General features: G+C 42.4%; 7 protein-coding genes across 9 annotated transcripts; 4 read left to right on the top strand and 3 right to left on the bottom strand.

Moving 5' to 3' along the window:
* Positions 1–20620: 20620 nt before the first annotated feature.
* styx (serine/threonine/tyrosine interacting protein) lies at positions 20621–24820 on the top strand. Its single transcript, XM_076155828.1, has 11 exons — positions 20621–20814; positions 21150–21182; positions 21395–21448; positions 21603–21700; positions 21823–21883; positions 22001–22037; positions 22116–22155; positions 22338–22388; positions 22688–22760; positions 22858–22948; positions 24242–24820. Exons 1-11 carry the CDS (start codon positions 20755–20757, stop codon positions 24313–24315), a joined length of 672 nt encoding a protein of 223 aa, XP_076011943.1. The 5' UTR covers positions 20621–20754; the 3' UTR covers positions 24316–24820.
* Positions 24821–25162: 342 nt separating this feature from the next.
* Positions 25163–28766, bottom strand: gnpnat1 (glucosamine-phosphate N-acetyltransferase 1). Its single transcript, XM_076155827.1, has 6 exons — positions 28608–28766; positions 27063–27230; positions 26925–26987; positions 26591–26718; positions 26279–26340; positions 25163–26191 (listed from the first exon to the last, which is right to left on the bottom strand). Exons 2-6 carry the CDS (start codon positions 27214–27216, stop codon positions 26044–26046), a joined length of 555 nt encoding a protein of 184 aa, XP_076011942.1. The 5' UTR covers positions 27217–27230; positions 28608–28766; the 3' UTR covers positions 25163–26043.
* A 1270-nt stretch (positions 28767–30036) lies between these two features.
* LOC143004629 (E3 ubiquitin-protein ligase AMFR-like) lies at positions 30037–39114 on the bottom strand. The gene is made up of 14 exons (XM_076155680.1): positions 38951–39114; positions 38128–38438; positions 37932–38024; positions 37666–37830; positions 36519–36671; positions 36121–36161; positions 35690–35822; positions 35192–35325; positions 34960–35070; positions 34299–34495; positions 33626–33729; positions 33052–33186; positions 32535–32728; positions 30037–32322 (listed from the first exon to the last, which is right to left on the bottom strand). Exons 2-14 carry the CDS (start codon positions 38380–38382, stop codon positions 32178–32180), a joined length of 1860 nt encoding a protein of 619 aa, XP_076011795.1. The 5' UTR covers positions 38383–38438; positions 38951–39114; the 3' UTR covers positions 30037–32177.
* A 1231-nt stretch (positions 39115–40345) lies between these two features.
* On the top strand, positions 40346–43036 carry LOC143004412 (leukotriene B4 receptor 1). The gene has a single exon (XM_076155274.1). The coding sequence runs from the start codon at positions 40441–40443 to the stop codon at positions 41533–41535; it is 1095 nt and encodes a 364-aa protein (XP_076011389.1). The 5' UTR covers positions 40346–40440; the 3' UTR covers positions 41536–43036.
* A 2354-nt stretch (positions 43037–45390) lies between these two features.
* esrp2 (epithelial splicing regulatory protein 2) lies at positions 45391–62834 on the top strand. Of its 3 annotated transcripts, XM_076155623.1 has the most exons (17): positions 45391–45519; positions 45689–45841; positions 46383–46511; positions 51949–52062; positions 52635–52749; positions 52893–52988; positions 53548–53602; positions 54083–54193; positions 54448–54580; positions 54788–54830; positions 55927–56228; positions 56533–56766; positions 57512–57710; positions 58421–58631; positions 58826–59021; positions 60593–60690; positions 61748–61885. In XM_076155623.1, the coding sequence occupies exons 2-16, from the start codon at positions 45710–45712 to the stop codon at positions 60674–60676; spliced, it is 2154 nt and encodes a 717-aa protein (XP_076011738.1). In that variant the 5' UTR covers positions 45391–45519; positions 45689–45709; the 3' UTR covers positions 60677–60690; positions 61748–61885. The 3 variants fall into 3 exon arrangements, with proteins under 3 accessions (XP_076011738.1, XP_076011737.1, XP_076011739.1); XM_076155622.1 differs by having other exon boundaries at positions 45396–45841; XM_076155624.1 differs by lacking the exon at positions 60593–60690 and having other exon boundaries at positions 45396–45841; positions 61748–62834.
* Positions 62835–64253: 1419 nt separating this feature from the next.
* Positions 64254–118356, bottom strand: nfatc3a (nuclear factor of activated T cells 3a). The gene is made up of 10 exons (XM_076155419.1): positions 117819–118356; positions 102228–103419; positions 98152–98314; positions 84664–84863; positions 84299–84471; positions 83736–83876; positions 79126–79181; positions 78856–78982; positions 75991–77088; positions 64254–66582 (listed from the first exon to the last, which is right to left on the bottom strand). Exons 1-10 carry the CDS (start codon positions 117907–117909, stop codon positions 66506–66508), a joined length of 3318 nt encoding a protein of 1105 aa, XP_076011534.1. The 5' UTR covers positions 117910–118356; the 3' UTR covers positions 64254–66505.
* A 3959-nt stretch (positions 118357–122315) lies between these two features.
* Positions 122316–125741, top strand: ddx28 (DEAD (Asp-Glu-Ala-Asp) box polypeptide 28). Its single transcript, XM_076156313.1, has one exon. The coding sequence runs from the start codon at positions 122505–122507 to the stop codon at positions 124194–124196; it is 1692 nt and encodes a 563-aa protein (XP_076012428.1). The 5' UTR covers positions 122316–122504; the 3' UTR covers positions 124197–125741.
* The last annotated feature ends 883 nt before the right edge of the window (positions 125742–126624 follow it).

The following is a 126624-nucleotide window of genomic DNA, read 5'->3' as shown; positions in this document are numbered from 1 at the left end:
ATCTATTAAGATGTATTGCACCCAGCTGAGACCTATGGAGGTTTGGTGAGGTCAGGGAAAAGGGAAGGCTTCTCCTCAAGCTGCTGTCTGACATTCAAATCAGCATTTCAGAATCACTCAGCGAGATTAAAAAGGCAGAAAATGGGAAGAATGAGTGGGGGAGAGAGGCAGGTAGCAGCGCTCTGTACAGGAGAAGCAATCTATGGTCTCCTGCTTGACTGTTGACTGTTGCGTGATTAGATACATCTTGTTCCATTATGCATTTTCTACTTTGTATTGCATTATCCCAAGATTATCCCAAGGAGATTTGAAACATTTCTAATAGCTTTTTAAAGGACTTGCTGTCTGGAACATTTACAGTATGACCACTCATCGCCACTGACATTGTCTATCTGCCTCCTGCCTGTCTGTCTGTCTGTCTGTCTGCCTGGTAATGATGTAGATTTAATGTAAAAGATTGCTGTATATCTGACAGGACACACTAGTCTGTTTATGTTCTTTCTGCAGAACGTTATGATGGCAACAGTGGACTTGTGACCCCTCACCATGAGTAACCTTCACCCTTCAAGCTCACCTCCCATCAATCCACCTGTAAAAGTATTCCCTAGGGAATGGCTAAAGATGGGACAAATAAAACACGCCAGTACACACACACACACACACACACACACACACACACACACACACACAGACAGAGACATATTAATATACCGTATATACAGTTTGGTTGCACATGCTCATGTTGAATACACATGAGCACACTGACAAACATAATGCAAAACATGACTGATTTTTGTGAAATGCAAACACACACCTTCACAAATACACTAATGCAGCACACTGCTGAAGAGTAGGCGACATATCACACCCATGTCGCGCCTCAGAGTGATGGATGATCCCAGGCACCCAGAAGCAAGTCCAGGCGTTCCACAACATTGACAGAGAGGGACAGAGATGGGTATTTTGTGTGTTTTGTGTGTGTGTGTGTGTGTGTGTGTGTGAAAGAAAGAGGGAAAGAAAGAGTGAGAAAGAAAATAATGATTTGTCTTCGTGCTCATGCGAGTGCACAGCACTGTGTGCACGTGTGTGTGTGTGTGTGTGTGTGTGTGTGTGTGTGTGTGTGTGTGCGTGTGTGTGTGTGTGTGTGTGTGTGTTGGGTTTGTGTGTGCGCTGTTGATGGCTTTTGTCCAGCCAAGTAGAGCCGACATTGACAGTGATGGAGGGGTTTGAGGTAGGAGGAGGGGGGAGGGCATTGAGGAGAGGACAACTTAGTGCAGTGGGAGGTTGATAACTTGAGGAAAAAGCAGAGAAAGACATCAGAGCAGAGGAGGGGTGTCGTGACTGGTGCCAGAGGGAGGAAGATGCCGTAACTCTAACCAGGCCATCACTCGTCATGTTCGTTCTCAAAGAACGAGGAGTCAGGAGAAGCGCAGAGAATTTTCAGGCTTTTGGGTTTAAGAGACAATGCAGCGTCCTTATGTTCATGACATGACATGAACATGACATGTTACGGAATGTCAAGGTGGCTTTTAGATCTGACCTACAGTATTAACTGAACAAAACTTTTACATTCACAGCTTTTATCTTTACTCTAGGTAATCACTTTGTTCTTTGAGCTTCACCTTAGCACAGTTCTACGTATTAAATTGTAATTACACTTCAGTGCGGGTGACCACTGTATAAGTCTGAAAGTACTGTAAGTGCTTGAGGGCACCTTAACAGTAGATGTTGTTCACCTTCTTTGCTATTTGCAGCCACAATTTGCCATGTGGTCCAGCGATTGGAACAACAGATCACCTTGACATGACCTTAATTCTATGGCAAAGCGTTCATACAGAAAAACTTAATTTCCTAGATCACTGAGCATCAGGGCCAGACTGTCCTGACAATATGACTGTGACTGCAAGATGATCATGTAATAGAGCAGCCTCAAGAAAATGACTAAATAAGGTGCAATGTAGAGAACGTAGTTTGGTGAGAGAGGAGAAAGGGACATTAATCAGCAGGAGGCTTTTTATGTGAGGAACAGGCGAGCGCAGGTTGGAAATTCTGAAATTCTGAAAAATGAGTGATCCTGATGTTTACATACATAATTGTAAATGATCCTTGGCTAAAATGTAGTAGCTGTAAAACTCAAACAGGGTTCCTGTCATTGGAAGAACAGGAGGGAGAAAAAGGAGCCTAATGGTGCCTTTGTGTTTAGTTCCCAGTCTGAGATGAGCTTTTTCTGTATTTTATTCTACGCTGTGTCCCACTTATATTCACAGAAACCCAGAGAGACAAAACCTGGCCATTATTAGAGTCAATTCCATAGAGAGGCAAGTCCACAACTGTTACTCTAGGAACATTTGTCTCAACATATGGAACAGGTGAATGAATTGAGCTGGTTGTAATATTTAGATAGCAGCCACAACCAAGTCATATAGTCAGATCTTGGCTCCTACTGCAGCTTATTGTAGCCAAGAACCAAACTATGAGTCCATAAAACCACTACTGGAACTACATTAACAACACTTTGTGGAGTTTTTATTACAAACATGGCTTTGTTCATATTCAACGTTCCAACAACTAAATCATGAAACATTTGCAAGCACTTTTAATTGTTTGAAATGTTTGGCAAGTAGTGTTTACACCTGCTTATATTGATATTCTTGTCATCTTTTATTAGTGCATTATTAATTTTTGCATCGCATTACTGCCAACAATTGTCAGTCTGTGTCACTGCAGCCAGCAAACATGACATCACCCTTTTTTACAGCGTACTCCTGTGTATGCAGTTCATCCATCCAAACTTTGCTCTACAGTTTCAGCTGTGGTCAAAAACTCAATTACCGTTCTCCTGCAGTGAACCCTCGTCCCTGGTGGAGCCTGTGTACTCCTTTTTAATCTGCACAATCACCATCTTGATGTCAAATCAGTATTGTAATATAGAGTGATGAGTACACGGTATCCCTCATTCACTCAAATTTCCAAGATGAGCAATTAACAATGCATTACATGTGTTAGGGTTTATTTATGACTAACGAGCAGTTAACAAATCATGATTTCCTACATGACTGAGTGTAATGTTGGGCCTCAGTGGAAATTCAGCTGAGTTACTGCAACTTGACAGCTGTATTTCATAACCACCCAGCCACACAAAGCACAATAACACTGATTTAACTCCCTGTCCAAAGCTGCCAACGTACGGCAGTATCACTTTATCACACCCTGTATCCATCTCCCACAGCAAAACAAGCTGCAGAATAAGCACAATAAGAGTTAAGTGGTGCTAAACTTAAAGAGATGTTGATTTGTTGCCTGGCTGGCAGTTTGCGTCAAGGGAAGTAATAATGAATGAAGACAATAGAAATAAGAAGTTTGGAGGAGAGAAAGTGCAAGAGGGGGGTATAAATAAACTTTGGGGGGGAAAGAACACAAAGACAAAATAGGGGAGGAAAAAGTGAAAGAGGAAAAGACAAACGAAACCCCTGATGAAAGGACGGGAAGAGGCAAGCAGAGAATGCAAATGAGGGAAGAGAGTATCGCAAAAATGATTGCTGCTATTACAATTATCATTAGCATGTGTTGTTGGCAATAAGTCGTCTCATTATGGTGGATGCTATCATCATGCTAATTGTGGAGGATGCCGTGTTTCAGCGTGCAGGGGGCTCTGGGTGAGCGGAGGGTACTAACAGTGAGCTACACCGCACAGCCACAACACACAAGCTACAGTCACACATCAGGTGTATGTCACAGCATGTCAATCTCCATTTCAATCGTGATTCTTGATACATCTTTGTTTCTAATTTTTCAGTAAGATATGAAGTAGCTTTATAGGATTTAAGCATTTCAAAGGCCCTCCGCTGATACAGCCAATGAGATGAGACACGGCCCTAGAATTGGTCATGGGGGCTCTGCACTGCAGCTCCCTGACACTAACAATGGCGATAACTTTGAAAATGATCACTCGTAGACCTAAACTGACCGTCTGAAGCCAACAGAATTCACTGGAGAGGAGATCCGTGCACCTACTAAGTGTCTGGTTTCATGCTTTCAGCTTTTAACAAACCGCAATGGCTACATCCCAAATGCTGAAACACTTTGGTTATCCTCTTGTTAGTTTGCGAAATGTGTTGGCACTTTTGCAGTTGTTTTCTCATAAAGAATGTGTGTGAATTCATTCAGGGCCCACAGCACATTAGGGAGGCTAAAAGGAAGGAGTAATTGATTTCTTGCTTGTTTCCCTTTAAGTGGCAAAGAGGGGGAATAATACTTTATCCTCAGGAATATAGGAGTATTTTCTTTTAATTGTGGTGGCGACTTTCAGTAAGCTTGTGGGAAATACTGCATGGAAATGACTGCAAGCAAAGTAAGACAACATTTTTATTAGTATGGAAAGCACAGATTGACACTCCTGACCTGGTAAGTATCGATTTGTGCACTCTTTGCTAAGTGTGGTATATTTTAGCAGTCTTGGTGCAGTTCCACGCGTTCACACCTGGAAACTGTCAAAGCCAGCAGGGTTCACTGAGAAAAAAGTGTTCCTCATTAACTTTCCCTCGCTCAGCATTTTACCACAGATCTACTGACCTGGTAGAAAGCCGACGGCCCATAAACACACATCCACACACACACACACACACGTCTGCTTTTACTTGCACTATTTGGTCTTTACCTGCTGCGTTCAAGGCCACTGGAGTTGTAGAGAATCTTAATAATTTAAGCTTTCTTGTTTCTACAGGCTTGAAAGTTCAGGAAGCATCTTGCCCAGTACAAGTCTCCCTCAGGGCATTATGGAGCATAACTTTAATGTTGCACCCAGCAGAAGCTATATGCTTGTGTAGTCAAGTGAAGACAAAATGAAAAACACATATTTTTCAAGTTGTTAATGTTTCACCAATTGATTAAAATTGTATTGAATTAAAGGAGCCGAAATGTAATACTTAAAACTGGGATACAAGGATGGTGCTTCATAGTATCAGGACTCTAGATTAGATTAGATTAGATTAGATTAGATTAGATTAGAAAGATTTAGATTACATTAGATTAGATAAACCTTTATTAGTACCCCACAGAAAATGTTCAATTAAATCAAGGAAGCGAAAACTGCATTAATAAATTGAGAGACAAAGTAATATAAGTTTAATAAGTCTACACATTCATCCACATCCATTTTATGTCAGAAGAAGCCAACTACAGCTTCACCAAAACTGCTTTGTGGTGAGCTTTTACGTAAGCGTATACTACAAATGGCATTGGTATTTCAACGTTATTGTCAGTGGAGCGTTCTGCTAAATCAGAGGATCTGATGTTTGTGGCTGATTGGGAGTCAAGACAATTTGCAATCAGGGGTTGCAGCTCTCACTCTTCAGGATTCTACTCTCTGTAACCACAATGGCGCCAAACCTCCAGGAATGCATGGTGATGGCATTTAAAGGCTTTTAATGGAGTACCAAGACAACAGAGCTGCTGAGCTTCCTCATTTGCAGGGCCTATCAATCTTCTGTGTGGAAAATGTTGACTCTTAAAGTGCCTTTTCGATGTGAGTGATCAATCAGGATAACGATTCCTTGAATAAGAACTAAACAAGGAATGTCAAGGCCCTAAACTCAGACAGGGGATCTTAGATTTACAGTGCTTGTGTGAGCCCTTATCACGTGGCCACCTTAGCCTCATTCAGGCATTCACACCTTTAATGGTAACATGAAGGGGATTGGAATCATCTGTTTGTCAGCCTGTCAGTCTTGTCATCCAAACAAACATGATTGGATTTAGAAAATGACCAGTGTAGTTCAGTAAGCTACAAGGACTATTCAATAAGGGTGATCCTTCAAGTAAAGCAAATTTCATTCATTAATATTGTGTACAAGCAATATCAATATTTATCTATGTTTACTTAAATCCAAAGTACATAGGTCTTATCCTCATTCCCATCATAATGTGTGGTATGGTAAACAATACCTGTGATGAGGAGGCTTCCTTCAGCTCACTTCCAAATCCCATTCACTTGCTTTCATAAAGACTGCAACCCACAGACAGTTTATCGTACTCTGCCGCTGAACTACTTCAGGGTTCACATGTAAACAGTACAGTTCATCAAGCTGCAACTGGGCTGAATCTAGTCAGGTCTCAAACCTTACAAGCCCACACAACAAATGGTTCCAACCTTGCCAAAGCTCACTACAAAATCAAGAAAAAGTTTCCCAATATCTTACTGTAACATATGAGGGGGAAAAGAAGAAACCTTGGATGAGGTAAATTAAAGAGAGTGAGAGATTAAAATGTATCAAACACTTTGAAATAAATAAAACCAATGAGTCCTGATCCAGACGAGGATCTCAAGGCCACAGAGAAGTGAATATGGGACATTGCATGTAATATTGGGCTCTACAAATAAACTTGAATTGACATGTGTTAGTGTGTGTAAGATGTCACATATTGAGAAAACTCGGTACTCTCTGTACTCTCTGTCATCTGTGCGTGCGTGCGTGCGTGCGTGCGTGCGTGCGTGCGTGCGTGCGTGCGTGCGTGCGTGCGTGCGTGCGTGCGTGCGTGGTTGCCTGTGGTTTGCTGGGAATTATTGAGCACTTCCTTGATGTGATGTAATGTGATGTACCTGTGAGGGCCCCTGGGGTTGTGTGGAGGCTACTTAGATGTACCCTCATATCACAACAGTGGCCTAATGAAAGCCAGGAAGTAATTGCAGCACTGAAGGCTCCCCCCATTTTTCATTTCCTTCTCCAACCTAACTGCAATCAAGCAAATCTCAGGTGGCAGTGGGCGGGTGGGCGCCTGTAAATATGGCACCCCTTCTAATTAAGTCTTCAGGTTCCCAGGCTTTATTGTACTGCTCGGACTGTGCGGTGCCCGCAGTAATAATTAAAGCCAAGCCCTCTTCCATGGATGTGTTTTATTCCCTGATTTAATTACCTTTATTAATCAGAGAAGAGATGTAGAAAAAGTGTGGATGTGCTCTGCAGTGCAGCTTACTTATTTGTTTAGCTCACAGCTCCAGCTAAATTGCATTGTGCTTTTGGTGGCTTATAATTGGATGTGATCATGATAAATTATGAGGTATTTCCAAAAGCTTACATTACCCAGACACTTGTTCTGAGCGAGGGACCCTATGTATCACACTGAGAGGTTTGCCAAAGCTGCTGGTGAGGGTACTGGTTCTCTGCAGACTTTCATCAATTACTTTTACTTGCTTAAAACGAAAAAGAACACGAACAACAAAAAAGCAGAGTACAGTACCTGCAGAGGAAAAGATAACAGAGGGGATGTTGGCTATGTTGGCGCCGGGTGTAAATAAACAGAGGAGGTTTGACACTAGGAGGGCGGGTGTGTGTTGAAATGGGACTCACTGGTGGACTTGCTGGTTATTGGCCTCACTGCTATTGAAACCAATAGGACTGAATCCAAAGGAAGATAAAAGAAAAAAAAAACAGCATCACATCGAAGTAAGTGTGATGTCTTTGTGAGTTGAATTTAAATTATTTTACAAGTCTCTGCAATTACAGGAAATGGGAGCAGAGAAGCAGGTGAGACAAGAAAGGCAGGAGCGTAACCCTGACACCCCTGTCATCAGTCAAACAGCAGGAGTGAATGGCCAAAGGAAGCAGCCTGTCAAACCCTGTTAATTATTCTGCACATCTTTATCTCCGCTTCCCTTCTGGGAGGCTGACCAGGAGAGAGAAGTACTGAAGTGCAATAAGGACCTTTTTTATTGTTATTAACCTGTAGTCTGCCTATATGAAAGTCAGAGTGAAATGAAGAATGACTTTTCATCAACCAGCCTCCAAAAAAGAATCATCTATTTAAAGCTCAAACTTTTATGATAACATTGAAATGAGTGACAGTCTCTTTTTCAAAGGGTTAGTAGTATTACCAATATCCCCAATATCCCATTCTACAGCTCTCTGTAGCTTTCACAGATTCATTTATATGGAGCTCTCAAGTTTCTTGGTAATTGCATGAAATTCCTTTTTTTACTTACTTTGGTACCTCTTCATGTACCCACATACAGAGAAGCCCTGTCCAAATATAACAGCACAGACTTTTGCTACATCATGAAAAAGGTAAGCTAAGACAGACAAACTCCTAAATATGCAAGAGGAGTTTTGACAATTTATTCAATTTTCCCCTTCACATTAGGAACTGGTATGTAACATGGACTCAACACCACTGGGGTATGTGCCAGAATTCGTATTGTATCTGTAGAGGCCTGAAATAGAGAGTTTCATTCTAACGACCTTTGGAGATCTTGTGCAGGAAACTCCAGAGCATTTGGAGTAAAAATCATGACTGAGTTGAAACTCTTACAATCTTCAATTCATATAAAAATTAGTTTAGATGTTCTCAGTTGTTTGGCCTGAAACACCACATTTGCCCCACTGCTCTTACCTTTGAGCAAACCAGTGACCCGGCCTTTCATCCCCACCCCAGCGAGGGGAAGGAGGCAGTGGCATGAAGGTGATCAACTGGAAGCTCTGATCCAAGAGTGTGACTTTCAGGGACACGTCAAGAGCTTTGGATGAGTGGTCAACCCAGCCCTCCATGCAGCACGTGGCATGGTGGGAGCTTAACACAGCGGTTGTTACTCTGTTGTTTTCCCCATTATTGCGGGAGTGAAGTGCACAGGTTGAGTTAAGGCTATGTTTTTGAAATGCAAGTGTGTCCCAGTGTCGGCTACAGGGGTTGGTCATTAAAGAGTCCTCACTTTAATACTCGGAGATATTTGCACAGCAGTTCAGTCAGACAAACCGTTCACAACCAGATATCAAGCAAATGAGGCAAACAAGCAGACAGGAGAGAGAGAGAGACAGATGAAGGCACAAAACAATCTGATGATCTCATCTTCGTCGATAAGTTGTTCTTTTAATAAAGAACTTTTGTTGCGTGGGCTGTTGCTGACTGCATTCCTAGTCCATAACTTTTCAAAATAACCTAGAAGTCAGCGTTAGATGATAACACAGGGCAATGTTATCAAGTTGTGGGAGGATTTTCTCTCCCAAATGTGTCCCAGCTGTAAGGAATGCATTTATATCTTAATTACCCTTTGGATCACACTGAATTCTGTGCAGATTAACATTTTAACATTAAAATTATTTTCCATCTAATCTGGATAACATATATGGATTCATATTGCATTTAAAGTGAAAATGCAGCCTATTGGTGAGGAGTGGAGGCTATAATGGTAACTAAAAGGTTGCCAGTTTTCTGTTGTTTTCCCGGTGTTTGTCCATATTGGAATGGCAGAAGCCTAATAATTGTTGAGTACTACACCAACCTCCACATGGGGGACGCTTGGTTCTGATACAAGCCACAAAAAAACTCAAGATGACAGGATCAACCACTACGAAGAGGACTTCATCCAAATGTCACTGACCAAGAAGAGGAGCTCTTTCACAGGTAAGAACCACGTGTCACAAGCCAAAGCACTGCCCCATTTCAAGGTCAACTTCAGTTCAACTAACTTTCTGCCCTCAATGGGAAAATTTTCCCATAGAAGGCAGAACCACATTCTCAGGATTTTTGTCCTAAGATAAATAAGTAGCTTGCATCTCCCATGAGCCATCGTTATGACATCAAAACCTTAGAGCTGCGGTTGTTGAACATAATGAACCCTTGTGACTACATGGGACATAAATATTTATTTTTAAACATGAATGGAAATCATCTGCATCACGTTTCAGCTTTTCTTAACATTCAATAAAAACAACCACCTTGGGAATTGTCTTCCCCAAACTAGTGGAACAGAAGCACCTTTAATTATATTTCCACGGGCCATTCCCTATGAATTTACATTCACCTTCCCCCTGCTCCTTGAGACTATTAAGCCCTTTTAACTTCTTCATACTTTGAGGCACAGACACTCAACATTCAAACATCTTTCAGGCCTTCAGACTTCAATCTGTCAGTCACTTCTACACATTTTCAGCAATATGCAATCACTGTGCATTTTCTTCAGGAAATATATATCTAGTTGTCTCTATAACCCCCTCACTAGGGTTTCTTGCCTTGTCTTATCGGTTCATCCGGCTTGACATCATTACCTTCCTTATTTGAAGTATAATAAAGATCATTTAAGATAAGATAATTTATGTGCAAAAACTGCATTACTCGACCTGCATTTGTAATGATGGTAGACAGGCAAAGGATTGAGAAGCAATGAGATGGTAATCAGGTTCTCTCATAAATCTACAAATGTTGTCTCTCTCGCTCTCTCCCTCAGAAATACAAATCTATTATATATTGCAAATTTTCCCAATTTCTTTCTTTGAATTTGAATTTGAAATATTTTTATATGCAGTTTTCTTTAGTGCTGTAAACATAAAAGTCCCCACAATATCACCGCTAAGGCAAAATAATCTGTGGTGCTCCAAACACAATCCAAGAATGTGGAAATATGTTGTATGTGAAAACTGGGTTTTGGATAAGAATAGGTGTTTATTTTATTTATCTACTAAGCTTTCATCTCCACTATTCCATTTTATTGTCTTACATTATAACATTAGCACCTTTTGTGTTTTAATTTTTTTGAATTTGTGTGTGTATGGATGTGCTTGTGACCAGTAGAGTTCCCCTCGCAGGGAGGTCGCCATTATTTTGTTGAGTGTTGGAGCTTGTTTTACTAATGCTGTTTGGCTTTTTATTTGAAATGCAAATGATTCACTTGTTTGTGCTCCAGGTTTGCACTTTGCAGAAAGATGAAACATTCAGTGAATACCTGCATATCTCCGTCTATTAAGAGACAGAAGTATTACATAAAGAAACATGTGTTGTACATGCTACAGATGTTTGAACGTTCACCTGGTGGACACCTAGGAGATGACGCTCCATCCACAACCCCCCATAGTATAGATATGATCAGCATTCTCTTGCATTCTCTTGTCTTTCATATGTGACCAAAGGAGTGGTGAGGTGTGTGTTAGTAAGCAGCAGACAAGTGTTGATTCAAAAACATGTGACTATTTCGTCCAAATAGTCCAAATATGTAATGTAAATACCTGAGCAAAATGCATCAACAATTGCATTTTTTCCTGAGGCTTTGGAAACAATGGAAAGATGGATGGAACTTTCTCTTTATTATTGTTCATTTTTATTCGTCATAAACTAAATGATGCTACCATTTGTTGAGGAGTGACACTTACATTTACATGCACACTGATTCTTTTAAGACTAGAATTGAGGCCAAAAATTACACAAGAATGGATTTAATACCAGAGGAAGATACGGCACAGGATTTATTTTTTAAGCTATGATTTGCAGGTCATCACTGTTGGAAAAAGTTCCTTTGTTTTTGCCTTAATCAGAATAAAGTTTAGTATTCACATATACAGTGTGTATAGTGTGTGTTTACTGAGGTTGCTGGTTAAACCTCTGTTCCGCCTCCTCTCGCTCTTCATCCATTATCTTGGTAACATATTGTTCTGTTCTTTCTGCTTCTATTTCTAGACCATTGCATAAGTTTGACACAGCGGTATGATCATGGCTCATAAACGCTATCAGTTAACTACAGGGGTTTGGGGTCTATTGGTTTGTCTTATTCATTCTGATATGTCAACCTCACGTTTGCAGCTTTTATCACGTTTAAAAAACAGTCCATACTCCATTACACAATAAACATTTGGGAAAATAACAAAAAAATACATACTACATCCGGTTTAGTACAAATGCCAAAAGTTTACTTTTCTGAATGGTTGCTACCATTGCTGCATCCAGGTATGATTATTGGTGATGAAAGCAGTGTTTACCTGCAGGGACATTCTCTGGGGCTTTGAGATTGTGCAAATTACCCTCACAGTGCATCTCTAGCAGCCTTAGTCACTGATTATATTGGAGGAATATCACTGTGATTTCTGAGGGGGAGCAAGAAAGTCGTTCTTGGCAAGTACCAAGGCAGGAGAAATTATCACTTTGGACCCTAATTAGAATTGAGATACATGTGTGTATGAATGATTGAATAATAATAGTAATGATACCAAAATGACACACCTCTGTAGTCAGACTTCAGGCTTACTGGCAGTGTGTCACACCTCTCAGGTGAATTACGCAAATTGGGCAGAACTTGCATTTCAGACTTTGGACTTTTTTCCCGTAATGCCATCAGTGACTCCAAATGGACTTTGAAGCAGGTTTGCGATCTATTTTGAGACCTTTGCAGTGCTGGACACAAATCACATCAATCCACTACTACACTCCCTTGCTGCAGCACTGCAGTGTTGCACTGCAGCATTTAAGTCATGTGAAGGTCACCAGAGTTGTTAAGGATGTGTTGTGTTTCACCCAAAGTATTGGATTGTCCTACAGTGACAGAAAGCCTTTCCGAAATCCAAATCTTGGACATACCTGTAACTGAACTGGTGTGGTTATGTGTGAAATCAACTCCCTTATGTTCACTTGACCGAGGAAATTTAACGCAACTTAGAGGCATAATGCCTTTTTCCACCCATATTTCAAAGAATTGTTTAGTTGATCCAGAGTTCGGTTGGTCCGGAGTTAAATTGGGGGATTTGATGAGACTTAAACTACTGGGACTCTATTTTTTCCAATTTATGAATTTGATGAACTTGAATTAACTCTGGCTCGGTTAATGATCACCAAACAGGCATGACTCTTAACTTATTTAATGTAATATTATTTAATCCATATGTTCAGTTCGGCCTCAGTGCAGATCGTACATGGATTTTAATTTCTTTTGTGCACATCATTTGCGTGTGTATATGTATTTGCATGTGTAATGTAAGTGGATGCACTGTACATGTGTATCAATGCTAAATTAGAACATACAAATCAGCAGAGAATTGTACATGCCCTGTGTGTACTGTAACATCTGTGGTGAGACCAGAATTAGGATAAACCCAGGATGAGCTGATGGCTTATTGATGCAGAGGGACCTGGTATGTACCCGAATTCAGATTGTGCATTTAGCTTTTTGCCCTATTACGGGCAATATTAAACTGAGGGAGTGCAGGGCCCATTTCCAACGAGCGCGCCTGTAATGAGAGATCAGAGGAGAGGCTTTATCATAGGCAATAAAACATGAGAACTGCGTGTCTGTTAATAAGACCCCCAGAGGACTGGAGAGGGGCGTGAAAGGCGCGGGATCCGAGGATCAAAGATCTGCCTGGAGAGGAGAGGAGCTAGGAGGAGAGGAGAGGATGAGGTGGAAATGGAATGATGAAAATTGGAAAAACAATAGTGAGCTGAATGAAAGAGCATACAAAGAGGATATTTTTCCTCCTTTTTCTTCCATTTAAGTGTTATTCTGTACACTTCTTTCCGTTGTGACAGCTGGATAGTAGCCTTTGTTCAGGTAAATAGTGTGGTACTTTGCCATTATAGTCTGTTCTGTAAATCCAAAATATGGCCTGGACACACTCACTACCTTGCCAAATTCTTTGTCTCCTTTATAAACATCCACAAATCCGGATTTTAATTATTCGCCTTTAATGATTGATACTTGGTGTAGTTTGATTCATTTTGGTAAAAACATAGTTCCATTGTGGCATATTTTATAGGATTGAAGAGAAGTTAATTTTGTTGCTCTGACTGCATCTGATCATATGGTTGACACTGCCAAATATAAGATGAACCAAAATAATACCTGTATTTTGAATAATATAATTATTCCAAGCAGAACTTTTGTTTTATTTTGACATTTGACTGAGATGTTGTGAGTTTGTGGCTTTCACTTAACACATAATTGTGGATATATTTGTCCATGTAAAATATAACTTATACATGTCAGTCCCAAAACAGATATAACGCAGAAGAAGCCGACAGAAACCCATTTCCGTCAGAAATTAATCATGACTGTGGACCAACTTGATATGACAGGAGCCTTCCCAATTTATTTTGATTGGCCTTGCTTTATGCAAGCCAGAGGTAGATTTCCCTTGGGCAGTGTGCTTTCTTGCAAAGACTGGGAAATTCTACATTTAAGAGGCCTACAAGCAGACACATGAAATGAAATGAATGATGAGTGGACGTTGCCTATTATTGTTACTAGAAACTATTCTTGAATAGTTTTGAAACCATACTACTCTTTATTCATTGTTGCAGTTTTGTCAACTGTGTAGCTATGTAGTGTTAATAGTTAACCAGGTTGAGAGGTAAAAATCATGTCATCTGTCATCTGCATACAGTGACACCAAGAATGGTAGCGGGAACTCACTTGATATCTGATTTGATATCTGATTGCTGTTTTATTTATGATTTATCTTAATCTTAAATCTTATACTTGCTTCACCAACAAACTGTCCAATGTCCATGAATATCTGACATTACCAAACCAACTTACTTAACAAACTGTGAACGACCAGAGAAGTTGCTGTTGCTGTAGATTTCCTGGTTGCGTCATCACGCATGATTGAGCAAGAGAACGTGCTGCAATTCAATTACATATGACAAATAGATTTTAGAAATTGTATTATCACCCCAAATACTTATTAGATCTCAAACATTATTGTCCCTTGCCTGAAACACTGTATTACCACTGTCCTCCATCTTTCTTGTTTTCAGAAGGCCTGTCAGCACGAAACGATGATAGATGTCGAGTTGCAATGACATAAAAGTTAAATGAATTCCGATCTGATGGGACTGATTGCCACAACCAGACACACACTGGATTCCATGATTTGAAAAGATCTGTGTCCCTCTGTGTTTGTTCCATTTGACACTGTTCTAAAAACAATTTGATCCGTGTCACATATGATGAAAAAACTGGATCTGCATCTCTATATAAGCATTTGCCAGTCAAGACTCTGTGCGTCATCTTATTTACATTTCATTATTGCAGCTCTAAATATAAAAGCTATCACAATGGAGCTTTCCACCATAGCGAGGATATATTCTTTTTAATGACAGGATTAAATTGCATATCAAACCAAATTGCATTTGTCAGCTCATGGAGTATATTGTAAAGATATGTAGACCATAGTATTATTTTCATCACCACCCACAACACAGTTCATCTTGTTGAATGGTAGTAACATGAACAGGTGCATATTTGTACAAAGGAGCCCTTCCACAGTTTTCCTGCCATCGGTCCTTTTTTTCATGGTGGTGAAATTACGAAGAAGGAATTAGAGTTTCTTAAGATAAAGTATCCACTTATCTCTACGTGTTAGACTTAAACCTAAAACACATTAAAGCTTTGAACATCCCCCTGCTGGCCGATGCTTGCAGGTATTGGTTCGATCACATTATCTATGTTGACTTTTGTTGGTTTTGTCATCTGTCCCCTGGCTAAGGATTTACCCTCTTTTGACAAGGACACAGGTCATATGCTTTACTTTATTGAGTTTGTAAACACCCTGCCTGACAATGAATGAAGAGTCTTGTCTCTTTTGACATTAACCCACTACAGTATACACTTCCATTCAATGCGAGGGAGGTTTGGAATTGTGGGAACATTTTCTAGAACAACGTGACTACCATCTAACCGCATCAGAAACATGTATAGTTGAGTTTAAGATGATCCTCACATACAATTATTGAGTTTTTCAAGATTCTTGGTTTCTCAACCAACCAACAAAGAGTGGTGGCCAACCTGAGAAGAACACTGTATATCTCAGCAGAGAGTAATAAAAATGAGGAAGGTTATTTCATTGATGATGTGTAGTCTTGTTTCAGTTTGTTCAGAAGATCACAAGTTGAATGTTCACAACACTAAACACTTCATCCAAAGTGAATTGCCCCTGACCTTTAAATATGGCAATGTGCCACGCAGGGTTATAAATTTGATTTCTATATTAAACAGACACATTCAGATATGAGAGTAATCGATCCATATTGACAAGATCATATGCAAGCCGTCAGGTGAGTAGAAAAAAAGTCCCGAGCGTGTTGGCTTACATGCGTCAACACATGATTGCCTCTGACAAACTTGCAATCTAGACAACAACATTACTCAACTCAACTCTAACTGCAATAATTTAATAAGGCCAACACTATGCAGAATCAGCAAAACATCTGTCAAATGTCAGTGTCATGACACAGGCTATTCTGGCAATTTTGCTGTTTGGCAACCTTTGAGTCCACATTCACCTCCATGATTGCATAGCTGAGCTGTCACAACTACAGCCTCCATACTTAGAGTCTGTGTAGTCATACAGAGCCTCTGAAAGGCTGGAAACCTGTCCAAGATGTGCTCTGCCTCTCTTCCAGTAAAGGCTGGGACAGGCTTCTGTTCTGTTCCTGGCAGTCCTACACAGGATAAGTGAATATTGAAAATAGATGGGCCAACTTATGCAGTATTAGCTCTCGTTCCAAATAAGTGAACATTGCCAATGTGGAAGATTGTGTTGTTATTTAAATCTTTTGCGGATAAACGGTAATGTCTCCTATTATAAGCTCCTTCGAAATAGTATTTGCATCCCACCTCATCACCATAACAAGGTGCACATTAACAGTGCCCTGCTGCTGACTACAGTATTTACACACACACACATGCTTACAAATAAATGTCTTTATACATTACACTATACACTACACATTATACACTTGTGCTTATGGCATATGATTCAAAACAACCCCCACAAACACCAATAGTGCTGTATTCCCTAATTCCTCAATCTTCCCTTTCCTCTTGCATAAACAGAAATGAAACACGAGCCAGGCGGTAAATTATGATGCCTTTCGTCATCATTGCTCCTCTACTTGCACTGCAAGTCAGTGAGAATTTGAAAGTCATTAACCGAGCTGACTCCTCAGACCACATCAAGCTGGAAGGCAAACTCTTCTCACCTCCTATTCTGTGGCCTTAATGAAGCAGGATTGATGGCACACCAGCGGATACACAGCTCACCTCATCAGCGGCCAGCCAGGGGAGGAACGCTCTCCAGTAAATAGAGCAGTAAACACACAATTAAGGGCCCACATATCACCTCCCCGTTATTACCTTCTACCAATTAACCATCAGGGGCAACCTCCTCATTTGTATTGTTTTACATCTGTAATCAGTGATTTCATAATGATGTGCTGAGTAAAATGATAACCAGTGAGAGGATGAGGGTGGATGGTGGGGATGGGGTGAGTGTGTGTCTCTACCATATGTACAACCTTTCAGGTAACAACGAGGGTTAAGTTTCGAGCATATACATTTACAAGAACACCTCAGGATTTATTTCATATGAATTTAAACAATAGAAATTGAACCATTATAAGCCAATAGAAAACACATAGCCTTTTCTTATAATACTATTTTAGCTGTAGATATTCTGAGCGTGCATTGTTGTTTAAGTAAATTTATATGTAGAAAGTTACATGCATATTCACTTAAAACAAGCTGCCGTTTAAAGTTCCTGACGATGGATGTGACTCGCACAAAGTCGGCTGCCAGGGCTGCTTGGCTTTGAAATCATATGTTTGACTGCCATCTAGTGATAAAAGCTTGGAGGTGGATGGCTGATACAATAGGTGTCTAGATTTGAAGAATAGCCCAAGGACTTAGAGCTGAAAGCAATGAAAGCATGAAATGAATCAAAGCATGTGTCAAACTTGGAGAAAATTGTTACTTTGCTGCTTTTTAAGAGACTATGTTTTTTTAAGTCAAGCTCAAGAAGGTGTACAAGGATAGTTCTTTTTCAGGGATTGCAGCTGTAATGGGCCACAAAGCTTTAGTTGCTCTCTTTGGGTGTCTTTGTAAGAGGATTTATTATACATTATTAAAAATGTAATTTTGGGGTGCAACTACCAAACTGTGAATCATTGGTGTCAAACCAATATCAGTGGAGGACTACAGGAGATGCTACAGTTCAGTGCAATCAAGCCTGTTGTGAGCTGATTAACTGATTATCTAAGAGCTGATTATTGAAATGAAAGGGTTTGTTGTTTTTTGTGTGACTGAATTCCTGCAGCCTTGGCTTGACACCCAGCACATACTACCTGTCCAGTAGCCTATGAAGGTGTTTGTAGTGGTGTCAGTGACTTCAAGAAGGTCTGAACGAATCATTTTCAACTGCACCACCACTATGGTAGATTCAAAGTGTGATGGAAATAACTCAAGCTGGCCAACTTTATTAAGTTGGTACTTAAGTACACAATAGCCTGTTCACCCTGGGCAGTAGCACAAAGCTGTGGTGTTGGAGCGCTGCTGCTTCCCAAGTGAGTAAAATACCTTTTTCCTACTGCTGAGAGCATTTAATAGTTGAGGATGTAGCCCTTATGTGAGAAGGGAAGAGGCTGGAGAGCTGTAATATTCCTTAGGTATTTGAGTTTCTCTTCCAGGGCAAGAACAAAACTTCATATCACTGACCATAAATACTCAGTCACACTGAACCCCTTGGGGCACACAGCAAATAAAGCCAGTGAGAGAGATTTAGCTTCCCCCTACTGTCTGCAGCTCCAAATTGCCATAATTCTTCTACTGTCTCTACTAGTTCTATTCATTATGTACAGTGACTGCAGGTACTGTAGTAATGAAAATAATGTACTGTATCTGGCAGTTGTAATAGTTTTTCTTCAAATAGTTGTCATAGTTTATGGGTGTGCTGCCCGCATACTGAAATTCAAGCAAAGCATTTATTACATTATAGTTTTATTATATATATATAAGTCGTTGAACAATGAGTTGGCGTGCGACTCACCATTCCAGCCACAGTTCCAGCCACTGTGGGTGGTGGGTGTAGTCCTTTTTGGACACAGCCAGTTGAATTATATGACTTTTATATGGCTATTTGTTTAAAAAAGGACTATTTAGGATATTTAATAATTAAGTTGAAATAGATATATATCTATAGTATATATAAATGTGACTCTACTTAAGTTATACATACAAATGATTCTCATTGGTATATTCTGTATTTTAGTTGAGATTTGGATTTTATGTTGAGATTTTTTCTTTACTCGCTAGATCAAAACAAAGAGCTGATCATTTTTGATTAATTCAATTTTTTAATCAGCCAAAACTAATAAATAATATATAATGTTTGAAAATGAAATATTTTAATAATTATTAAGTTGAGGGAATATTTTTTGATTTCAATTCTTAAAGTAAAAGAATAGAAGAAGCCCCCAAATAAGATGAGATATTAAATAAAGTCCAAAAAATACAACGATTCAACAAACAATAACGTTATTGAGTTTTAGAACCTTGTGCCTACTGGAATAAAAAATCAGACCTGTGAAAATATAATTAGAATAGACCATATAATGAACCCTGTCACCAACCCATACACCTCCAGTCCTAGGAGGAATATAACCACACATAGTGACTGGCAGGTACTTATCTCAATAATCTGACAAAAATGACTCATAGGTTCATCAGCAAAGCGACAGGATGAGAGTTCACAGTTCATGGTTAACCGAGCAGATGAAAAACATAGATAAGTGTATTAAATCATGAATAATACATAACAGCCATCCCTGCATGATACGGTTTCTTGAATCTTGCTAATTACATGCTCATAAGGAAATTAAAGCTTAACTTCTGATACATTCTCTTGAAGCACCAAGGCACTTTTAGACTGTGTAGCAAAACAAATATCTTGTCTGAGATTTAGCACTTCGATCTTTCTATTATGCCTTTTTTTTTTACCATGCAAAATATCCATGCCTGTGGTGAGCCATGGGGACTGCTGCGTAATACAGCTGTGGGGTTTCTCCTTGATCACATTCATCACATGCTTATAAAGGAAAAGCAAGCTGAGTGAGAGTGAGCGAAGACATCAATGGGATTTGTTGTTGTGTGGTTGATGTTGTTGCTTAGGAATAGAATGGAGCTGATAGTCATTGATAATCTAAAGGGACTTTAATGAGACATTCCAGTTAATATAGATAGAGCAACACATAAAAGAGAAAATGGGCATTGGGTCAAGCTGCCTGTTTTCCTATGCAGTGTGGTGAAAAGTTCTCCTGAGCAATGTAAGAGGAGCTGTGTTTGTCATTCATGCTGATTCTTATGTTCCACAACCCGTCCCTCTCTTTGGGGTGTCTGTGTGACACGTTTTTGGATTTCAGTCACATATCAAACACTCATTAACTAAAATGGCAGGAAGACAATTACAAAAACAATAACAATTCATCATAATGCTTTAATGGTTATGAGCACACTTAATGCCCAACATGAGGAATAATACCACATTGTGGTTGTGAGCCATGAATGACATTGTACTCTTCTTCATCAAGAAATGTAATGTGTTAGCCTGATGTGATGATTCCAAACCAAACTAAAGCATCCATATTTATCAAATATATTAACTTTGCTTTGATTGCATTTTAACTTGACAGATGATCAAAAGAGAACAGTTATCACAACAATGCATGAAAAAGGGGAAAAGGGATTTCAAACATTTGAAATCTGTTTTGAAATCCAATTTACTTAAAATATTATTTAAAAACCAATACAACCCAGTCTTTGTGCTTGCTTATAATAGTTTACAGATGAGCACCGTGCACAGATCAATCACACCGTATAATGCAGAGGGAGGCGAAAAAGAAAAGCCATCACTACTCTACTGTTATATTTATATATTGAGTATTTATTTTAGGCGAATATAGTGGTTTACTGTGTAACATGTGGAGCCAATAACCACATACTGTGCACTTCACACATAAACCGCCGTGTGTCGCTGTTGCTCAGTTCGCCGCCTCTCTCCTTGTCCTCATCCGTCTGTTGTGCGGTCACGTGACAAATCAGGGGCCAGCATGGCGGACTTGCATGTAGATCCTCAAAACAAACCGCAGCGTTTCTCCAGCTAACCCTGCCGTCACTAACATCTCTACCGCGCGTTAGGCCGGGCCGGCGGTGCCCGAAAGCCCTGCAGGATGGACGAGGCGAACAAGCTTCAGTTCCCGTCTCTGCCCACCACCAAGGAGGAGCTTCTGGTGTGTGTGCAGCCGTGAGCCGACACGTTCAGTGTTTGTGTGGCTAACGCTAGCCGCTAACTGTCAGCTTTATTGTTTAGCAGCGTAACACGCTCTCATCGGGACATAAACATAACACAGCACAAGTGTGTCGGTGCATGTAAATCTAATTCTTTCTTATACGTCAACATGGGCGTCACTCCTGTTCCTGTGTGTACTGTAGCCTAGCCTCACTGTAGCCACGTACCCACTGTCATGTTGCTCATTTGGCATCAATTCCTCACTTTTTGCTGTCTGAAATGACTTCAACACGTCCCCATAGTTTCTAATCATATTGTTTAAATGACTCTTTACAGGACTGGGCTTATCCAATGAGACGAGACATGCAGGTGCGTCATATGGGCTATAAGAGTTTGGAAAGCAGAATGTCCTCAGTTTTACATTCATTAACCTGGTCTGTCTGTGCATACTGATAAATATGTAACATTATGGTAAATCCGAGCGAAGCAGAACACCATAAATTAGATTTAACCTGAATATGTCATGTTAAAAGTCCCCACCTCTGTTCATATCAATGTTCCTGCTGTGTTTATGTTTGCAGGAGATTGTACCTGGACTGTTTTTAGGTCCATTTTCAGCTGCTATGAAAAGCAAGGTGAAAAATAATAATAAGAACACTTTTCATGCAAATTCACATCATTATTTGCAGCCCTTATTTGTACAGTTTAACCACTGTCACCCAGAGGCAGTGGCAGATTTATTTGTATATGAATAGCTCATGATTTCTCCCCTTTTATTTCTTCGTCCAGCTGCCAATTCTTGAAAGAAAGGGCATAACGCACATCGTGTGTGTCCGCCAAGACATTGAAGCCAATTTTATTAGACCTAATTTCCCTCATTCCTTTAGGTAAGTGTGGTGATCTGTGTGCTCTGCTTATACCTTTAAGGTGTAAAGGAATGGTTGCATGAAACCTTTTTTGAATGAATACTTACATGACAGCTGGTGTATTAAGTGTTGTATTTTTGCAGATACCTTGTATTAGACATTGCTGACAATCCAGTGGAAAATATAATAAGATTTTTCCCAACGGTGAGTTTGTAAAATTGTGCTATTTAACTTGTCAACACGTTTTTCTTTTCATGTTAGACGCATTAGACACATCCCCCTCCATGCTGATTGTAATTTGTGTTATTTCGCTCCGAACAGACTAAAGAATTTATTGATAACTGCTTAGCAACAGGAGGTAGGCATCTATCTAGTTCCATTTTTAAATCCCTTGTCACGTAGATAAGTATTTGATACATTTTTCCGTTTGTCTTAGGAAAGGTACTGGTTCACGGTAATGCAGGGATATCAAGAAGGTACGGTTTGATTTTTTACTTTATGACATTGTTTCATAGCATGATTCTACTCCATGTAATGACCCATAATATTCTCAGCTGTTGTCACAATATAGCTATAATGTTTGAGTGAAATGCTGGGTTAAGATACAACAGAACTCTATTTACAGCGAGGAATACAAAACTCTTATTTATCATTTCAGTGCTGCCTTAGTGATTGCATACCTTATGGAGACATTTGGGATGAAATACAGGTAAAGTAGTGCGTCTTACTACAAAAGAACAATACAACAAAACTGAATGTACAAAAAATAGGACACTTGTGATTGAAGATGCATTGTACCAATATTCCACAACAATGTGTATCATGTAATACCTTATTATCATGATTCTTACAGCAACATGATTGATAAAATGTCACATCATCCAGCTCCGAAAGACACAAATTCTATAGATGAATTGTAAAGTTTATGTTGTACATTGGTCGCTGAGCTTCTCGGTGGTTGACCGGAGTCTGTCAGAGGCTGTAACCCTGTCTGTGTTTCCTCTGCAGGGATGCCTTCAGCCACGTCCAGGAGAGGAGGTTCTGCATCAATCCCAATGCAGGCTTTGTGCATCAGTTACAGGTAAGCCACAACACAAAATTCTGATCAATCAACACGTGGCTTTGGTTGGACTGAGTGTGCGGTGAAAGTCGGCCTCTGATGACTGTTTCTTTCCTAGGAATATGAAGCGATCTACCTAGCCAAGTTGACCATTAAGATGATGTCACCGATGCAGTTGGGCAGATCTTTCTTACAGGCCGGGATGCCAGGTTTGTTTATATTGTACCCAGTCCTGCTCTCAGCCTCACATATCGTCACCTTGTTGTTTATAAGAGGAGATAATTGTCAGTTATGGAATGCAGAGAACCTTAACAATCTTCAGCCAGTCTTGTCCCAGGTCCCCAAGCTTATTTAGACACAGAGCAGCATGATTAGACTTTCACTCACATGTGTTCTCATTATCAGGAGACCACTTATAGATTTGGCTAAACATTTGCAAAAATAAGTTGAAACTGACGAAGCTAATTGGCATCGGCCATTCATGATTCCATTATTTGAAAGAACTGACACTTTGCTTTTGAATTTCAATGTAGCATATTTCAAGTAAAGGATGAAAACAGCCATGACAACATTTTGTACTACAGCCTCTCAAGGCATCAAAGTAATCTAGTGTTCGCTCTTGATACTAGTTAAAAGGAAACGGTCTGTTTTAAATATCCAATTATTTATCCCCACTAGCGGGTATCAACAATTTTGTCCAGCTCGTTTTCTTTTGTTCTATTTAAAATAATGTTACATCGGAAATCAAAGGCAAAGTGTCAGTTCTAAGAATGGTCCAGAATGAGACCAAGAATGGTCGATGCCCATTAGTTTTGTCAATTTCAATTGTTTTTTGGGTACATCTGTATGCTATCTGGATAACATCACAGGGAAACCACATATGTTCGTAGTCGAATTGTGATTGGCTCTCTTTTTAATCGTACAGTGGGGACACATTAAAAACACCCCTCCACTCCGCTAATGGAATTGCGACTCCCCCCTCCACCTTACAGAGACGGCATTGAATTATTTTAAACTAAATGAAGATCCGTCAAAGTAAGAAGTATAGATGGACAGGCTTAGAAAGCATAATGGCCTGCTTGCTGATCACATTGTAGCCAGCATCCAAAAGGACTCAGGCTGGTGCAAGGTGTAAAAAGTGACATCCCTCAGTCATGAATACAGTAAAAACACACAAAACAGTTTTGCCGATAGTTGACAGATGGCTTTGGCCTTGCAGGATCCACCCACACATGTATGGGTTGTAAGACACACATATGCACCTCAGTCATGAACACAGTAAAAACACACAAACCAGCAAAGCCAATGCAACACTCAACAATCGTATCATACTTGGGCTTAAACGCTCTGCTCTCCATGGAGCCTCCTGTAATGTGAATACTGTAAATTGCTCCGTTTTAGAAACCTTGATAAATTGGTAGCCACACAAAAGATATGCAAATTTTACCATCCATTTAGTTGTCGAATACTCATCTTAATTTGTTTTGCTTTTTTTTTACCAGGAAGCCGTAAACGCAGCCTAGAGGAGGATGAGGACTTTGGAGCAATGCAGGTCACAGCAGCACAGAATGGATGAGCTTTGCTGATATTTAGCCATGTGGCGCAGTGCACTCATTTTTTTTTACATTTTTAATGGGATTAAAAATGTAAATATTTGAACTTTTTTGTAGGGGGAAGGGATGTGGGTGGGCGGGGAGGTCGGGGCGCCTCTTGTGTCTGAGACATGGAGAGCTGATGGGATTGGGCAAATTTGATAACTTTTTTTTTTTTTTTTTTCTTGAGCTGTATGCACTGATGGGAGATTTTTTGCAGTTTTATAGTATTTAAAGCATTTTGCATTTGCAGCGGGACAGTATTGCAATAATGCACTTTCGATACTTGAATTTGTGTAGTTGACCAGAAGGGGGCAGTCGGCAAAAGGGAAAGCAGCGAGGACGGCTGCCCAGTGGAAGAGATGAGGAGGAATAACTCATGCCTTTGTTTGGGAAAAGTAGGAGTAATGGACTAATATCAGGCTTAACGTGGGATAGTAAGGAATGGAAAATAACGACTCACTGCTTAATAAACGAAGTCTGACTGAGTCCTGTTCAGCTGTGTTTATTCATGGAATCTGCTGCTTCATAACCTGAGTTTACTCAAATGTCACATGTTGAAAATAAAGAGAGGCAGTAACACATTGAGTCTCCAGTGACTTTAAGAATATTTGTCCTTCTGTAGTTCAACAGATGTCACAAGAATCCTTGCTGTGCACATTCACATCTGCCTCAGCCTCTTGGCCTTCATCAGTTCAGATTAATTTTACAAAATGTTCGATTTGAAGATTTAAAAAACAATTTCCTGGCATAACGGTGAGTCATAGACATGATCTCGCCCCAGCACCACGTTTGTAATTTTTTAGAAAAGAAATACAGCCAAGCAAACACTGCAGATCATAGATTTTATTGAATGATTACATATATAGAAATAAATTATGTTAAATATGTTCCCCAATTCTAAATACCAGCATTAAAAAACTACAAAAACATGGATAATTTACAGAGATGACTGATCAGTTCGCCATTGCACAAAATGTCCCCTGTTTAACTGTCCATAATTGCTAAATATAAAAGTCTCCCTTTGCCATTATGCTTTTTTTTTGTACAAGACTTGAAACATTAACAGTCTTGTCGCAAAGCCGCACTTCCATGTTTTGTATTGGACCGTTGGTCATAGGCAACCAGCAACACCCCTGTCAGAGGAGAGAAGTGTCTTCGGATGTATTATAGAGCACTTTGTATCAAGAACGATCAGAAAAATGCAACCAAATTCTCTTTCATTTTCCGAATAAATAATCCCCAAAAACAGCAAAAAAACTTTTCTTTGGTGACTTGCCTATGATGGTTGCCAGAGTAAATGTCAATACAGTAAATATGTGATCTATGTGTTAATGGAGGAATCAGTTGAAAAGAATAGATCAGTATAAAATTACTCTGATCTACAAAACCTTAACCCGATTTGATACCCTGCAGAAACTAATTATTGCAATTGTATGGTAACTTGATTTGTCTAACAGATCTTCTATCAGCACTGATTAACGGTGTAACAAAGTAAGACAGACAGACATTCATTCCTTCAGAGGGTGGGGTAAAGATGATGTCAGAGCTCCCCCCCTTGTTGAGGTAGCCTTGGTTACCAAAGGGGCGGAGCATGGTCGTTACAACATACAGTATTTGTTGACAATGGGCTGAGGGGGTTCAGGAACCGCTTGGCCCGATTTGCCAATTGTAATCCAAAACACACAGTCAACCTCAGGGCAGCGCAGTCGTCAGTCAAAGAATCGACACTGCATGTAGGCCTCGTTTGACGCGGCGTAACCAAACTTTTCGTAGAACGCCACGTTGTTGGGTCCACATTCCAGTGTGATTTTATAGCAATTCAATTTCTTGCTGAGGAGCGTGAGGGTTGAAACTAACCTATACGGGGCAAAAGAGAGAAAAAATGAAGAGATTTGCTCCGTTGAGGCGATCTTCAGCTCAGAGGACTGTTTCAGGTCTACTCACAGTTTCCCCAGCTGCTTCCCTCTGCAGACGTCGCTGACCACGACCTCCTCCACCCGGCCTCTCTGCAAACAAGACCACCCGATAGGTTTGCTATCGGATACTATCCATAGAATGTTACATGAAACCCCACCAGTTGGTCCAGCTTTATATTTCCAGTGAATTCTAAAGTTTCAAGATACCAAATATCTCTTAATTTTCGAGATACAAGTACTAAGAGTAAATCAGGTGAGTGTGACAGACTTGGACTTGGAGTATGAATGTCATTAGTGGTCATTTTATAAATCACATGATCAACACTGGGGCGTAACGTACCTTTGCACAGGAGTGGATGAATTTGTGTTCTGTGATCAGCGTAGCTGTGGCAACGATCTGCCCCACCGTTGTGTCTTCCACCACCACGACGTAGTAGTCTCCCGTCTCCTTCATGTGCTCAAACTTCTCTGGGAGCCAACAGACAGAATGATTTATCTTCATCATTCGTTAGATTCAAAGTTCAGCGTATATGGATTTGTATTATGGAGACGTCTACCACTAAGTTTGGTAACTTTGTTGACACATGCTCCCTTTCACATTGCAACTTTAAAGTAGGGAAAATAAGAAAGAGCAATCTATGACCCCTAGTGGCAGAAAGTAACACATCACTTACTCATGAACTGCTCCGGCGTGACATCACCAGCCCGAGTAAGTTCAGATAAAACTTGGAAGAATCCTGGAAGACAAAAGGTTGTGAGCACGTCTTAACACAAAGATGGCTATTGTCGTCAATGTCCATGATGTGTGTTACCCCTGTTATAGTCTGCAGAACAGAGCGGCCTCAGCACCAGGCCTTGGCCGGGGTTAGTTGGGGAGATGAGAGGAGAGAAGGAGACGGTGTTGCTGCTCCAGTCCAGCTCGTGGAGCAGGGAGGGCTCAAAGAGCGGCGTCTCGTCCAGCAGCATTCCACAATCTCTGCCTGGGGAACACGCACAAGTACTTAAGTTACACACCCCCACACACACACACCCATGCACATCTGAAGGTTTAGCTCAGTCATCCAGGCAGTTAGATGACGTTTAAAGTGCAAAGTACTGGACTTTCTTGTTGAGACTTAAAGTAAATGTGTTTCAAATTCAGCAGTGTGGTATATTGCATTAGGATCTGACAGATCTGAACATAGCTTCAAAGTTCCCAGTGTATAGACATATGGTTCCAGTTTTTGTTGTTGTTGGCAAATAAACCACAGGCATGGGGACACAATGACATCGCTCACAGAGGATGAATGAGATCAGAGAGGCTTTTTCTTTCCCCATTAGCGTCTAGGAAGTTCAAAGGCTTGGGACGCGTTTCACCAATCATCAGAAAGAGGAACATGTATTCATTCCCACCTGGCAACATCACTTGGACTGTTCCACAGGCAAGCAATGGACTCAACCACATCTGCATCTCGCCTACTGATTCCACTTTAACATCCAAGCCACAAACAGGTATCCAACTACTGATTTTTACTGTAATCCATCCTCAATGAAAGAGGTCATGTATGTTTGTTTTAAGTCCACAGACAGAACTTTGTCCTGGTAAATGTTTAAAGTTTAAAATTGCCGCCCCCTATTGAACAGACATGAACCAAAGTGTGCCAATAGTTGACAGATGGCTTTGGCCTTGCAGGATCCACCCACACATGTATGGGTTGTATGACACACACATGCACACAAGCAACACCTTGAGGTAATCTAAGGCAGCACTGTCCCACTTTCTTTCAGGATGTTGTCCAGGATCTGAAACGGTTGAGCCCGGCTGAGTTCCACGAACTCTCATTCATACAGGTCAAACTAAACTGCTGATGGATTTGTTGATTCCCATTCATGTCCTGAAGTTTAGTACTTCCGGTGATGAACTGGAATTACTTCTAGTTTCCACGGCACCGAAACACAAATACATGTTATCGTACAGGTGAAACAGCCAAGCAATGTTTACAGACTTAATAAATGTATGACCCCCTGTGAAGTAACAGGGACGGGACAAAATGTTCAGATTCAGAACCTGATTCGCGTTGGCAAGACGGGTAAACACAAGACAATAATTAGTGATGGTTACATTACAGAGACGACAGTCTAAAAACACTGTACTGTACTGTGCTGCGAAAAGTGACATTAGGCTCGCTCTAATATGCGTTAGCTCGATCGGCTAGTTAATGAGTTACATCAATCATAAATCGATAACTCTTAAATCGCCTACTGTCAAGTCGCCAGATGAAACGGACCGACACAGCTAGCTGCTAACGCCACCACTATAACTTAACACGTCATCCACACGTAAGGGTTCCATTAAAGACGGCGTATGTGTTACTTACCGATGAACGCCGCACGAAACGAGGTAAAATCTCGGGAAGGCTGCACCGCAAATGAAAGCCGGGCTGTCGTACCAGTTTACTCTGGGTTGGGCTCCATCGCTTTCCGTAACAGCGTGGCAGCTCCTGCTTCCGCCTGCCGAACAACTTGTGGCGTCATGACGTGGCAGAGACTCGGGGTAAAGGACACGCCCATGTGGGTAAAGGACGCGCCCACGTGACGTCGGTTTTTAAAAAAAACATAATAATGATAATAATAATAAATGAAAAGGACTTCACACCAAGGATCAACTCCACCACAAATCTAGTGTAATATATCCTACTAACCCCCAGGTATTTACAAAATATAAAATATAATGTATATGTATTATAAATCTGAAATGAGTGAATTTTGTCATTTTGGACTGAGACAGAGCCTATGTTTGAAGCAATACGTGTCTTTAAAGTGATCGTAAAGTAAAGGTATGAGTTTATTATAAAGATCTGGACAGAAATGGAACTCTACTTGAACAGAGCAGAAGTCCTCAAGTCTTTGGACTTGCCTTGAAAATCATTTTTAGTTAGTACATGTTCATTTTGTTCTCTCTCCTTATAATATTTTCTTTTAGATATGTTCTTTAAATAATGTTTCTATGAAAAAGACTAATATTACAGACATACTGAAACTTTAAAACATGGGTTTTGAGCTTAAATCGAAACATTTGGCAATCATCCAATGTTTACAAATTCTGCATATTTTAGACCATAATGTTGAAAATGCTCTTTATGACACAGAACCCATGTTAATAATATAAGATTTTTATTAATAATATAAGAAAACTAAATATGAGTAAACATATGTCGCATGTCTTATTGAATTGTTTCTAGTGTTCCATCTGTTCATCTATTCCAGTGGTTCTCAAACTTTTTACATCAGGTACCACCTCAGAAAATATTTGGCTCTCCAAGTACCACTACTATGGCCGATGTTAAAATACAGTAGCGTAGGCCTACCCTATTCAGCTGCTATGCAAAATTAGATTAGATTAAACTTTATTGTCATTGAGCAAAGTACAGGTACAAGCCAATGAAATGCAGTTAGCATCCAACCGGAAATGTCCTCTTATTTATTTTGACCTTTGTCAGTCATATTGTACAAATTGGTACCACACACACACACACACACACACACACACACACACACACACACACACACACACACACACACACACACACACACACACACACACACACACACACACACACACACACACACACACACACACACACACACACACACACACACACACACACACACACACACACACACACACACACACACACACACACACACACACACACTGGCTTCACTTTTTAACAGCAGCTTTATCTTGAATGTTAAGACCTCTCTGTCTGAAACACGGATGGAAAAAAACAGATCAAAAGATTTAGATCTTGTCAAAAAGCCATAGAAGCTCTGTTTATTGAGTCTTTCGTATTAACACTTTTTACAAAAAACTAGATTTACAGAAATTATCCATAACTCAATCATTCTTGATTTAGGCACAAAATACAGGAAAGCTCTGTCCAAAATGTAATCTTGATGAAATAAGAAATGGTTATGAAAAACAACCAGTGAATAGGAAAATACATAATGTATATTAAAAGTAGTTCAATAACGATGAATGATGAACTGATAATGAAAACCCCACATTCCGAAACTTTCCAACAATTTAAAACTTTTAGTCCGATTATATCCTGTAATCAAAGTCTTATGTTGCATTTCTTCGATCAACAACACCAAAATCAAGTTTGAGCGATAAAGTAACACACATTAAAGACCACAACACTCCAGCTTTTAGTGGAAGGTTGTGGGCTGCTCTTTGGGATAAAGAAGAAGGAAACAAAAGCACTTTTCTACGTTCATGCAAAATTCATTTCAGACTGCCCTCGCACTGTAATTACAGAAGTGAAATTCAACACAGTGTCCAACCTTGTATCCGTCCATATGTTTAAAAACACTTACAGTTCCATTGTAACCTGACAAAACGCAGCTTCGTAAAGTCCATACTACAATACTGTACAATGCTGTACATTATTGAGATAATATCAGCATGGGAGGCCATACTATGAAGAGTTGTGAACTCCAGAAACTTGCAGAATACCATAAAACTTAACAGTAACCCTTGCTACCAGACACACTGTTGGTGTTGGGGGGAGACAGAAAGGAAAAAAACATCTGCTGAAAGTTTTATAGGCTGTGACATCAGACGGACAAATGTTGAAGATTACGCAACCCCTGCTATCATTGTCTTTTCACTAAGTACTGTCGTCTGCATCAGTGGACAAAGGCCACACAGAGGAAACACCTACAGTATATACGTCTCGGTGTTTCCTTATAGTCTATAAAGATTTTCAGTCTTCCCGGTCAGAGGATATCTAGAAGCAGCAGGTCAAAGGCAAATAAAAATACTGAAGACATTTGGCTACTTATCAAAGAGGACTAATCAGTTCTACTGATGAAGAACAAGAGGCTTTACCAATAGACATGCTGAAGCCTCATAGATGAGCAGTGGAAACATTGTCCAAGATGTACCAGCAAGTCTAGTTGCCTATGGCTTTCTTCTAGAAACCTCAAAATTCCTAAAAAGTGGATCATCAGTGGATTACTATGCCAAGTAGAAAACTCTACCGTTTCATTCAAAGAGAACTTAAGATTCATCAAGTTTCCGATATAATGTGTGGAGATGAAAGTCACTTTGCTGCCACCGGTGATTAAAAATAGAGACTAAGATTCCAGGTGTTCCCCCTACATAACATCATTAAAACTGTGTGTGATGGGAGTAATCCAATACTAAATACAGAGCAACCCAAGTGGGTCAAAAATACTGTTTGCAGCATTTTGATAGGTACATTCATATTTGACAGAAAGACTGAAAAGAAAATACTAAAGTGACATTCTCTTACTTCAAAGCATGAAATAAAACATTACACATTTGTTATTATTTAGCCTACTCTTAATTCACAGTTGTAACTCAGAAAAGAACACAAAAACATCACACGTTTCTCCATCCAGAATAGAAACCCTTCTCACATGAAACAAAAAGTTGAAGTCTGATTTACAAAAAAGAACCCAAAAAGTAGCTTAAACTAGCAGTTGCACCTTCAGAGCCCTCTGTGACATGGATCTTCTCAATGCAAAGCATGCTCATTTCTAACAGCCGCTCTCAAACAAGGCAGACGCCGACTCTCTGCTGAAGCTGGTGTTTACAATGTGTGACTGGTAAATAAAAGGACAATGCAACCTCGCGGTCCGACTAATTGAATAATGCTCAAAAACCCCGGCTGGTCTCAGTGATGCAGAGGCCATTGACCAATTCACATCAATTCAAGTCCCATCTTAATTTGCAGACCAAAACAGCCAAACTCCATTTGCAGCCAACGGCCATGTTGCAATGCTTTTGTTTTGAATTATAATTTTGCGTGGCGATTACCATTGACTGTACAACGAGGTTGAGATAGCTCGGCCGATGCCTCTAAAGGTGATACTGTGGTAGAAACTCCTGTGAGGAGCTGTTAAAGCCAATGTGTTGATCAGGGCGCAGGGTCTTGGAGGTTTTGGATACGTCTTTCTGCAGCTGCTGCCATTGTTCTACGTCTATCCATCTCTGGGACTAAGTCCTCCTCCAGTCCAGGCAAATCCTCATCCTGGTCCCCAGGACTCTTATTCAGATATCTCCTACAGAGGAGTAATGAAGAACATGTAAGACATAATAAGGGGGAAACATGTCTATCAGGATTCTCTACTAGACAAGAATACATCTTCAAACCAAATGACCAAACCTGTCAGCTACTCCAAATGAGGAAGGCCTTTAAAACGTGATATGTTTCTCAAGCCTGCAACATCCTTCCCTATAAGGTTAGAGACCCCCCAACGTGCAATGGACCAACCTCCGTGCGTGTTGAAGCAAATCCTCTTTTCTCAGCTTTAGCATCTTCTGTCTCTCCTCGGCCGACTTGGAGAAGCGACTGCCTCTGACCTCCATGTTGTCTGGGTCACTGATGTTTTGCTCAGCTGCTCCACTAGGCCCTGCTTGATCATCTGGGCCACGGTTCATCTGTATAGGGGACTGCTCTATGGCCTGCTGAGTGGACATAATAACAAAGTGAAAGGTTGTTACTAACTTTTGAAAGAAACTACAGGGATATAGTGCAGGACACAAGAGAGCATGCTGTTCAAAAACACCACATATCTGGAGAAAATAAGAAAATCATGACTAATGGGCATTATGGTTTTAAAACGACAATAAAACAAACATTTAGTGGAGAATGAAGAATTGTTAGCCTTCAAAAGTCTAACCTCACAGTCAGAGGCCTTCTCTGGTTCACACAGCAGGTTCTCATAGCCAACAATGGAAGAAAACATGACCAATGCTAACCATTATCCTTACACACCCAGATGACTTACCTGTGTAGGAAAAGGCACCTGGATGCGTCCCTCAAGGATGTTGTCAGTGGTGACCTCAACAGAGCGGGTCAACTGCAGATCCTGCATCACCAAGTAAGAGGGCACCTGAGGAAACATCTCCTGGATCTGATGCGCCTAGTGACAGGATACGAAGCAGGATGAGGTGGAGAGAACATCATAATGTGTGTGGAGGCTCAAAGTCATTTTTTTTAAAAGGAAATGCAAAAGCTCTAGTAAAGCATATCAGCTATTGCAAGGTGCGTATTGGTACCCATGTGCACTGCAGCACAACTACATTCATTGAGTCTTTAACAATGCTCTGTTTGAACAGAGAGAAAGCAAATTAAAATAATGCATAATCCACGAAACAGGACTGGATATATTTGACATCAGAGCTCTGTCCTGATATATTGGGCATTGGGTCACTCGCATTGATATTCTAGTTGGGACTGTGCATGTAACTGGTAATAATAGAGGGGAACATGATCCAATACCTGCCATCAAAAAACATCTATGTCATTTCTGTCACTACCCCTAACATCATCAAGACACCAGGCAGTGTACATAAACTTACCATGGCTGTAAGCTGAGAATTGTTGGCCTGAGCAATGCCCAGGATATTGGTCGTGTGCATTACTTCCACTGAGAAACTTGGCAACCAGCTGGCAATGCGCGATCCTGTTAAGAGAATGCATAGATTTCATAATCTCACACAAAGTATATCTGTATAGGGACAAATCTACCAAAAGGTGTGTGTGTGTGTGTGTGTGTGTGTGTGTGTGTGTGTGTGTGTGTGTGTGTGCGCGAATTTAAATTCATAGAATATACTACATATAATGTGTTAAAGTCAGGGTGTTGGAGTTAGGCAAGGTGGAGTGGCAAAATGTAAAGCTCTGTATCTCAAACAGGTCTGTGGCTAGGAAGAACCTTCAAAATCCGCGAACACATTTTCTATACGTCTACTCTTTCTGATGGTGCTTTATTAGGGGCAAAGCAACAAGGCCTGAACCGTATTGTACTTTTAGCATCATTATTCTACAAACTAAGTCATGACCTTTTAACTATGCCCAGAGACTACTCAAAACTGTTCAGGCTTGTTTCACAAACAGGTGGTGGCAGGTGAGGCAGCCGAGCAGTTGGAGCATGTCTTTGAGTGCATTTCTATCTTAAATTATGATTTACATGAATTACAAGAATTTCACAAAAGGTATTCATGTTCAGATTTGTGTATGACTTGTAAGACTTGCCATCAAAGTGGAAGAAATGGTTGTGCTGATTGATATGTTGTCGGGCATCTGGAGCAGCTCCTGCAGGGCCTATGTTGCCTTCAATGCCCCCAGCTTGCTGCGGGCTTCTCGGCTGGCCCCCGTCACCATTAATGTTCAGGGATGTCCGACATGTGGGACAGGAGGTGTCCTGCTCCAGCCAGGAGCGCAAACAGGAGCTGGAAAAGCACAATAACACAGGCCAACAAACACACTAAGTCAAAAACATTATGACAATATAGTATGACAATATGCCTTTACTTTGTATTAAAGATGGCACATATTTACTGTGGCTACACTTTACTCAACTGATCAGGATCTGTAAAGGGCCTCTTAATAATATGATTATTAAAATGTGAAAAATATGCCTTCTAATATTTGTCTTTACCACATACAATGACCCTATCTGATTTGCCAGAAAACTATACCAATAAGCTGAATTTTGGGCTACTGCACATAAGGTGTGCATGCCTACTATTCCCGCATCCTTTAAGTTAAAAGACATGGTGTAATTAAGATGGCAAAAGGATGCCAACATAACTATACCAAAGGTGAACTAAATTGCATTTGACATTCACAAATACAACTCCTTTATGTATCATGCGTAGCTGCAACCCTTGATGATGGGAAAACCATTGTTTACTTGTGAAAGAGATGGCCACAGGGAAGTTTTCGAGCCGTCAACATGGCATCCCAACAGATGGCACAGTCATCATCATTCGCTGCAAGCTCTTCTGCAGTAGCAACGGCAAATCTAAACAAAAATACAATACATACAGTTCACAGTACTGTCATTAGAAAGAAGCCAAATTATATAGACGAGTAAAGCCTCGGAGAAACCCTGAGAGGAAAACAAAACAATCAAGTCAAATCACCTGGCCTCCATGTTGTTGATGACACGAAGGTAGTTCTTATGGCGGCGAATGCGGCGCTGGACTTCAAAGAAGAGATAACGCAGTTGCATGAAGATAACGAGGCTCGCCATGGACAGCCAGATGTTACCGAAAAGCTGATAAAATGAAAGGTGGACAAAAGTAGATAGAGCAAGATGAGAAGGGAGGAGAAACTGGATGAGAACAAGCTTATGTCAAACTTATTGAAAAATACACATTTCTCATGGCCAAGTTAGATAAAGCAATGCTGCTCTCTGTAACCTATGAATAAAAAAAATTATGTTTACATTTAGTTAGCAAATTGTACAGTTTCAGTCATCACAGTGCAGTAATTTCAAAAACAATAGTTGCTGCAGATTCATTTAGTAAAGTTGGATTTGCTCATTAAAATATGCTGCTATCATTTTAAGTTGGAGTTAATACTGTATACCAGGACATTGGCATAAGCTTAGTTATGCTGGAGAGGCCACTCTGTCTCACCAGCATGTGGATATGGTGCATGAGGTCCAGAAACAGCATAGACAGCTCCATGATGAAGTCGGTGTAGTATACGTATGTTCCCTTACTCTCCCACGTCCCTGGGTGGTTCAGATCCCACAGATGGATGGAGTATCTGAAGGAGCACACAATATTTGGACTGAATGATGACTGATAACAATTATGGAAATAGGCCAAAACTGCTGAAGGATTTACCTATGTACAGGAAAGACACATATCACAATGAGTTCCCACAAGCCAGTTATAGTTTGAGGACAAAACTTTCACATAATCCTGTCAGAGAACCCTTTCATCTGGACCACAAACAATGGTGCTCATATTAGTCCTGTAAGACTTTAAATCCACTGCTGTGACAGTGCGAGGAGATATAATAGGTGTGTGTGAGTGTGTATGAAGGCATCAAAGGGACTTACCGCATAATGACATGTCCAGTACGTACAGTCACAAGTAAACACTGTAGAAAAGGGTGCATAGGTAAATAAATGATGTACTCTTTGTGGTCTACTTTTCAAAAACAACAATACTAAATATGGCATGAGAGTTGCTGTGACTTAAAAATGCAACATCTGGTTCAAATGAAAGAGATTGTCTGCTACAAAGATGATGATCAGCCTTACCAAACGCATCTACTCTATACCAACTGATTTAACCTACTGATTAGATTTCATGCCACCTGCTTTGTTAAACATACAGTGATGAGCATAATGTAGAGTTTGCGTGAGTTTGAGTGTCGTCAGATTGTTTACAAGACAATTTATAAGTACATACAGAGGGGTCTCAATCTCAACAAGTTGTGGGTCCAGGTTCTTACCTCTGCTGCCATGAAAGAGAGTGTGTGTAAGCCATGGGAAGCTCCCAGCAAACCACAGACCACAGCCAGGCCACAGCAGTCCAGCAGCAGGGAAACAAGCAGACACAACACTCGCACATGGCTGTTCATGGGAGTGGAGGGGGAGAAAGAAAGCTGTGTGGGGGGGGAAACAGGACAAGTTCATTTACATTGACAATACATTTACATTGCTAGACAAATAAACTTGACTTAGCATGACTAGCTGTAACAACTTAAGAATTTATAGTGGGCCTTTATAGTGGACGACTGAATGATTCAGAATTGAATGAATTTCCCGAAGGGGGAGTACCTCTCTATCTAGAACGCATTAACTATGAGAATTGTTGAATTTTCCATACAGAAAATTTACATTTAAGTAGCAATATATCTCAAAAAATATACAGCATATGCATGCAGGTTTCCCCCGAAATCTGGAGAACAGCTTACTTATAAGCAAGTGATTAAATCTGATATTTGTTTTTCAAAACATGCAGAACAAAATTTGATACTTGGTCGTGTCGCCCAATGGAGGGAAACTGGATCAGCAGCCAAACATGCCTTTACACGGCTCTATGAATAGATCCAGAGTTGAAAAGGATACACTGTATGGTCACACACAGTCTTTTAGAGGACAGTCAGTACACTCTTAGCAAGGCTCCATTTATACATTTGCCTTAAAGTGTGTGTCCTTGTGACTGCAATTAGCCTCTGTCTCTATGAGTAATAGAACAACCAGATAAACCACCATAATTATGGCTAAGGAGGTTTATCAATGTTAGGCTAAACTAGTCATTTGCATTGGCTTATCTCTTCTTAGAACCAGTTAAGCATGGAAATACAATACTTGTAAAGGCAATATGGTTGTGCAACTGAAGTTTCAGTATTCGTCAATTGTACCCTGGCAAATACATAAGCGCTCACACTGTCCTTCGCACTTAACTAATCTAATTAAAAGATGCTCATCCGAGAAGGACAAACTCAACTCAGAAACAAAAAGACACATTGATTGTGGCCCACCCCAACAGTTCATGACACACAGTTGTACATTGTATCATGTTTGAAAAAAGCTCTATTAACCTCTATGAAAGACCCATGCCCAATGAAGCAGGAGCACAAATGCCTTACTTACATATTCAAAGCGGTCTTTGCAGAGTTGTACCATGAGGTGGAGAAAGACGAGGGCAGAGAACCACAGGCACCACATGACCACCTCTGCCACTGTCTGAACGTTCAGTACGCCAAAGATAAAGATGAACTTGTAGAAGATGAAGTTCCAGAACTTGTCTTTCAGGTGCTGAGGTATGAAAATAGAGCAAACAGCATGTCAACCCATAAAAATGTAATAAAGTGCAATATTGTTTGCATTTTTCAGAAAATGAGACAGACAGAACTCACCTGCTTCTCACTAACTCTAAGGGGGCCAAACACTACATACTGAATCATCTTTGCGATTAACATCAAGGAGCAACAGAACGTGTTGACCAATACCTAGGGAGGCACAATCAATAAAGACACTGTCAGTCTTCATAACATGCTGACAGTTATCAAGCAATACCATACGATAAAGTAATCCTTTCTAAATGATACTCACCCAAACAAAGAGACTATCAGAGACAAGGTACCACAGCACAGTGGTTGCCAGTTCTGGGTCAGTGATGTCATTGTTTAGGTGTGTAACGTCCACATCGGAGGGAGATGGCGTTTCCTCCGATTCCAAGGCCCCGTAGCCTGGATCCGTCACAGTGGTGTAGGCGCTGAAGATGCTCCCGGCGAGGAGAGCCACGCTCAGCGCCGTGTAGGTCTGCAGGCTGGGCCATGGAAACCTCTCCAGGAACATCAGAGGCATCGCTATGCTCAGGTTCCACTTCCCTACTGCGAGTAACAGACCCGAGCCCAAATAACCTGTGAGGAAGGCACAATACGTGAAGTTTACTTCCCTTCACTTTACCTCAATTGAACGCCACATCAATATGACAATCCCCTATACAGTGACGTTGATAAAATACCGAACCGATCGTTGTATAATTTGGTACATGGTTAATCCTTTTACACAACTACGACGTGTTTGGGCACGTATGTAGTGAGGGACAGGTTAGCCTTGTTACGTTAGCTAACTCCAGATACCAAGTGACGCGAACTAAGCTTTATACGTTAAATGAAGACGCAAAACGCTCACATATTGGTCCTATTTGTGCAAAGTGTACACTTAAGCCCACACAAAGAAAGTCGAACCGTAAGCCAACGACCAAAGTGACTCAAACCTAAGTCGAATAGTGGGAGTTCGCTGACATCTTAGCCTTGTTACCTGGCTAACTTTAGCTAACGTTAGCTTACTAGTTAGCCCATCTTAGCCACGTATGTACACAGTGTGAGCTTCACTCCGGGCTTTAAACTCGTATGAAGGCAGCACGTACAGTTTGGTGGAAATACTTCGATCTGATGTCCAGCGTCCCCCGCTTAGTCGGCGTTTGGATTTAAAGGCGTTGCAATGAGAATATCCTTGTTGTCAACTCAATAGCGTCATGTTTGGTTTGGCGAGAGCTACGTTGAGAACAGACTAGCTAGCGCATTGCAACGACGTCATCGCAAATGTCTGTAACGTCACTCACAGGGATTCTATATATGTTTTCATTCTGTGTCGTGTTTGAATCTTCTATGTACACATATTGAATAAAGTACAGCAGTAAAGATAGTAAATATAGTTTTGTGTCATTTTGTCATACTTCTAAATCATAATTAATTACTTCCTGCAAAACCAGGCAGCAGGTTATTATAGATAGATAGATAGATAGATAGATAGATAGATAGATAGATCTAAAGGTACACATTGGCAAATAAAAATAACACTGGCTGCCAAACTGTTAAAATGTGAAATATTCCATAATTGTGACCATAACTGTTCAAGTCTCCTTCCAGGCGCTTCTGATACACACAATGAAGCAGAAGGTGGCACTGTTACACAACCAACCACCGTACAAAAAAGTGATTTGTCCAATGATTTAGATGAAGGAACTATGGAGGACCACCATTCAAGATAAATCATTAATTGTCAATGCAACCCACTAATTCACACTTGTGTGTCTGCTGTAGTATCATTTAAATGTTGGTGATCGCAATCACATAGTGTTGATTGCCTTTGCATTTTAACAACATTAGTAATCTGGTTTGCATGCTGACATTGAAGCAGACACAGATCAAGAATGTGTCCAGCTCTTGGGCTTATGGATTCATTATCAGCTCAGTGAATCCTGTGTTATGCTCTCTTTGCAAGGTATTTCCAAGGGAGTCTCAGAGTCTCAACTGAGCAGGCTGTTCCAGGAAACACTCAATCCCATAAATCATATTACATTACAATACATATTGGGGAGAAATTATTTATTTATGTAATAAATGAAGCAGTTGTCCATTTTAAACTGTATTTATAGATTTCATTCCCTCAGCGAAATAGGGCCAAATAGGCTTGCATCCACTTTGAGTCAAACACTCACATGTAACTCAGTGTTTTTCCCTCTTATATATATAATATGCCAACATAGCAACAACTGTGGGCTAATAATGTGTTTTTGCCACGATACTGTTGTGCAACATTCAAAGAATATACATATGAAACCTCTGTGTTAGTGTAGCTGTGTCCACAGATTTCTCTCCTATTGAACTTCCTCTTATTAAATCTCCTTGTCTACATCACTTACAATATACTATAGAACAAAGGTGTTTTCCTCAAAACAGAAATCAAGCAAGATCTCAAATGGGGAAAAGACTGATGACACATGGATGAATCACCTCTTTGTCTTTCAAAAGCTCTGCGAGAAACCCCTTTCCTGTTCAATCTATGCTAAAAGGGAAGTGAAGACTTGCTGGTACAGCACTTTATCTTTTTCTTCACACAGACACCATCGTCAGCATGAACACTTGGATCATGAACAGCACGACCGATCTGCAAGAAGACATGGCCCCTGAGGAGTTTGTCGGCGGAACAGCGGTGACATGTGTAATACTGGGTCTGTCTTTCCTTATTGGGGCTCCAGGCAACCTGTTGGTGATCTGGACCATCCTGAGACACATCAAACAACGCTCCCACACTGTGGTGGTCATTCTACACCTGGCTGCTGCTGACCTGCTCGTCCTCATCACAATGCCATTATGGATCTATTCTCTAGCCCAATCCTGGGTATTTGGAGAACCCTTCTGCAAAGCCATAGTGTTCTTAATCAATGCCTGTATGTACAGCAGTGTCTTTCTCATCACTCTCATGAGTGTGGAACGCTTTGTGGCTGTCCGATATCCCTTTACCTCAGCTGTCTGGAGGAGGAAGAAAGCATTGAATAAAGTACTGCTGGTCCTGTGGGCTGCAGCGTTCTTGTTCAGCGTTCCAGTCATCGTAACCCAGATCATAGACAAAGACTCCGAGGGGCAGCATTGTCTATACCGGCAGTACACCTCAGACATCCAGGAGATGGTCTGTGTCCTGATAGAGACACTGGTAGGATATGTAGTGCCCCTCTTCATCCTGGTGGTCTGCTATGGCTGTCTGTGCAGCCGTATTACCCAGATGAACTTCAAGTCCAAGCGTAAATCTACCATCCTGATTGCCAGTGTCGTGGTTGTGTTTGCCGTTTGTTGGACACCTCATCATGTGGGAAATGTCCTTTCACTCATCTATCTGGCCATTAAAGCTCCTTATCCTGATGCAGCAGAAAATCTAGAGGGTGCCAGGAGCACCATGACCTTCATCGCCGGGGCCATGGTCTTCATCAGCAGCACTGTCAACCCCATTCTCTACATGTTTGCAGCACGCTCATTCAGGAGCTCCTTGAGTGACACTGGAATCCAGAAGCTTTTCAAACACATCTCCAGTACCTCCCCAGGTGAGGGCAATAGAGAATTGTCCTTTGTGTCCAAAAGACAGAGCAATCAGACCAACAGCTCTCAGTGTCTGCCTGAATCAAAAGACCAAATGGACATATTAGTTAACATGTGTGAAAATAATCCATCTTGACAGTAAAAATGAATGATGTGGTATGTATGTTTCATGTTTCTATGTGTACTTGTAGATATTCTTGTGTATACTGTATGTATTTTTAATGGAGGAATTTACAAAGGACACAGGGTTGAGCTTTATTAGATACAACATACTGTTACTGTGTATTTATATTCTGTCTATGTATGTATATACACTATATGTGCATTAACAGTAACAGATATATATAATATAAAACAATCATTGTGTATTAAAATTTACCAAATTGAATAATAAATATGAAAGTTACAGGAATTAAACAAAGCTTGTTGTGAACAGTACACTTAGATAAATCAGATCAATGGCTTGTAATACTGATGAGTTTTTAAGGAGATGTAATTCATTCAGTTAGGTCTGAGAAAATGATTAGTGAGAGAACAATGGGTTTATAGTTAGTTATCTTGTGGCTATATGTTCCCACCACAATGTTTCTCCATTTGGTTGTCATGATGGGGTCTTGTTCTGCTTTAGGGAGCTGTACTGTCTCTTATGATTGTAAGATATTTTATTCATATAACGTATATAAAGTTCACTATAACCACATTGAAGTCATGTTGTCATAAGTTCAAAATTAATCTTTCTTTTTTAATGCAACAAATTAACTGTGCTGGTATTCCACCATAGACAAGAGTCATGCTTTCAACTTCCTCCTGATCTGGAGATTGCAAAATAAAAAAGCTGCATGTTTCCCTTTCCCTTTGGTGAGCAGTAAAAAGCGGAATTATGTCTTAATGTTTGTTACAGTCTTATAAAACCTAAATCCGCAATGTTTAATCAAAACTGTTCACTGTCAGCTACATCTGTGATATTTTAAATGCATGCTCCATCTGTCTATTGAGAGTAGTTTCATCAACGATGTCATCACCAGTAGATGGCAGTGTCAGCCGTATCTGTATCTATAAGGTGTCGCAATGAATTTAAGATTTTAGTTTCACTCAGCAATTGTTTGTATTTGTTTCACAGTGTATTATTCAGAGGAGGACTTGATGGGCGCCTTTTTCAGTCTGCTGTACCAGCCAATCTTGCCTCTCAGTCATACAGGAGATGACATTGAGATGAGAGTCCCCTTCTATAAATGTTACAAATTTGACACGGTTGAGCCATAAACTAACTCAGAACCCATTAGTCTGTTTATCCACCCCACTTTGGTCTTAAATCAGTTCCTCTGATATTTTCTGCAATTATAGATGGAGACCTGCCAGACATGCAGGGAGGCACCAGTTTACCTATACTATGATTCTTTTCATGCTTATGTTTACATATTTGGACATGTTTCCTAGTAGGTGTGCATCACATAATTACTGACCATCTAACAAAAACTTTACAACATGTGATCACTGCCATTTTGTGATTTGACTACCATTACTTTGTTATTCATAGTTACGTTGCTGTCTCATAAGGCTTTTAAGGCGTCACACCCTGATGCAATAACATGAAAAAAAACAACCACCAAATCACCATGGCTGCCATATTTTGGGCATGTAACGCAGTACTTCATTACATAAGAATGTTTGATTTGCATTTCATTTATCCAGCTGTACAACAAAAATCACCTGCTGTAATTAAATATGATGAGATGCTGTGTTCACTGAAGCCTATAATAAGTTAAACTACAGATTGCTGAACTATTGTGACAGCACTCATCAGCCTTCTGTGAGTCAGAACTATTTTGTCTCTTAATGTGGAAAATTACACTTAAACAAAGGGTGTGACTTAAACTACGTGTCTTGAATGATGAGCTCAGAAAAAAAAAGTGACTCTGGCTACTCATCCAGTTGCATGCAATTGTCGTCTTTTTTTTAAAGCCAACAAGAGCTGTCAATCTGCTTACACCACCAAGGATATGATGAATGTGATGTCTCACATGCTAGAACAGGACATTTAGTGGAAAGAGACCATTCAGAAGTGCAAACCAGTGAGAGGCAAGAGAAAAGCAATGTAATTGTTAGAATAATGACACTGTAGTAACTGTACTGTTCTTATTGACTGAAACTGGGAAGTAAAAGCAATGGGAGTTTGACATTTTTGGTGTTTCCTAAAATGAAAAGGGGAATTATAATTTCAGAAAAATGACGATTATTTACTTTGATCCAAAGCAATGCTAGAAAAAAATTGTAGATTGTACAGAAGTCTGTACAATTGTACACATCAAGCCAAGACTGTTTCAGCAATCACCTATTTTTTAGATTCAGATTCTTGTGTCCCATTATTTCCCAAACAACTTACAGAAGAAAAACTCTGAAGAGTACAATTTCAATAACAATTTTTCTCCTGTGAGGGGTTAAGTCACCACTGCAGTCATTTTCTGAGCATGGTGCAACTTTGTCAGACTGCTTTCGCAGTTACACAACTGTCTAGTTACACCTGCTGAAGGGAAGCTTTGTTTTGTTGGTATCATGCCGCAGACACATGGAAAACTGGTATAAACATGTCTGCTCTGAGGCGTCATGAACATTAATGATCATTGCTGTCGTAGAAGTTGCTGTGTAATGTTGTAAGTGATGGGTCTATGTCTGGTACTTCATCTTTGAATGTGTCCCTCAATGATCAGAGTGCCTGAATTGGAAGTGATGATGGGTCACACACTTAATCGCCCCCTTAATCTTCCTCCTGGTCAGGGTTTTAATAAGTGAAAGGAGATGAAAAGACTAAAATCTCCTAGCTCATAGCTGAGCGGAAAGGGAGTGTCAGGTAGTAACAAAACATGGCATTCTGGGAACCAGGCCAGGGCCTACTGAAAGGCCAGTAGGGACCTGTGAAGTATTTTTTTCTCAAAGACAAAACGTATATAAGTGCCATCGCTGAAGCTAAAATTTCATTAAGAGTTTCATCTCCGAGCATATGGCTGACAGCTTACTATCTTGTGTACATGGCTGATCTCTTTCTTTCTGTCAGATTCAGAACACAAATACAGATCCTTTGCAAGTAGTCTATGTGTATAGAATAAAACTGTCCTGATGGTGTCACTGTAGCAAACCATCCAATCAAATTATTTTTTTCACAAAACTAAAACATTCTGTAAATGTTCATAATAAATTAAAGGTTAAACTTGAATCAACCATTGCCTAGTGGGATATATGATGAAAAACAAACTGCTGTCAAATTGTGTGCGGTCTAGAATGAATCACAATACATAAAAAGTGTCACCGTGTGTACAGTTGAGCTAAATTACAGATTACACAGCTTAATTTCTTATTCGCTGTGCTGCTAGAATTAAGTCAGTCAATTCATTATCATTCAATTCAACGTTTGAATAGAAGACAAGTTAAAGATACACAGTAGAGGATAATAGTATAAAATGAATGGACAATTGTATACTTTTTTTACGAGTGATTATTGTTAACTTTTTGCATCAGGTGTTCTTACTAATTGCTCGTAAAAGTGAAAGATTATATTCTATCTACAGATATTGTAGGAAAAAAAGTCCAAACAAGAGGTAAACGGTAAAGCTACGTTTTTACAGCCTACGTGACTTTAGTAAACAACGTTACAGACGTAATATTAACTTGGAAAATAAAATATAATTTAAGAAATCCATACAGAATGTTTGTACTGGTTTCCTGTGTTGTTCTTTGGTCGCGTAACGCATTAATTCAAAACAATCCTCCAAAAGAAATCAATCATTCCTTCTACACCAGCCTGTGTGTGCCTCATGGACAAATCAGCGAATTATACTGCTCGGCCACTTCCTGTTTCACCCAATCTGACCAATGGGAACACAGCACACACCGCGTTATCCCGCCCTCACCTTTGCGAACCAGCCAATAGCGAGGCCCCGTTTGAGTCGAGTCGAGACGAGCCGAGCCATACAGGTAACTGAGAAAAAACAGAAAGGGGGAGAGAGAGAGAGAGAAACCCTGCAGGGCTTGTTATGGAGTTCGTGTGAAAGAAACACGGATTTCCACCCTTCTTTACCAGTTAAACCTGTATCTCTGGATAGAACACACTCAAGTACTGCAACAGGTAGAGTCTCTGACGGCAAAACTCTTTCGTGGCTCCTCTGAAAATAATCTCCCTTTTCTCTCTCCGTTGACTTAAATTGAGTTTCCATACCTTTGGTTCGCTCCTCTTATCACTTGGAAAAAGGTGAACCCTCGTGTTATTTTTATTTTAATCTTTGCTTTAATTGTAGTTTTTACCCTTGTGGTCCCTGATGGCTTCGCACAGTGATACTCTGGTGGTGTTCTTTGGGGCAACAGCTGGTGCAAATGGGGGTAAACTGGGTTCGGATGAGAGGGAAATAATTCTCTTGGTGTGGCAAATTGTGGATCTACATGAGAAAAAGGTACGGACTTTTCTGACCCGTTCTAGGTTTTCTTACTTAGTACAAAGTGTTTGTCTGTGGCATTGTGTCTACCTTTTAGAGGAATAGTATGTTTGACAGCTGACATTTAAAACCAACATGGTGTTTCTGTCCCGGAGCGCACAAACCTTCAACGCTAGCTAGCTGCGGCCACTAACACACGGCGGCCGGCTCATTAGCTCACCTTAATCAGGTGTGCAGCTCGAGAAACGAAGGTAATAACATTAACTTAATTTAACCTTAACTGGGGGAAACACACTAACACACGCACATGCACACACCCACCCTTTTGGTTTGACATGTCAGCTTCTCGACATAAACAACGCTTTGTTGACATATGAGTGCTTTTTGCAACTACATTGTCAATTGTTTGACCTAAAGAGTGCATTTCCTGAATGTGGGTCGGTGTAATAAGAAGCCAGAAAGGAGGGGAAAATAAGATGAAGGTTACATTTGTTTGGAAAGCGGTCAGCGTCCTCTTAATGCATACTTCTGCGCCGTGAAACGCTAATTGCCCCCACAGGTTGGAAAGCTTCATAGATGTCTTGTCAAGCCAGACACTTTGGAGTTGACAGAGCAGTGTAAAGAGGAGACCGGCCTGAGTTTGGATGACCTCCTGGAAGCTGAACCCCTGGATAAAGTCCTGCAGCAGGTTAGTCTTGACTGATGGTCATTTTTGTCACCATTCAGACTTATTTCCCTCTAAAACTAGCTTGCTCCTCATCCTCCATTGCACATAAATTGTAAATTCTCTGGCCTTCGCTGACATTCCGAGCCAAATTTTACGATTTCAGTTTCACATCTTAAACTTACAATGACAGTTTTTGCCCAGAGCAAGATGGGAGCCAACATGCTTGGCTGAGAATGAAGCTCTCACTTGTTGCAAGTAGTGTCAAATTTCTGTGTGGTGACCTTTTAAGAAAATTGTCTTCCACCTGGTTGAGATGTGTCAGCGCTTTGGCCTGGCGGTTTAGGAGATGTTTGGGAGCGAGGATGGGCAGAGCCTGGGGGCTCCTGGATATTAGGAGGGGAGGAGGAGTCGCAGGTCGAGTCTTGTCTCAGACTGATGCATGCTGCAGACATCTGGAAGACGGAATGTTTACCCGAGAGTGCACCTCGCTTTCAGACAGGAGAACTCGGATATCTGGCCTCATTGACATGAGATGGTTTCCTTGGCTCATTTATGACCAATGTGTGAATTTATATTATTATTTATATTCTACGGTTCCACCCTGTCACTAAGTGTACTTTGATAAACCCATGTATGTTGCCAAACGTGTTTTTCAAGTGTTTGTTTGCACTAGTGGCATGTTTCCCGCCCCTCGAGTGTTTGATAGTTTAAACTTCATTATCAGGCTCGTCTACTGAAATAGCTTCATGCTGGGCCTGCTGAAAGTCTGACTGCTGAAGTACAAGCAAGTTGGTTAATCAACTGAGTGGTTGTTTTCCCTTTGACAGTGACAAATCTAGCTCAGACTTTCTGTGTTCTGGTCTACATGCTGAAGCCATGCAGGCCGGGGAAGACTTGAGTTCCACTGTAGTTTAGTTTGTGTGCTGAACCTTCAAATATTAACCCAAGCAATCGGTTCTTTCTTTTCATACCTTTGTCTGGCTGGTTACTTTCTCCCCCCATTGGCCAGTCTAAGTGTGTTTTATCCTTAATGATTCAGGGAAGGAACAACAAGATTGGTACTATATAGGACTGCAGTGGAGAAGCGTTTGTTTCTTTTCTTTAGCATGGTTGGCCTATACCATCTGATTCAGTGGCAGTTTTGTTGTAAGGAATGTCAAACTCTGAGGCTTTATTGATATTGATTGTCATTGCCAGAGACCCTACGGACATCTTTTAAGTCTATTTGGTAAAATATTTATTAGGTAGGGAAGGCTTCAGACATTAACTGTGTTTATGCCAGCTATACAGTAAATGCATAATAATGAGGAAGAAGAACTTGAATAGTTTCTTATCAGTCACTCTAGCAGTTTGCTCACTCAAGACTGACAGACATTTCTCAAACTGTTCTTCTGCTTCTTCAACATTTGCATGATTAAAAACTGAGATATCTTGTATGTATCTTGAGGCTCCAGAATCATCAGCATTTGTGCAAAATAAGAATGAAATGAGTGCTAAAGCTGTAGACTGAACACAATAATCCTCCGATATGCAGTCAATATTAAATTGATGACAAAACATTATCAAACATAGTCGGACCGGACTCTTAGAACTGTCAGAGCAGCTGAATGTGACTGATGACTGCTATAGACGAGTACCCGGGTGTGACTGTGACCGCTTTATCACGTTGTTCTGTGTGAGCGTCACAGTGCCGGTCAGTGTGGTTCCTGGGAGTTGACTGAAGCCGATTCACCTGTGCTCGGGCTGTTCCTGATGTCAGGCTCCATGCACCTTACTCTGCCACTTAATCACTGCTTTCTCTGTATGCATTTATTTCCTTTCACCGCCGTCATGCATGTTTGATGACTTGCTTTACACGTCTTGCAGGTCAAGGCGGCCGTCTTTTTAGGTAGATAAATATCACATGGTCCCTCTGAGCTGGATTTTAAAGTTCTGGAAAGTTCTACTCAGAAATCACTCTTATTTCTATAATTAGTTTCTACTATTTCTTGGCATATTCAGAAAAGACCCCAACTGTGACTAAAATCCTACTTTGGCAGCATAATTGTCTAATTGCACAAAACGGTCTTGCAAAGAGTATTGATGGTGAGTGTTGATTACAGTGGCTGTAGTTTCTAATTAAGGTAACAAAACAACAGGTTAAAGGCTTTCCTGAATGCATGCAGTTTTGTAAGTCTCGCTTCTCCTAAACGCTTACACACAGGGGCTGCACCGGCACTCCCTACTGCTCTTATCGGAGCTGGCTTCAGCTGCCACCGCCTACCTGCCCTCTGCATGCAAACAATGCAGCTCCACTGGAGAGCAAACTCTGATAGGACCATGTTCAAAGGCCACTTCCTCCCCCTCATCTGTGGGAATGCCGTCCAGAGAGTACAGGGAGACCCAAGGTTGGCTGAAGGGAAAAGTAAAAAAATAGAAAGTGGCCTGATATTTATTTGTTTGGCTTGGATATACAGGTGTGGAAACATTTCATTCATGATGTGAATTTTTCCAGAGATTAGAGTTAAGGTGTCTTATCTTTCCATTTTGTGCTACTTTAATAATATATTCCGTTTCAGAAGTGCAAGTCAAGTTAATTTGGTTTTATTAGTTTAATAGTTCAGTCAATTTTCCAAGTTTACTGAGAAGATGTCATTTAAAGATGTTCTTAGACACAAGAACATGTTAAGATTCCTGTGCACCTGTTATTTGAACGCAGTCTATTCTGTGCAAGAATTGTTTTCAGAGTGTTTGCTCAATTAAACATCACTGTTAAGACGTTAAGAGAAACAGGACAGGGTGCGCCCTACCACTTCCCCACCCTTTGCTTCTCCTCCAGTAATCCCGCTTTAGTAATTGAACAAGGTGTAGCTGCATGCACAGCTATGAGCAAACATTAGTTCTGTTAACAATGCAAACATGAAACTGTACACAGTGGCACATGCTTCCAAATGAATACAGTTTTCAGAGGAAGGATTTTAAATTGAGTTTGTTCCTGTCAGAACAAGGGAAGGTATAAGTACAGAAGATGTGTATTGCATTAACTGCTTATCTGATCTTTGGGCGTCATTGTGCCACACGTCCATTGGCTGAGGCTCGAAAGTTCAACTTTAAAGGACTTAAAACTAAACTGAGACCATTTGTTTAGCTGGTTGTAACATCCAAACCTGAGTTGAATCTGCGTGTGGTTTCATCATAAGATGGTTTCCTTTTGTTTGTTCTAAAGACAATTTGTGTCTGAGCTCTATTTTGCAGCCGTAGTTGCAGTCTGTTTTACACCTTTAGTTCTTACACTTTGATCACAACTGATTCCTATCTAGGTGATATTTAGGTTGGGGATCAGGAGCCCAACAAAGTTAGCTGGATCTGTCATCTAATCATTGGGTTATCTGCCAGTGATGAATGAAATGGCCTCCTACTCCCTACTTCAACATGGTGCCGACGCCTTTTCAGTTAATAACCCCGGGATCCAATCCGGGTCATCACAGCAACACCGCTATCTCAACTCATTAGCTATTGAACAATGCGTCCAGTGTCCTCACTGAGCATTTGTTGTCTCAAACCTTGAATGTGTTTTTATTGGCGCAGTTCACTCAGCACAGAGGACACACTCACTGCCAACAGCCTGGATGACATACAGTACATCCTTTTATGTCAGTCAAGCTAAAGCAATACCTGTTTTCATTGTAACAATCTATTTCAAACGTGCACTTACAAAGGCAAGTCTGCAGGTCTCTGTTGTTGATGTGCTATGCACAATGTTTTTCACATTGCTCAATTCAAATTTAAAATATTTTCATGAATGACTCTAATAAAGGCACCAAGACTTACCAATGCACAGTAGTAGGTACGGGTTACACTTGTAGTTTGCTGGGATATGAAGTTAATTTCCTGAGCAGCTTCCGCATTTTCACAACTCGGTAACCGTTTTCCGGCTGTGTTGTTTGTAGCCTGATGTGGGGGCAAACCTGTAGGACGCAGCAAATGGCCACACTCTGTCTTTTCCGTGATTCCTCTTTGGTTCTTTTCATATCTCTCTCCCACCAACCTCCCAATAAACCTCCTGACCCAAACCCTGAAGAATTTGGTCCCTTTGTTAGCAGCTGGTTACAGTTGCCAAACACTCGTACATTTCTCTGTGATTGTTCAGCAGCATGCCTCAACATGCACCCCTTACTCTCACACTGTCTGTAGATCTGTCATACATAGCCAGTGGCCATGTGAAACTACCCTCCCTCCGTCAGTAAATGGGGCTTAGGTGGTCTTCATCCTGACAGTCTGGTGAGGGTCTCATCATTTCATGGGACAAACACTGTCGTTCCCTGAAGTAGTTGATGACTGGCGTTGTAACTTTAAGCAGTTAGTGGATTTAAGCAGGATTGGGCAAGATGGAACCTCAGCTATGATACTATTTATGAAGTGGTTTTACTTTAAAATCCCAATGCCTAATAGAATAAGCAAATGAATATTGTTGTAATATCAAATTGTAAGCACCCTAATCCAAGTGGGACCAATGAGCTCCTTGATAGTTGAGGCATACTCTAAGAGTGAGAAGACTTCCACTAATTTGATCTCTCATTACTGCCATTTAGAGGATGAAGACACAAACGCAATTTCTGGTAATTGTTAGATTTGTTCTATCAATCCTATGTTCTGCAGCTTGTTGTGGCTCTCTGGCGCTTGTTCTGCCAGTTCAGACATTTGGCTCTGTTGTCACCCTGCAACAATGTATACCGCTTCAAATTGAATAGCAGCTTTCGTTTTATTCAATAACACTTGGCCGACATTGATGACAACACCTGAAATGACTCATTAAGGAGATGGTTGAACTCATTCTGTCAAGCACGATGACCTTTTAGATGTCTGCTGTCAGTAGCCTATGAGGACGTGAAGTCTGGTATGGGGGTCATGGCTGCTGTTGACGGATCAGAACTGCCAACAGGTTGACACAACACGTGTAATGCATGCATTAAATGTGGCTGTTACAAATATAGAGGTAAATATGATGGAGCCACTGGGACGGCTGCTTGGGATTGGCTGTCACAGAAAGTGGAGGCAAGCAGGTTTGGCCTGACTGGGTTGTTTTTCTTCTCGCCTGGCTGTGACTGTTGGTCTTGCTAAGTGAAAACTTTGATCCAGGTGATTAGTGGTGTGATCATTCCTCCTCCCTCCCTCGCTGGGCAAACAGTAAAACCTGCTAGACCAGCTTAGCCTAATGAGAAACACACAGACTCAGCCACTCAAATGTCAAAACAGCATCAGCTTCACCCCCCTGCACATTAGAGTCCACTGCAACTCTCACTTTCCACAAATAGGATGATGTTTGCTAAACATTGACCCACATGTGAGCTAATACAAAACAAGTCTAAATACTATAATTTCCCTGCATGTCCATTTATAAACATATTTGCGTATGTTTTGCAACTCTTGCCTCCTGTGGTAATATCGGTGTATTTCTTCTTTGTGATTCCCTGTGTAGTTTCAGCAGTCAGTGACATCGGAGGTCAAAGCCCTTGGCAGAAGCTCCTTCACTCTTTGTGTCGACAGTCCCCTCATCGTTCGACAAGCTCTTCACCCTGAGGCATCCAAAAAGGTACACGACTTTCACTCTGCATCATGGAGACGTTGGGGACTATTTAGGATTTTAGATTTCCACTTTAACTTGTTGTCAGTCTTACAAAACATTTTTTGTCTGAGTAGTAGAAAACTCAATGAAAGGGAGACGCTACAAGAACATGCGCCAATATTTATTCTTTCCTTTCCCCTGAATATATGACTAATGTCCTGGCTAAGAAAGTGGCTGCTCTGCCAAAGATGGCTCCACTGTTTGCATCTGCTTATTGCTGAGCAGCAACATGTCACGTTCTGTACTGGAATGCCAGTCATCCCACTGAACCAACCTGTCAGGACTTCTTTGAGTTCACAACTCTTTGTACCAAGAGTGTTTGTCTTACCTGTTAATATGGTGATAAGCCACATGGAAGCTGTCAGCACATTAAGCTACCTCATGTACATGCAGTGTTCCTACCTTTTAATGATATGATGTAATCTCACGGGTGCAGACGTTGATCCCTCTCTTTTCCCCCTTTTTTTGAGTTCCAGATCACTCGCACAGCACAGATATCAATGCAACAACGTGTGTTTGTTTTTGTCTTCCCTCTGTAGAATCTCGTCCTTCTTGAATGTTTCTTTTCCTTTGTGGACTTGAGGAAGGAATTTCATAAATGCTGCCCCAACACCAGCCCCGTGGAGAAGCTCACCATCTCCTCCATGTTGGAATGTATCCTTCTTGGTTGACGTCGCATGTTCCTCGGCAAAATGCTATATCATATCAGGATTACAGGAAATCAGTAGTTGGAACATAATCAGCTGTTCCAGTTTTGTGATGGTAGGAATTGGGAAGTTCTTTAACTCTGTGTACAGATGTTGGTGTTCCTGCTGCGTCAGAGCAGTCCATGGGGGTGGGAGATGTGATGAACATGGTTCAGCTGACACTCTGCATCCTGGCTGAGCCCCACAGTAAGCAGACAGAAAAGGGACCTGACCTTGACACTAAATGCCTACCAGCAACTAGGGTGTCTGTCGTGTTGCTGGACCCTGCACTGATTCTCCTGTGCAGGGCTTGAAAAAAAGTTCCTGGCCTACAGGAAGACGACGGAGGCGTCAGCTTGAAATGTTAATTGTTTATTAGTGGGATTTGTACTGTCAGCATTGTGAGTGTGTAACCATATTATATTAAGTCCGGAATCGATACCAATACAATGTTTAAAAAATAATGAGGAAATCCATAACCTTTTTTCAATTGCAGCTAAATGTATGCTGGCTCCAGTGATGTAGTGCAAAAAGAATGAAACATAAATCAGATTTGTGCGTTACGTGTTATGATATGCTGTCGGTTCCCTCTGGCGTTGCCCCGTTTATAACAGCCAAACCCATTTATCTCTCTGGGCGTGATGCCTAATAGGAATGCAGGGTGCTTAAAGCACCGGCGCCTTGGCTGGCTCAACCTGTTTAGTACTGAACAGTGTTTTCATCTTTCAAACCTGCCACGAAACATCTTCCTTTCTTTTGTTTGCAGATCACAAATTCTCCTGTGTTGAAACGGTGAAGTACAAGTTTGATTCAGGCACATGGTACGTATGTCTTTATTATATATGTAACTTCCTGGCACACCTGTTAGCCTGGAGTGTTGTTGACTGACTGACAATCCCCCTCACATTCAGACCTCAGGCTCTTAGCATTGATTACAGCAACAAGAAAACCACAAGTGTGTAATTAAAGCTGTCCAACTTTGCCATCAAGTGCTTACTTGGCTATCTTGTAGCAGAGCACCAAATCCTGCTGCTCTCAGACGGCTAAAAGCCTCTCGCCCTGACCACCCCCTGACATTTAATCATGGGAGTGTGTTTCTGTGTTAAAGCGCTCACTGTGACTGGCCTCTGTGCCCACACTTTGTGGACAATTTGTCCAAATTGAACGATGCAAATGGCGCAGGGAAAGCAAATCCAAATTTCGCCTTGAGAGATATTTCAGTGATTTGTATACCTTCTTGTTGTTTGTCATTATTGTAATCTGATCGTCCTTCCTGTCTCCCCCCCATGGTGTATTTTCAGCAGTAAGACAGAGCCTGTGGACAGTGAGACGGTGATCAGAGCACGGGGCCTTCCATGGCAGTCCTCAGACCAAGACATCGCTCGCTTCTTTAAAGGCCTCAACATTGCCAAGTATGTTGGACCTCAGGGCTCTCTCTAAAGAGCTCTATTATTTAATTAAACTGTATGTCTGTTACAGCTGTCATTGTACTGGTTAGTGTACTAACTGTACAGGTAGCGCACTGTGTTAAGGTCATTGCCCCAGGGGCCTGTTGGGAAAATCCTGGTGATCAAAGGCACCAGCCATTTGTTTGATGGGATTTCTATGGCAGAGGGAAAATGTTGTCTTTGTGATCTCGCTCATGAATGTATATGTTTGTGTTTAGGGGCGGCGTGGCCCTTTGTCTGAACGCTCAGGGCCGGAGAAATGGCGAGGCCTTAGTTCGCTTCATCAACCCGGAACAGAGAGACCTGGCACTGGAGCGCCACAAGCACCACATGGGCAGCCGATACATCGAGGTGCGTGGCTGTCATGAGCTTGTTGTTCAAAATTTTACCTTAGCTGAACGTTATTAAAACTCAAATTCAAATTCAGCCCACAGCTAGTTTGTACTGTATTAATTTTGTTTATTGGTGTAAATATTGTTTTCTTTTAGTTCAAGAGTAGAATATATGTATTAACCTCAGATTTCTGAAGCCACATTTCTTCCTCTGTTGTGTTCTCAGGTCTACAAGGCCACAGGGGAGGAATTCCTCAAGATTGCTGGAGGTCAGATTTCACTCTTTTTTTTCTAGTTATTCTCTCCTCCACTTGTTGCTTCTCCTCTAAAGAGTTGTGTTTAAAGGTCTTCCCATTAGTGTGTTTTCACCTCACGTTTCCTGCATCTCGTCAGGAAAAACAAGCCCCTAAAGAGTCTTTAGTAACCGTAAAGAAACAATCTTGCTTGTGTAGAGCCTATGTCTCTCCTCTTACCGGTGTCTTCGCCTCATCCCAGTGACTCTCCGGCAGCTTATCTAATGAAAGACGCTTTGTGAGAAGCACCCCCACTCCCTCCGATCCCTGCCTCTACTTTTCATCCCCTGCCCAACCCTTAGAGGCCAGTTGGAGAGAAACATTACTCTTGGCAAACAGCAGCTCACCTGTTCAGCTCAGCCTCAAGCTCCTATCCCCAGGGGGAGACGGGCTGTCGGCCGGTGAAAAGAGCAGCTCTGTGCCCAAACAAAGGGGGTGTGAAGAAACAAAAGCAGGGCCCAAGGTCTCTGGACCATGGGGCCGGAGGCAACAGCAGCACAGAATAGAGATACAAGACAGACAAGAGACAGAGAAACACAGTCACTTGTAGCAGATAACACACACACTGGCTGCCAGTCTGACTATGGACTTTACTCGGATGAATTAAGATCAATACTGACTGACAGCACACAGTACATAGTCCAAGCAGACGAGATGTAGCTTATTTAGAAATAGGAAGCGATTCACAGTAAGCCAACTTTTTCATGTGCCTAAACACAGAGCGCACGTTTCAGTGATGGCGCTGCTTCAGAATAAAAGTCCTGCTAGTTGTTCAGTTTGACTTTGGGATTAAGTTTGACCTTTAGCGTTCCAGTTATGCAACATGAGCCTTGTGTGTCCTGCCTGCACTTTTGGGGAAATTCACACTCGAGCATCTTCATAGTTCCCACTTTTACATATTTACAGCAATAAACTTGTTTGTCATGTTTTGAAATATTGATCATTGTCTGCCCTTGCAATGGCACAAATCTCCAGGGAGGATAAGTAGCATTTGGAATGAATACTAGAACTTCTTGGGTGGTTCTGCTTTTATCGGTAGCACAAGCCTTAATCTTACTCGTTCCCTCACCAGGGACATCCAACGAGGTGGCCCAGTTCCTGTCCAAAGAGAACCAAGTAATTATCCGCATGCGGGGGCTGCCATTCACTGCCACGGCCCAGGAGGTGCTGGCCTTCCTCGGACCCGAGAGTCCCGTGACGGATGCTGCTGAGGGCCTTCTCTTTGTCAAGTACCCCGACGGACGGCCCACCGGCGACGCCTTTGTGCTTTTCTCTTGTGAAGAATATGCCCAGAACGCCCTGAAGAAGCACAAGCAGATTCTGGGGAAGCGGTACATCGAGCTGTTTCGGAGCACCGCAGCTGAAGTGCAACAGGTAAAAGTTTTGTAGCTGTATGGTCTGAAAATGAGCTGCTTCTTGTTGTAGGTCCTGAAGGGTTTCATTCATTTAGAATTGAAACAATCAATCAATCTCCTACTATCCTGCAACTGTTGCGCAGCAATTTCCCTCAGGATAAAGTTTAATCTTATCTTAAACTTGCTGTAAACATTGACGGACACTGATGTCATAGAAGGCTGGTTTGTTCCATGTCTGATCCAGGTTTCATGTCAGATTGGAGGTTTAGAGTATAGCAGGTATCAGCAAAAACATGAACACTTCCTGCTTTGGTCTTTGCCAGGTCCTGAACCGCTACATGTCCACTCCTCTGATCTCCACGCTGCCCCCTCCACCCATCGTACCCGTCTCGGTCCTCGCCACGCCTCCCTACCTACCGACGGCCAGCAGCACTCGTGACTGCATCCGCCTCCGCGGCCTGCCCTACACAGCGGGCATTGAAGATATCCTGGAGTTCATGGGCGAACACACCGTCGACATCAAACCACATGGAGTCCACATGGTCCTGAACCAACAGGTGAGACAGTGGAGCCACCCTGACTCCTGCTCAACCTCATCGACCTTTATGTAATGTTGAAGGGCCGTTTAAAGGAGCCATGTTCATTTGCAATGATGTCTAAAGCGGAACCAACCAAAAATACATAAAGGCAGAGACGGTCATAAAGTCAAATGATAGCAGTGTTTGCAAAGACAAAGTTCACATCTGACAATTAGATTTTTGGGCTGAATTCACTTTTAAAAGCAATTGCAAAGCACAGATTATTATCTGCTACTTCTGCAACTGACTCTGATAAAACACAGAACAGATCGCCAAGCTGAAACCAGGACACTGATATCAGAGCAGAAGAAGGAGCCGGAGATAAAACGAAGGAGACAAATCTTTCGGGAACAGAATTGCTGCTCCTTTTTTGTATTTGTCCACATTTGATTTAGACAAAATCAAAGGTAATTTGTTTAGAAGCCCATGTGGAAGTCTTTGAATTTCTAATGGGTAATGATAAATGGAGATATCCAGATCATCAAACACAACTGATAAAACCAGTCAGCTGATCCTCTTGCCCTCCAAAGTTCAGCCAAACCCAACATGTAATGGTTTATGGTTCCTTGACTTGGTTTACTCAAAAGATATGAATTGCGTCTGTACACCTTTTGAGTGATTTAAAATAGCTTCATAACACATTTGTAGTTTGTACAGCCAAGCTTTGTGTTGTCCCGTCTGATCATTGGTTGCGTCTCTTCCTCTCTCTCTCTCCTCTCCTCAGGGGCGACCCTCAGGCGACGCCTTCATCCAGATGAAATCCCCTGACAAGGCCTTTATGGTGTCCCAGAAGTGCCATAAAAAGACGATGAAGGACCGTTACGTGGAGGTGTTCCAGTGCTCCACGGAGGAGATGAGCATTGTTCTGATGGGAGGAACCCTCAACCGCAGCGGCCTCTCCCCTCCACCCTGCAAGCTCCCCTGTGAGTGCAAATCTGTGGAACTTATCATGTAAACAGGGTTTTTGTCGTCTAAAATAATAAACCTGGCGACTCCATAAACAAGCCCCCACAGTATCTGCAGGTAGATATGAGCTCGTGTGTCAGCCATGTTTCTGTTTGCCCCTGAAACTGGGACGAGACACTACTGGACACAATGCAGCTCTTAACTCTGCACTTTGCTCTGTATTACTCATATCAGCCTTCGGTGCTCGAGATTAGATTGGACCTGGCAGCCACAAGACAGCGCCCTCCATTTTCACCATTGTGTTAGCGGTTACCGAATACCGTTTTTAAACCGATCTGCCTGTAGTTAAAACCGTATTTATTTCATTGGCTATGTAGTTTCACCTCAACTATCTCCAGAAACACTTGAGCCTCCACAAGGTCAGCAGTGTTCCGTGTCCCGGTGTTCCCTGGTGGCCACAGCCCCACTCATACCGGCTGTTTATATGTAAATACATCCATAGGGTCCTTTTGTGTTTGTTTACATTAGGTTAGGATGGCCTGAAGGACACGGAATGCTTTGGGACAACAATAATTGTCACTCTGAAGGTTGTGATGGGTCATGATTAGGTTTATCTGTTGCAAGAATTCAGTTTTTGCAGTTGAGCTTGATACAGGTGTCCGTGTGTGTGTGTGTGTGTCTCTGATGTTGTGTACTGAACAGTTGGGGTGGATTCTGTCTCCTGCAGGTCTGTCTCCCCCCACAGCTTACGCAGCCTTCCCCAGTCCGGCCGTGCTCTCCGAGGCCGCCCTCTACCAGCCCCCCCTGCTGGCCGCTCCCAGGCCGCCTCAGACGCCCACACACAGCCCTGCTCACGCTCACGCCGCCCTGGCATACTACCCCCCTCAGCCACATCTCTACATGAACATGAACATGAACTACACCGCTTATTACCCCAGGTTAGTGCCTCCACAACAAACAAGACCTCTACTCATGAAAATCCTCAACTTCTCTGATTCAGTCATAACCAGTAGTCGTTCTTTATATTACATTATACTTTACAGTTTGTTTACATTAGACAAATTCAGCCACGCCCCCACTCAACACGTCAGCCTCACACTGCTGTGTCTCTCCTCTCCTCCGTCCCCTGCAGCCCCCCCGTCTCTCCCTCTACGGTCGGCTACTTTGCAGCTCCTCCGGGAGCGGTGGCAGCAGCGCTTGCGGCTCAGACCCACCCGGCCGCCAACCCGTCCTCCATGCTGCCCCAACACGGCGCTCTGGTCAGGATGCAGGGACTTCCCTACAACACCGGGGTCAAGGACATCCTCAGCTTCTTCCAAGGATACCAGGTCAGTGAGCAGCACTGGAAGGAATCTTAAGGGGAAACGGACAAAAGCTGTATATTTGTTTACTTTTTGACATGATAATGATGATGCTGTCTTATGAAAGGTGTGTTGCAGTTAGTATGCAGACGTCACTGCCACATGTCCTCCTCTGTGTGTAATGTTTCAACTCCTACATACGCCTGCATGATGTTCTTCAGAAGAACTCAAAACTGCATTCAGTGTTTTGGATCAATATCCATTGTAGCTGTGTTCCCAAAATAAGGAATTGAACCTCCACTAAAGCCACTTTATACATGCTGATTTTGCTAAATGTATTGATTTTTGTTGGGGAAATTGCATCTGAAGTAGGTCGCTGACACCTTTCTGTAAGTGGGAGTGTCACTTCTGGGTCCCCAGTAGATCCATAGTCTGTAGAATGAACCGCATGGATGCACAGAACACAGTGGGAGGAACAGCCTCTCAAAGCTCCTCCACATGAAGATGACTACTTAAGTTAGATGAGTTGGAGTTAGAAACATGTTCACTGCTGCTCCACAAAGTTGTTTTAGCATAACTTTAGAATCCACAAGAAGAGTTTAGTGTGGTGTAAGTAACTTTGTCCCAGGGATCCATTCAAAGGCAGACAGCGGTAAATAAATGCTCCAACTTAAGACACATAACACAGTGTGAGTGATCCAGTTCAGATGTAATTTCCCCATAAATCATTGCATTTTGTAAAATCACTTGAGTCTAGCTGCAGTTGTTGTTGTTTAGGCTCCTCCCACATGCCTATAAGCTCACACGCCAGAGGATCTACAGGCAGCTGAGCTGAGCTCCACACACAGCACTAATGGCATGAGGAATCTTTTGAGCAGCCACAGTAGAAGAACTCAATTAAGGGACATGTGTGCACTTGTTCTCTTCCCCTCCCCCTCGCTGCCCCTCCCACATTATTGGCCGCCAGCCCAAAGTAGGTGGAAGCCTCTGAGGCAGGTATGAACCCTGACAGGTGTGACCTCAGAAGGGTTAGGCTCCTGTGTGTGTGTGTGTGTGTGTGTGTGTGTGTGTGTGTGTGTGTGTGTGTGTGTGTGTGTGTGTGTGTGTGTGTGTGTGTGTGTGTGTGTGTGTGTGTGTGTGTGTGTGTGTGTGTGTGTGTGTGTGTGTGTGTGTGTGTGTGTGTGTGTGTGTGTGTGTGTGTGTGTGTGTGTGTGTGTGTGTGTGTGTGTGTGTGTGTGTGTGTGTGTGTGTGTGTGTGTCACAGCACAAAATTTAAAACTTCTTTGAGGTTAACTATTCTGTAGACTAATTGCAGGTACATGAGTGTAGTGTGTGTGTCTCACTCCACCTTGACTGCTGGCTGAACTGCAGTAACGTTACCCTCAGTGGAGTGAGTGTCTGGCGGCTGCAGGGCCTCTGGGTGACAAATTAGTTCCCACATCAACACCGGCGTCCTTTGCAAATGAAGCACGGCCAGGCGGCACTTTACTGTTTTTGTGTGTGTGTGTGTTTACCTTCTTCAAACTGTATAAATATGTGTGCAGCAGTGTGGAGGCCTCCAAACCCTGACTGTCCGTTCATTATTATGCTATCTGTAGTACGCTGACGATTACAGCGGCATGCTTCAGATGAACGAACAGGCCAGGAGTCTGATTCAGCCCAAAGAATGGGTCTGTCTGTAGGGACTCGCCCCAAGGTAAGAGGAGGCTCCAGACCAGACAACTGGAGACCACAATAGAAACATTACTGTACCAAGCTACTAATGATGTTATCTGAATAAGAATCAACATTGTTCTTCCCTGCTAATCCAGCATGTTAACCTTCCTGCTTCCCTGCCAGTCTGTGCCAACACATGAAGCGCATCCGAAATCACATTAAGTGCCGAGCGAGCGAGCGACTCCTGCTTGGTTCCGAAATCGGCTGCTGGAGATAAACGACAAATGAAAGCCTGTTTTCAAGGCCTTTCATTTGTTGTTCACCTTTGCGAGAGTAGAACATGAAGATCACAGGTCGCACATTAGGCGCTACTGTTCTACTCTCGTCAGGAAGAGACTTAACTTGAAACTGAATAGAGGCAGAAAGTTTGAGATAATATGAGGTCATTCCAGGTTACAGTTGCCATGTCGGCGTCAAGCTTTTTTTAAGTTTTATAAACTCAAATCACTATTTTGTTGTATGACGTTTGTGACACCATCGCCCCCTGTTGTTCAGTCGCCTGTACTGCAGCTCACCACAGCTGGGCAACCGGTGACATCAAAACTCAGACACAGCAGAACAAAGATGTTCTTATTAAGTTAGAGTGGTTTCACTGAGACAAACTGCTGCAGCGTTTGTAGTCTTGATTCATCGCTCGCACGACTCACTGGCGTACAGTGTGTGTGGTACAGACATTGTGGATGGTTTCTTCAACTAAATATTCTTCTCTCTCTCCTCTCGCCCGCTCTCTCTTGCTCTGACTTGTCGTTCTCTAACCTTTGGTTTTATGGATTCGCTAACAGTGTGATTCATTCTCCCGCATGTGTGAATGCACGCATGACTAACAAGGTAAATGTGTGTGTGTGTTGGGGGGAGGAGGGGGGGCTTCCTATCCAATGACCAGTATGCTTTCTTGCGTTTCCTCCTCGCTCTTGCCGTGGACGGGTTTGATGAGTTTCTCCCTGGGACGCTGCTCCTCCCTGTGGGCTCCCCCTGGTGTTGTGAAGGTGCAGGCGCGCTCACCCGACCTCACACTGATCTCTCGTCCCTTTGTGCAGCTCCAGCCAGACGCTGTTCTCATCTTGTACAACCTCAGCGGCCAGTGCAGTGGCGAGGCCTTGGTCACCTTCCCCAGCGAGGAGATGGCCAGGCGGGCCATGGCTGAGCGCTCCAACCACCCCCTCTACGGCCAGCAGGTCCACCTGGTGATCTGTAACTAAACCCCCTCCCCGCCATCTTGCATCTGCCCGCCACCACCCCCGCTAGAAGAGAGCTAGTTCATGTTCATCTTGTTCTGCCATGAAAATGAAAAAGTTCCAGTCGGGGGCCCAGCCAGCGCCACGTGAAAGAGCTCCTGAACCTCATTGTTTCTCCCCTCTCCCCCCCCCCCCCCCTTTCCTTTTCCATCTTGATCTGCCACTACCGATCCTCACCGTGACGCTGCTGGCCCGCCACACTCCTGAAGCCATTGTTGGGAGTTTGTACAGCGCTGTTGTCATATCGGCTTCCTTTTGTGCATATATGGGAGCGTTGTTGTATATTTGCTCCTCCCACGTTGGTGTAGAGAAGAGAGGGGTCGGCACAGAGCGGCTCGACCCGTTGATCCACCTGTACATTCACCGCTCACGTGTCTAAATGCCTTTAAATGTGTACAGTCCTTCATCCTGAAATGCTTGAGGCCGCTTCCAACGTCTGCACGCAACCAGCATTTATTTTTCAGTTTTCACTCTTTTGACTACTAGGAAGTATTTGCTGTCTTCAAACACAGCTGTGTGTCTGTATGTGTGAGTGTGTGTGTGTGTGTGTGTGTAAAGTGTATTGCTTTGATGAACTTTGGGCTGCTGTTTAAAAGAGGAAAAGTGAAAAAGCCATAAAGCCTTAAAGTCGTGTTAAACTACTGAAGCAGCGGAGGGGATCAGACTCTTTACTCTTTACTCCGGCCCGGCTGAGCTCCGCCCGGGCCGGACCGCCAGTCCAAACCACAGCAACGTCACTGAATTGCCAAGATAGCAACTAATTTGTAACTTAGTTTTTGTTATTCTGTAAAGCATTTATGTATGACTTTTGTCATCCTACTTAGATTCTAAGTCTCCAAGCACTGTAGATTTATTTGTTTTTGCTCCAATCAAACCGTTGAGGACCCAAGCGTCTTCAGCAGAGTAGCATGATGAATTGATTATATTTTTATGAATCCATTTCCTTACAAAAGTGGAGATTTTGTTCAGAAATATAGAAGAGCGGAAACCCTTTTAAATGATCGACCTGAGCTCTCTTACGTTGTTTCCAGACTATTTATGGTGATCGCTCTGCAGCCAGACGGAATACCGTCGAGCTGCGTGAGTTTTCGTCTTTGCTGTGCCGACTTTACCCAGAGTGCAATACTGGCCCGGATCAGGCTCGGTCAACCTCTGGTGGCAGAGGAGATAGTTTTCTTTTGTTGCAAGTTTGAGACTTGTACGAATTAAGAGCTGTGTATAGGACTGTAAACAATAAAAAAAAAATATTGACAATGATCCCAGTTTCCTTTGGTCTTTTAAAAAAAAAAAAAGTTGAAGTTTTGAATCCCCGTTGCTCACTGTCACTCAAACAAACAGCAGTGGCCAAATAGTGACTACAATTCATGTCATCTGAATTTTGACTCAATATTACAGCCATATGTATTTGCCCATAACTAACATCAGTACTGCAATTATAATATTGGTATTTGTCTTTGTTTTCAATAATGTGACCAAGCTTCACTGAGCAGACTTATGGCCCTCACTCATTTTCAACCAAACTGCCAGACAGAACAAAGGACAAAAATTGTAGTTAGTTTAAATAACGCCTGACGTAAATAAGCTGCGACTTCAAACTAAATATGATCTGGTTTACCTTCATGAGGCAAACCAGTAGTTGACCAAAGCTTGGCAAAGCATTTCCATCTGATTTCCCTGCTGTGAGTGAGACACAGAGCGGAGCAGCCTGAGCTCATCCAGCTCAGAAACAGAATCAGATCAGGAAAACACAACAGGTCAGATTTTTCAGTTTTATTGATATACACTAATTTAGAGCCTACAGTATAATGCAATGTATTCCCTTTAATTTCAAAAAGCACTGCAGTCTTAAAAATTACAAAAATTTAACATACAAAATATACAAGAAACAATACAAGGCTCGGTAAACATCAGCTAAACCTGTATTTCCCTTTTATTTTACAAAACATATATATATATATATATATGTATGCATGTGTACTTCTACATACACACACACATATATATATCACACACTCATACCATACATATTATCCTCAGCCTTTTAGGAATGACATCCAAATGAAGTATCAAAAATAGAGTTGTAGAGTCTCTGTGGTTTATCGTCATGGTAACGTGTTGATCGCTCTTTGGTTGTGACAGACGGTCCATGCTGGCTTCATTTGGGGTTTTTTTGTTGTTGCTGCAGAAACCAGCTTTATGTACAAACAGCCTCAGTGACCCTCAGTGACCCCCCTGTGCCCCCCCCCCCCCCCAAACACACACACACACGAGAATATTAATTACACTTATTTCTTATTTTTGGGGGAGAAAATCAACCCAGAACAGAGACACGCTGACTGACAAAATGGCTTTCAAACAACAGTTAAGGCATCCGCGGCCGTTTCCAAAGTGACACCAGACTCTCACCTCTTCCTTTAGCCTTTCAGTCAAGTTCACGAGCAACAGAACACAAACTGTTTCCGTTTCTAATCTCATTCATATCTGATGTCGTACCTCAAGTCTGCTGCTGGTAGTTTGCATAGACGAAATACACGCGCGTGCTTCTGATGTTCAAAATAGGACTTCCTGTCTTCTGTACAGCACGTTTGGTATAATCACCAACCATCTCTCTCTCTCTCTCACACCCACACACTCACACATAACCCTATGAAGTGTCCTTTACAAGGCAGATTGGTAGATGAAGAGATCCAGGATGCTACAGAACCAATCATGCATCTACACTCTACTCTACAGGCATCAAGGGATTTTTTTTTATTTTTATCTTTTTCCCCTCTTTTTAAAGGCATTGGGCAGAATTTTAATGCATAGCAGAATCACTTTCACCTGGAAACGGACTTCAAAATTGTGATAATAAGCGACTTTCCTCCATGCGGGACCAGACCGGACCGGACCGGACCGGACCGGACCGGATCAGACCAGACCAGACCAGAGCGACACGTGAGGCTGCGTGGTTTCCCTCAAGAATGTTATTGCTGCGATACATCAACTGCATATCTATCAAATATAAGGAAATACTCATGAACACATCTGGTTGAACCGCCCGCCGTTATGTCTGATTGTTGTCGACGCCCCCTTTTCCAGGCCAAACTCTTCCCACTTCCTGTTTCTTTCACAGGGGCGGCTGAAGGGGTTAAACACATCAAAACACAATATACACATCTTTATAAAAACAAGTATCAAATTACCCTTATTATTATGCTGATTAATATAGAAAGCCTAGGCTGTCATACCATTGCACATATGATGGCATTTTGAAGGCACACAAGGGCTCCAGGGAGGTTGGGGGACTGGATGCGTGACGGTAGGATGAAAGGCGGAGGTCTGTCTCAAGCTACCTAACAACATGGACCTGTTTAAATAGTTTATACATTTCTTTAACAGAGGGCTGCCCCTCAGTCCAAACGTGGGGATTCTTCAAAACCAAATCGTCCCGAGTCACAGATCTATAGATCTATAGAGCTACAGATCTATAGAGCTACAGAACAACTGAGGCAAACTCAAAAGCCGGCTGTGCAAAAAAACGACAAAGAAAAAAAAAAGAAGCTTCTGCTAGCATTCAAAGCTGCTAAAATGTTAATAAGGCATTTTGTTCAACTTGATGAAGATAAAGAGACGAGATGAAACAGCGGGAGGAGGAGGAGGAGGAGGATTCATGTGCAGATATCTACACGGCTGCGGGGCTACAGAAAGCTGTGGAATGTTGCAGGTTGCAGGCCCCGGTCTAGCACCAAAGGAGGCCCCGCCCCCCCTGCAGCCCGGACCTAAAGGGTTAACGGGTGATCGGGGGTGCAGGGCGAGAAATCGATGAAGAGCTGGGAGCTTATTGAAAGTTTCACTGGCCGGCGGACAAGCTGCTGATGGGTCAGGAGCGTGACGGAGGCTGAGACGGCGGTGACTCTGTCCCTCCAGGTCTTCACTTCTGTCCAATTATCCCTCTTGATCAGCTGATGGGTTCCGTCGCATCGCGGCCGAACTTCCTCCTCCTGTCACTCTGCTGATTTACAGATCGTTTTGCTGAAGCATGCTGGGAGAAGAGAAGTGTCAATACGCTGATGTTAATCAAACTGTTTGCCTGAGGAACCCGGTTGACCTGGGTGTACTGAGAGAGAGAGACGGCCTGCGGGGGGCGCTGTTTCCCAGCTCTGACACGGACACGGCCACGCTGGGGAGAGAGGGGGGACGACGACGAAGACACGGGCTGTTAGATTTGTCTCCCCTGTGACGGAGGTGGTCCAGGAAGACATTGCTGCCTTAAAGGGTCAGACTGGAGAACGCACACACACTCACACACACGCACGCACACCTCAGCAGAGGCTTTGTTATTCTGTTTCTGCTGTAACTCAACATGGCTTTTATTCTCCTGCTTGCTTTTTATAAATGTCCTCTGTCTGTGCGCTGGTTGTCTCTCAGGTCCGTCCAATCACATCCAGTCTTTCAGCTCAGTCTTGTCTCTTCCTGCCCTCTTCTCCAGGCTCACCCAGGACCCGGGAGCAGGGACCAGGGCGCCTGTGACGGAGCTTTGGGGTTGAAGGGTTTGGGGTCCCCTGAGCGAGGGGCGAGCTATGACTGGCTGTGTGCCGATGGAGGACGGTGGCTGCTGGGGGACTGGGACATGTCTCTGCCGATGATCTCGTCCACTGTGAATGCAAAGACACACAGACAGTTAATACTCAGTAAGTGCTGCCTATTTAATAAAGGCAATGACAGTACATAGTTCTGTCCAGCAGAGGGCAGTCCTGCATCACACACACTCCTTCCAAACACAAAGCCCTGAGAGCGCCAAACCAGAGTGGCACAAGCAGAAGAAGAAGAAGATGAGGTGGAAATAAAACCCAAGAGCCTGGCAAACCCAAAGGTCACCCGAGGCTCCGATCCCACGTGAGCCGTAATCACCGCTGACACGACAAATGAGAGAAACTATTCCATTGACCGCCCAACGCCAGCAGTGACCTTTGCCTGCAGCCAAGAACCGGGGGAGCGGTTACCACAGCACGGCGGCTCCTACAAACACAACAGCGGCTCCTCCATCAGAGCCTCGGGCCTGCAAGTGATTCAACATGTGGGAGGCGACCCGACAGAGGGACGATTGATCTGAGCCGGTCGGTGTGCGGTGCTTTCCCTGTGTTAGCGGTGACAGGCTGGTTTAGAGGCTGGTTTAGAGGCCGGACTGGACGGACCGGTTTGGGGAGAAGCTGTGACCGAGTGAAACACTGGGCCAGAGGTGATCCACGCTCACACCTGTCTGAGCACGAGGCACTCCTACACACACATACACACAACACACATGCAGGCCGCTGTGAAGTTATTAGCAGAGAAATATGAGTGTGACGATGAGAGAGGAGGTTTTGACTCAACCAATATTTGAAACTGATGACGCAGAGTAAAGACGATCAGAGAGTTCAGCTCTAATTCCCTTTGTTTAGTTGAAATGTTTAATTTCAATCAACCGCAAGAGGAAACATTCTTTGCCGTGTGCATTTTCAAATTAATCTCCTTTTTTTTTCAGGTTTTGTGTCAGAGTAAAGTGTGTGTGCTCTCGTGTTTGCTGCTGCTTGCTTTGTGTCTGGCCACCATCACTCACATCATCCTGTTAGCGTGGGAGGCTCTTCCTTTCCCGTGTGCTCTCACTGTCTCTCTCACACACACACACACACACACACACACACACACAGACAGACAGACAGACAGACAGACAGACAGACAGACAGACAGACAGACAGACAGACAGACAGACACACACACCATCCTATAAAAAACAAACATAAGCATTTGTATCTATCTATCGATCGCAGTTCCATCTGTGAAATAAACGCTGATGGAGGATCTCCTTTAATGGGCACCAGCTTTCATTAAAGAAGCGCCGTCCCAAATCAACGCCGCCACCGCCGCCTCTGGTCTGCGAAAGCAACGACGGCCTCGGCAGTGACGGTATCGATACGATCAAACGACAACTCCAGAGTCTCACGTTTTGTCTTCAGAACAAACTGATGCACGTGCATCCGCTCCGGGGAAGTGTGATCAGTGTGTGTGTGTGTGTGTGTGTGTGTGGCTGTGACCTCCTACACCTATGAGCTGAACTCCACACCAATATGAGCAGCAGAGCCAAATGCTACAAACCTACATCAAGTGGGCGTTTGCAACAACACATCGCTTTCCTCTGCACTGATTAGAGTTTTTTGCAGGATTTAACATCGACTTGTTTGAGAATTCAGGAGCGAGCGAGACGGCAGCGGTGGCGACCTGATCTGACTTTACGAGCGTGATTCACGGGAGGGAGGTTTGTCATCAGAAGCGTGCAGATGACTCTCCCCCGGTTCTCTGTCACCATGGTTTTTGCGCGCGGCCCTCAGCGTCCTCATCGTCAGTTTGGACGAGGTCATTCTGCACGCCGGAAGAAATAACAGCAAACATATTTTAGAGGTCATCCCGTTTATAGACACACATGAACACACAGGGCGGGTTTAAGCAGCGTTGTGTCTAAACGCTCTTACACACCCACGCGCGCACACACACATATACATACACGGCTGTCACGCCATCAGCTGATGCATCAGAACAGGCCGCACTCTGAACTTTTTGGGGTTTTCCCCCCCGACAATCGACGCCGCGAGGATTAGATTTTATAAGAACATCAACGAGGCGTGAGACAAAGGCTTCACGAAGGATCTGTGCCTGACAGCCGTCATATTTCGGATGATTGATGAAGCAGAAGTGAAAGAAGGGTTTGATGTGAGCGCGGCCCGCCAGGTTTCACATGCAGGTTGCGTTTTCTCAGATTTACTGGTTTACTCGGTGACAAAGCTGCAGAGGCGGGATGATTCAGCGTAGTAACCGAGAGCTTGAATGGCTCAGCGGGAGGGAGATCCTCTGCAGATGACTGGGAGGGGGGCGTCCCTGCGACTGAATATATACAAGGAGACTCAAACCGACCCGCTGCCGCTGCCACTGAGGGCCTGCTTCATATTCCTCTCTCCCCGTACGCGCAGACGCTTCGGCTGGAGCCAGACTGCGTGGATTCAATAATAAGGGTGCGGCTGTTTTTACAGTCAAACACGAGCTGAGTGTGTGTGTGTGTGTGTGTGTGTGTGTGTTCATCTGCTGGCTGCTTCTGTCCTGTGGAGTTGGTGGTGGTGGTGAGACTGAAGTTTGGGGACTGCGAGTTCTGTGATGTCATACAGCATCAGGGTGTTTTTGTAACCTTAAAGTCGACATATGAAGCTTTTTTATGATCCTTTCCCTCCTTTTATAGTGTAAACAATGCCTCAGCGGGTTAGAAGGTCCTGATTTCAAATCCCGTGCCCGCCCCGGTCCTTTCCATGTGGAGTTTGCATGTGTGTGTGAGTGTCTTCCGTGTCCTATGGCTCCCCTCAACACCGGTTACAAACACTTATTAAATTCTCTTTTTGTTGTCGACCGGAAGAGTCAGAAACACAACCGCTCACACACTGGAGAGAGCTCAGGACCAAACGACAGGCAACAGGTAAATGTCACACACACACACCACCTGCATGCAGAGAGCCAGTGTGTGGTTGCCGGTCTCTTTAATTTCCCTAAAAGCAGCTTTCACATCTCCTCTGCCCAGTGTGAATGCTGAATGTGCCAAAGTTCCATTTCTGAAGTGCATGTGGGAGGATTTTCATAATGCAAAACAGAAGTGAAATGTGGAGATGGAGAGTCGGTATGATAAACATGTCTCCTGGCTCATTATCATAACCCTGCGTGACGCGCTCCCTGACCCCGGCACGAACGCGTTCACTCTGGCGGAGCGGCTGGAGACGGAGCGACGGCTCGGTCCGGGGAAAATCAAGACAACGTGCGACAATGGAAAACATTTGTGCGAGCGGAGCAGGCAAGAAAAGAGACGACGATGACGACTGGGGTTTTCCTGCTAAAGGGGGGAAATATCAAAGCGCAGAGTTTCCACTGGCGGGGCCCTGGAATGACACGCACACGTCTTCACAGAGCCCCGAGTACGAGCGAGGACGCCAGGCCGCGGCTGAGTCCAATCAAGCCGCCCGATCGCGTTCGTTGGAAATAGACGATCACTTGATGGAAAGTCTGGTGAGATCTTCCAGGTCTGCAGAGCGACGCGTCGTCTGCTCGGCTTGTTTCCTTATCTGCTTTATTTTACCAGAGCAGGCGGAGACTTCAGAGTGGCTGAGGGAGCAGAAAGGAGAAGTTCCTCTGTCACTCATGGCGGTGAATCATCGGTGGATTTCTCACTTGATCTGTTTTTACAAAATTGACGCCTCTTACCCAGACCTCACTCTCCAGATGAGCCTGGGAGCCCAGGGGGCTTCAGAGAGGAGAACACAGGGCTGCCGGAAGAGATCGCCACAAGCTGAGCACTAAACTGGGCTATAGAGTTCCTTTAAAGCCAAAAAGGTGTATGTTTGAATGTTGAACAAAAGGATAGATCAGCACTGGAGTGTTCAGGAGATTCACCAAAGGCCCACACACAATTCACACACACACACACACATTTCGTTTCAGCAGACCTACATTTACTAGCGGTAGTAAAATCTTCCTTCCTCCACGAGGTCAAGTCCTTACTTGCACGCCACGAGAAACTGCGGCGACTGATGTGCACTTTCCAGGCAAACAGCAGCAAGTCACGCCGCGCTGACGCACACAAATCAAAGCAATGAAACCAACAACACAACCACACAACAACACATTTCATTGTCTCGTCTTTTTGGGCAAAACCGAGTCGCGTTCGTTTTCAAAACCACTGGGCGAACACGCACACACACAAACACACACACACAGTCGTAACATTAACTAAGCGGTTTGTGTCTTCGTGTTTCCTGAAGTAAACTCAATCTGATGCTCGGAGCTCGACCCAGGGATTTCTCGGCTTCCCCTCCTACAACAAAAAAGAAAAGAAAAGCAAAAGAAACCCTGGCATCGTTTCCACAGCAGGACTCAGCCTCTGCCAAGACCTCAGCCAAACGCTCAGAGACCTTAATTGTATGGAAAGATGACACAGAGAGCATGTTTCCACTTGTTTCAGGGGAAAACACCAGCAAACGTTTGCCATTGTTTTTTAGCCAGCAGCGGCATTTGATGGAAACGTATTTTTCTTCCGTTGTTGTTCTTTCTCAGCTCGGTGTTATTAATCTGTCTTGCCTGGTAGAGGCAGCACGATGGTTCCACACAGGCAGGCATGAGCACGCAAACCAAGCCGGATGATTTACTTTACGGTCGGAACAACCAGCTAACCACACTGGAATCAGCTAAACAGAAGCAGACGCAAAAGCAAAACCGGTGAAAATGATTTAGACCCGAGTCCTAAATCAAGATAACTCACACAGGTCGCTGCTGATGACACAATATTACTCACAAAGAAGACTTTGATGTTCAAACTCCTGAGTTCTCAATACTTTCACACATGATAAGTCGCGTGTGTGTGTGTATGCGTGTGTGTGTTTGTTTGTCTGAAATCGACAACCCGCGATTTTCACGACCTGACGCTGTTTTGCCGGAGTAGCAATCAAAACAAACAACACAGATTAGGTGTTGCTTCTCAGTTGGATCGGCAGTGCAGACACAACTTTCACTTGACAAGGAATAACTGGATTCAACATTCACTCACTGTAACGCAGGTAAATAAACAAATAGAAAAGAATAGAAAACTATAGACGGGTACAACTTTCTTACATTGAAGCCAGTTTGATTCCATATAGTTCCACACACACACACAGTACCACACATCAGCAGCCACAACTCATTTAATATGTAATCTGAGTCTATAATAATGTTGATATATGCATCTAATTGAATGTATTTTGTATCCTTATATGGACAGAAAAACAACAATCATAGTCATCGCAACAGTTGCTGCCTCGTATTGTGGTTCTAATGTTTATCCCTCCCTGTGTGTGTGTGTGTGTGTGTGTGTGTGTGTGTGTGTGTGTGTGTGTGTGTGCGCGCGTGTGTGTGTGTGTCTGCGTGACAGTGTCTCTCCCAGCAGTTGCAGGCTGCAGGCCTCATCATTAACCCTCAAAGCTGTGCTCACAGTCTGAAGCAGCTGTGCACTTGGCCAAAGGAGAGAGAACAAAAGACTGGCTTCTGCTATGTACACACACACACACCATCCACAGTAACTGCTTACCCACACACAGGGTATGTGTATGTGTGTGTGTGTATGTATGTGTGTGCGTGCGTGCGTGCGTGCTCTCACACACACACACACACACACACACACACACACACACACACACACACACACACACACACACACACACACACACACACACACACACACACACACACACACACACACACACACACACACACACACACACACTATCCTGTCCCGTCTATGTAAACACAGGAGTTGTCATGTGCTGATTAATGTCTTAATGCATGGGTTGGCACCATAAGGGCTTGAGGTTGTGTCACCATGGCGGCTGGAGTCGAGCTCATAGGAGGCGTCCTTCTTCAAACCTCTGTTGTGTTCATTGAGCAGTCAAAGCCGCAGGTTTACAGGAGCTCAAACCTGGCTTATGATTACAACAGCAAAGACTTTGGAAATTAATTAAAAAATAAGGGATGGAAGAGGGAGGGGGGTCCAATTCCTTCATGAGACTGGGGAGAATGACCTCTATGACATCATGAGCTCTGTGTTTTGGCACTAAAGACGACAAGTGTGGAAATAATCTGTGGAGGGGGGAGGGGCTTCATTCTTCCCCCTTGATAAACAACTTGCACACATTTGCACATTTTAGCACCAATACACAGACCACTATGATGTCATCTTTATGGACTTCCCTTTTCACCTACAACAAACAACATCATTACACAATATCATTTCACAAGCTCCACACACACACACACACACACACAGCTCATTGCTGCCCCCTAAGACCAATAAACTGAAGGTACACACTAAGTCCTTAAAAGTTTGAAATAGAAAGTAAAAGCATTAAATGATAAACATCCCATGCCGAGTGTCTCTCAGACTGCCTGTCTCGTGTGAGTGAGCCTGCAGTGCGACTGCGTCCTGAACCTGTCTGTCCATCTGTCCGTCAACCTGTCATCCAACCCCCCCCCCCCCCCCCCCATGTCTCTTGCTTTGCACACACATTCACTCACACCTCCACAACATCAAGCAGACACACGCAAACACAATACAGTACACCCTGTCTGACACACGCACACACACAAGCACACACGCACAAACATACATGTCAAGCATGCTCTGGTGTGCGTCAGGGGCCATCTGCTTGTTAACAGAGCAGCATTCTACACACACACACACACACACACACATTTGTATTCCACTCGTCATGTCGCTTGCGTCTTTGAAGGCCATATGACACACACACGGATGTAATGAAAATATTATACATCATATCCACCAACATTCTGTGCATAAATGGAGTAAAATAGAAATAGTATAAAATCCTTCCATATCAAATTGGCTGAATTATGATCCGTTATTATTACAATTATTATGAGTTGTGATTGGAAACTTTAATCTTTAACTCTCCTTCTCTCTTCTCTTCTCAGTGGCAAACGCATTCTGATGACATAAAATACAAATACCTACAACATACATAAGCCCTAATGTATATAAAGTATTATGTTTAATCTATATTCTGTGACATTTATACCTTTTCTGCTTTTTCTCACTCATCCAAATGTGCCTCTGCCATTAAAACAGTAAATTAAAAAACAACGCACACACACACACACACACACACACACACACACACACACACAGTTGCGTATTCTTACTGGTGTCACACAGCGGACACACTATTGAGCAACCAGCGGGTGTCACAGGATTGAGAAACCTTATTACACAACCTGCTACTTTCCCCGGGCGCCATTAACGATCCGCGACAACTTAATTATATTTCAAAGCGAAGAAGAAGAAGGATCGGAGCGCTCATTTACTGCGTGGGCACTGCAGCAACGTTCGCTGCTACGTCATTCATTTGAGGTCAGGCCATTGCAAAACAATGTAGTGAAAATCCTGAGGCGAAGAGTGAGAGGGCGGTACTTCCTTGTTCTCTAAAGAGTGACACGGCGTGGTGACAATATCTAACTGTCGGATCAGACGGTTGTTTTTGTGTTCATTGTTAGAGCTTCACTGCTGGCTGGCGAGACGTGCCGAGTGATTCAATCCTTTCTCATTCTTCTACTTAAGGTGATTGTTTGCAGTAAAGACAAAGGTCCCGCACACGTGGAGTAAATGAGCAGACTTGTCTTTCTCAGCCTGTCTGTCTTGAGGTGGAAGAGGTCTACTTAAATGTGCTGCGACCTCCTTAAAAAAAATAAACTCCCAGGCTGAGTGAAGCTCCATGCTGCTGCTTCAAAACATGGCCTACAGAGCTGGGCTGGCACAGAAAGCTAATTTTAGCCACAGGCTCAAAGGGAGATCTTACATTCCCCGCTGAACCGTGTCACTCAAAACTTTCTGCACACTTCTTTTTTGGAGAGCGAGAAAGCAGCAGAATGGCTGCACGTTGTGAGCGGGCGTGTTTAGTGGCGCAGGGAGATAGACGGACTTTTCTGTGTGTATATGAAAGAGAGATAGTGCAACGTGTTGGACATGTGTTCATTTCTACATGTTGTGACTTTCATTGTGTGTTAGTGGTTGCCGGTCTTTCACACGTGATTTGTTAACAATGGGCTTAATTAGGGTGAACCTTGCTAACACACAATATCACACCTCCCTCCCACACCCACACCCACACCCACCCACACACACACACACACACACACACAAACACACACACACACACACACAAACAGTCTCTCCAGGCTATTTATTAACTCGAAAACCTTTTGGACTCTCATTTCAATATGGAACCTGGGGTTAATAAAACAGGGGAAAGGATGTGATCAGATAAGGAAGTAGATCATTTCGAATAGTTTGGCACATTTTAGGTAAAGAATGACAAGTTAATGAACAAAAGAACAAGGAGCTAATAAATGCAGGTGCTGACTTCACGGTCCATTGTTAAATCAGCAAGTTCTGCCGAGCATCCTAATTACAGCTGTTAAAACGCACGGACACACACACACACACACACACTGACACACACACACACACACACACACATACACACACACACACACACACACACACACACACACAGGATGTAATTACACCAACTCTACTCTCTGTATTGCTAATTTGACTGTAGCAGCGAATGATGTCACAGACCGCCTCTCCCCAGTTCAAAAAAGCCAAAAACATACAAGATGTAATTAATCTCTAAACTCCTGCTACAGATACGGAAGCTCAGCTGTTGTACAATTGGGTGCTTTAACGTGATACTGCAGTTATCAGTTCTTTTGTGTCTATGTTACCCAACACTAAGTCACGGGACCCCTCAGTAATGAACCTGTGCACTGCAATGACAGACGATACACGGCCGCCGTAATGAGGCATCGAGGTTTCAACCCCTTCAAAATACAACAAGTGGTGGTGTGTATTGTTTTACATCACCAGATATAAAATTAGCTCGTAAATCACGTACTGGCGGGTAAATTTAGTCCCTCGGCGCTTCCTCATTTTAGACTGAAAATTAGATTGATCACAGATGGGTGTGCTCTAAATATCTGGTGTAAGAGGACAGTGTGAGAAAGGAAAATGTGATAATGAGAGCTAAAACCGGGACAAGCGTGGAGATGGACTGACGAGAGATTACAGTTGACATAGGGAAAGCAAATGTATGAAACGAAAAGGTTGTAAATATAAATTTCCAAATGACTTCAATCACCCGGGTTAGTCTGTTATCATGTCAAGCATTTAACTAGTTTCCTCAGTAAAGCGGACAACCATCATATATTTCATGTCCCTGACTGCTCTGGGATGCTGGAATGTGTGTGAATGCAAACACACTGCCTGGGAAAGGTATGGCAGTGTGAATAACCAAGTCCCACAATGCTGGGATAGTGTCCCTATACAACCTTTTGGCCAATATTCTGCAATCTCTGTGTGAAAGAAGCTAAAGTGGACATAGACCTACACATAGAGGGGAAGAAAAATATATGGTTGTTGCATAGATACACAGGACATGTCTCACCATCATCCAGCGTGATGTCCTGCAGGCCTATGGAGCGGAAGGTTGGTTCCCTTTCTACGGGCTCCTGCTTGATGTTCAGCCTCTCCCCATCTGTGGGAAAGGGCCCTTGAGGGCTTAGAGGATGAACCAAAGGCCCTGCTGCCCCCGGGGAGAGGTTGGTCATGACTGGGCTTGTAGCCTGTGGAGAGGCCTGTCCTGAACGTTGCTGCTGTAAGGGCCCCAGAGGGCTGCCACCTGAGGTAGGGGAGGAAGAGGTGGGAGAGTGGTATGGCAGAGAGTGGAGCTGAGGGGAGGAAGGCCCAGAGTGGGGCGAGGGGATCATTCTTGGAGGTGGGGCACTGGAGGGTGTAGGGCAGGATGCTGACCTTTGACCTACTGGGTGGTACCCCATGGTCCTCTGCAGCTGGGAAGGGGGCTGTCCCACAAGAGGGTGACCACCTGGAGAGGGCACCTGGGTAGGGTTGGGAGAGCAGTGGTAGCCCCCGGGTGTGTGGAGGTGTGGGGATGTGTGGGTGAGCAGGGACTGCTGGCTCTGGGGAGAGCCGACAATTGGGTTGGCGGCAGAGGGGGAGGAAGCTGTGGGGGAAGAACAAGGGGAGCAGGGGTACACCATCCCCAAGCCCATAGGGTTGCAGGGGCTTTGGGTTGGGCTCTGGTGAAAGGACATTCTATCATAGCCCTGAGCAGAAAGGATGGGCTGGCCATTGAAGGACATGCTATGACCATGGTTGTGGCTGTGTGCCAGGGGCTGGTAGGAGGACCGGGACGGAGCAGGAAGCGGAGCGGGAGCCGAGCTAGGATGGAACGTCATGTGGCAGTCTGCGGGAGGGTGATGCACACTGCGACCCTGAAGGTGAGCCATGTGCTGAAAGGATTGGGAGCCCAGGGAGGGGCAGGAGGCCTGCAGCGGTAGCAGGCCAGGTCCAGAGCCTGTGGACAGGCCATGAGGGGAGCTGGACAGAAGGTTGTCCGATGGGTGGCCCTGTTCAGGAGAAGGCAGCTGGGTGCGCACCAGACTCGTAGCATGTGCCAGGGGCATAGACATGGGGGGTACAGCAGAGAGGTCCAGCTCGTCTCTGTGCTCCTGCTTTACCGAGACTAAAGGGAGACAGACAGACAACACGACAAGACAGAATGAGCATACATACACAGCCATACAGTATGTGTTCCAATAAAATATGACATTTGCTAAGGAAAGACACTAAAAATCTAGCACCACTGCATCACATCTTCCACACTGTGACAACTGTTTGAACTGCAGGAACAGCGGAGCAGTGGATGCTACTGAGTCAAAAAGGCAGCAGTTTTTACACCTTCAACTCCCACAAACTTCCTAGACCTGTGGTGGGCAACATCTCATCAATATGATGTCTGTGAAACTAGGTCATAATTATGCTACGGCAAACAAACATTAGTTAGTTTATCAAATGCATGGATTTTGAAGTGGGTCTGCAACCAGATAAAAAAAACCTTTTGAGTAAATGGGGCCATTCCCATTACTGTGACAGCTCACAGCGCTGCTATGCCAATCGGTAACCTATTTCCCAATCTGGTGCCTTGTGACAGTGAGTTTTATTTTTACACGGCTCTGAATCCAAGGGAGAGCATATGCCGTCAGTCTGGGTGCCATCATGTGAAATGTTATGTGGGAAAAGGAGCTGAAACCCTCCCAGCCCAGATCAGATCCAGAGAACAAACAATTTCAAAGCGATCACGGCCTCTAGTCACAATATTTGGCCTCTGCGACTGAGAAGCAAAGGGCAAAAAAAGGCCAAATGAGATTTACTCTGTGTAGAAACCCGAGAAGGATATCAAAGGTAAAATAGCCTATATGTGATTATACAGTTTATGTGTGCAGTATATACAAAAATACAGCATGAGAAAATTGAGCATATCCCAACCCACACTGTTTTTGCCATAATAAAGCAGTCAGAGTCCGTGGTGACAATAGCGGTGTCAGCGACCCAGCTTGACTGACACAATATGGTTACTGTGCTCTCCTCTGATTGGCTGGCCTGAATGTGTCGACGGGGAAAACAGGAACTGCATGTGATGAGTGGGCGTGCTTGCAAAACAGAAAGGTTGGGTGGGTGGAAGGGCAAGGCCGCTCAAACAAACACACACACATTTGTGGTAGAACTCTGGGTTTGTATACGTTGCCGTATAATGCTCACGTCATTATATTCCGCCGACAGTGTTTCAGTATGACTTGCTTCATGAGGAAAAAACAATAACAATATCAAAGGCAATATAAGACTTTGACTTAAACCAGAAAACAACTTAAGGATCAAAATATATAACACTGCTCACACTTAAAATTATTAAATTGAACCCGAACTGATTGCCCATGTTTAGCAGAAGAAACCCCCACACAAAGAAGTATATGTAGAGGAAAAGAAAGTTTGCCTGGAGGTTTGAGATGGCTTTGCAACATAAACTGTTGGCAGGTGTTAATGCTATTGTAAGTGGGAGCGCCTCCCCTACACCACAGCCATGCTTTCTTTGGAGAGAGAGGCAGAGGGAGAGAGAGAAAGGGGTTAGTGAAACCCTGTGCAGCACAAACAGCGCATTACAACTGCGTCTGCTATCAGTCAAACCTAGTGTCGTTACCCTGGAGATTAACTGCTACACACCAAGGAGAAGAAAGAGGACGTTTACAGCATTTCTCCTGGTAAATGTTAGAGTTTGATGCTTGCGGGGGAACTAAGAAGGATATCCAATCATTTAGTGCCTCAGATTGGAGCTTCTTGTGAAATTCGGAACTATTTTGAAATCTTGGCAATGTGACTCCATTTTAAAAAGGTGTGAATGCAAAGATGGGCGCTGTGTGTTTGATAGTAAACTTATGAGAACAGTTCTTCTCACCTGACAGGTAGGTGAAGCGTTGTGATTGGCTCCTTTTCCGCTTGCCGTTGCAGACATAGAACTGCACCTGTACCGCTGAGCCCACTGTCTTATTGTGGTACGGGGGGATGTCCACCACAATGCACGACTACAAAATCAACAGCATTGCTTAAAAAGACTTCTAAAAAAATACATCACCATTAAATACTGTGCATTCAAATGTTTACATTATGAATACCAAGCTTAACAAAAAAAGCTGTAGAACAGCTCAGTGAATAAATGACTACTTACTCCTTGAGTCTTATCACGGACAACTTTTGCCTCAACTTCCCACTGTGGTCGTCCGTCTAAAAGAAATAGTTAAAAAGAATAAATAAATAAAAACAACCTCAATGAAAAAGCAAGTGAGAATCCTCTTGCATTGGCAGATATTAAATAAATATACAAAACAAACCAAATAGGAGTTAAACCATATTTGAAAACTTTCATTGTTAATGCAAATCCCTCCTTCATTATTTAGTGTTAGTATTATATTAGTATTAGTGTAGGCAGCAGCTGTGGAAAGCTCACAGATAGTGGGTAAAGCAGGATTCATACACACTCATGAAATTGACTTTATCTTTTGAGAAATGCATTCATTTTAGTCCTTGTGGCAGTCAACTTTAAACTTTAATTAAAGAAACAAATTTAGGGGAATTGTGTCATTACATCTAGTGGCTCATCCCCCCCCCCCCCCCCTCCCCCCCCCCCACACACACACACACAAAAACAGCAAACGTTACAGCTTCTATATACAGCTTTCCATCTGTGCTGATCACAGACAACTTGCTCTCTTCCTCCGCCCTCATGCTTTATCTAAATAATGTGCCAAATTACACGCTTCACTTTCAAACAACCCTTTCATTCATTATAATATCCATATTCTTCATACGACTCAAAAATACATAAATATTAAACAAAGAGACATCAAAATTGTCGTTCTTTTTTCAAAGTCAAGTTAACTGACGGTCTGCTGTGTATTCTATACGGTGCAATGTACAGTGAGCGTCTTTCCCCCCATCTGGAGTAGTTTTTCAGCTTTGTTCTCTTTCCTAATGATGATGACATCTTACACTGGCATTTCAATCCAACAGTGCTTGACAAAGAACCGCAGAAGTCTTCAAAAACCACAAGATTTCAATTTGTTTTGCAGAACTAAGATACATCAGAATGATGTATGTTTTAAAAGTCCAGAAACTCCATGGGGAAAATGTTAAAAGCCATTTAATTGTAATGAAATGTCCAAATACCCTTCTGTATGTCTTGCCTGGGTAGAATTATGGAGAGAGTAATGGAATAATTATGTTTATTTTTAAATGTCTTTAAAGACTGCCAGGTTTCTGGCTACAAAACATCCTTTCCAGTTTTCCTATGATGAATCTAATTGTTTGGCCAGACATGTTAGGGGGCAGCTGCTTGAGGGGAAGCAGTTGGGGTGAAAAGACTGACGGGCTTACAGTGTGGTTGGAAGAAATCTCAGTCACTGCAACACTGAGCAGAATAAAAACTCATTTGAAAGTTGGTTTCATAGGCTTTCAGCTGAAGCATATTCATTTGCATATGGTTTCAGAGTGCTCACATGGCTCAGCGTGTGATTGTAGCTCTATACACCTGCATAGCCTCTTCCTCGAAACCCGAAGGGTTTCCCCAAATACTGCTGTCATCTGCAACATGTCTGCAGTAAGACCAGAGGTAGATTCCACACGAAGTAAGCACTTAATTGTACGTCCTGTCACATTTAGACAATTCAGCTTTCTGTAAAAGCCATTCTGTGGGTTTAAGTAGGTGATTTACCTGTTCTGGGCTCAGACTAACATCAGAAAAACAAGCCTAAGCAGCAGCGATCCACTTACTCATAGGGGAGGCGGGATAAAGATTCTTCCTGTTGTGAGGGGAGAGCTTAAGTCGTAGGGTACACAGAGTGTTTTTTCTAACCTTGAACATAACCTTGAATGTGTTTGCAAATGATGGCATTGCATTATTGCTATGTATGTTGTTGACATTTAACAGGCAGGGGCAAAGGGCCCCACATACTCTACCAGGCAACAAGCACCAACAGGAACCTCATACCATACACTGACAAAGACTCAAACCATCCAGACACCCTGCACATCCCAGTCAGAGGAAGAGGAGAGAGTAGACTCTGAGCTGAAAGATCTAACAACAATAAAAAGGGGGATTCGAGTTAAAACTGTGGGATTTCATTTACTGTGAGAGCAACAACATAGTGATTGCAGACTAGACCTGCTGTATCAGACACTATTCGAGGCAGGCAATGTTCTAGCCCTCCTTTTATATAAACATCCATTCTCATGAAGTTGAAGCAGTTACACCTATTATGGACTTATTTCTAGTCTCGCTTCTGCTCTAGCAATCTTGCTTTTAAATGTCTGACTTAACAATTCTCAAACAAATGCACACACTTGTATGATTAGGTCACTGCCCTTTACATATAATTATCTAACCGTTCATCTTACTTTTTACCTCTCGTTCAAAAAACAAGGAATAAATAAATTATCTCATGATGAAACCGCAAACATATATTATTCCATTCTAAGATTATCTTATTTTCTACCCAAGCTTTTCATTTACAGTCCAATAAAGTGAAACAACAGCCAGCGTGGGGGGAGAGGCCAGGGTGGATCTGTGTGAGTTTTATCTGCAGCACTGATCAGGGAACAGGGACTTGAGTACAAGACGCACTGCCTTTGGATTTGCCACATTTTGCTAAAGAATTATTATGTGTAATTTTTATGATTCCCCTTTTTTTAATCAAGACAATGCACCATTTACTTGTTACTATTCCTTAAATGGCAATATCATATCCATATCAATTAAAATAATTATTAGTTGTGATTGTGAAATGTGAGTTCTTCTTTACTTCTTCCTCTCTTCATCTCTCTGACAGTCAGAAACACATGACATCACTGATGGACACAAATGTTCAAAATATATAGACGTACCAATAGCAATTGTATTTCTATTAATAGCTGATTTTCAAATGAATCAATAGTGACAGCCCTGCATTTCACACTGACTTCATGGACTCATCTTTCTAAGTAAAATCCTGGAGAAGTGATGACCAAAACACAGAAAGCACAGAAACTATGGAGAACAAAAGACGCCAAACCAGACATGTATTATAACAGGCTGATAATTATCCATCTCATTAAGGATATCTATTTCTGATTATAGCTAAGTTCTTTGTCAGGCCTCAGCCCATAATCTCTGCACGAAGACGGTAGGTCATTCCCTCCAGTATTCCATGATTGTTCCGTTGTCTTTCACTCATGAAAGATGGAAAAATATGTGTCACTGCCTCTCTTCCCTTCCTTTCTTCCATTCCTATACTTACTGTAATCAGTGCCTTTCTCTACTAAAGCAGATGGATTAGCCGTGATGAGAGGGATCATTTACACAAACCAAATCAACATCGTCTTCCCCTCCTCTTTCATACTTACACAGTCCACTACCTTCATGCACCATGGGGCCCAACTTTCCTTCCTACCCGCACATACACCCGTCTGTGGTTTCCACTTGTGTCGTTTCTGCTGTGCTACTTTTCTACGCCATGCTTCACCTCGAACACCTCAAAGAACTAAATGCATTCCATTGCGCGTTGCTCTTTCCCCCCCTCCTTGAAAATCTTAATGAATGGATTCTCAGGCACAATAGCAACGCCACTAAACTTACTGCCGTGTGTGAGCTTGATTCTGCAGCTCTACAACACAAAGGTTCCTCGGGCAGGCAGGGACTGGCTCAACAAATGTTCTCCATTTAAAATTTCCATCCCAGGGAACAGCCTTTACACGTGTTTTGATTACAGTGGTATACAAAAGAGAAAGGGTAGAAGATGGGTCACTGAAGAACAAACACTTTTTAGTGTGTAATCTTTTCAGCTTTTGCGTTTGATAAATAGATACACGCAGCTAAAGATACCAAGACAGCTTTCAACAATGCATTCTTCCTAATAGAGACTTTGTACATGGACACTGCCCCCAAAGATCTCAACCCTTCACCTGTTTCTGTGCATGTGTGGAAATGCGTACAAATTTAAAATCTGATACACTCATCACACACACACCAGTGAGAATAAAACACATTCATGTAACGCATGTGGAGGTGAGCTCAGCTGACAAAGACACGACCGTTCACATTCATTGAAAAGTTTGATTTGATGAACAAATAGGAGCTTCAGAAATTCCAGTTCCGAGAAAAAAAGAGATTTACACCATTATAAAAAAGAGTCACGGGGACTTTCACAGTCTTAGTTTGTCAGATTTCCTTTGACTGAAGGATTGATGGAATTAAATGAATGGAGATTATGAATCAGCTCTGAGTCACATTCAAACTACTCGTCCAACTTTAGCTCAGATGTGCTGTGTGCGTGTGTCATCCTCACCATTCTATTTTGACTGTTAATTATGTTTGGTTTTATTGTCACCTAGAGACCAAGCGAGGATGTCAACTGTTAGTGTCAAAGAGCAGCGATCAGACCAACTGTTAGTGGACAGAAGTGGAGTGTTTCCTTCACAGAACGCCAATCTGTTACAAAAATAAGTGTGTCACAAAAGCTACAATCTTTCTCACTCTCAAGCATCCAGACATACAAGTAAACAATTCTCCTGCTCGCCATAATAAACAACTGAGAAATTAAAGAGAGAGGGACATAAATGGGACATGTTTTACTCGGCGTGAAAATATGTTTAAGAATAATGGTATTAATTCCACTCTTTTGTCTGCTTCTCTGAGAGAAGACCATCAGAGAACCATGAAATAGGAATTTTTACACTTTTAATTGGCTCAAGCTGTTTCTGTAGCAATGGTTCTAGGCTAAGCCTCTGTGCAGACACAATTCTTACCAGGGCCTTTCTCCAGGAAGATGACCTTGGACTCTTGGAAGAAGTTGGAGCCAGTGATTACCATCTCTTCTCCCCCACTGACCAGACAGCTGGTCAAGCTGGATTTCTCAACCTGGGGCAGCTCCTGAGCTGAACGCTGGGCTGGGAGAGACACAGGAGGGGATGGCGGGAGAAGAGGATTATCATTTGATGAGCTCCATGTACAACAAATATGTATAGTAAGTGGATAAAATAATTTAATGGGTAAATCTTATAGCTAATAGCACACAAGCCAACACAACACCAGAAACATTATCTCTGAGCTGAATCAACATATCTCTATTATGGGCCCAACAAAAGATTAAACATTAAAACTACACAAACATGGAACAGCTTCTGAGGAAACAGTAGAAGGGCACAGGAAGTACAGGGCACATTTACCTTTTTAACAGCTATCGCAAAGGATAGATTAAATCTACAATCTAATTCACAAAAGACTCTAAGAAGTTGCTTGATTAATCTTTAAGTATATGGAGCACAGAGTGTGTGCCTGTGTGTGAGTGCCTGTAGTATGAGATACTCACAGCACTCCACAGGAATGGAGGAAGCCTGCAGCGACAGCACCTTCCCATTGGGTTGCGGGATGTGCACTCTGAACACCACTCGCACGCGCGTGTTCTTTCTTCCAATATCCGTCTCCCCTTTCCGCAGCTCAATGTCGGAGTTCCGCAACTTAAGGATGCCAGCACAGTCGATACTGCAAAGTAGAAAAAACATATTTGGATGGACATTGTCCACATAGACAATGGACAATAATCTATATAATCCTTTTTAGAGGATGTTACAACCTTGTACGATCATAAACATGGCTGTACACTGGATAGGCCTTCCTTCGTGGTGTCAAGCTCATAACTTAGAAACGTAACCACGTCACACTCATAACACCTACCTGGCTGACATGTTGTTTTCGGGAAGGAGAGGAATTTCGAGAACTTTGGTGCTGGTGATTACAATTTCTTGGCTGGCCGTGGCCACTGTTTTGCCGGTGATGCGGTGCACCTGGTAGAAGGCATGCGGCCTCAAGTAACGATCGTCTGCTGTGCCAATGAACATCTGCAGGTTGACAGGCTTCTCGTTGTAGCCATTGAGCTGAGACACGACAGAGAGAGACAGAAAAATAGAATAAAAACAGATGTGAGTGCTTGGTGTCCAGATGAGACGTGTGAACAAAGGGATACGCTCTACATTTCCACTCCTTTCAGAAAGCCACCTTTTTTTTGGATGGAACTTAAATGTCAAGTTGAGGGTGCTGTGATATTTCTGGCAGGCCCGCTGGAGATTCATCTGGCACTCTGGCCTCAAACCAGTTAAACACTAATTTGACTAATAGCTTTATCATTTTTTCCCCTTGCATGCCTGCCCCTTAACAGGGTTGTGCATAAGATGTTTTTGCTTCCAAAAAAGCTCCCAGAACCTTGAAAACTGATCCTTCCATTTAGAAATGGGACGTAAGTGGCAACAAAACATACAGTTATTAGTATGTTTCAATATCCTGCAAACAATCAAAAAAGGAAGAAATTAATGCTTCCAACTAATCATCTTCAGAGTTTTGGCTCCATTTTGGATTCAGAAGACAACAATATATACACTTGTATATCAAGCTTCATTTAAATCCTCTTCAACATTTCTGTGAGGTCTCACCTGGTGCATTTGAAGAGGCTTTAAACGCTAAAGCTGTGGTCAAATAAAAACAAACTGCCAGTAAAAATGTCAGCAGCTTTTTTAGATTCTGTTCTTTGTACGTGCCAACCTGGCTGGCATGGCGCACCGAGCAGCAGCTGCCCTCCCAATTAGTCCCTGGGCGCTCGTGTCCCGCTTTCCACTCGGGCAGGTGAGAAGTTAAGAAGTGGTGCGTGTCAGGGAAGGACGAGGGGAAGATGGAAAGGAGAGCAGGACCTTTCTTCCTCAGAGGGACAGAACAAACACACACGCCACACAATCCCACTACTGTTGTAATGTTGTACTTGGCAGACTCTGTGACGGCAGGATGCCCCCCCATCTCCCCCACCTTGCTGCCCTCGCAACCCAAACCTCCAGCTCAGATGGAGGAGACAGCCCATTGAGTGTAACAGAAAAGAACAAGGCCTTTCATTGCTGTTTCACCCCAGGACTTGCCAAGCCTCAACCTCACCACAGCTGGCTACTGACCCTTCTCTCCCTTTGGGTTTGCGTCACACACCACTGTGTCAATGTTTGGTTCAAAACGTGTGGTGTGGAAGGAGAGGGGATGGGTGTAGTTTAGGATTTGTCATGTGCTGTTCCAAAACCAGCTAAATTAAAAAGGCTTAATCAGGCCCTGGAAACACGTGTAACTGTAAGAAACAGAGGGCCAGCTCCAGACGCATGCTTGGTTTCATAATATTGACTTTCTCAAAAGCCAATTATCAGACGATGGTGGTTTTACAGCAGCAGTATTATAAAATTGCTCATTTTCCATGCCTGGTTAAAAGGTGCATTGTAATGGCAATGGTGGGACAGTTGTGCCGTGTTCATGTTTCATTCTCCTTCTCTCTCCTGTCACTTCTGAGATAGTCCCCTGTGAAGTAGAAAGTCAGGGTATGGGGGTAGCTCGGTTGAACCAAGCAGTGGAAAAACTGAAATATGTTGTGTTTACAGAGTGCTTACGTGAGAGGACGAGCCTCTAGAGGCTGATACTAAGCAGGCAGGATGGTGGAGCATTGAATAAAAACCTTGTATTTGGACGTGCTCTGCCTATCAACTGAATAAGGATCTATTGGTTCCACAAAGAAATGTCGAATAACGGGGCACTGTTTTTAGTCCAGTGAACAAAAAAGGAACTTCGCAACTGCTAGAGACACAAAAACTGTTGTGCCTATGTTTTTACAGATCAATGCCACTCAATATGATTCGTATTTCACATTTTTGTATCGCTTTAATAAGTATATGATTCATTATTTAAATACAGCATCTTGTACCAAAAAGTGATGCATCTTTGCTGTGCAGTGGGTTTTTTAAATTCTGTGCCATACAATTCTACTCCGCTTGGTCAATTTGGTTAGTGCTTTGATCAGTTGCAATGGCGGGAACATTAAAAGAATGTACCAAGAGGAAACCAATACAACTGTACTGGCTGTGAGGCAATAGTCCTAACCACAGAGTCACCATGATGCCACAAACGCACAAAAAATGTAATGGGGACTTCCCGCGCCCAAGCTTCACCTTTGTCATTGGTTCGTAAATTATTTGTGTAATCCTGGAAAGTGCTCTCAACGCATGTCACATACATTCACACCTTTGACCAGTGTAGCAGTCCCAGGGGCTCAGGATTTAGTAAACAGAATACAGGTCTGTGTCCAGACTAGCTAAGCTAATAGATCTTCAGAATAAACTATTGAACTATATAGTTCAAACAGGTCAACATACCACACACCGTCAGCACCAAGGTCACAGGAGAACATTTAACCTATAAGACAGAATAAGAGAGAATCTTATCTTTGACTTTTCCGTGATCCACCACAATATTTGCACAAGGAAGCAGCAGCCATATTTGAAAAGTTCAATTTCGAAAACAGATGAAAACACCTGTACTTTATAACTGGACATATGTTTATTTAGATAATTTAACATTTAATCTTTTAACAAAATATCAGTTTGATTATTGATGTTGATTAAAAAAACATTTTATAAAAGCAGCGTCATCTGTTTTGGCAACTAGTATCATTAACCCCCTATGTGCTCCAAAAACTGTTTTCAAACTGATATTCAGCCTACATTTGGAATTGTAGGCTGGAATGGAAGACTTAAACTGTTTAGCAATGAAGGACTTTGCACATGCAGCGCTGAAATAGAGTGAATGAGATGAGAGGGAAGATTGTTCTTCTTCTCCATCACAACGAAACCCATACAAATGATAGATCAATATTTCTACTGTCAATTTTCTATTGGTTTATCAAAGTCCTGATCCTAACTGTACTGACACTGCATTTAATGAGGCAATTCCTATCGCTACCACTAAACTGTCAACCAATCCAGCTTTGAAAACGATAAACCCCATTAAGTACCATATTAGGGAGGAAGTTGATCTGAGGAACAGCAGGGGGTCCTGTATAATACCAGTAATAGAGTCATCTTTGAAAACCACATTAGATCTTACGAGCCACATGAAAGTGTGAATCTTGGAAGTGGCAGGTAATTACGCAGCCCAGTCTGAATGCTTCATGGCTGTAACTGACATCATTATTCTGGATTCAAAGTAACATGGGGTCAAATGGGATCAACAGTCTTGTGGGTTATGTTGCTTCCTTTGAGATGATGTCTGTGGGAGCACACACAGGCAGCGCTTAAGTGTGTGTATGAGAGAGAGAGAGACTGTGTGTGTGTGTGTGTGTGTGTGTGTGTGTGTGTGTGTGTGTGTGTGTGTGTGTGTGTGTGTGTGTGTGTGTGTGTGTGTGTGTGTGTGTGTGTGTGTGTGTGTGTGTGTGTGTGTGTGTGTGTGTGTGTGTGTGTGTGCGCGTGCGTGCGTGTGTGCGCATAAATCAGGGACAGGGCATGTTTATTCGCAGCAGCATGTGTGTTCCAGACGGCATAAAACGAGTTAACAGTGTGGGAATGTATGTGTGAGACGATAGAGAAGGAAAAACTAAATGTTACACGGATGTAATCACAACAAACAAGGATCAAAACGAGGAAGAAATCAGTTCTGCTAGTTAAAAGAAAAGGCTGGAAAAACTCTAATATGGGTATCCATGCAATACCCGCATTTTGGAACCAATATCATTTTAGTTACTGTTGTCATTCAACAAAATAAAACAAACTAAGGTCCATTACATTATTAGATTCAGTAGATTATAGTTTTAAAACGAGAGATCAAAGACGTAAACCGATGCAAAAATGCAAAGTCAGCGTTTCCCCTAGCCTGGCGCCTATCATGGCACCAACAAAGCTTTTGTAACATATATGTGGTTGTTAAGGGACTTTTTTTCAAACTGCTATAAATAATTTAGTAACAAAACAAAAAGAAGCCAACTTCCTTTTTTTGTATTTTGAATATGAGCACCGGAATGCATCACATGTGGTAATTGTGACTTCTGAGCTGTGATGTGGGAAATCACAAGGATCCTGTGAGTGCCAAAGTTTACATTTTTTCCAGCCTCCCTGGAGTGTGTATACTTACGAATCCCCCACAGATACAGATCGTTGTGTCATTGAAACAAGCCGTGTGTGTAGCCAAAACATACATTGTAAAACTGTTTTTTTTAAATTGCTTTGGTCAACTGACCACACAGTGACACAGGCAGACGCTGATGAGGAATCAATCATACAAGCATTCGTTATGTGCCGAAACCAAGGGCCAGCCGGCACAACCCACTGCTTTCATACGGCACGGGTGCACCTGGATCATCGTTATATTTCCATAATTAAAGAAATCTTCCAGCCCGGCGGTGCCCCTTTTTGGCTCAGATCCCGCGGCCTGTCCAATGGCAGCGGAAACACTGAAATCACCGAATTCAGTGCCAAATCTTGTGCCAACAGGTGTTATGGTGAAATTGTTGTAAGCTGTAAAAACCAAATGATGTACAAATGTTTTCCACATGACAAAATGTATGAAAATACCTGGACGATGTAAAGATGGCATTGTTTGCAACCCTAATGTGAACCCAGTATACAAGTATTACCACACCGAACCACCAGGAAACCGCACTATTGAATCCAAAAGGCTTGACTTTTACTTATAAAAGTCAAGTATGAACACAGGCGTGGTCACAGTCAAAATGACACAACTCTTTCTCTTCAATTCTCTTAGGGTCGTCTTGTGTTCTCTCCATCTCTGCAGCACATGAGCAATTTGGCACAGAGCCAGACTGTTGACAAACATACACTCAGCAGGCCAGGAGTGCTTTCCAAATCAAATAATCAACCAGGAAAACCTCATTAGAAAGCCAGAAAGAAAGGCCCTACTTCAGCCGTCCCAGTGAATCAACACTGCAGTTCAAACAGAAACGTACCACATAACAGGGCTCACTCTGGCACATTCACTTTTGAGACATATATATACACTGTATATGTACATATGATATGTATATGTCCAACAGAATGAAACAGATGCAATGTTTATTCTTCTATGTGAAGCTAATTTGCGGTCCTTGTCTCGGAATAGGCTTTTAAAGAGATATGTGAAAGGAATCTAGGTAAAACAAGTAATTACATAACATCACATGACAATAATACTAATAACAACAACAACAACAATACTACCATTACTACTACTACTAATAATAATAATTACAATATACAAAAATACACAAGGGGTGGAATCTTAAGTCATGACTTAGTAATTTCCAAAATAGTTTTGAAACTGTAGAATAAAATTCTTTTCATTAACATTAACACATTTAAAAGATGCTTTTAGCCAAAGTGACGTAACCATGAGACTTACACACAACACAAGCAAGGATTTAGTCAGGCGAGAACAACAAGAGTATGTCCTTTGAACACTTTTAGGCCAGAACATTGGCAAAGCACCACCTTCAAACAGCAAGACATGTAAACAAGCACACGTTCAGACTCACATGGCACCCTTTCACATTCCTAGGTCACCCCAACACAACCTGCTAAATCTATGCTCAAGTGTGAAATATCACAGCAGGGTGTGGGGTCTCTGCACTTTTACCTCTTCACCTTTCTCCCAAACTGATGAGTCAGAAAGCAACCGAGACATTTTAAGTGATTCTTCTATTAAACTGACATTCGCCTGACATTAAAAACCGTCACGTGTCAGTGGCGCAATGCTTGTTGATGCCTGCAACTTGCTTACGACAACGGCTGCTTCTGACTTTTGTTTCAAGTAAAGGATGAACTCTCTCCCCCAAAATAAAACCTCTGTATACAGTTACATACTCAGCCCCCACTAAATAAAGTCCTGGCTTATTTTTGGCCTTCATCTGTTCCACTGATCCAGTAATAGGCCTCTCTGGCTGAGGGGCAAACATATCCCGTCAATGCACACCCATACCAACAGGAAAGCAGACATACCTTATACTGTACACAACACAGTATTTTGACTTTACATAACATAACAACAAGTTAAAACAGCAGTAGTGAGTAAGAGGTTGGGATTAAAGTTGCTAGAACTTAGGCAGGGCTGAGTAAGAAACCATCCCTCACATCGTACAGTGATGAACTGGCTCAATTCAAACACCTGCACAAATTACTCCTGTCATTCATTTCGGGTTTTTTCATCTCTCCTCTTACCTATTCCCTTTCATATTCTCCTCACCACTTAATTTCCCCATCTCACCCCATCCTCCTCTCTCACCTTCCTCAGCTCCAACCCTCTGCCGTAACTCGACACTTTCTCACAAAGGGTGCCTGACTCTGCCAAGTTGTTTCCCCGTGTTGCTCCGCTGTTGCCATGGTGAGACTGCGTGCGCTTGTGTGAGTGAGTGAGTGAGTGAGCCAGTGAGTGAGTGAGTGAGTGAGTGAGTGAACAGCTACATACACTCACGCTGGTGTAAAGTACAGCCTTGAAGCCTGTGTTGGAGAGTGTAGGTGTATTAGAATGTGTGGATTTAAGCTTACTGGCTTTGTTGTAAACTGTGGTGCTTGGAAAGGTTTGTTGTGCGTGTGTGTGTGGATTACAAGTGTGTGCGCAACAGATGTAGAAACAGGAGCAATGGTGGTCAAGGTCACAGGTAGGTCTGGCTGATTCTGTCTACAAGTTGGTTCCCTACTGTAGCATTGTGGCACAACGACCTAGGATACATTTATACTTGTGCTCTCTCTCTTACTCCCTCTATGTCACATACACACATACACACACAGCTCACACAGGCCTGCTGTTTGCTGAGCACACTAGGGAGGGCAGAGAGAGCCAGGGGGCCGGTTGACTGTTTATTTAAACAAGGTCAATACATGTGCATGCATGCATGCACGCGCACCCACACGCACACAAAAGCGTTTACTATATACTGCATGAGGGCTGTATATGGCTGTGCTAGACTGGTCCAAGCTCAGTTCCTGTTTCCATTTTATCTTCGTCTCTCTCTCTCTGTCTCTCCCTCTCTCTATTCCTCCCCACTCAGTGACATCTCACTGTGTGCTAAGCCTGATTACAACAAATAAGAGCCAAGCTTACAACATGTTTACATACAAAAGAGACTAGGGGCAAAGCAATGCTAGGCCCCAGCCAGTCGGCAAAGTGCAAACCACGTGGCTCTACATTGTTTGTGTGTCGCCCAATAATGGCAACCAGTCTATCAAGAGAGTCAGCACGGTGAAGGAGAGAGAGCCGATGAAATGAGGCATGGCAAATGTAACACCAATACACAAAGCAAAGGGGCATGAGGGAGGGGGGATTTGGTGATGGCCAAATATATACAGTAAAGTCCTCTTGGAAAGTTTCAGTCATATTCTCTTTCAAATTCAAAATGTTGCTGGACAACTTTTCACAGGGCTTAGTTTTCATCCGTAAATTGTAGGAAAGTTTCATATTATTTTGTACACTTTGTTATTGCGTTGTATAGGGTTGGGATTACTGTATGTATGTATGTATGTGTGTGTCAGCCTTTTGTGTTATGTAGCCCAGCAGGCAATACCACAGGGGCTGCTACACTTGTGTGGGTGCAGCAGCTCTCAATAAAGCTGGTTAAATACGCACAAGGATACCTCAGCCAGCCGTAGAGGCTTTGGACTTATATGTCTCCTAGCAACAGGTGTACCAGTTATGGTCTGCAGCCGGTCCCAGAGGAATGACTGAAACAGCCACTCAGCCAGGCACACTAGCAGCCATCCTGCACTTCACGAATATTATTTTACAAAGTTCAGATGGCCAGCTACATTAAAAAGACTTGGGATCTATACGGTGTTTTGTTAAAAAGTGGCCAATTTTCTTACTTTCTTGTGAATTAGAAATGACTGAAGTATGAAAGTAGAAGAGCTACAGGGTGGATGTTGATGTTTTTGTCTTGCGAACAAAGGGCCATCATGAGCATCATGGAGCAGTGTTAGCTGAGTTGAGATCGAAGACCTACGAATACTTAAATTATGTGCCATTTGGTCCACAATGTATTGACATTTGTATTAGAATTAGAATGAGAATGTTCCCTTTCATGAGTGGGACATAATTTATGTTACAATGCACACTGTGACAAAATGTTGGGTTGTCCGTTCTAGGTTGTTGTTGCCCAAGAGAAGAAATGTAAGTATCTTATCTAGGGTGGTCCCAGTTGGACAGTATTCATCCAACTAGGAACAGACCACAAGGCTGACCCAGAGTATGTTAGAGGGATTACATAACCCATCTGGTCTGGGAAAGTCTTGGGATGCCCCGGGAAGAGCTGGAGGCCAACGCTAGACATCTGGACTACTGTGCTTTAGCATGCTGCCTCTGCAACCCAGACCCGGGGAAAAGCAGTGGAAACATCCATGGATATTTGTATTCACTTCAACTGAATTGACTAGAGTTAACTGCAAACACAAGCATATACTGGTTGGAATTAACCCTAAACCACTAATGGATCATTATCACATTAAATATATGACCTGCTATTGCAGGAAAAGCACAGGTGGAGTTAATAACTCTGTTCAATTTAGCGCAACCATGTACAAAACAAAAATAAAAAGGGATGCAGTCTACTAATAATATCAATTACAACAGTACATTTTTCCTGCAATGACAATTCAAAATGTCTACCAAGAGTGAGGTCTCTACCAGCATTTGAACCAGAGATCAATATGCTGTAATGGCTAGAGACCCACTCTTTCGCATGACTGACAATTAGCTCGGTCAAGAATAAGTGTGATTAATACTGGCATGTACAATGATGGATTCCATTTAGGTTCTCTGGTGCTTCCTCATGGAACAAGTTATTAATGAGACTCAAAATGATCCAGCTTTTTGTATCATGTGTAAGTATGTATAACATAATGTATTTTAACAATATAAATGCCTTTCTGGTTCAGTGATTATGTCCCAAATGCAAAATTATGATTTTTAATTTTGCACTTGAGCGGTCTTGTTTCTTAAACAATACAATTAGTTATGTTTATTTAAGCATAAACCAAAAAGCAGAACATATAAATGAAGAATAAAACTTTGTGAACTAATTGGTTATGGTCCTTTTTTTTTTTTTGCAATTTGTTTTTATTGAAACAGACATTGTGCATACAGGTGTAGGATATTTTGGAGATCATTTTTTTATACAGAAAGAGGGGAAAGAGAGAGAGATAGAGAGAAGGGAGGAAGGTTGTGTTATCCCTGCTATCATTGTTGAACATTATACATAGACCCTGAGTTAGAGTACAAGTAGACTGGAGTTGCAATGATGTCATAGGGTACATACAGAACTTGATGATGTTCTGGATGATGTCAAACGGCAATGTAGGCTAGTACAAATCGCATCATAGGTTGTGATAGAGCGAGAGATAGGGGAGAAACAGAGAGAGAAAAAAACGAACCAGAGAGAGGACACCCCACCCCGAAACCCCACCCAACCCCAGTCACACAACCCCGCATTCACACAACCACGTCCTGGACTGCCTGACATGCAAAATAAAATGAAAAAATAAAATAAAAAGGAACGGATCTTGGTTATGGTCCTTAAATATACACTACAGACAATTGCATCAAATATATAGATACAGTATGTTTCACTTTCAATTTGTAGAGGAAAGCATAAAACGTCAAATATATCAAATCAATATCGATCAATATCAATGTCAAAATGCAATGCAATATGCAATATGATATCTTGACAATATTGCCTAGCCTGAGCCTCATAGCTGTTTCATTCTATAGTCTTTTTCTCTTATGCCACTACCTATTCTTTATTAAAAAAGTGTGACATTTGAAGTGTTTTATGTATTGCATTGCATGTAAGGGCATGTGGCTGCATAATCCTGTTCTTGGCTAGTATATCATCAGTCATCAATCTGGGCTACATGCAAGTGTGCTTTTTTGCCCATACAAGGCCATATGGGCCGGCTTATTCTGTTGCTGTGGGCTCCACCTGCTCCAACCTTTGACTGTTCTGTGTGAAATCTGGGTGCCAAAACACAAAGGCTGACACCCAGAAATCCCCAGTACCAGACTTTAAACAAGCCAGGAGGAGATCAAATGCACACCAACGACAGACAACTGGTAAAACTGTTCCATAGAACACATCTCCATCAAATACATAGAAGGGAAAGTTTTAGTATTAACACATATTAACAAACCAAGGTGAACACTGCCTCTTGCTCCTTTCTATCTCTCTCTCTATTCCTCCCATACGCTGTTAGAACAACACAAACATTTATATCTCCCTAAGGTCTTATACGCATGTTATCCGGGTCCACAGCTCCCTGCTCGGTACTATCCCTCTCTTTTGTTTTTCTGTTGACACAGCAGCTTGCAGCACCTTGATCTGGGCAACAACACTGCCACAAAAGGAAGTCACCACCTTGTCCAGATGGCTGCCATAGCGTCATCTGATGACATCACACCACCAGAATAAATACCCAAGGAGTAGAAGAGGTCCCCCTGAGAGCCGGGCATCAAAGAGGTAGAATATGTAGAAAGGGCACTTGCTGCATAACATGGTATTTTAAAGCAGAATAGAGGTTTGTCATGGAAGTAAACCTTTTTTTTTACTTGAAATTCCATGAATACAAAAACTACAACTCTCAAAACTGTAGTCTTGTATTCTTTCAATTGAGACTGTTCGGATGTTTTCAAGACATCTCACTCAATATCAATAAGAAAAGCTTCCACCTGGTGAAATGCAGAATTGGGTTATTAACTTGTAATAACATGTATTAAACAATAATTCTATGCCATAACATTCTATGCCTTTTAATTCTGTGGCAGAGAAGCTCCTGTCACAGAAGCTGGCACTAGTGTCAGTTTGCCAGTAGGGAATAGCATGCTTCACACCTACAGTGCACCTGGGAGACATGATATGTGTGATGAGCTTGTTAACGGTTTCAAGTGCGCCGACCCCTTACGACACACATACTGGGCCAAAATCTCTTTCAGATACCTCATTCTCCTTATAGTTCTGCATGTTTAAAGATTGATTAAAGGTTTACAGGTGATAAGAGATTGCGGTTATCTGAATTTCATCCTGTGAAACAGTGGAATTGACAAACTAGAGAGGACACTCAAAATACAACACTTCTACATTGCATTACATTTTGTGCAAACAAATGTGGCAATTCTTATGCAACACATATTTAGTAGACACCACAGTTGCTGTTTATCATCAATCACAAAACGCTGGATGAAGAGTTTCAGGTATGGGTGCAGTTATAGTATACTGCATGTTGTACAATGAAAGTGTGTCATGAGTAAAACTTAAAATATAAATAGGTTATATATAACTATAAAATATAAAAATGTTTGCCATTTGTTTTGCTTGTTTAGTTTCTATTCCGTTTCAGCATACTGTAGGGTCTGACGCGTTTTCAAAGGAAATATGTTTTTGTAATAACAATGGCATCGCAACTTTAAAATGACCTTTCAGGATATAAATGCTTTGCACAGTTCACCTAAAAGAGGCTGGGATGACCTTCAGTAGAGGAACAAATGTTTAGTAAACGAAGACTGTAAGACGAGTGCTGATATCATCTATCCTGACATGACAAAAGACGGCTGATCATTTCATGATCATGTCAGAATATTAAGAAAATAAAAGATTAGTTATTGAAAAAACTTCCACTGCACTGAATGGTTGCATTAACAAAACATAAACACATAATTTAGAAATCCAATAGACACATTCATCAACCATTCAATTCATCATTCGCCTGTCTGTCTCTCTCCCTCACTCTACCTCTGCTTTAGGGAGATGACGAGGAGCAAGTACAATTGTCATGCAGACTGCAACAACACATTGCCGTATGTCACTTTGGTCATAAAAGCTGTTTGCAGCAGAAACACATTTTCAGTAATTAAATGGTAGCTTTGTACTGCTTCTGGCTGTTTACAGGGAAATTCTTCAATCTTTTTTAATGATACTTTCTGAGGTTTTCTGTAGTGTATGTACTCATACAGATAGGTCTAGGGACGCATGTCTCTCTCCTGTGCTTCCATTACTTATGTATGCCTCCTTAGGGTTAACTCACATTGGATAAGTTAAGATAAGATAATCCTGTTTTTGTCCCCAGGCGCGGAAATTCACAGATGTAAGCTCTTTTAGTCTTGGTAAACCCTGAATGGCTGAACTGTACAAAACACAATACAGATACTACTGCTACTACTACTCATAATAGATATAAGAAGAAGCATCATTGGAATCAACTTAAAACTGCCATGTCTGACCTAGACTATAAGGTCTTAAGCCAAACAATTCCCTCTTGAGGGTAAGTAATGAGGGCAAATGCTTGGTGAAAAAACTTAATGGCTAAATTATGCATTGTCACATATGGCAAAGACAGAATCTTGGTCTAACTGAGGTTGAAATGGTTAATCATTGGCCTAAAGGGAGAGTAGAGCAAGCCTGCATGACTGAATGTAGGAGGGGGTTGCTTGTTTTAAAGCGACAAATGGCACCAGTAAGGGCTTCTTTGTTATTTCAGGAAATTCTGTTGAGAATCTTTACTATTTGACTATTAATGTATACTCAATCACCTGGTTGGTTACATTCAAATACATAATGAAATACAAACTCAACAATGGCAGCAAGCTAAAGAGAGAGAACATTTTTTTACAAAATCTGCCAATTCATTTCTACATTTCAAAACTTGCTAAATAAAATGTTGGAGGCAGTTCAAACGTCCAAGACATTCTTAGTTCAATGGACTGCATGTAGAGGCTGATAGGCCAACGGTTGAACTCTGCCATTGTTGGGTTCAACAACAACGGTCATGGCCGAGCTGTAAGGCCATAGCTTAATCATAAGCACAAAGGAAGCCTGTCACTGTGGTCTTGCAATGTTAATGAGACTGAAATCTTTTGCTATTGCTCTCATTCTCTGTTAGTTGGGAGGGGCAAACCAGTCCAAGCTGCAGGTAAGTTCACCTCGTCTCATTCAGCTACTATCAAATGTCAGAGTAGCTGACATGGGCTACAGTGACAGTCCTCCAGTCTGCATGCTCCTTGTCCTGCTTCAACAGGTTGAGTGACAGTGCAGCTAAAGGAGAGGATCCATGTGACAATCCACACATGCAAAACTGTAAAATGAAACCCTAACTATGATGCTTAGTCACTACCAGTAGGTAATGTATGGGCAATACAGCGGTGTAATTATTTATTTATAGCTCATTCATGTAGACTGAGATCGATAGCTATCGGCAGATTCCTGTGCTACAGCTCCTTGGCAGGCATCTAGGTGGATGTTCCAGTATTTATGTTCCCTTAAGGAGCTTTGCCTACGATTTGTTTCAGGTTTAAAGCCAAGGGTCTCTCAATGAAAAATTTGCAAAAGCAAAAGCATGTTACCTTGACAACTGGATGACCACCAGATGATGCTTTGACAGCTCCACGACTGCCCTCCGTCTCATAGTGTGCTCGGTGGTGGGCCTTGGGTTGCAACTCTATCTTGAGTTCATACTGGCCAAATTGGCTCGGCAGCGGCCAATCTAGAGGAGGCAGGGAGGAGGTCCTGAGGAAAGAACAGTGTAAAATATAAGTTGTAATGAAACTAAAGATACTAACCATTTTGTGTAAAAGATGCAGTCCGAAGGTTCATTCAGGATTCAGCAGAGATGTTTGTGGTTGCAATATTAAATACCATTGAAAATCTGCCTGAGCCTGAGGGACAACAGTAGGACTGAACATGATCCAATGAATTAAGCAAATAAGCTTCACGGTGAATCATCTCTGTGACAAATGAGTTCCTGTAAGATCATGGTGTAGAGGTGGGTGGGCTAAACTTTCGCTTCTTCAAATTTACAGCAATTGACAATAGTCACTAAAACATACTAGATGCCATACATTTAAAACATTCAAAACCAGAACAGAGTGGTTTTCCCCTTTCATGGTCTGCAACAGTATAATAACTGCTAAATGTACTCAGGCCCAACAGACAGTGAATCACTGGAATCCCCACACACATAAATACTGTTTTAAAAGCATTAACACTTGTAATAGGTCATTCTAAGACTATAGGGGTGAATCATTGCTTAGAGGGAGTTTTCTTTGCGAGTTTCTACCCATTTACTATGTGGGCCTGTGGGTATGGGTGGATGGAAGGGGCAGAGGCGAGCACAGAACTGAGCAAAGTGGAAGAGTGTGTTTGTTTGTTACAGACAGTGAGTGAGTGAGCGAGCGAGCAAGTGAGTGAGTGAGTGACAGTGTGTGTGTCCCTGTCTGTGTGTATGTGGATATAACTAGTGTATGTGCCGTACACCACAGGGGCTGCCATTGTATGTTTTTCCTCCCAGCTTCTTTTTTTATCTGTGTAGGCCACAATCATATTTGAACAGCTGCACTCGAAAATAAAACACTCATTGGCCGTCTCCACAGAGAAACTGGGTCTCTACATTTGAGTGAATTACTTCAGTTTCTTCCCAATTGCAATTTCTTTACACTGGCATTACTCTCTAGTATTAACCAAATAATGACCTAACTGTTTTTATTTGTGCCGCTTATTAATATACAATCCCAATGATATCTCTACTGAACATGATTATGATATGATAATGATATAAATATAGGCCTATCACACGTTCAAACTATTAAACTGTGTGTGAACTGGACTAAATTAACCAGTTGTTGTTTTATATGTGTTGTTAGGTGATACAGTTCAACGGGACATTGTGGTGAAAGTCAGTATGTCAACTGATGTGCACGGTTTAAGTTATGATAAGTTCAAAATTTAAATAATAAATATACCAAACTTTAGCAGAGAAACAAGTTGTGGGATGAATCTTAACCATACCAGTTTAAACACATTATCCTCACAACAGACAATGACATCATATCTTATGAGTGTAAACGCTTTTCATGCTGAAGTGCACATTGACATTGTTTATCATATTTGGACTTGTTTTTCAGGATTGCTATTTACTAATTATATAATTTCTTTACTAATGGAGTGAGCTATGAATAGTAAGCCATAGTGTACACACCTGTCACATCTTCACGCTATACACATTGGTTAATTATGAGTCCAGAGGCTTGCTGTTGACATCGCACACAGTATGTGTGTCATCCAGGTGTTCACGTCTGGTAACAGTTACAGAGTGCCATATTTTGCATTGCACTGCAGAATACACAAGAAAATAAAAACAGTGTGTGTGTGCACCGGTGTGCAACCTCATGCTGAGTGTCTGCATGTATACATGTAGGTATGTTACTGTCTGTGCCTGTGTAATACTGTAAGCAGCTGAAGGTGTGTGCTGTCCCGCGGGCAAAGTTGCAGACATCCAATGGCACGTTGTCATTTCTACCTCACTGCACATTACAACACAGTGTACATACCGTTTGTGCACACTGTCACACAGCAGCACAATCACTGGCTTCATTTTTTATTCGTCCCCTCCTAAGACAAAACAGTCTTCTGAGGTTTGACTGAAGACAATTTAAGGGAAAATGTATTAACTTGTAGTCCCTTAATCATTCCCTTTCCAAATGTCTTTGTCAAGTGGCTACATGCAGACCAGCCTGATCAGACTGAATTACAGACAGGGACGTCACCAGGCTTTCACTCCATAAACCGGTTCAAAGACTGGCACCAAATGCAGAGGAAAGACTGTATTATGGAATGAAGATGGCATGCGTGTGATGTTTTGGTCATGGAATAGTTTGCTTAATGTAAAATTGTAAGTAAACATCACATAATTAAGCAAGATTCTACAGATCCTCTAACCAGATGGAAATGACCACGTCACAATGACTTCCAAAACCACTTTAGATTGTATCTTGTTAAATGAAGGCAAAGACAGTATACCACAGCTGCTATGGGAATAGCTTGTAACTACTATTTTGGCCTTCTTTATAATGTTATATGGTTAACAGTCAGTCAACAAAAAGCTCTTTTAAATCTTTTCATCTCACAGCAGTCCTATAAAGACCTAGCATCAATGTAGTATTAATTGTGGCATTTCATCTCTTCTGTTTTCCTCAAACAGCCGTGACAAAACCACCCAGGAAGTGTGGGTTTACATGGCTGCCACGGTAACAGGAGTAGGGCAGGACAGGAAATATGAGCTTTGTGACAGAGCAGAGCAGGAGCTGTGGCCTATGACCTGAAATAGTGTAACCTTTCTCGAATGTCCAAGCTACAGGGCTGGGGCTCCCATTCTAGTCACGTTCCCATAACCCAGTTCAACCCCCTTCATGAAACTGCTGTTATCATCAAAAGCCTATCCTATTCATTTTTAGTGATTATTACATGTATGTGACTAATACACTGTTTCTACTAGAGAAACAGCAATAATTAATGAATACATTCCAAATTTAAATCAGGTAGCTTTGAATGTCTGGACTTCATCTGTTGCTTAGCTGTGTGTGTGACTTGTGAGAACACATGAATGAAGAGCCCACCCTGGTGATACCTTCCTCTTTAAAATCATAGAGGACATGAAACTAAAGGGCAAAGGTCTCGGGAGGTAAGAAAGAATTGTTGACTCATCACACTACAGCTAACTTTGTTGTATGAAAAGTGCTAATGTCTATGCGAGCAGGGATGTGTGTTATGTGTACGCATGTGTGTATATTTGTGTATGTCTGGTGACCCCCTAACCATATGTGTTCTGCACTGATTTATGTGCTAAGGGCCACAGAACACAAACAAGGCCTTGTCTTCATCTGCTGCACACATTTAAGGAGAAGAGGTTGCAGTCTCTTTAAAACTGCAGCCTCTTCTACTTTAAGAGCTTCTAACAGCACCTATATTGCTTCAATGTGTGTATGTGTATGCGTGTTGTTTGTACGAATGGCTGCGTTTGCCTCAATGCTTCATTTCACGACCCAATGACTTTGTATTACCCTACAGTGGAACTATGTCAGATTTATACTGCCGATCTTGTTACTGAACACTGATCAGCAGATATAGTCGGCTTATTACTTATGTACTTACGTAAAGAGCTGTTAGATCATTTACCTCAATGCCATGTTTATAAAAATAATGATAATAATAATAAAAATATTGTTTTATAGCAATAACAGTCCATAGGTTTGACCTTCTCTCCAAGATCAAAACAATTTTCAATCTTAATGGCATCTTAATACTTGTTGAGCCTTGATCTACTAATAGCTTTTATGATTTTATCGGGAGTGCTGTTGAGGTTATTTCATTAATAATTTACAAAATAAAGATACAGATAAGAGTTATGTAAACACCTCCTGCTGCATTTAGGTTCAAATTTCTTCCCAGCTTGGAGGTCACTCATCAGGAAATTATTTTTCATTACATTCATTGATTACAGAAAGGAAGAAAGTTTTCTCAACCACGTTTGTAACCTTTACAAATAAGAAATTGTGTGAATTATTCATAGGTTAAGTCTTCTACATGTAAGTTAAGTTAAGTTAACTTTTATTTACTTTTATTATTTACTGTCCCACACATTTACCTGAATATGGGCGTATGGCCAGGCTTGGGTTTATTCCAGGAGAAGTGAGAGGGCACTGAAAGGAATTGTTCTCCAGGCCCGTCTTTCTTCAGACAATGCAGGCTCTCCTCTGAAGGAGAATCTAGATTAGGAGACATGTTCCCTTGGTCATCAAGCCCCAGCTCCACTTTCCCAGCCTGCATTGCTGTTCTGTCCTGGGAGGTCTTCCTGGTCTTGGATGGGATGTCAGCCTCAGTCGGGCAGCACTGAAAAGGCGACATGCCCACAGAGGGGCTGCCTATCCAGGTGTCCTCTGTCACACTGCCCCTTGGCGACGGCCCTGGGGTGGCTGTGGGTGAGTGATGTGGAGACACTGAGCCCTGGTAGCAAATGTCGGCACTGGAGTGACGTCTCTTCCCACAAGGTGAAGTGGGACGTGAGGAAGGCCTCGATGGCGGCCGTGGGCTGAGCCAATTTTCATCAGTGACACTGGTGCGTGGCGAGTGACAGGGGGACTGGCGAGGTGACAGGGTCCCTGGGACTGGTGTGTGGGAGTGGTGGACAAAGGCAGAGTGTTGCTGCTGCCATTGGGGCTGCTCCTCCATAGTTCCACCAAAAGTTTGAGGAGAGGCACAACCTGGAGATGTAAGAGGGGATCCCAGGGTAAACCGGGCAGCTGCTTCATTAAGCTCCGAGTCGACATCATCATAGACGTGTGAGAAAGATTCACAGGAGGAGGCGTCAGAGAACCAGCTCCTAGAGGAGAGGCTGCTGCATGGGCTAGGGCTGAGCGAAGAGTCCCGGTATGAGTGGTCCAGGGGCAAATACAGGTGGTCCCTGGACAGGGGCCTGTCCCGATGGTAGTCCCCATCAGGGCCATTCACCCTCAAATCGCCTTCACTGGCATCCATCTCCTGCTGGCAGCTGGGTGAGATGGATGTGATCTGGATGCTGGGGCATTCAAAGGCCTTAGGTGCATCCAAAGGACCTGAGAGCAACAGGGGCGAGGTGCTGTACTTTGAGTCATGTGCCCCATAGCTCTGGTGCTCAGAGGCTGACTTGTGTGACTGAAGGCGTGGAGAAGAGTTGTTGACCTGAGAGTGGGTCTGCATGCCATGACAAGACAGGCCAATAGACTGGTGGTTAGTCACCATAGACTGGGGCTGTCCCACATTAAGGATGTAGAACGATGTGTTGTCATCGGGCTCCAGATCTAAGTAACAAACACATAAAGAAGGGAGAATTAAGGTATTGTTGTAACTTCATTTTTAACAGTGATCACTACTGTTTCTGTTTCAATGTTCATGGCATTGATTTCAACAAGTTCCGGAAACAGACAAGAATTTGCTTAGCAGTTTTCACTGTTGTTGAAAGTAGCCACCATCCTCCAGGTGTTATGAATCATTTAAATCTAGAATTGTAAAATCCACTTTTTCTCCATCCGCCTTTCTGAATGTTACGGTGAGTGATTTCTTGCAGTTCCCAGAACTAGCTGTATTCATCATTGGGCTGTACGTATATGAAAGGTGAGCAATGGCGTACATTACAGTCATAAAAACATGTGAGTCAAGCCCCATACACACACTGTTCTACTGAAATACAAAAAGGCCTCCACCTTCAACAGCCTGACACAAAAACCCTATATTGCCTCTTCTTTTTCACTTAAATACCAAATGAATCAAATCACACAGCAGCATTCACTTGAGCAGGCCACCCACTTCCTGTCTGAGTCTTTAGGTAAAATCATCAAAGCACAAGTACAGTATCATTACCAGAAACCAAGCTGTGTTAAAAAACGAAATTGAACAAACTGTTTTGTGGCAGTATCAAACAGTTCCAGTGATTTATTGGTCATTCAGTTTGACTCGCCTTGAACAATAGTTCACATGCATGTCTCCTGAAGGGATTGCCCTCATTGTGGGCAAGCTGATTAGGACATCACTGATACTGCTGTTCCAGATTTACATGCCTCCAAGTAAGGGTGTGCCCTATGTTGTACTTTGTCTACCTTTCTAAGAGCATTACTGTATGTGTTTGTGTATTGTTGGATGGGCAGAGTGCCAGCTGTTGCTGGGTAGCAGGTGGTCATAGGCTACGTTCATATCTATATGACGGAAAAAAATTACATCTGGGCGACTGTATACCTCCAATCTATGTGTAATATGTAACAGAAAAGGACTGTGCTGTGTTCTTCTGCCATTGTATGATGGCACAACCAGAAAATCAAACATAAAAAAAACTCAGTCATTCACACAGTTTGTAGCAAGAATATATAAGTGCAATGAGTTCATAAATAAAACAGCAATATGGAAAATAATTGTATTTATATAAGTGCTTATTAGAACCAGCATTCACTGAACTCAAACACAGAGCTTGAGAGCTTCAGAGATGTTGTCAAATACAAGAGCGTTGTTTAGGAGTAAGGTGTGTGATCTGTACAGACTGGTATCAGGTGCAGGCCACATTCAAAGATCAAGGTGAAAAGCCTAACAAAATAATCCGATATGAGCAATAAATGGAAATTGAGCTTGACTGAGGCTTGGAGTCTGAAGGTAGCCACACAGGCTTTGGTCCAAGAGGGATAACCAATGAACAGCTCTACTCAGGAAACAAATTCACACAACCGTGCGTGCTCTCAGCTGTCATCACAGCTACCCCCGGCAGGCTATTTATATCAAAGGTCATCCGGCACAGGCAGCATGTATATATGTGTGCACACACAAACACACGCACGCGCACGAACACAAAAACAAATAAATAGACAAGAGCCGCATTATCCACATTGGCACAGCTCTGTTAGAGGTTATTGATAAACTTCCACTGACTATGCTCTGCTGCACCCATTGCGACTGAAGCCACCCCCACAAATTTCACATCTTCAGTGAAACCTTTGCCATATTTAGAGGCGTAATTGTTTCAAAAAATGTTCCCATGCTTTGAGTTCCTACATAGTTTTTAACCTGGGATATTTTGTGTCTGTCCTACATAGGTATTACAGAGGCCACATGTGTTCATCACTCTTTTCCTTTAAAGAACTGAACTGAAATGGAGAAAACATTCCTATGACCTATCTCCTCTTTCAAACTTGATCTTTGAAATAAGTGATACTAGAAGTGGAAGAATAAAAAGTCATATTTCAGCAATGATGAATATGACGTCACAACAGAATAAAAAGCCAAAAAAAATGACCTTTTAGACCTTCAATCTTTTAGAAATGTATCACTGACTAGCCAGAAGCAAATTTAGACAACACTTCGCTTGGCTAAGTGTACCCAGTACAGGATAAGGTTTTGAAATCACTATGACAGTACACAACACTTCTCCATATTCCACCAATGAACCCACTTGAAGTGAAGAAACCTTCAGGGGAAATGATTCAGACAAATGTCTTGAAATTGGTTCAAAGATAGATAAGTCTCAGTAGATGTTACCTTGCACACAGGCCAACCCTAAGCTTGGTTAGAGGGAGTCTAAAAGGAATTGGCGAAAAGGGGAGGAGGTTTGTGTTTCTGCCCTCCCTCTATCCCCAGCAGCAGCAACAGAGGCAGTGGCAGCAACTTCTTTATTTATAGCTGCTCAACTTCACACCGGCCCTGCCTGCCTGTCACAAGACCCAGCAGTGGATCCTCTGTCGACAGCGTCTGACTGACGGACTGGGAGCAAAGGAAGGACGATACAGAGAGAAGCTTCCAGCCACAATGCACAGGCCACTCTCACACAAATCACACTTCTCAACACTCATTTCATGGTGACATGGCTTTTCTTCACCATCAGTAGTTGTTTTACAGGGCTGAAACATATTTTTTCTATTTGCACCAGTGGAATCAATCATGCATGCCCTTCCTTTCTTTTTGATAACCTGGCAAATTTCATGCAAAGACTGAATTTCAAGATGACTTATAAACCAAAAACCTCTTAAGTGCGAACACTGAATTGCAGATTGATCAATTGAAGATGAAAAACTATTTTGTTCACATTTCCCATAGATGCTCCAGTATAAGCCCATATACTTTATACATTATTTACCATTATCAGCTTGAGAGAATAAGAACGAGGTGAGAGCAACCATAAATACTCCTTCATCATAACACAGATCACCTTTCCAACAGCCTGTGAGTTGGTTGAAAACAATCTGCTTGCTGTGCGGGTGCATGCTCACATCTTGTCCTCAATCAGAGACTTTTCTAAGCAGGCGGGTCAGCCATCGTTCCCCCACAGGATCTGCCTTCATTAGCATGGTTCACTAAATAAAAAAATAAAAGATAAAGAAAGGGCCTTTCCAGTCTGCTTCACCTCTCACTTGTCTGAAAAGCTGCCACAAAAAACTCATGGGGAAGTAAGCAGGTGGCTTTTGTTTATAGAAATAGGATGATATCTAATAAGGTACAATTTGTCAACAGCAGCATAAGTTGACCATGTACACTACAGTGAGGTGACCACAGGATGTAGTTTCCAAGTAGTAATACAGAAGAAACATCAGCCTTATCACAACAAATAATGTTATATTGGCCCATCAGATAAGATAAGACAGTTTATTTAAGTCATTTTGCATGCACCTGACAGCAATCACACACAATTGAAATTTGTCTTGCACCCCCTACATATCACACACCCCCTACATATCACACACAAACACATGCACTACAGAGGGGGTGCAGGGCAGCCATTTTTCGGCGCCCGTGGAGCAGTTGGGGGTTCGGTGCCTTGCTCATGTGCACCTCCAGTGCTCTGGAGGCAAACTGGCAACTCACTAGCTACCAGTCTGCTTACTTGGTCCACACGGGGGACTTGAACCGGCGACCCTCCGGTTCCCAGCTGTCCGGCCCAGCAGACTGAGCTACTGCCGCCCCACGAGTGTCTCAACTGGATCTATTCAGCCTCTATACTGCTGCAGGTTCTGATAAAGCACAGTACCCTCAGTGCCATCTTCTACCTGCAAGGATGTTTGTAAACACACAGATTGAAGTGAAAGTGCACAAGTTCAATCAAACAATTTAGAAAAGACAACCAAAAAAGACTCAAATGTGTTCACTGTAGACAAAGGGCAGGTCAATGTTTGCCACTATAGTCATTTAGCTTCTTTTTTTGTATGTTGTGGCATTGTGGTAGCAATGATAGCAGGGACATTTGAAGGTCTGCCTCCGGACTGCTTGTCGTCAGATAACAGATTACAAAATCCTCTGTTGCTCTGCTCTAGACAGTCAAGGGTTTGTGAATTTAGTTTTACTTGTCATTTGAATCTATTAAATGTGATATCTGGCTTTTGCTCTCTTCAAATAGATTGACACTCATTTTGTGAGGGTTTTAGTTAACAGGTTAAAGTATAGTAGCAGAGAATGGCCATTTTAAAGTCCATCTGCTTTTCTACATTTTCATATTGAAAATGAGGTTAACTGGCAGTGTTGTCAGGATTGGGTGTCAGACCCGGGACAAGCAGGTTACCTTGTTCATCGCTGCTGTTCCAAAATAGGTTTAAGCTGTCATCTAAAACCCCTCAAGTAAAGTCTGAGTTTGAAAACATGGTGAGGAAAGGGGTGGGGGTGGGAAGCCCCCTGTCAGAGCCAGACCCTGGCCACCTTTTAAGAGAGGAGAGGAGAGGAGAGGAAACAAACACACGGTGGTACTGTCATTCTGTCAATGGCCTTGGGTGTGAAGTCCCTGCACTCTTCCTCAAAGTCAGGTGCGTCACACGCTCCTCAAGTGTCCATACATCAGACAGCCAATCCGGTTAAATAAAGATCTCTAAGAGGCTTTGCTGTACCTAAGCTAATAATAGCTCCACCTCACTGGGCGATGTTTCAGTGAGGTGCAGACTGTTGGCTGTCTGTGACACACCCTGACAACTGTTGTGTTCCCACAGTAACCACAGGAAATGGCCTGAACCACTGGTGATGGCAGCATCCACTATGGCTCCTTGATACAAAGCTCAGCAGGCCTCTGGCTGACCGTCACACTGCCCGGGGATTCTCACTCAGAGGATAAGCCTCAGAGACTTTGTTCCTCCCCTCCTCCTACTCTAACAGCACACAAAGTGTGTCTTACGGTCAGCAGTGACACCTAGGCCCACATTCTTAGAAAGCCCTGTTTACGATGGAGGGAGGGATGGATTTTTCTCTCCCACAATGAGAAGTTCAGTGCTACAGCAGGTTCCTATTGGTGGGCCCATGTTCTTTCCACCGCTCTTTGCAGGTTTGCATGAATATGTGGATAGAAGTGTGGACAGTGTACAGTATGCATGTATTGTATGTGTATTTGATAATGTCTGTCCTGTGCCGACCTATGCTTATGGGCATGTGTGTGTGGGTGTGTGTAGGTGTGCGTGTGCAAATCAACAGACGTTACTGACTTAGGTTACCCACTAGCCCAAACACCATGTGGTGCTGGAGCTACTGGGTAACCTAAGCCAGGGTTCCCTTTGTGGTGGGCAAGCAGGTTGATTAGAACCGGCTCTGCTTACACCCCCTGTACAGAAGGCTTTGTGTTCAGTCCAGTCTCCTCTTTCAGCTCCTTAAGACCTGCTGACCAACAGACCTCAGCAAAACTGTGCCAAACGTAAGCCTCTCTGGATAAAGGGCATAAACTACTGATAAATACATGCATTAAGACTTCTAAAAAAGTAAACATCTCGTTTTCATGACTATAAAAAAGACATGGACAGCTTTATTTTGTTTTTATTCTATCTCATATATTGTTAAATAATAATGTTTTTGCCATTCTAACCTCCAATCAGACGGGAATGTAGATATTAAATTCATCTCTACAGTATCTACCATTTTGGACAGAGATACAGTAGGCATGGGACACAGAAGCAGGTGAAGAGCTTACATAGCCAAAAGAATGAATAGATAGATAGATAGATAGATAGATAGATAGATAGATAGATAGATAGATAGATAGATAGATAGATAGATAGATAGATAGATAGATAGATAGATTGATTTGTCAGCAGTGCTCTAAAATGCTAATATAATCCCTTTCCATTGGTTTTTCGAAGAACTTCATGGCTGTTGGTTGTCTCAGTTCCAAACACAGAGCCTGTGACGCACATGCACACATATGATATGGACTGAGCCTCACTAAAGCCTGCTGACTGGGTTTGTGCCAAACCTACTGGTGATTGCCATTATGTGCACATGACTGGGTCTGAGTACAAATGAATCACAGTGAAAGGGAAAGGGTAAATTCAAATGGAAGAGAAGCTGAAGTAATCTAGACCCAGTGCCAATGGGCAGGTAAAACATCTACAATTCTAAGAGATTCTGTAATGTAATGGATTGTAAGGGTTACATCAAAAATCCTTACTGTAACGTCACAGGAAACTCACCTGACAGCAATGGCTTAACAATATCAGCCTAAGCCAATGCTAACATATGCCAGCCTGCTAAATTAAGCTCCTTATTAACAATCTCATGCCGAGATAACATTATGGGATGAACACAGAGTGCCAAGTGATCACCTGAACTAAATACCAGCCGACAAGCAAGCATCCCTTTCAAACACATTACTAACTGCCTTTGGGAAAAAGTTATACTTATATTGTTATTTATGTTGCACTTTCAAAACAACACAACAAAGCATTGTACCAAGTAGAAATAACACAAACGAACACTTATTTTGTTTTGTTCTAAGACAGGGAGTTCCAGTGTGACTCTGTACTTTCTTCCAGGGTAAATTATTGCAACTTAGTCGGATGTCAGTGGGAGATAAATCTCTGTGAATGCTGTCGGAGATACTCTGGTCAGGCTGGTGTAACGGTTCCCAAATCTCAAAGTGCTTATGCACAAGAGCAATTACAAGGACCTCTTACACTGATTCAATTACTTTGGGGGTAAAACAAGACATCCAGAACTCTAGCTAGATCAAGATTTAACAAGCTGTACTGTATAAAAGGGCATAAAAAAGCAAAGAATCATCAGTACAACAGTGAAAGTCAATGTTTTTTTTAGGAAATAATATATTCAAAATGAAGTCTATAGAGTATACAAAAGGACCTAAGACAGTCCTCTGGGGGACCTCAACAGTATTAGGAAAATGTCAACAGCAACAGAGTATCTAAAAGCAAGGTGAAGATAAGAATTACAAAATGATTTCTGCAAATACTGTAAAATTTAAAGGCAAATTTAATAAGGGTATTCTCCGTCTCCTTCCGTTGTGTTTCCTTCTTATAGTATTTAATAATGTTCACTCCACTCTTCTATCTGACATTCAAAGGTCCAGTAATAAGCCTCATCGTTCCAGCTTGATTTGGCTGTGTCAGTGCGAGTGAATGTATTGGTTTTCAGTGGAGCAGGATGAGTGGAGGGCTACAGCGCATTAGAAGGTTTGCCTCCAAGGCTACCACAGGCGGTCGCATGGCCTGCAATAACCCAGAGCAGATAACATCAGAGGCTACTGCGAGCAGGGGTGACATTTAAACAATCTGTCCGTGCTGACTGTGAATGTGCCTGAAAAAGAGGGAGCGATAGAGAGAGAGAACAATGGCTAAGAGAGAGTGGGACTGAACAGTTGGGTTATCCATCTTCCGAATACGAAAGTGTGTCAGAAAATATTGGAAAATTGATATAAAACAAATCCCTTGGGATGAAAGCAAATATAATACACAACATACATAGCGAGAGTATACAATGTTTCTGGAATATCCAGGCATTAGCAATGTCATACTAGCTATAGATGGAATATGAAGTATGTTGGTGAATGGTAGGACAAGAGAAATGGGACAATAGGAAATGCATTGTCCTTGACATCTGCCCATAAGATTACGGTAACTAGGTCTCATCTGAGTGATTTCTGACAACCACACAACACAATACTAAACAGGAAGAAATGAAGGAGACAACAGGAACACCCCTCCAAAAATATTAATATAGATCTTCAAACAACTTCAAAGCTTGTGCTTTCCACATATTTTCCAATCCATACATTTACAATTTACAAATGTACAATGATGTGCTACGGCTGAGTTATGAAGTAATGTTTGATTAGCAGTAGGGGTGAATGATGAATTACATTTTTAGTGTTATCACGAGCAGTGCAGAGTGCTACTAAATAATTAATTAAATACATGACTTTAATAAAATGCAGAACCATTGACATGCAGTTTTGATTTCCCACAGGCACTCTAAACGCCAGCAGCATCGCTGTGTGTTACGCTAAGCGCTAAGCAGTAGCTAATGAGTGGCGGAGTGCAACCTAAGACGGAGAATGTGAGCAGGATAAGTGACGATTTGGTCCCTAACTGAGCCAGCACATAAGCACAAATTGTCCAGTAACTCCAAGACAACGAAGGGAATGACAGATTCTATGTTTTACTTAATTTGCATGTCCTTCACACATACAGTGTGGTTGAAAACACAGGTCTCCGAAACAGGATACACACAGAGCCCAGACATGTAATCTCATCGTGGTGTCAGACATGAAGATGCAGCTTTGTAAAGCAGTATGTTAGTTTGATTGTTGATGTGCATTGTGCAGCATACACCTATCTCCTAAGCTTCTATTTTATATATCAGATTGTCTACACTGTGTGGTTTCAAAACTGCAAAGGTACATTCATCCATTTAAAGGGTTATCCCCACATTTTATTAATAATTATTTCATGTGCCATAGTTTGTAATCAGCTAACCATACTGTTATTACTGGTCTGCAACTGGCGCACAGTGTTGCAGCTGTCAACACAACACAACACTGACTTCTGAGTGCAACATGGACCCTTCAAAATAAAAACAAACAACAATCGGGAGTGTAGACAGCAATCTGATGAATGCATAGTATTCAGTAACTTCATATGACAGTTTGTCTTGACTTGTGTGTGCCTCTGAAAAGCTGCTGTTGTGGTTGGCTGTGCCAGTAATTGCTGGGGTTTCTCCTCAACAAAGGCAGCCAGAGGTATAGCAGCCGGTGTGTACTTTAAGTACAGAGACAAGCTGATACTGTAAAAAGAAAGTTGCTACTACTTTTGTTTTTCATACTGACTTGATACCCTATCAAGTTGTGACATAGAGAGTGATCAAATGAAAATAACTTGATTAACTTGATTGAGACCAACTCTATTGAAATACTGTGATTTTACATTTCCTACCACTACTGTATCACTAATACATTTAATAATATTGAAAAACAGTGGACAGTATGTCCAGTGCACATTGGAACATCTGCTCTGTCGGTGTGTTCTGTCCTAGTGTAGAGTCTGTGGCGGTCCAGGCACTGACTCCTAGTATAAACAAACAAACCCACATGCATGTCAAAGCGCTCTGCTCTTTAGCTTCGATCAAGCAGCAATACAGCAGCAGCCCTGGTTTTTCCCCCACTGAAAATTCGAAAACTGAGGGAAAATGTTCAAAATCGCTTTATGATCCGTCACTAAAAAGCAGATCGGATTGCCAACAAAGCACCAGCGGTCACTCTGGTGTTAAGACCTTGCTGCCACCCCCATATTTATCTCCAATAAAAGACATTTCAGCAATCAATATTTTTTAATAACCCGATTAATCATTGCAGAGATTACGGGAGTGGGATGAAAAAAACTGGACAAAGTAGAGGTGCCAATACCAAGCATTAGTCCGACTGAACCATGGCTTTGAGGGGGAGCCTAAAATAAACTAGGATTCAAACAACCGTAAGCCTTGTGTAGCATGCTGTGCCTCTTAGTGGGCAGAGAGAGAAAGAAAAAAATGAAACGAGATGCAAGAGTTCCAACAGCTTTCTCTCTGGTGTAATGCAGTCTCTGACATGTTGATACAGCGCAGCCAGCGGTAGCTTCAGTTACACTAAATTTAAACTAGACAGATGCCACACATAGTTGCTCATGCCTCGCCCCAGGAAACAAACGTCTCATTCATCACACTGGGTGCTGGGACCCCTATAGTTCAGTGGGGTTAGGGGGCACCCGCATGGTGATCTAGCCCCACATGTGGACCTCATGCACGGGTCGACTGTCTGACCTTTGGCCTCCGTCTCTTTTATGTTTTCATAGAAATGTTAGGACCTACAGCTCCATAATCTCTACCGCTCAGTCTCTCACCCGCAGCCCTCTAGCTGTCACTATGAGATTAAAACAGACTACAGCAAATTGCTTGACTAAATGTTAAACACCGTCTTTGTCCTTGCTTAAGAGACCCGGGATACCAGCACATTGGCCAAGTGGGGCACAAGTGCATGAATGAAGCCAGAAGAAAGATCAGTACAACAATGTTTTGCACACACAGTTTAACCATAGGAGACCTCTTACTAAACTGGCAATATGTCTTACTGTTCTGTTAGAAAATGTTAAATATCATTTTTGACAGCTTGTATTCTCATGACAGCTGTTTGTCTTAGTGCTGACTCCCACCCCTTCACCTCTAAGTCTCGACAAACACACACACACATCACACAAAACACACCTGGTCAGTGTCTGGGAGTGCTGACACACTCACCTGGCGATGTGGCGCACAGCATTCTTCCACTCCTCTCCTTATCAAGATTGCAAAGTGCTTGAACTGTAAAAAGTTGAAGGCTTCAGACGTGCTGGGACGAGAGGGATTCTCCTGCTCTAAGGACAGCGAGTCACCAGAACCTGCCGCCTGCCCTCTGCCACTCTCTTTGAGAGCTCAAAATAGTCCACCATGAGAGCGATGTAATTTCAGTCTTTCAGTCTTTCCCACGACAAGCACTGAGAGGACCGAGCTTGTCGTTCAGAGGACCAATGACAACAATCCAGACAAGGGCATAATAGCCTATCTATTAGCTGCTCTCAGTTCATTAACTTCATTAATGTTGAAATGAGGCTAAAAATTGTACGCTATCAAAATATGGCAAAGGCAGTTCCACAGGTACAACAAGAAATGTCTGCATTACAGATCAAACCTGACTAGTTACTAAGTGGAAGTGGTAGCTGCTGGCATCTGGAGATTTCATTAGCCTAGATTAGTTTCTCTGATGTCACTGGTGGTCTCTTTCATATCCTGAGAAAGCAGCCGGAAAGGAGAGAAGGTTCAGCAGTCCCTGATAGTGGGCCTGCAATTCTCTGAGCTGCTATGATGACAATCGACAAAAACAACTTCACTTGCCTCAACTTGTGAGACAAAAAGGAAGCGCAGGAAAGAGACGGCACACATGGCATAGAAAAACAAAAAGGAAGACACTAGCAGTCAGAGATGGGTCTCAACAAGGAGAGCGAGCGAACAAAAATGCTCTTCGTGTTCTCCTTAACAGCAGCGAGAGAGCGGCGTGCCCCACTCTCCTTTCATTCCACCCTGCCATCTGAACCCCACATGGCATGTCTGGGCAGAGATCCAGACACCTCACGATGGATCTACTACTCTGCCACCCATAAAAGCCACTTTTGCCCCCCTCCTTCAAACCACCTCTAACACCCAATGAGGCCATTGCTCGTGACCTGAGTAACCCTAACTCACCACACCTTAATTCTAGCCTTCTCCCCACCACTTTACCATGGACGCACTCCCACCGCTGAGACAAGTGATACTTAAAGGGATACCACCTGATACATGTTATATCACATGATTAAACCAAATATAAGCCAAATAAAGGTTCCATAACAGTGGAGAAGAAATAGATAACAGATAGATAATACACAATACAAAATGTACATTAAAAGACAGAATGCATCCTATTAGATACTATGAATGATGACAAATTGGAGGCCACCGTGAAACACACATCGTCACACACACACGTGTAGTCCTTCCACTCCTAGCAGCGTTGAACCCTGGCTAACACCGCAAAACAATCGCAAAGAGGCTGAGAAGTGATGCCTCACATTCTCAAGGACAAACATGAAACAGAAGCAAATATGTAGTTATCAGCGCAGTCTCATTTGGATTCATGCAAACTACAAACAAGCTGACGCATTCCCAATGTGAGCATTCAAAGCGCCTCACTCATGAGGTAACGCCACTCATCCTTTTTTCTTGTTATTTCTAAATGGAGGAATCCCTGAAATGCAAACAAGATGATTTCCATATTGCTAAAGCGGCAATAGGGAAACCTTCACCACAGTGCAACAACTGGATAAAAGCAAAAAGTGCTTATTTTCTTATCATATCCTAATGGGTGGATGAGAAAAGACAATATGTTTTTGGAGGTGTTATTTGGGGCGGTCGAATTCAGCCGTCTGAAAGTCTTAGCTCCATTTCTTTTGAGCATGTGAACTCTGTAGACCATCTAGAACTGTCTCTAAATACTAAATGCAAACAATTAACATTTTTGGTCAAATGTCCTTCAAAATGGAACTACTTAAACGGTTACTGATGAATAAAATATTTACTTACTGAATGACTACATGAAAGTGTTGAGTGCAAGGAGCTGAGTGTAAATTTGCCATTTTTTCTAATATATTCTTCTGGTGTTTAGTCTTTGTATTTTAAAATGATTTTGCGTTATTCTCTTGAATTTGAAAAGGACGTGTCCCATCTCAGATGAGTTGTCAGATGTACTTGTTCTGCTATTCCGTATGATACATTAACAGGTGAAACCCCTTAAATTAGCCTTGTGCATTTGAATGTGGCAGCAGAAAGCGGCACTTCTTTTGGAAGACATCTTTTCACAAAACCTCCTGAAAACCAAACACAGGTCGTGCATTTGGCAGGGTGAATGAATGAATGACAAATTTGTAAAAATCGCAGAAGAGCTCAAGCCGTGTAGGACCAAAAGAACCTCAGTGGAGTAGAATCCTGTCAGATATGCAGAGCAGAAGCTCTCCAGGTTGTTACAAAAACAAGTCCTGACTTGAGTCTGGCCTACAGAGAGAGAGTCCTACTCAGGAGGGTGCAACTTTCTCTGTGCAATTTACTGACTGTGTGATCCCGCATTGCACTGGAGTTATTAATTCGGACAGGCGCTCCCCTTTTGTGCCAAGTTATACAATCCAGACCAGATTAAAACCATTTGCACAGTGGCACTTTTATTCCTTAACGTATTCCAACTGCAGTTTTTCCCCTTGTCCCATCTCCAAATCAAACTTATTTTTTAATCTAAGGAAAAACTGATTAAAAGATTGCAAGACCCCAGCCAAACTTTTTGTAGAGTCATTACTTTGCCAGAGTTTCATGAATAGGACATAGCCAGCGCATTCACTGCTTCCAGGGGTTTGGGCTGCAATGCAACAAACGAAGACACTGAGCCGAGTGTGGACAAACAAGCAAGGCCAAATGCCCAGGACTCACAAGTGGTGTGGGTTGGATTCCAGCTCATGTCACAGCTTCACCCCACACCCTCTCGGCTTTTATGATGCACAGAAAACTGTCTAAAGGCCCCTTAGAGAAGTATTATGCTTTCATTCACAGAGAAACAAATGTACTTCGAGTACAATAACCCACACTGTCAACTCAGAAGAAGTATGATTATCATACTGATATTTATCCAATGCAACGCCGCGACTATGATGCTCCGTGCAGCTGTAGACATCTAGAGAAAATACTGTTTTATTAGTCACCTGGCCAGATTTACAGCGCTTTTCCCAAGTGTCTGCAATCACCGAAAGGGTTCAACTAAAACACTGAAAGCAAATAACACATGTTTGGGCTTAATTTCAAATATCCTTTTTCAAGCAGGTGTACTGACACTGGATGTCAGACAGACTTACTTTGCTGCTACAGTAACAACATTTAGCAAATATCTAACAGAGGAGTCTGCCTCCTACAATCATCAAAAGCGTTGAATATTTACTTTATACTTTTAAAACTGGTTATTCATCATTCTTAAAAAGAAACTGCTCAGGTCAGAAAACAAATCCATCTGCAATTAAACTGCAATGAATCAGCCACACACCAAATATGCACAATGCAACTTGAGACACAAACATACATATTTACATTTGATTCATAAATGAATCATAGATTGTCAAATAAGCTTAGTGGAGGAAGTGTCAATTGATGCTTAATTACTTAATATTTCTGTTCTTCTATGTCTACTTCATATTATTCTCTTCTAAGCCTATTATTTCACTTGTGCCATTTCATTTCATTTCAAAACAAATAAGTTAACCAAAGCCATGCAAAATATGTTAACTTCTTAATATCATAACAGTGTGTTTTGGGCCATATTGGTGCCTGGACACACACACAGCAATAACTAAACAAAACCTATTTAAAAAGCTTTAATATTTCCGGTATTCTTGTGTGAATAACTTTATTAGATCTTTGTATATTTTTTCCTGGATACGAGGAAATTAACAAATTAACAAAAAAACAACGAACACCAACCTGTAACTAACTTCTTTGACAACTATGAAGTGACAAAAATGTAGTGACACATTAGCTTTGGCTAACTGTTGTTCCCTCTTTCAACACACACACATACACGCTGCTAGTCCCGCCACTTAACACTCCCACCATGGCAGCTAAGCTATCAGTTGCCAAAAACAGGAGAGTTACACACGTTTCTCATCAAATATCACGACATTATGCTAACCAGGTAGCATATCGAGCTACTGACAGCTACTTAATGATTGCGAGCCAGATGAGCAACAGAGTTAAAGCCTGCGTCATGTTGTCATATTTCCTAAAGCGGTTCCTCTCTTCTAACAAACTCGGGCTAAACTAGCAGCTGCGCGAACCAAGTTTAACTCGCCGGTGTTACGGCTCCAAAGTGAACCGAGGTGAAGTCACTGACCTGCCGGGCCTAGAGGCTGCTGCTGTCCGTCCTCTCCGAAGAGCCGTCTGAAGTCCAGCTCCTCATTCCCGGGGCAGTTTGCGGTAGTCATCGGGTTTGACAGCTCGGGCTTTCTACCCCCGCCACTCAACCGTCGACCGCTCGAGCAATTTAACGCTCTCCTTAAAATGTCATAACATTTACCGAGTTGCGACGAATTACAACAAAAAACGCCAAACTTTCAATTTTGTCTCATTTACTTAACGTTAACCCGGCGAGCTTGTGGCCATAAAAGGACGTGCGTCTTCCCCCCCGTGCTTGACAAATCCAGAATACGGTGCGGGGCTGATGGCTCCTCTCCTCTCCTTTGGGTAGTTTACGGGCGAAATTACGGGTTTAAACTTCTGCTTCAACTTCTGCGCCTCTGCCTTCTTTCTTTCGACCGCGTCGGTGGTAAAGAGCCGCGTGTTTTCTGCTGTTTTGATCACCGGGGAGTTGTGCGTAGAAGTCCTCCGCTCCTGCACCCGTCTGTTTGTCTGACTCTGACCGACCGGAGCTCTTATCCCAACTTTTACTAACCCCGCGTGACAAGGCAGTTCCAGCGGTGACGTCAGCAGACACAACAGACAGACAGACATGCACACACACACACACACGCACACACGCACATGCACACACACGCACAGCTCCCGTACTACACTACACTATATAAATATAACAACCATAAACAAGTTTAAATCAAATACACCATTTTGTAAGTATATTTGTAGCGGTAGTTTTCTACGTGGTGACATGTTGACTTTCGAAAGTAGACTGGAAAATCTAAAATTTAGTGTTGCATCTGATCTGCCAGGTAACAATCACTATTTTATTAAGATGTATTTGCAAATCAAATTGAAAGGGTTTTCCTCTATTCAAACTACCTACCATTACATCATCTCCAGTACGCCTGACCTTCAGCCCAACTCAATCCAAATCCAGATGGGTTTGTGAGGTCATTGAAGCTTGTGAAGGACCAGAGTATAGGTATAGTATAGTATATAGTATGGGTGTCCCAAAATTTTGTATTAATTGTTTTTATTTTATTATGTTGCGTAACAAGGACATTGTACTAAAATATTGATCTGGATCAAAGTTGTAATGCAGTGTGAATATATGGTTTCTTTGAATTTCTTTATGCTGCTTGATTTATTACCAGAAATAATGTAAGGCTAAGTCTTCAGGCAGAATACAGTGTGTATTCAGACTGTTCCACTCCATTTAACCTCTGTGTCCCTATTCAACCTTTCAATCACAGCTTAATCTTTACTGGACAAGCATGTCAGAGGTTGATGCACTCCAAAGCTTTAACTAACTGGCTTCTTGCCAGACAACTCTTGTATTCTTTTAATTTTAAATCCTTTGATTGTCTTTGGAGATTATCCAGGCTGCTTATAATAATTGACAATCACACCCCTCATTTTCTCCTTTTGGTATCTGTTGTACACACACAAAGACACACACACGGCTGATCTTTCAAGCAAGTCTTTAATGTTTCACTAAAGGTTTTGGCAACACTGATAAGCTAAGTTATAAATCAGGTGTAGTTGTTTTTATATTTATTTTACTGCTCCTCTGCAGTCAACCAAGGACAATGTTTAATGGTCAGCTCACAAAGATATAACTGAGTTCAGTGAATTCAACGTTGTATATTCTGTGTAATGCCACACGTAAAAACCGACAAATTCAAATTTTTCTTTAATCAGTACAAATATAGACCAGAGGCAGAGTCATATCCAACTGATTTCATTGCATTGCTGAAAATAACTTTTGCAAGAGTGCTTTTTAATGTTAATCAGTTGATCTTCAAGACAAACTGCGGGCACGGCATTTAACGGCATATAACACCTCTTATGTCTCTGACACAGACACACATCATGTACATATGCTCGATGCATGTGGGCGTACAGACAGATGCTCAGCTCACAAATGCATCTGAAAGCATCAATATCACATTTCCTGTGGTCTTTATTTCCAAGTGCAAGAGCAAGGTTTAACCCTCTTCAACTTACATGCTACCCGCAGAAGAGATTCTTTACTGTAACTGTAACTACCAAAATAAAGGCATGTTTTGGCTCTACTGATCTATTCGCGACAATCAAGGGTACAAAGAGTTATTTAATAGCCTGTTCAAACACTGCAATATAAGCAATATTATTTGTGTCGAAAATTACTGAAGGTCACATACAGTTTGGTCTGCCTTATGGCATCTTGACGGTAATTCTTTCAGTATAAATACAGGAAAATACAATCCATTGCTATTTCAGTGTTGTAATTCAGACATTGTTTTTGGATGTCTAGAGCCAAGTTTACTGGAATATTCTCCTGATTGTAAAACGAGGTAACTACTCTGTGATTCCTGCAGTGCCAAAGTATATAACATTGACATTTCACATAAAATGCACTAAAAGAAAGCCTTGTTACTAAATTTAATGGAGAAGTGCATTTAAAAAGCTACACATTTGCAAAAACTACATCACAGTGAAATTGATAATAACATATTAACATCTAGTACTGTATACAATGCATACTGAAAACAATGACTGATTTTAATAAAATGCATTTGTCTGTATCTTGACAGTCACATGACTTGACTTAACTTTCTACTGTGCAGTCTAATTCAGGTAACCTGTGTCTCTTATCTTCTCAGATGACCTTTGAAGGGAGAAGATAAAGAAAACAAATTGTGTGGGTGGCTGTAGATGTGGTTTGTGATTTACATTCTTGTGAAGAAAATTAGGAGGAAAAGAACAGCTTCTGCCCCCACACTCGTCTTGTTTGAGAGGTGTTACTCATTCAAGGATTGGGGTTTGCACACACTGCAGAAATGCAATGCAGCACCTTGGCCAAATGCATGATGTTCACTTCATCACAACAAATATCAAATTACACCCCTGTTGAATGTAAGCTGGCTATTTTTATTAGAAAAACAAAGATGTATATATTATGTATATGTTCATGAGATAAAACAATTGTAGTTTCTATGCTTTACTTGTGATTTTATGTCACAATTCCCTGTCATGAACGTATGCGCAAAGATGATAATTTAATTTATTATAATAATTGTTGAAGTGACATGTTCAATAGTAAATTATATGAACATCACAATTGTCTCAATTTCTCTTGATGTGATGTGAAAGAAGAATTGTGGGCAGACAACAAACAAAGCAAACTTATTTTACTCACGGGACCACAAATGACCTCAAAATCCACCTTGTTGATTTATGCTGCCCCCTGTTGTTCAGGCTGTGAAACTGAACATCGGCTAGTAAATCAGAGCTTTTGTTGTCAGTGAACAATCATTTAAAATGAAATATGCTTATACTTTCTTTCTTTCTTTCTTATTTCTTTCGTTCTTTCGTTCTTTCGTTCTTTCTTTCTTTCTTTCTTTCTTTCTTTTTTTCTTTCTTTCTTTCTTTCTTTCTAAACCAACAAGACATAGCTAACTCAGAGTGCTGAAGTTCTGGATTGTCCGACACGTGACATAAACACTGTGTTCTGCCCTACGTGTGCGACGTGGAGCTACAATGCACTGATCAATGAGGTGCATAGGCCTGGTGGCTGATGCCTGATCAATGCTGAATGTGACAGCAGTGCTGATGCACGGAGCACATCAGTGCTTTTTAAATCACCTGTTCAGTACAGAAGAGATTATCTCAATAAGATTAAATCTGTAAACCAAAATACGAATGAAAACACTGCCGGCAGGAGAAAGAGTGGGAGTAACAGCGGAGGCTTGTGTCCCCCTTAGGAACCTCTCAGGGTGCATGCCTGGTGAGATTAGTCTCTTTTTATTAGTTTACCTCCCCAGTGGGTTAGCAACAATACTGGATTATCCTCCTGGGCAGTCAAGGACAGGCAAACAAGAACTGATGTCTATGTTAGTGAAATGTTCCGACTACATAAAGTGGGGACAAGGCAGAGAACAATCATCTATAAATAGAGACCTGTATGATTTAAGTGTTACAGTGCCTGGGGGCTCAGCCTTTGTTGTTTGGGATTGACCAAAACTCGGTCATATACACAGTTATTGACAGTCTCTGTTATCAATAACAGGGGGAAGGGGGGCGGGGATGGGGGCAACTGATCCTGAACCTACTACCTACACAGTATGGTAGATGGTTGAATAAAATGCTATAATTCTATAATTATTTTTTGGACTTCTCCCTTGAGTTTAAACTATAACTACATTTTTCTAATGCATTTGCTTCTGTGACAGCCCTTGGTAATAACTGCATGCACACAATTAGCAACAGGAAACAAGAAAATCAACGAAAAAAATAACAACAAAAGGCATAGGGAACAACATTTAAATTTAGATGGAAATAAATTCAAAAATGCTTATGAGATTAATTCTGTTTCTGCTATAAATTCTAACAAACTGAGAAATGTTCACAAAAACGTGCTAAAAAAAATATGAATAATTTCCCCCACATACGTCATCAATCCTCGTTCCCCTTGACGTCATCAACAATCGCCTTGAAAGCATGGCGGCTCCGCTGTCAAGCTCTGCGACGCTAACATGTATACAGTAGCTTTTCGAGATTAAGGTTACATATTAGATGACATGTTTGGAAGATTCACGGCGCGCTGAACCGGTTTTAGCCGCACGATTCAGGATTTTATCCAAATCTTCTTCGCTTATTTGCTTACATTTGATCCAGCGACATGCAGCCCGGGAAGGTCAGCTGTTTGGCTCTGGTTGCCCGTCGCGCTCTCTGCTGTCCGGAGCTCGATCAAGCGACGATCTGTTGTCCTGTTCGTTACTCCCTCTGTCTCATCCGTCCGCGTCACACGGCAGCCGCTCCTGATGACACCGTAGTAATTCGTGTTCCTCGGTCTATGCAGAAACGCGTGGAGAACGTAAAGCAAATGCGAGGCCAGAGCAAGATCAACACCATCAAAGCTGGCAAACTCCTGATCCAGAGCAAGAACCCTCTGCTGAACCAGTCTGCGGGCTACGCGCTGGGTAAATTCGAGACCCCCGTTCTCTCCTCTAAAGGATGGAAACATAATAAATCATTTGGTGATTATTTCTGCATCAACAACACCAAGACTGTGGCACCTTTTGTTACTGAAACCCAGCAGGCGGAGAATGATACCCAGAGGAAAATAGTGACATTTAGCAAGCTTCACATCTGTAAGGGGCTGGTTGAGACTCTGAACCAAACCAACATCACTCATCCTACAACGGTACAACAACAAACTATCCCCAAAGTGCTGAAAGGTCACAACATCCTGTGTGCGGCAGAGACGGGCAGCGGTAAAACACTTGGTTACCTTCTGCCGATTGTTGACAGACTGCAGGCTGATGCGGAGGCACAGATCTCCGCTGAGACCACGACCAAGATCCGCACCGTGATTCTCGTGCCTTCAAGGGAGCTTGCTGACCAAGTGGTAGCGGTCGCCAGGCCCCTTTGTGCCCCGTTTCACATTCAGACAAGGAGTGTGGGTGGTGGCCGCGGCGTTGGCCACATCAAGATGATATTTAAGAGGGGTCCTCCGGATATTCTAGTGGCGACACCCGGCGCTCTGGTCAAGGCCTTGCGGAGACGCTACCTGGATTTGAGTGAACTGAGATTCTTGGTGGTAGACGAAGCAGACACCATGTTTGACCCCAGCTTCTCTGGCATGCTGGAGGACATCCTTAACCACACGCAGATTGCGAGAGACCCCGTGGAGACACTGGGCCTGGGTCATAAAGCCCAGTTGCTGGTGGTGGGTGCCACCTTCCCTGGAGGTGTGGGGGAAGTTCTCGGCCAGATGACTGACCTTGGCAAGATGGTGGTCATCAAGAGTAAGATGCTGCATTTCCTCATGCCACATGTCAAGCAGACGTTCCTGAAGGTGAAGGGTGAAGACAAGATCTTGGAGCTCCATCAAGCCCTGAAGGTGCTTCGACAGGAAAAGGCAGGGGCCCCGATTGTGGTGTTCTGCAACAAGTCGACGACGGTCAACTGGCTGGGTTACTCGCTGGAAGGGATGGGCGTGCAGCACGTACGGCTACACGGGGAGATGCCCGCTGCCGTGCGTGCAGGGATCTTCCACAACTTCCAGAAGGGCTTGGTCGATGTGCTGATTTGCACCGACATCGCATCCCGGGGCGTAGACACGTCCCGGGTGCAGCTGGTCGTGAACTACGACTTCCCCGAGTCCCAGACAGACTACATCCACAGGGCGGGGAGGGTGGGGAGGGCGGGGGGTGTGGAGGACGGACAGGTCCTCAGTTTCGTCACGCATCCCTGGGACGTGGAGCTAGTGCAGAAGATCGAGACCGCCGCACGTAGGAGATCGAGCCTGCCAGGGATGGAATCTGAAATACGGGAGCCCAAAGCCAAAGAAGTGGAGCCAGAGGAGTAGACATTACATTGCAATCATTTCATAAAACATGTCAGATTTTCTCATGCTAATTATGTTCGTGGACACAAAGCTGCTCATCAGTGACTTATTTGGTCTTGTTTTGCTTCTGTATTTGTGACTATTCCAGATTTCCAGAAACAGCTGAAGATGTTGACATTTGTAACCATCTTACAAATTTAGAGCCTGACATTTTCCTTGTTGCAGTTTGTTCAAAGGGGCTGTGGCATCTTGCAGAATCATATTTTCGTGTTCCTACACCTAAATCAAATACAGCCAATTGTGATTGATTATTAGGTCCAGAGGGAAGGAACTATTGCCTTTTGGCTGAACTAACCTCTACATTTTTTGTGGTTATATATATATGTTGAGATTGAGTGCTATTGCATTTTGGAAGCAATATTTTGTTACGATTCAGGAGTATGTGTACTTGATGCATATAAACACAAGGTGGCAGCATTTATCTCACCTTAATATAATTTATAGCCCTGACTTTGGAGCTCAAAGTGCAGCTCAAATGTATAATCAGTGGTTCTCGTTAATGGTCTTTGAGTACCACAACTCTGCGTGTGTTCCATCTCTTCATTAGTGAGGTGGGTTGATTTGATTAAAAGTTAATCCTTCCCAGATCTTGATTGGGCAAACACTCTTTGAAAACACAGATTCACGCACGCACACACACACGGTTACACACTGGTACATTGGAGGCCTACTTTACACTGCTACTCTCTCAAAGGATTTCTGGATTCCAGTGTTTCTGTTTGCACTGCAGAAATATGTTATCAAAAGAGCTACAGCAACAATCATTAATCTCTGCCATGCTGAATAGAAGCCAAACTCTTGACGTCTCTGCCGTTGATGTGGTCGGTCCGCTGTACATGAAAGGGTTTTTCCTTTTCCATGCCTGCAGGTGCTTGTTGAAAGGAAACCACAAAAGTGTCGACATGAATATATACCTGAGTGAAGAAATGTATTTTGGAGATCTCATTTCAAAGGTAAAACCCTTTCATGTGACCCTGATATGGAAAAAGGTTCTGCAAGTGTTATTTTAAACACCGTGCCATGATACTAGTTATTTTTGATGGATTATGGATGAATATAAACAAACTTCCAAGTGGCAAATTCAGCCTGGAGCCCGAGTGTGGCCTCCACAGTGAGACTTCAGAGTTTGAGGAGGTTGTTTATCCAACAGTCAAGTTCTATGTGTGGAGATTTATGCCAGAGTGGTTGTGGAAGTATAGAGATTATAAGAGTTTGCAGAGCTCAGTGTGAGGCAGACAGACAGGCGTGTGATGGAGCTGACAGTAACTAGAGGGTGCCATCAGAATGTCTGGAATTTGGGTATGATTCATTGTACTGCTCCAGCTGGGGGTCAGCACCTTCACCTCACCCGCAGGTTTTACATTTCACCCTAACTTACCCTGACGACAAGGATCCAATATCCCCTTTTAGGTTATGAAGGGAAAATCTATCTGATATACATTTTATTTTTCCAACTCCTGTGATTATTAAATTATCAAACATTTGGATGCTTTCAAATTTGTCCGACATTAAAGCTACACACACACACACAGATTCCACAATGCATTTTAAGTCATACAAGTAAAGTGTCTCTCTTAGTATCATCAGTAAAGTATCATCTTAAGATAAGTATTAAAACAAGGAAATGTGGGAAATACTCTCACAGTTGTTTACTAGTCAAAACAATAGGAATTAATGGATAATTTTGCAGTTGTTTAGAAGGTTGAATGCAAAAGATACTGAAACTTGATGAAACGCCGACAAACTGGAAAGGGATTTACAAAAATCAACGTCTAGCCTTCAAAATAGAGATCTAAAAGAAATGGTAGTGGCTCAGTAGTTCTGTGCTGGAATTATAAAATTAAACTTTGTTATTCTTTCAAAAACCTTTTGAAACGAAGATTTTGAGAGCTGAGTTGAGCCTCTTTATCTGACAATTATAATTAGTGTCACACGAATCTGAAACGTCTGGACCACCTTTGGATTTCTCGTTTGAAAGAATTTGAACGTGTTATGGTTAACAAAGGAGGAGAAAGATGAAAAGCTACACGAAGCATGACGAGCCTGACGTCATACAAAGACTGTGCCAAGGTCAGAAAGAGCTCGTTATCACATTACAGAAGCACCTTACTTTAGTCTAGGAGAAGAATTTAGAAAGATACGAAATTAATATAAAGTACCACAATATTGAATAGAATCCTCCATTGGATTGTTTTCAATAAGCGTATATTTGCTTGGATGAAAGAATGAATCAGAAGAAATACTGGGAAATACTGACTGAGATAAGAGCTCACACAACTTTTATATAGACTATAGACTTCTTACACTTCTTACTTGTAAATATGTATCATTTGCTAACTTGAAGTTTTTGATTTTATCTGCATTATTACGATATGACCAACAACACCAC

Source organism: Genypterus blacodes, unplaced genomic scaffold, assembly GCF_046128005.1.
Source record: "Genypterus blacodes isolate CSIRO-AG114 ecotype Tasmania unplaced genomic scaffold, CSIRO-AGI_Gbla_v1 ptg000067l_1, whole genome shotgun sequence".
Classification (NCBI taxonomy): Eukaryota; Metazoa; Chordata; class Actinopteri; order Ophidiiformes; family Ophidiidae; genus Genypterus; species Genypterus blacodes.
Note: the sequence above shows the minus strand (reverse complement) of the source record. Positions and strands in the feature narration are given on the sequence as shown.

Coding starts and splice junctions, on each gene's coding strand:
- styx (XM_076155828.1), top strand. CDS start 20,755: ATGGACGAGGCGAACAAGCTTCAGTTCCCGTCTCTGCCCACCACCAAG. Junction 20,815..21,149: donor CCACCAAGGAGGAGCTTCTG/GTGTGTGTGCAG, acceptor GACTCTTTACAG/GACTGGGCTTATCCAATGAG. Junction 22,038..22,115: donor TAACTGCTTAGCAACAGGAG/GTAGGCATCTAT, acceptor CGTTTGTCTTAG/GAAAGGTACTGGTTCACGGT.
- gnpnat1 (XM_076155827.1), bottom strand. CDS start 27,216: ATGCTGCTGGACGAGACGCCGCTCTTTGAGCCCTCCCTGCTCCACGAG. Junction 26,988..27,062: donor TTCTGCAGACTATAACAGGG/GTAACACACATC, acceptor TTTGTCTTCCAG/GATTCTTCCAAGTTTTATCT. Junction 26,341..26,590: donor TCATCCACTCCTGTGCAAAG/GTACGTTACGCC, acceptor TCTTGTTTGCAG/AGAGGCCGGGTGGAGGAGGT.
- LOC143004629 (XM_076155680.1), bottom strand. CDS start 38,382: ATGCCTCTGATGTTCCTGGAGAGGTTTCCATGGCCCAGCCTGCAGACC. Junction 37,831..37,931: donor TTAGAGTTAGTGAGAAGCAG/GTGAGTTCTGTC, acceptor TTCATACCTCAG/CACCTGAAAGACAAGTTCTG. Junction 35,326..35,689: donor TGCACCATATCCACATGCTG/GTGAGACAGAGT, acceptor TCATTTTATCAG/CTTTTCGGTAACATCTGGCT.
- LOC143004412 (XM_076155274.1), top strand. CDS start 40,441: ATGAACACTTGGATCATGAACAGCACGACCGATCTGCAAGAAGACATG.
- esrp2 (XM_076155624.1), top strand. CDS start 45,710: ATGGCTTCGCACAGTGATACTCTGGTGGTGTTCTTTGGGGCAACAGCT. Junction 52,063..52,634: donor ACCCTGAGGCATCCAAAAAG/GTACACGACTTT, acceptor TTCCCTCTGTAG/AATCTCGTCCTTCTTGAATG. Junction 56,229..56,532: donor CCGCAGCTGAAGTGCAACAG/GTAAAAGTTTTG, acceptor GGTCTTTGCCAG/GTCCTGAACCGCTACATGTC.
- nfatc3a (XM_076155419.1), bottom strand. CDS start 117,909: ATGACTACCGCAAACTGCCCCGGGAATGAGGAGCTGGACTTCAGACGG. Junction 78,983..79,125: donor TCCGTGATAAGACTCAAGGA/GTAAGTAGTCAT, acceptor TTGATTTTGTAG/TCGTGCATTGTGGTGGACAT. Junction 66,583..75,990: donor GGACATCACGCTGGATGATG/GTGAGACATGTC, acceptor TTGCATTCACAG/TGGACGAGATCATCGGCAGA.
- ddx28 (XM_076156313.1), top strand. CDS start 122,505: ATGCAGCCCGGGAAGGTCAGCTGTTTGGCTCTGGTTGCCCGTCGCGCT.